The 144,179-nt window shown below is 43.7% G+C and overlaps 2 protein-coding genes and 1 long non-coding RNA gene across 7 annotated transcripts in view; 1 reads left to right on the forward strand and 2 right to left on the reverse strand.

Moving 5' to 3' along the window:
- Window positions 1-3,199: 3,199 nt before the first annotated feature.
- Window positions 3,200-117,134, reverse strand: NWD1 (NACHT and WD repeat domain containing 1). Of its 4 annotated transcripts, XM_068234161.1 has the most exons (23): window positions 116,924-117,134; window positions 116,280-116,367; window positions 112,291-112,394; window positions 99,024-99,109; window positions 88,711-88,827; window positions 83,698-84,052; window positions 70,995-71,350; window positions 68,856-69,182; window positions 68,164-68,762; window positions 64,200-64,403; window positions 60,427-60,586; window positions 50,893-51,010; window positions 47,528-47,692; window positions 44,596-44,793; window positions 36,426-36,548; window positions 35,143-35,339; window positions 25,780-26,058; window positions 22,861-22,951; window positions 17,984-18,138; window positions 16,600-16,876; window positions 12,983-13,527; window positions 9,060-9,165; window positions 3,200-3,773 (listed from the first exon to the last, which is right to left on the reverse strand). In XM_068234161.1, the coding sequence occupies exons 3-23, from the start codon at window positions 112,391-112,393 to the stop codon at window positions 3,481-3,483; spliced, it is 4,854 nt and encodes a 1,617-aa protein (XP_068090262.1). In that variant the 5' UTR covers window position 112,394; window positions 116,280-116,367; window positions 116,924-117,134; the 3' UTR covers window positions 3,200-3,480. The 4 variants fall into 4 exon arrangements, with proteins under 4 accessions (XP_068090262.1, XP_068090265.1, XP_068090263.1 ...); XM_068234164.1 differs by lacking the exon at window positions 44,596-44,793; XM_068234162.1 differs by lacking the exons at window positions 112,291-112,394; window positions 116,280-116,367; window positions 116,924-117,134 and adding an exon at window positions 110,255-110,332.
- A 17,495-nt stretch (window positions 117,135-134,629) lies between these two features.
- The window catches only part of LOC137513889 (uncharacterized), a 9,791-nt gene continuing 241 nt past the window's right edge, over window positions 134,630-144,179 (forward strand). Inside the window, exons 1-2 of the long non-coding RNA XR_011020528.1 lie at window positions 134,630-134,733; window positions 142,951-144,179. The exon at window positions 142,951-144,179 is cut by the window's right edge and continues 241 nt beyond it. This is a non-coding gene — a long non-coding RNA (uncharacterized lncRNA). The remainder of the gene's footprint in view (window positions 134,734-142,950) is intronic.
- Window positions 142,533-144,179, reverse strand: part of ABHD8 (abhydrolase domain containing 8) — a 76,933-nt gene continuing 75,286 nt past the window's right edge. For both annotated transcript variants that reach the window (XM_068234166.1, XM_068234165.1), the window contains exon 5: window positions 142,533-143,469. In XM_068234166.1, coding sequence (XP_068090267.1) covers window positions 143,302-143,469 — 168 coding nt within the window. In that variant the 3' untranslated portion in view covers window positions 142,533-143,301. The remainder of the gene's footprint in view (window positions 143,470-144,179) is intronic.

Below are 144,179 nucleotides of genomic sequence, written 5' to 3' on the forward strand. Positions count from 1 at the left end.
GGCCAGCAGTACATGCTGCAGAAGTGATCATAACACTATCTAACCTATGCTGGGGGAAGCTACCTATCTAACCTAAGCTGGGGGAAGCTACCTATCTAACCTACACTGGGGGACGCTACCTATCTAACCTACGCTGGGGGACGCTACCTATCTAACCTACACTGGGGGAAGCTACCTATCTAACGTACGCTGGTGGAAGCTACCTATCTAACCTACGCTGGGGGCAGCTACCTATCTAACCTATACTGAGGGAAGCTACTTATCTAACCTAAACTGGGGAAAGCTACTTATCTAACCTAAACTGGGGGAAGCTACCTATCTAACCTAAACTGGGGGAAGCTACCTATCTAACCTACGCTGGGGGCATCTACCTATCTAACCTACGCTGGGGGCATCTATGGTACCTATCTAATCTATACTGGGGGCACCTACCTATCTAACCTATACTGGGGAAAGCTACCTATCTAACCTAAACTGGGGAAAGCTACCTATGTAACCTACGCTGGGGGAAGCTACCCATCTAACCTACGCAGGGGGAAGAAACAACAAGAAAGGGAGAAGAGATGGCCACTGTGTCACAATTCAGCTGACAGTGTAAATGCTAGTACCAACAACGTGATTTTCCAGACGATTTTGCCAATGACCGGCGATACTTTGAGCAACTCACAATTGTTTCTGTGCATTCACACATGGGTACAGGTCCTGATCATGCCAACTATGTTTAGCGACGTACAGCGATCACAACCGTCATGGCGTATCCTTAAGATCCCGACCACTCTGCGCAAAGTACCACGCTCGCTTGACCTCCTGCCCGTTGTGTAATGTTGTGTAATGTTGTGTGACATTGCGCATACCCGCAGGCCGAAAGATGGATCGTCGAATGCTCATCGTCAGGAAGACGTCGCTGGATCCATGGTAAGTATTCAGCTTAACCCTTTGGGAACCGCCGTAGGTCAATCCTACGCCGCTCTTGTGGCTGTCTATGCCACCCGCCGTTTCTGCTCCCGAAGCGATCGTGTGCACCTGAGAGGGGAGATTAAACTGTCATATGACAGCTGACATCTCCCCTCAGTGATCAGGAGCCATCGTGTATGGCTCCTGATCACGTGATCACTACGATCGACAGTGGATCATAGTGATCACTGTTAGAGCTGTGGCGGTAGGGGAGGAAGAAGAAGATCCACTTACCTTCCTGACCTTCCCCCGGCGATCGGCGCTCCCCTCCGATCTGGCCATCATCCCTGCTCGCTCTGACATAAGTGCAAGGTCCCGGCTTGATGACGCCTTCAAGCTGCGACTCAGAACTTAGCGGCAGTACGATCGGGGATGCTGGCCAGAGTGGAGGGGTCCACAGCTGCTCATTGCTGGAGCCTGGGAGGTGAGTAAAGGCTGCTGTCTACAGGGGGGCATCCGGCTAAAGAAAGGATACCATGCCCAGCTATCCCTACCAGGGATCTGGCTGCCTGACCACCCCCCCCCCACCCCCAAACGTATTCCCCCCCCCCATGCAAAATCGCCTGGGTTAGGTGGCTCGAAGTAGAGAAATAGTATGACCCAAAGGACACCACCCCGACAGTCAAACATAGAGGTGGAAACATATTACCGTGTAACCTAGAGTCGATAAATTTAGGTCTAACTCAAAAAAGAAAAATGCAGGGTTGATCTATCTGCGAGTCATACTACACTGACCACAAATGATTACTAAGGTGGGGCGGGGTGGATACTGGCCACAATTGGTTACTAAAGAAAGAAGGTGGGGGGGGGGGGTAGAAATATTGGTCGCAAGTGGTCGGGGGGGGGGGGGGAGGAATAGGTGCATTGATTACTAAAGACTGGGAGGATACTAGCCACACTAAAGACGCACGCTGAAATCTCCAATCACTCCACGTAGTTTTGTCAGATAACTGCTCAGACAGGACCTGCTGGTTTTCGCTGACTTAAAACCTACAGACAAGTAACACGCACCTTGCTTCCAATTATGATGATTTTGACATCTGGAAGCTTGCAATATAAATGAGAGACATACAAATATGAGATCTACCTTTAAATCCATGGGATACCAGCCTACAGTGTATTTGTGCCTTAAAGCCGTGAATAATACGCTACTCTTGAAGAAGTGAATTGGGGCCTGTTTCCACTAGATGCAGATTCTGGATGCAGAAAAACTGACTCCAATTAATGCCTATGGGCCTGTTTCCAGTAAACGTGATTTTTCTGATGCAGATTTCACATAGGCATTCATTGGAGTCGTGTAGTGCGTGTAGTGTAAATAGGCCCTTATACAACCGTCTTATTCAGGAAAGGTGTCGAGACATTGAGTATATCTCAGCCATTGTATATCTTTTGCTATTAGTGTATATAGAGACACTCTGATCCCAGTGTGACCCCACTTTAGTTTATATTGTGGGGTCATTACTTGGGAACGAATTCCGTTCAAAAGCTTCCCATACAGGGGAGCAACCGAAAAATTGTATAAAGAATTGTTATTGTATATAACACTTATGTTTATAATAAAATATATGTTTTAATTATTAGATGATCTGACTCAAAACTTGTCTCTATATCTCTGAATATATTGGGAAGCTGGTTGTCCCCAAAAGCCATATCTACCCATATCAAGATTAGCATCTTATGAGGGCTAAAAGGGACATACCTATATGTAACTGTATTGGATAATATTATTTATCAGGACCTATTGGTCCATTTATATATAGGGCATTTGAATCAGACACATTGGTTACTAAGGTGGGGGGAGGGGCCAGATACTGGCCACACTGACTACCAAGGGGAGTGCTGCACTTGGGGACCACTGGCTACAATTGCGGACCAGTAGGGGTTAATGACTGCAATACTTTATGCAGTGCAACTGTTGACCCCTCCTGTTTCCCAAGTTCAGCCAGTAACCCTCATGGTCCCCACTTGCAGCCATAAACTTTCCTGGGCCGACTTATACTTCAGTCTGAAAAAAATTCCAGCTTCAAAAGGTAACATTTTGGGGTCAACCTAGTACTCTGGTGCTGTTTTTCTGCTTAGGGTACTTGACAACATCACTGCATTAAGAGGCAAATGGATTGGACCATGTACTTTAAAATCCTTCCTTCTCTCTTCTCAGAGATAGATGCTGGCACAAGTGGAAATGAGAATGAAACTTAAAATTTTAGCAGGGGATCAAATAATTATTTCCCACACTGTAAGCCAGTTTTGTTTGTTCTTTTTTATTTTATTCATTTTTACAGATGAGCAATATACAGTCAATGAAGTCTGAATTTCAATCCAAAATATATGTTCTAGCAATGACTCGCTATCCATATTGTCACAAGTTCAGTTTAAGGTAGTTTGCACATTTTAGAACAGAAAATAATTTTGTTTTATGTTCAGACCTATAAAACCACTGGAAGCAGAAAAAAATGCTTACCAGATCAGTTCAGGAACAAGTAGAACTAGCAAACGTCCATAAATGAGTAATTCCATTTCTCCTATTTAAACAATATGGCATATTTGGGAGTTAATTTGGTTTCTGCACATCCTCCATCTTTTTTGTGCTTTTGCTTTTGATTGTTTAATTCTGTTGTTGGGGTCTTTGCCTGTTCTTGATGTGACTGTGCATGTGGCTTTGATATTCTGCAAAGGGTTGTACTGAGGGCTAATATTCTCTGGACACTGAAACTTTTCTCTGATCACGTAACCTAGTCTTGTGGTGGCTATAAATCCATCATAGGTGGAGGCAATATGAGTGACCGTTGCATATACATATTGTACTGCAAGCAGGGAACCTGTGGTTTAAAAACAAAAAATATTGTATTTTAATATATCAGAAAATATAATATATCAGACAACCACCTAATATTAAAGCAGACCTGAACTCAGAATGTCCTCTCAGCTCTAAAAGATATGCAACAGCATAATAACCTTTAAATAAAAAAAATTCTTTGCTACAGCTGATACAAGTCCTAAAATAAATCTGCACTGTTTCTACTTCCTGCTTTCATGGAAGCAGACATATTGTTTACAGCCCGTGCTTTCAAATGAGCTTATCTGCCATCTCATGTGACACAGGGGAGGATTAAATTACAACTTGTGATTAGACACAAATGAGGGAGGATTAAACAGGCTAAACTCTCTAAATACTGTACATACAGAGTTCATTTCTCTGTTTCCCTTTTCTCCTGTGCAAGTGTTCAGGTCCACTTTAAATAGAGAAAATCAGTGCAACACACAATTGTTCTTAAAGAGACACTGTAAGAAGAAAAACGTCCCCTGGGGGGTACTCACCTCGGGGGGGGGGGAAGCATCCGGATCCTAATGAGGCTTCCCCCGTCTTATCTGTCCCACGGGGGGCTCGCTGCAGTCCTTGGAACAGCGGCCCGACAGACCCGAAAGCCTGTTCAATATTTACCTTTCCAGGCTCCAGCGGGGGCACTGTTGCGGCTCTTCTGACGGATATAGGCGGAAATAGCCGATCTCCGGGCTGCTCTACTGCGCCTATCTCCGTGGGAAGGAGCGGATACTGCGCCTGTGCTGGAGCCAAAAGGTAAATATTTACATCGCCGCCGCCGCCGCTCCGGGAGGATTTTCGCCACCACCGTGGGACCGAGGAGGTCGGGGGACGCCTCAATAGGATCCGGAGGCTTCCCCCACCCGAGGTGAGTACCCCCAGGGGAGGTTTTTTCGTTACAGATTTTCTTTAACAAAATGCCTAAACAATAGGTTACTTTCAGTGAAAACTGCATGTCATGACAATCAGTAGTTTGATAACCCACTCCAGTGAACTTCTAAGTTTTACTATTGGCCATAAACATAATTTTTGCCAGAACAAAAGTTAATGTTGTTAAAGAGACTCTGAAGCCAGATTAAAAATGGCTTTTTACCTTATATTCATCTGAGGCATGTTTTCCCCAGCTAAAACGCCGCTATCCCGCGGCAGAACGAGGGGTCTTTACCCCCCAAATCCCCTTCGTGGTGCCCGGGGAGCGCTTCCTGTAAAGGCAGAGCTTTCGGCAGCAGCTCTGCCTCTACATGCGTCTATCAGCGCGTATCTCCGCCTCTCCCCCGCCCCTTTCAGTCTTCCTTCACTGAGAGGGGCGGGGAGAGGCGGAGATCCGCCGGCTGATGCAGAGCTACAGCCGAAAGCTCTGCCTCCATGAGCAGCAATATCCAGGACCAAGAAAGTCGTGGATTTTGCAGGGGGGATTTGGGGGGTAAAGACCCCTCATTCTGCCGCGGGATAGCGGCGTTTTAGCAGGGGCAAACATGCCTCAGATGAATATAAGGTAAAAAGCCATTTTTAATCTGGCTTTAGAGTCTTTTTAATACTTTCAGTGACTACATGCAGTTAAGAGATTTCTTGGTAGATGGTGCTGATCAAGTCAATTTTAAGCAAGATAATAACTTGCTCATAAATCTTTTAGCAAAAATCATATTTGTCTGATATGTACCAGTCAAAGGTTGTAAATATTTGCCACTTAATAGCAGACTATTTAAAAAATCATTCCAGGTTTGCTGGATGGTTTTAGTTCTCCAATGTTCTCAATCTCAGGAAATCAGAAAAACCTTAGTAAACTAGCTGGTGGGCACACTATCCTGTGCGGAGCAGGAGTGCACACGAGATCTCTTTTGATGTCTCATGTGTGCCATCCGGTATTTCATGAATGGACCAGTCAGATTGCATGATTGGACCAATCAAGTTTGCAATATCAGGCCACTTAAATTGCTCAGTTGGACCAATCACATTGGACCAATTATTTTGCTTAACTCCAGTCATCCAATGACCGATTTTACCAAGTGTGGGGGAACTGGCCTTAAAACTGTGAGAATAACTGTGTCCTAACCTGTCCCACTGAAGTCAATAGGTGAAATCTGCTTGGCTGCTTTTGACTCCTTCCACTTTTTGAGTCCCTAAAATGAATATGACCACATTTTTCAGGTTGAGCCCATGGCTATGTGACATGTTTGGTAAGTTTAGCTTCAGAGCTGTATTGCGATAGTTTAACATTTTCCAATGAAAGTCTATAGGAACCATAAGTGGAGTCTTTGGTGGGCCATCTCAGGGGCAGTAAGGGTAGGATCGTTTAACAAAGTACATTTCGGATTTTCAAATAATGAACAATTAGTTATAAGAGCTTATAGTTTTACTAAAAACATATATAATTTTTTTTCCTTTATAGAATATTACCTTTTAGGATTGTATGTGTATATGATACATACTATGCATGCATGATCTAATATATGGTAATAAGGAATAGGTATTTTATTCTGTTTTATACAATTTAACCACTTAAAGTGAGTGTTTACCGTTTTAAAAATAAAAAAGTCGGATACTCACCTCAGGAGAGGGAAGGCTCGGTCCTAATGAGCCTTCCCTCTCCTCTCCCGGTGCCCAGTCCCGCGCAGGATCCCCCGTGGCAGTATTCGACCAGTTCGGTCAAATACTGCCACTTCCGCATGCCGAAGGGAGCTTTCGGAAGCCTTCGGGAGCACTCGGGCTCCCGAAGACGGGCCGCTCCATACTACGCATGCGCGAGCGCTCTCTATGACGCACTCGCACGTGCGTAGTATGGAGTGGCCCGTCTTCGGAAGCCTGAGTGCTCCCGAAGACCTCCGAAGTCCCTGCGGCGGCAGACACGAACGGGGGAGCCAGCGCAGCACCGAGGGCACCGGGAGAGGAGAGGGAAGGCTCATTAGGACCGAGCCTTCCCTCTCCTTAGGTGAGTAACTAACTTTTTTATTTTTAAAACGGTAAACACTCACTTTAAGGACCACAGGCTTACACACCCCTAGTGACCAGGCTATTTTTTTTACAATTCAGGGCTCTGCAGCTTTAAAAGCTCGCTGCAGAGCCATACAACTGAGCACACAAATGAATCCCCTCCCTTGTCCGCTATTTTTTTATTTTTTTTCCCCCTTCCATCCCTCCCCCCGCCAGCCAATCACAGTAATCAGCTCTTGCTGTAAGAAAGGCTATGGTGGCTGCTGTGTGGTATAACAAGGTTTATTTGCTTTTGAGGCATAGCAAATAAATCTTGTTATACCACACGGCAGCCGCCATAGTCTTTCTTACATGCACTACTGCATTGACAAGTGTTAATCACTACTCCCAATTGCCTGCAAACTGTTTATACAATCACACAGAGCAACAGGGTGTTTTGGACATCCCCATTACTGCATAACACTTTGCACTAGTGAAACCTGTCATAGCCTGTGGTGCAGCCACATAGTGCAGAACTTGCACACAGTCCAGGCAGAGACCTACAAAGACACAACTACAGATTTCAGCTCTGCCTTCCTACAGAGAAGAATCTGGACACTGCCAAGCCTGGTCCCCCGCAAGAGGGACACATGTGCAGCCGCTGGACAAACCTGTACCGGCTTGCCAGCAACTTTCTAAGGTGAGATTACTCCAGGCATCCCTGCCTTTCCTACCACTGGTTCTCTGAGTGCGCTATATTTCTTGCCTTTATCCTAGATTTCACGGCCACTGAGGTGGTTTCTTAAAGAGCAGCACCAATACACAAGTCTCACTGCTCGCTCCTTCTAGCCATAGAAGTACCTACCTATACCATTGCATACATAAGCATTGCCCTTCTCAGCATTGCAAACTGGGAATAATCCATGTTTACTTCGATATTTTTCCTAATTTTTTTTATTATTAGTATATATATTATGGTGTCCAAGCTTTGACTTAATGGGGAAATAAAGATTGAGTGATGGGGAAATAAAGATTGAGTGATAAAATTCCTTAGACAGATCAGGTCATTTCCATATTTTCCCAGTGTTCGTTCTCAAGCTAAATCGTGCATTATAATTAAGAAATTACAGCAGAGGTATAATGTATGTTATTTTGTGATTGCACGGCCTACTTGTGATTTATTGGTCTTATCCATTAACATCTTGTGGTTCATTTTGCTTTGAAGTTTTGTATTAAACTCATGTCAAGAAGTACAGTATTTTGTGGATTTTGTAAGAAGCAGTAATTTGTTTTGCTTTTGGTCTGATAAATTCATGTGTATATATAAATAAATTAATTATTTTTATCAAATTATTGTCCTGAAGTTTTCATTCCTGGTGCTAATTGATTGAGAAATCTCAAACTCGAATTCAGAGTTGGGTATATGTTATTTAACTACTTTCGGACCGAGCGAGTACGAATCTACGTCGGGCAGGGGCACTGCGGTCATGACCGGATGTAAACTCTACGTCCCATTGACCGCGCGCCCCAGCCCGTCCGCGTCGCTCGGTCCGCTCTGCCCCGCCGCAATATGATGCCCTGCCGCCTCTATGACGGTAGAGCACTGTGAGCCGGGCAGGAGCCGTTTTCATTGGCTCCTGACCCTGTCATTCATGTAAGCCGTTCCCATTGGCATAGCGACAGCAGAGAGAGCAGCCCGCGGCGGGGACAGAGCGGCGTGTCTGGTGGGAGCGACGGTAACTTGCGGCGATTCGCCAGGAAGCGGCGGTTTGCTGGACCAGCACCCTCTGGTCCTTAAGGGGGCAGAGGGTGCTGGTCCAGAAAGGGTTAAGACTCCTGTTTTTTGTTTTTTGTTGTTTTTTTTACACATAAGGAGCTTTAAATTATTTTTATTACCTGTGGTTACAGTTTGTGACTTTATTAAAAATAACGTACAAATAGCCCGACAGCATGCAACCTACAGTGCTATGGGCCAAAGAAATGTGCAAACTTGGATGGCGCGACCAGTCACATCGGGGCAGGGCAGGAAGGAGAAAGGATATACAGACAGCAGCAGGCTTGGAAATTATTATTAGAGGTCAACTGAACTGGCTTACCATGGCATTACACCACACAAAACAAAATATGTCCTCTATGATGGTAACCGCAGAACTGTTCACCAGTAGAAGTTCTACATGGTTAGACCCCTGCCATTTATCAGCAGTGGGGAATCTTCACAGGGTTTCTGCTTTCTGGCTGATAGTAGGAATCTTAGATAAAGCACAGCTAACAATGCATGCTGTTAACAAGACAGTAAAACTGAAGTCCTATATACAGTATGTTATATGTAAAGATGGCTAAAAGTATACAGAAAGGGCTTTGAATACTGTCTCACCATTAGACACATCCCACACTTTAATGGCTCTGTCCTGAGATCCAGTGTAAATATAGCAGTCATCTGGTGAGAAGCAGGCACAGTCCACTCCTTCAAAGAAGAAACCCTGTGTATAAGATGGCAGCAGAGGTTAGTACCTACATTTTTTAATCATCTTTTTGTGTGTCAAGGTGACAGTGAAAGTGGTCATATTGAAATGGAAAGAATAGAACTTCCTTCAGGTTTAAAGTCCTGACTTAGTTTTCCGTAACATTGATGAATAATGTGTAAAATATGAATGTACGTACATTCATATACTGCTGTTTTATTGTTGTCCTTATCACATTTTGAGAAGATCTTTCCTCTGTTTACAATTGACAGATGTGATCAGGACAGAATCAATAATGATCTGCACTTCATGGGATGTGCGTATTAACTATCAGCAACCAACACTTTTAGATGATTAATGTGGTCATTTTGTTATTTCACCCTGGCTAACCATTACCTTGTGCTTTCTCAAAAGAGCCATTCAATTCACTTTTTGTCCTAAGTTTTCTACTAGGTGATATTTGCACACCATATAAATAAAATGCCTTTTAACCACTTCCCCTCCCATGGGACAAATGTCTACTACCATGCTTTACCTAGCAGGGACATAGATACTCTTCCTTTGCAGCCATGCACTCCCGCTTGCTCCCAGGCCGGTTTTTGCGCTTATTCTCTCCGCAGATCAGTAGAGGGGGGATGAATGAATGGGAACGCAGTTCCCATTCATTCATCTAAGTACCCGTGTGAATGAGCGCTGGTGATCAATGAGATCAGAGGTGCTCTACCTGGTTCATGACCTGATTTTGCACCTTCCAAAAATCGTTTGCCTGAAGAAGCGGGACTGTTACCCGTGAAACGTGTTGCACTTTTGGAGTTACTAATGAATGGTACTTTAGACTGTAAGTAACCTGTCCATTGTCCGGCCTTTTTTTCAGAAGGGAGGTGAGTCCACCCACGTCACCCTTTTTAACAATTTTAACTAATTTTATTCTGCTTGGGGCCTCTGTTATCGTATTTCATAGAGATGCTGCATCATTCACAGAAAGCGAAAGCAACCTGGCCACGCATTGCTTCTGTTTAGCGTACTAATAGTACTCAACAGAAAGTAATGGACATCTTGTGGACACATATGACACCTACATACATTTTTTTTTTTTTTTAATAAAAAGTCCCACATTTACATTTAAAATTAAATTTTGCCCTCCCACATTTTCCCATAGTACCCAGTTTTTTTGTATTAAAAATAATTAACATAAAAAATAAATAGTTACCTTAGGGACTGAACGTTTTTAATATGTATGTGAAGAGGGTATATTGCTGTTATTTTTAAATCATGGGCTTGTAAATAGTATTGGATGCAAAATTGAAAAAATGCACTTTATTTCCAAATAAAATATTGGCACCATACATTGTATTAGGGAAATATTTGAAATGTTACAATAACTGAGACAAATGGGCAAATAAAAAATGTGGGTTTTAATTAGGGTAGCATGTATTATTTTAAAATTATAATGGCCGAAAACAGAAATAATTAATTTTTTCCAATTTTTTCCTATTATTCCCATTAAAATGCAGTTAGAATAAAATAATTCTTAGCTAAAAGTACAACCCAAAGGCAGCCTAATAGGTGGCAAAAAAAACAAGATATAGATTGTTTCATTGTAGTAATTAAGTTATTGCTCTGGTGTTTAAGGAGAAAAACCCTTGGAAGTGAAGTGGTTAAGGGACAACTGAAGCAAGAGGGATATGGATGTGCTGCCATATATATTTCCTTTTAAGCAATACCTGATTCCTGGCTATCCTGCTGACCATCTGCTTCTAATACTTATAGCCATAGACCTTGAACAAATTTATTCAGATCAGGTGTTTCTAACATTATTGTCAGATCTGAGAAGATTAACTGCATGCTTGTTTCTGGTGTGATTCAGACACTCTTGCAGACAAATAGACCAGCAGGGCTGCCAGGCAGCTGGTATTCCTTTAAAGGAAATAAATATGGCAGCCTCTATACACCTCTCACTTCAGTTGTCATTTAAGCCACCAGTAAGCATGAACATACTCAGAATAATTTTGACAATACTTTTTCATTAACGTTTTGGCACTTTTGCAGAGTGCTGAATAGTTATTTTAAACAGAAGATAAACAATTATTTCCTTGGAGAAAACTTGGGAGAAAAAAGTGAATTGACTAAGGGCCCCAGTTTTTTTTCCTCTCAGTGTTTCCAGTGACTTCCTAGTCGATCACTTGATCACCAGTGAGGTAAATCCACTTGATTACGATTACACAGCTGTGCAATAGTTTGATTACATTTTAGACCGTGTGTGATGGAGCTAATGTTATACCTGTGGAAATTGTGAATACTATATATCAGCGCTGCGTAATATGTTGGCGCTTTATAAATACAATAAATATTAATAATAATAATAATAATATGTGTACTTCCAAAGTCAGCATGTTTGGAAGCCATTTGCATGTTTTTTCCCGCATTTACTATTGGATGACCTTCTGCTTTTTCCTGCACATCATGTGTGTTTAGAATTCAGATGTTTTTGCCACAATCCTAAACATCATGAACTAATGCATTACTTTTACTGGAGGATCATGCTGGACGCATCTTTGTCTGCTAACTATTGTAGCCCTGTGGTACCAGAGTTGAATCCTTGTAACTTCATTCTAATCCTTCCTTGAGTGCGGCTCACCTGCTTTCTTGTTGCTAATGCAAGAAACTGCACGCAGTAAATGCTATCGCAGAACGCCAAAAACCCAGCAACGCTTGCGGAATCAGAACGACAAGTGTCCGCAATGCCTCAGTGTGGGTTTCTGGAAGTAGTGACAGGAAGTGCTGACAACCATTTTTCTACCTTAAGTCAGTGTAGATAATGTTCCATGATAGAAGAGATCCAAATGGGATGATACTCTAATATCTGTGACACCAGTGGTTGTCCGCTCTACAGCTGTTCTCAGGTGAAAATGTATGCATATTTATTTCAATTTTCCAATTACTACTTTTCTCTTAAAATATTCCAATCTGGTGCATATCCACTCATGATTTCTCACAGACCCTTCTCCACAGACAAACATATTAAAGCCCTGCTAGATTTTTCATGACCCAGAGATCTGTGCACAAAATACAGAGCTTCCAGCAGATTGAGAGTTTCTTATATTGCACAGAGCCATACATGAGGTCATCCACCTCCTTCCTTCTGTAGGCAGGGTCAGCTCTGTGTTCACAGGGAAAAAATTGACTGGAGCTCTCTCTTGGTTCCTCGCTTGATGCATTAATTGCTACTAAGGCTTGGTTCAGACGGGCGACTGCCAGTATTCAGGAATGTCGTTTACTGCCGGGATCATCCCATGCCCGCAATGAGATGAATAAGAGCATTCATCTCAATGTGTTTACCGTTGTTTGCTGGCGACTGCATGAACATTGCAGTCGATCAAAATGGGCAATGCATGTAGCACCCTGCAGTGGTTGCAGTCAGTGGTTCTGTCCCTTTGTTGGTGCTCAAACCGCAACCATGGAATGATGGGAACCAATGCGGAATGCTTTTCTGCTTGATTGCAGAAAAGTGTTTAGCACTGGCTAACCTGCTGCCTGTGGAAGTCTGTGTGAACTGGCCCTAATATACAAGCAAGACATTGTACTGAAGACAGCTGGATAATATCAGGATTCTGCTTTGCATAGCCAAATATAATCTCATTTTTATACCCTTGTTCAGACATTGCTATATTTCATGGAAATGTACAGAAAACTACGTAGCACATTATGGCTAAAATAAAATACAAGTTCAAGTTTTGAGTGTTAGATATAGTGTATAGAGAACAAGTTCTCTTGTCTTGCAGTAATGGAAAATATGACATATCTACTGCATAAGGATTATAAAACTGCAGAATACCTTGTAACACATCTCATGTTCCCAGCAGCCAGTTTCCATGTTCCAAAGACGTTGGACTGAGTCCTCACATCCACTAAGCACATACATTTCCTTCTTACTTGTTTCTAAGCAAGTTACTTTGGTTTTGTGAGACTCCAAAATCTGTTCTTCTTTTTCAGGCCCAAAAAGACAAAGGTCTCCTCCAGCTGTTCCATACATGACCCTTTGATCTTCAAAAACGGCTACTCTGAAGACATCTGGAAATTGTGGGTGAATGGAATGTGTTGGACCTTCGAGCATTGGGAGAGGATTTCCTTTGACTACTTCGTAAACTTGAATGAAGTTGTGGTAAGCTACAGCCAGGTAGTTTTCCTGCTTGCTGATTGACAGACAAAGAACAGCCACGTTGCGATCAGGAGGTGGAATACATGCCACATCCTGCCTCTGCTCTAAAGGGAAAGCTAATACAGTACCAGACGTCAGACCACAAAACAACATCTTTTTGCCGTTTGCAACTACCAGGCAAGTAACTTCAGAAGATGCTTCAAGGATATCTGTTGTTAAACCTGCAACAATATTCAAATAACCATTGGACGTTTAAAACTTTCATAACACATCTGTTTACAGCAGAGACAATATGTAAAGCCTGAGAATGAGGGGGGGGGGGGGGGGGACAGTCATAGACAGAAGACACATGTGTTCTGGCTCACCATGTAACTGAGAGTCATGCGAATTTCAAATGCACTATGGGCACTCCCGCCGGCGTTTTGCGGGAGTGATTTTTAAAATCACTGGACACTGCAGCGTTTTTTAGCGGTTCTATAGCACTGAAATGCAATCGCGGGGAAATCGCCTGAAAATGGTGCAGCCTACACGTTTGGCGATTTGCGTTAATTGCCGGTGATTAACGCAAATCGACCAAGTAAGAACGGGCGCATAGGGCTTATAGCACTAGTGCTTTAAAAGCGCTAGTGTTTGAGTGTTTTGCCGAAATCGCCGGCAAAACGCTCTAGTGTGAATGGGCCCTTAGAGGGATTTCCCTGTCAAGATCTTGTTTATAAATAGACTCAAAAGCCCAGTAGACACCCACATCAAGGCATTCTATATATCTACAACACATATGTACAGAAATGTATTAGTTATTATGTTGTTAGATATTTTGCTGTTGGAATTCTAATTATAATAGCCCAGCTTTATGTAATTTTTGCACAAACATATGGACAAGCACCATCAATAAATGAATAAATAAATAATTTGAATAATATGGGTGGGATGTGCTAATTGGGCAACCAAGATCAACATAAAACTAAAGGAAAGTACCCAATTCAAACAGCACCAAGCCACTCAAGAATATAATCAAAAATACAAATCTTTATTGGTACATAGCAATCAAATTATTAAAAACGATTAAAATTCACCAGAAGGTGAAATCAACGGTGTACATGAATGCCAGTATAGAAATTAAATATATAAATCACAAGTTCTCACAAAAAATCCCAATATTTTATATTATTAAATTGTTATAAACAGATGGATAGATCAATAATGCCCTCAATTCATTCAGATATCAATAGAAACCATGAGATTGGCATAAAGTGTATAATAGTGCAATAATTAATATACCAGTAAATTCATAAACCATAAATAAATAAATAAATAAACAGTGTAAACACGCTCTAAAGTGCATCAGCCTGATTGTAATCAGGTAAAATGTAGGAGATTTGTCAAAGCACACAATAGGGATAACTAGGATGAACAGTGTGAACCCACACTAAAGTGCATCAATCTGAGTACTCACAGGTATAATACCAAGTTGGTTAATGATACACACAAAAAAATTATAGCTAAATACCCAAGTCCGTGCAAAGTGAAGATGAGTGGGAAGGCAGAAGACTTACATGAGGGAAGAGGAGGACGACTAAGTACACCGCCGCACGCCTGAATGCATCACGCGGGCTCTACCCGTTTCAGAGGTTTATTTATGGTTTATGAATCTCATGGTTTCTATTGATATCTGAATGAATTGAGGGCATTATTGATCTATCCATCTGTTTATAACAATTTAATAATATAAAATATTGGGATTTTTTGTGAGGACTTGTGATTTATATATTTAATTTCTACATTGGCATTCATGTACACCGTTGATTTCACCTTCTGGTGAATTTTAATAGTTTTTAATAATTTGATTGCTATGTACCAATAAAGATTTGTATTTTTGATTATATTCTTGAGTGGCTTGGTGCTGTTTGAATTGGGTACTTTCTTTTAGTTTTATGATTATTTATGTAATTTTTGTACATTCCTTGTATAGAACTACAAATATACCATATGTTTCGGCATATATACTTTTTCTCTCCCAAAAATGGCAAGAAAAAGTCACTGCGTCTTATATGCCAAATACAGGAAGTCTGCGACTTCACACCTACCCATATGAACTGCCAACCCACCGCAATGTCAGGGACTGTATTGTCCCCGTGTCTCCTCTGCTTCCATCTTGTTTACTCCTCCGCTCCCCCTGAATAAATGAAAGCAGCGGCAGCACAGGTCACCTAATCAGATCTCTAATCTCCACAATCTCTCTCCTCTTCCTCGTGGCTACCCTATTGCCGGTTTCTGCTGATGATGCGATCAGCAGAATCCAGCACTAGAGGAGCCGTGAGGGACAGGAGAGGTCAATGATCGCCACAGGCTCTGATGGATTAGGTGAGTCATGCTGCCGCTGCTTTCATTTATTTAGGAGGAGTGGAGGAGGACACGGGGGAGCGGGGGGCACATGAGGGACAGAAGAGGACTGATTCCTAATTGAGTTTAATACACTCCACAGTTGCTTAACCTTATTTCTGATAGGAACTGACAATATCAGTGAATACTTATTTTTATATATTCTGTGTTTAATAATGAGAATAAGTACATTATTTTTACATATACAGACTGGAATCGTCTTTATTTTATAGATGAATATCAATTAAATTATTATTAGTTGATGAGGCCAACCTCACGGTACCCATGAAAGGTCTACAATAGAGGGATCAAGGTGAGTGAAACTCTAACCAACTAATGTGGACCTGACACCACTAGCTCAAGAGAGCATGCAGGATGGGGTATAACATATGCTACGGACTTATAACTAATAAGAAAAGTAAAGTCCTATAGTACTACACGATTCAAATATATAAATTAAATAATCAAAAAATATATATTGTTTTAAATATGAAACACAACAACCTAAAAAATATTTAAGAAGAAGTATGATTCACAGCCAATGTATTTTTATATGACATGTATGTTTTTTGTGTTACTAACAGGTCGGTACTACAAATGATGGGGCCCCCCAATGTTCACACCAATTACCTCGTCTACTCATGGTGACCCTCTCAGCCCGGGAGCCCATCTTTCAAGGGTCATTAAAAACAAGTCGTAATCATCACACCCGTAACAAGTACAGCCACTAAACCACTAGATATAAAGGATGGAGCCCATTATCAGAGGGAGTGAAGAAGTAGGTCCCCCTTACAGCTCTGGGTCCCCCTGCAGTTACAGGGGCTGCTCCCCTGTAGTTACACCCTTGGTTACTAGGAGAAAACACAGAACAGAGGAACACAAATTGGCTCAAAGTTGTAGAATTTAGACCTTACCCTGCACAGTGTCCCAGACCACAATCTTGTGCTTGTCACCAGTTTTTGGAAAATAAACCCGGTCTCCTCCATTGGACAGAGCAACACAGCCACTACGGTCCTGAAATGGAGGCAGTGTCTTGTGTTTCTGATCATAATCCAGGTTCCAGAGCTTGAGGTAGTATGCACTGGTGGAAGAAGATACCAAAGTGCTTCCAATCAGGGCCAGGCCAGTAACTGGAACTCCCATTCCGAAGAATGTATCTAAAAGATCCCCCCTTTTAGACAGACTCCAGATCTGAAAATGTATAATTATTATTATTAATAATTTATATCGAGCCATCATCTTCTGTGGTGCAGTGCAGAGTAAAAAACAAACAGGAGTACATAAAAATATTAGATACTGTTAAATATAAAAATACAGGCATTGGTACGTAATACAGAAGTGGTAGACAATATACACTGTAATTCTAATAATGATGCATATATTGTGATTAAAAACTTAACATACACTACTCAATCATCGATTTTCTGTTTATGATCAATGTTATATCATAATTAATGTTATATCATGATTATGATTGATAGTCTGATCAATTATTTTACGACCAACTAAAAAGCAACATTGTGGATCTATCTTTAGATTTATTTTAGTCCTTAGATGGTAGAAAAGTTAATATTTACTTACCTGAAGATTCTTCCAGCCCCTTGCAGTCTGCTGGTTCCTTCTCTGTCCTCTCAATCCACACCATTCTGCCACTGTCAGCCACTGACTGAGCCAGTTTGGGACTAGTGCGCATGACTACTTTGGGACTACTGCCAAACGCTTCTTTGCTCGAGCCCCCATGGGTGGGACCGTTTTACGCATGGCGTGACAGCAATATATTGCGGGGCAGAACGGGAGGACAGGGAGGAATCAGATAGACTGTGGAGGGCTTGAAGAAGCCCCAGGCGAGTAAAAATCAACTTTACAAGACACAAAAGGGAGAGAACCCTGCCCGCATAATCAAACAATCTAAAGGAGTTGGGAAGAAACAAATAAAAATGTATGGGGAATCTCTATTTCTCGAAAGAGATACATTTATCAACAAACAACGAGAGTGAATGTTTTTTTTTAATTTGGAGTTATCAGATGTACAGCCAATCGAAAAGAGAAAAAACATAAAAAATAAGACTTTGAGCACTTGAGAGCTGTAGCTATTTAGGGCGTGCTCACTAGGCCACCATGGAGCATTAGGAGACTGATTACTGGTTAGGTACTTGCACCATACAGGATTCAAACCCTGATCTCCTTTTTTCAAAAGTGGTGGCCTTAAACAGTTCACTGTCCAGCCACTCTTCCACATTGGTCTTTCTACAAATAGACCCCATCCCCATAGCAGAGTTTCAGATACATCTTACTCACCCGAATAGTTTCATCCTGTGATCCAGTTACAATGATATTTTTTTTAGTATGTATTACAGCTGTTTTTACCAGGTCTTCATGTTCTAGAGCGGATCCCAAAAATGTTCTAAGAGTGTTAGCATCTGCCCGGAACACCTGGACTTGTTTTCCAAATCCTGAATTTAAATAAATAGAATAGACAATATTATAAAACGCTGTAAGAATTTGTTTTTTTACTCTAATCCCATTTCAAAAGAAGATCCAAGGTGAATTCTGTTTCACAGGAGGAGGAAATCCATCACAAAAAACTTGGGGATTCTAACTACAGCCTATGGCAACAGGGTTCTAATTTTATTTAAAAATGCAACTTAAAGCTTTAAATACTTTTTTGTATAGGAAATTCTACTCTCCTGCTTATAAGTGATTCTCAAACTGACTGATAATGGACTGCATCAGACTAGTTACTGTGCTATCCCTTATTTAAATTAGTCCCTTCGCTCATGTGACAGCAAGGGAGCATTTCCCTTATGTTTGCAAGCAAACATAAAGGAAATGCGTGCAGCGGTGGCTGAATTATTTTTGTTTTCTTGTGTCTGGGGGTCCCAGTAGTGGAAGAAGTCTTCGAGGGATGAAGAGACTTCCTCTCCCGAGATGCGTACTCCCTAGGGGAGATTTTTATGCTCACAAGTTTGCTTTAACATAACATTTGTATCAGTTAAAAACCATAAGTATGTTATTAACCATTTTTAATTACTACATGATAATATTGTAAAATTGGGGAAATATGTTTTTATTATTAGCTTTCTTATTTTCCTGAATAGTTTAATTAGTTTTCACCTTTTTACTGATCTATACCCTCCCTACTATAACTTTCTGAATGGCTGTTTGTTACTGACAGCTACAGGCTGGAGAAAAGTACCAAACATCTCATCTGTTTTACCACATGCACTTATCTTTGTGATTGACATTTGTGAGGTATTTACCTCACAAGTCTGTAATTTACCTCACTAGCTGGCAGTTTCAGTTTTCCATGTGGTACCATCCTTAGTGAATTGACATTTCACAGAATGTTTAGTAAAATTGGCTGTTTTCTGCTTTACCGCATGTGGTAATGCTTAGTGAATTGAAGCCTATTTGTTAAGGGATGGTTTCCACTATAGAATGCACCATTATCTACTCGATGTGCAGAATGGCTGTCTCGGCCTGGGATTGGTAAGTGTAAACACTTGCCTGTGTTCTACAACATTAAATTCTGGGTATTGAAGGTACAGGGCAGAGGTGGTTCTCAGTATGGTCATGGCTTTTGCAACTGCGCAGTAGACAGCTGTCACAGAGTCATACAAGCCAATAGCAATTGTCTAATAGGGGAGAAACCTGGAACCCACTCATATCCCACCTTCAGGGGTGTGTGGTTAGTTAACACTTGTTAATCTGGAGGTTTTTCCATATATAAGATGTATCCCTAAATGTCGTAGATGGCGCTCATATTAATTTTAGCTTTGCTCCATATCCATCTTGTTATATGCTTATGTCCGTTTTGCTTTGTGTGTTCCCGTTACTTTGATGCTCCTTTCAAAATAAGCTTCTGTAACAAAGTTTGCACAGTGTATCACTGTTTGATACAATAAAAGTCTTAACTGCTCGGTCATTTCAATTCTGTGGAAATCTGCTGACGGCTGTAAAAATTCCCAAGGTGATAAAGACAAGTGCGGTCCGAGACAGCTGATGTTGAAGGTATTTAAACGAAGAGACTCTAAATAAATACATCAAAACACACAATGGCCTCAATTCACTAAGCTTTATAAAACACTTTATCGAACGTTTGATAATTTACCTCATGGGTAAAATCTAATTTTGAATTCACTAAGGTGTTATAGATTTATTGAATGTTTTATCGATAAAACATTCGATAAATACAGTGATGTGAAAAACTATTTGCCCCCTTCCTGATTTCTTATTCTTTTGCATGTTTGTCACACTTAAATGTTTCTGCTCTTTAAAAACCGTTAACTATCAGTCAAAGATGACATAATTGAACACAAAATGCAGTTTTAAATGATGGTTTTTATTATTTAGTGAGAAAAAAAACTCAAAACCTACATGGCCCTGTGTGAAAAAGAAATTGCCCCCTGAACCTAATAACTGGTTGGGCCACCCTTAGCAGCAATAACTGCAATCAAGCGTTTGCGATAACTTGCAACAAGTCTTTTACAGTGCTCTGGAGGAATTTTGGCCCACTCATCTTTGCAGAATTGTTGTAATTCAGCTTTATTTGAGGGTTTTCTAGCATGAACCGCCTTTTTAAGGTCATGCCACAACATCTCAATAGGATTCAGGTCAGGACTTTGACTAGGCCACTCCAAAGTCTTCATTTTGTTTTTCTTCAGCCATTCAGAGGTGGATTTGCTGGTGTGTTTTGGGTCATTGTCCTGCTGCAGCACCCAAGATCGCTTCAGCTTGAGTTGACGAACAGATGGCCGGACATTCTCCTTCAGGATTTTTTGGTAGAGAGTAGAATTCATGGTTCCATCTATCACAGCAAGCCTTCCAGTTTCTGAAGCAGCAAAACAACCCCAGACCATCACACTACCACCATCATATTTTACTGTTGGCATGATGTTCTTTTGCTGAAATGCTGTGTTACTTCTACGCCAGATGTAACGGGACACACACCTTCCAAAAAGTTCAACTTTTGTCTCGTTGGTCCACAAGGTATTTTCCCAAAAGTCTTGGCAATCATTGATATGTTTTTTTAGCAAAATTGAGACGAGCCTTAATGTTCTCTTTGCTTAAAAGTGGTTTGCGCCTTGGATATCTGCAATGCAGGCTGTTTTTGCCCAGTCTCTTTCTTATGGTGAAGTCGTAACCACTCACCTTAATTGAGGCAAGTGAGGCCTGCAGTTCTTTAGATGTTGTTCTGGGGTCTTTTGTGGCCTCTCGAATGAGTTTTCTCTGTGCTTTTGGGGTAATTTTGGTCGGCCGGCCACTCCTGGGAAGGTTCATCACTGTTCCATGTTTTTGCCATTTGTGGATAATGGCTCTCACTGTGGTTCGCTGGAGTCCCAACGCTTTAGAAATGGCTTTATAACCTTTACCAGACTGATAGATCTCAGTTACTTTTGTTCTCATTTGTTCCTGAATTTCTTTGGATCTTGGCAAGATGTCTAGCTTTTGAGGTGCTTTTGGTCTCCTTCTCTGTGTCAGATAGCTCCTATTTAAGTGATTTCTTGATTGAAACAGGTGTGGCAGTAATCAGGCCTGGGGGTGACTACAGAAATTGAACTCAGGTGTGATAAACCACAGTTAAGTTATTTTTTTAACAAGGGACAAGGGGGGCAATCACTTTTTCACACAGGGCCATGTAGATTTGGAGTTTTTTTTCTCACTAAATAATAAAAACCATCATTTAAAACTGCATTTTGTGTTCAATTATGTTATCTTTGACTAATAGTTAATGGTTTTTGATGAGCAGAAACATTTAAGTGTGACAAACATGCAAAAGAATAAGAAATCAGGAAGGGGGCAAATCATTTTTCACATCACTGTATATAACACCTTAGTGAATTCAAAATTAGATTTTACTCATGATGTCAATTCTCAAACGATAATTGTTTGATAAAGCGATAAAGTGTTTGATAAAGCTTAGTGAATTGAGGCAATGTGTAGAGAAAAAGAGGCACAGCACACCGACATCAAAACCTCATCCCAACTGTGAAGTATGGTGGTGGGGCATCATGGTTTGGGGCTGCTTTGCTGTGTCAGGGCCTGGACTGATTGCTATCATTGAAGGAAAATGGCTAGGCGTAGGGGGGTGGTTTAAGGTTAGGCATCATGAAGGGGGATTTTGAGGTGGGGTGATTAAGGTTAGACATCAGGAAGGGGAGTTTTAAGGTTAGACATGGGGGGAGGGGGGGGTTGGTTTGGATTAGGTATCAGTGGGGGAAGTGTGGTTAGAGTTAGGCATTGGAAGGGGGAGGGTTCTGTGGGCCTCCCTGTGGTTGCCTAGTAAGGGTGCGTGTGTGAAGTCAGACACACATGCTCATGTTACTAGACGACCACGTGGCACGCATGTATGGACAGAGGAAGCCCAGAGCAAGCGGAGGCTGAAGACAGGTAATGTATAGCTCGCACTGGGCACCGGGGGGACATTTTAAATTAGGGGGAACAACGCCGGGGGGTTTTGTCGCGTTCATTGCCCGTCCCGATCTCACTCGCCGCTACGGATCGAGCAAGTCAGCCCTACATCTTGCAGCATGTACGATCAATTGATGTGACCAATTTCGGCTCAAAATTGGTCTCATTGTAGGTCGGGCATGCACTTTGCGGCACCGATTTTCATTAGATTCCGATTATAATAATCGAATCGGATGGTTGATTGGCCGCCAAGTCATCTGATGTGTGGTCACCTTTACCGATATTTTACTATTGCAAACGGTAAATAGTAGAGTATCAGTAAATCTTACCAATATTGTACTACTGTATAGGCTGTTCCCTGGCCCACAAATCTCTTCGCTCCTCTTTTTTGCATATGCGTTTTATGCATCGTGCAAGATAGATATTTTTTTCTGGTTGCTTTAGAGTTCTGGTTAACAGAGTTCTGGATAACTGAGATTTCACTGTATTTCTTGTTTCAAATGAAACATAATAATGCTATAACAAATATGCTATAGATTACCTTAACTGAATGTTTAGCTTCAGCAGCACTGACCTGAAACAAGGGGGCAAGTTAAAAAGCATCTGATTTACATGCTCATTCTGCATCATTGGTAGTGAAAATACTATAATCAATGGAAAAGCATGACTAACAGATGTTTCTATTTTTTGGAGTATATTACTGTATTTACAAGAAAGTCAATAATGTATGTTTAAAAAAAATGTGTTAAAACATTTCTACTTACCTGCAGCAAATAATGATTCGTCGTCAGAGACTGCTACAAAGATAACAGCGTATGGCATTTTTTCAGCTGATACAGCGCCTCCAGTGGAAATCTGATGTACAGAAATGTAAATGGGTTAAGAGGAAGCTAATTATTCAGATCTGAACATTGTATCCATTTCCCTCATGTCTGTGCACTGCACTGTATGTTGACACGGTATGTTCCTCTGCACTGCTTGGTACTCTCTGCAGTGGAAACAGTGAAAGGGCCCCTTGTAGTTTATTATCTTTTTAATCTTTTTTTTTTACATTTCTTGTTTTCTATATTTACATTTTTAAATCTGAAAACAACACATTGGAAACATATATAAACCTTAAAATAAGGCTAGAAACACTTGAAATGCCTTATAACAATGGTGAGAACAAGGTACTTTACAATTACTTATTTGTCAAATTTGTGAAGCAGAGGTAAGGGGTATGGTTGAGTTTTTGTACTAACTTCATCATATTGAACTGGACAGATAAGAGCTCTGCAACCTCCGTAGCATAAAAGTTGAAATAACTCAACTAGAGCTATACCCTGTAGTCATAATAAGCAGGGACAAACGAACAGCTCCTATTTCTACAAAAGTATTATTATTATTATTTAGTATTTATATAGTGCCGACATATTACGCAGTGCTGTACAGTATATATATATATATATATATATATATATATATCTTGTCACTAACTGTCCCTCAAAGGAGCTCACAATCTAATCCCTACCATTGCCATATGTCTATATTATGTAGTGTAAGTACTGTAGTCTAGGGCCAATTTTTAGAGGGAACCAATTAACTTATCTGTATGTTTTTGGAATGTGGGAGGAAACCGGAGTGCCCGGAGGAAACCCACGCAGACACGGCGAGAACATACAAACTCTTTGCAGATAGTGCCCTGGCTGGGATTCAAACCAGGGACCCAGCGCTGCAAGGCGAGAGAGCTAACCACTACGCCACCGTGCTGTAGTAGTTTCATCTCTTAAGGCAGCCATACATCTAGCCATGATGGGCAGATTTGACCAAGAGACAAATGTCTCTCTAATGGAATCTGATTAGAGAAACATCTGTTGGCTGCCCCTACACCCCCGGTGATTTACAATCAATTTCGCACTGAAATCAATCTGGAATCAGCTTGTGTCACCGCATCCGCAGCCTCGCCAGCACTGCCCCCCTAAAGTGTAATGTTTCCGCCCCCCCCCCCGTGCCCGATGCACTATACATTACCTGTCAATGTCTGCCGCTGGCTCTGAACTGCGTCCTTCATCCATACACGCACCCCACGTGGTTGGCGGCGTGTGTGTGGATGAAGGACAGCACCCGGAGCCAGCAGAGGACAAGTGGCATCCGCGGACAGGTAATGTATAGTGCACTGGACATTGTACATTAGGGGGGCAGCATCGGGGGTTTCGTCACATTCGTCACTCGTCTTGATATCGCTCGCGTTCCCAAAGCATAACCAATCAAGCAAGTCAGCCCCACATCTTGTTGCATGTTTGATTGATTAATGGGACCAATTTCGGCACAAAATTAGCCGAATCGTCAATCGGGCATGCACTTGGCGGCACCGATTTTCATCTGATTCAATTATAATAATCGAATCGGATGGTCGATCGGTGGCCAAGTCATCTGATGTATGGCCACCTTTAAGGTGCCCATATATGGGCAGATCAACTAAGAGACAGATTTCTGTGTGATGGAATATGATGAGAGAGAGATCTGTTGGTTGCCCATACACCGCCATTATGAAATCCCTCAGCAATCGGCCTTATGATGCCACCTCTGCCGCCTGGCCAATGTCCCCCCAAATGTTAATTCCCCATTTGAACCCCCATATAGCACACGGTGGATGTGTGACATCACACACGCACCACGTGCTATTCCGTCATGTTTGGTAGCCATTGCAATATTGCACACCGTTACCACCTCCTACTTCATAGGCCACATCAGCCCGAGATTTCTCAGCATGCTTGATTGATACATTTGACTGATTGTGGCCCAAAATTGTGTGAATCGTCAATCGGGCATACTTGTTGCGCCACCGATTTTCATCTGATTCAATAACATTATCGAATCAGATGGTCGATCAGGCCGTAAAATTGTTAGATATATTATGGCCACCTTTAGCCTATGGGCTAAATATGGTCTTAAAGAGACAGAAACCAGTTTTCCTGTGCATGGGGCTTTGAACTTTTCATACCCAATCAACTTTTCATACTTTTCATACCAAGAATATATTCCTGAGATATGTTTACAATTGTTGCTAGCTCTCTCACTGTAGAGACCACACTGGGAGAGTTCTTCATGCTTTTCTCCTGTTAAAGCCCAAGTATAGCCTCCTATTTCCATGCAAATATTAGTCAATTTGCATTAATTAGCAACGCACAGTTTTGGTGGTTTGTACTTTTTTGCATTAGATAAAATTAAAGTACTCAACGGTGCCAGGTTCTGTAGTTCCTTTACCTACTTGTACAGCATTCCAATATTATTGGACAGTGCAGCTCTCTTGTCGCTGTCCAAACTTCTCCCCATATTCCTTTAATAAAATACACATGCCTTTTAAAGGTCATGAATGCTACAAAACTGATCGTACAATCTTACCTTATCCATGTAAATTGAGGAACGACTACCCCAAGTTACCATTCAAACATAATCACTTAGTTACCCTTTGCTACATAGATTTGGTAAGATTGTACACTCAAGTCTGTATCATTGATGGAGGACTGGGCAGCTTTTGACTCACTGTGACCTTCCACACTGTATTTGTAGGTGGAAAATATTTATTTTTAAAGAAAAATGAGCTAATCATGCTGCCAGAAATTAAAATAAATTAATAAACCCAAAAAAAATAACAAATAAAAAAATAAAAGATTTTCAAAAATATGAAAATTGTCACCTACTGTTGCCAAGGAACCATTTTTAAATCCAAGGACCATCTTTCCGTATCTGGGGATACTGCAGCTACAAACAGGACTTGCATTCTCTCCATCAACACCAGGTATCTGACGCGATCCCTTCATCTGTGCTGTTGAATGGTCCCACATGTGCACTGCTCCTCCATCTGTAACTGTCAGCACAATTTGCTGTGGAGAAAATACAGCTGCTTGTAGGGGAAAGCCAGGATCTGTAGGTGAGAAGTGTAGTACAGGTTCTCCAGATTCAATATTCCAGCCACAGACCTACAGGGCAGATAAGCAAAGGGGCGTTCCCACTGATAAATGCATTAACTGACTGCACTGAGAGGATTTATTAAGGTTCAAGAGTGGGCTCGCACACCAGCTTCTCAGTAGAGCAAAAAAGTGTCGTTTATTGATCCATCATATGTCAAACACAAAGCATGACAATTGTTTCGGGGCCACTATGGGTCCCCTTCATCAGATAAGTGCAGACAAACTGATGAAGGGGACCCATAGTGGCCCCGAAACAATTGTCATGCTTTGTGTTTGACATATGATGGATCAATAAACGACACTTTTTTGCTCTACTGAGAAGCTGGTGTGCGAGCCCACTCTTGAACCTTACTACAATTATCGGATGTTGGCTTTGCATCCTGGACTCAGCACCCGACCTTGGACGGAAAGGTGTGCCGCTCCTAATCTCACTTTTGAGAGGATTTATTAAGGATAGACAGCAGTGGACAGCTTGCAGTTCCCAGTAAACCTGGACTGTCTGGGATATTTTAAAACTTACCTGTTCTTAGGTAGCAAACATTTGCAACTTTCCTCTGAATCATATCAAACCATAGAGATGATAGCTAAATCTTGAATGAAATATCAGTAATACAGTTTAAGTTACATTCACCAACTTGGAGTGCAAGATATTTATAATATATCCTGGTTGTCTAATGCTGGGGATACACGGTACGTTTCTGTACCATGTATCGAGCAGCTGATCCGGCCAGCTGATAATATTCAGCTGGTCCGATCACGCTGCTTGACCTCCGCCTGCTCGATCCCCGCCAGCGGACAATGGGAATCGAGCAGCTGATAAGGAGCGCTGGCGGGGACAAGCGGTAATCGATCCGCGCGCACGCGCGGGGACACGGCGGGAGTCGATCCGGCGGCCGATTAATCCGTGTATTCCCAGCATTAGATTTAGTGCAAAATGTTGCCACTGCAGTGGAGTGTATGTGACCTCACTATAATCGGATATGACTCAGGCAACAGCTACAAACTTCTGCCACCCAATTACAGTCATTTTTAATAAATACATTCAGTGGCGTAGCTAGAGATCATGGGGCCTTCACATAGAGGCATTCTTAAGCAATGCCACCTTCCCCTACCCTATGGTTTATATGAGTTAATTGGCAATTTACATTCTCATGCAATCAACATTGCACATAGTTCATGGGCACTGAGACAAAGTCAGAGGGGCGAGAAACACAAGAAAATGAATGGTGAATACATTAAGTACCACTTGGGCCCCCCATGCTCCAGGGCCCCATAGCAGGTGCTATGGCTATTGCTACACCCCTGAATACATTCCAGGTTTGCTGGTTCACCCAAGCTCTTTACTTTCTAACTTTAGTAAATCAGAGCCAGAGAAACACAGAATACCACATCATTTAGATGCAGTCACACAACTAGGGCCCATATGCAATTCACTTTTTCACCTGAGTTTTCTCCTAAGTGATAATTTTAAACTTGTCACGTATAATCACAGCGCCAGGGTTTATGTTGCCATATGGATAATCCACCTCCAGAGTCCCCTCCTATATCCTGGGTATTTCGATATATGCTCCATGCAGCCCAGTATAGGGAATAAAAGAAAAGAAAGGGGTGCTCTCAGTAGATACTGTTCAGACAAAATTTATTCAAAATGCTGGATAAAATATGTACATAGTCACTCACATAATGAGGGTCCCAAACCAATTAGGACCCTCTCCGGCTAGATCACTTCCCACCCTTGTGGTACTCAGCAACAAAATGGTAACGATCTCAACTGCATAGCCCGCTCTCGTCCCGACTAGTTTCGGCCTTTCGCCGTCATCAGGTATCCCCTGATGATGCCTGCATAGCTGGGCCCTGTACTACTTCCGGGTCGCTATGACCCGGAGTAGAACGCCTGCACTGGCCCGGCGGTGCGCGTCCTATATCGCGCTCCTGTTGCCGGGCCAGCGCAGGCGTTCTACTCCGGGTCATAGCGACCTGGAAGTAGTACAGGGCCCACAGAGATTCGCCCGGCGAATGGTTCCGGCCATCTCTACTGATGATTAGGTTACCCCACCCTATTCCCCTTTCCCTTTTTATCCTACTAATGTCCCTACTGGCTGACTATAGAGAGACTATAGTGTTGACCATATTTTTTTTGAGGAATGTCTGGATTTTCATTTCAGTGATTGCACTGCAGCATTGTAGGACTGGAGAAACACCATGTAGACAAGAGTTTCCCAACCCAGACCTCAAAGCACACCAACAGTGCATACTTTGGGGAGGTCCACAGAGGTAGTTAATCAGAACTGCTGAGGCACTAATGGCTGCACTTATGAATACTGTATGTGCAGTTTCCTGCTAGACATCATGGGGCCTCATAGCAAAACTTTCATGGGGCCCTTGGATGTATGCATTCTTAAGCAATGCCATCTTCCCCTACCCTATGGATATGAGTTAATTGGACAATTTATATTGTCATGCAATCACTGCACATACGGTAGTTCATGGGCCGTGAGACAAAGTCAGAGGTTGAAAAAACACAAGGAAGTTGATGATGAATACCAATTGGCATATCTATACTCCAGGGCCCCATAGAACCTGCTATGGCTGCTATGGCTATTGCTACGCCCCGGGTTGGGAAACACTGATGTAAACAAAGGTACAAAAGGACAAAGTTGGGCAGAGCAATAACCTTAGTCACATAGTAACGGCAAACAAAAACATTTTTAGCATTATCTTGAGAACAGTGTTTTAGAAGGTAATAAAATGACTATATGACAATAATTCTGCTTAAGGGCTGTATAAAGTAGCAGTTTTTCAACCATCCTCTCTACTATACAGTTTGATCATTGTGAAAGCTGAGGCTACGGTCTTCTTTGAGGTGGAACTCTAATGGCCAGTGGGAGTGGACAGTGTAGTGTCCACTGCGATGGGCCATTGTGGTTCGATTGGTGCTTGGGGCAGATGCATTTTTCACCAGAGGCTATATGGGAAACGCATCTGCTCTCTGGGAAAAATCACAGTCCATACAAGAATGAGTTATGTGCCGCCTAATAACAAAATTTATCGGGTGATGAAATTACCCTCTGTTTAATGAAGATGAGTCCTCCTCATACTCCAATGTGTCAACTAAGTAAGTTTATATGCAGGTAAGAGTATGACATGTATGACATTTAATGCAGTTGTACCCACAGTAAACCTACTTGATTGGCACATTGGAGTGTGCAGACTCATCTTTAGTGCACTCTTTAGAGGGACACTGTGAGAATCCGCTCAGCTGCCTGCGCAGGCAGGCAGCCTTTTGACCATTGTTTAGGTTTGCTTGCTGCAGGACTCTGGAAAGGAGACCTTCTGTCAGTTGTGCAGCTTGTGTTGCTGAGGGATTTGCATACATTAGTAATGCAAATCCGTTACCTGCCTTCTTTTGATGACTGGCACTATAAAAGCATTCTGCTCCCAGAATGCTTTGCTGGACATTTCCCTTCCATGGTCTGTTCCTGATGGACACTGCTGGAGTGTCAGCCATTGCTATCTAGTATAGTTAATTCCTGGGGGTTGCTTTAGGCTCCCCTTCTAGCCCAGTCAGGTTGTATTGTTTGTATTGCCTGTTCTGTCTGTCTGTGGGGTGCTAACCAGAGCAGCGGTTGCTACTGGTAGGCCCTTCTGTTCTGTTATTATCTTCTCTGGATCGCACTAGTCTCTTTGCACTAGTGCTGTGGATCCTTCTGTTCTGTCTTCTGGGATCGCGCTAGCCACTTTTCGCTAGCGCTGGGGATCCTTCTGTTCTGTCTTCTGGGATCGCACTAGCTACTTTTCGCTAGCGCTGGGGATCCTTCTGTTCTGCCTTCTGGGATCGCGCTAGCCACTTTTTGCTAGCGCTGGGGATCCTTCTGTTCTGTTACTCTGTCTCCTGGGATCGCGCTAGCTACTTTTCGCTAGCGTTGGGGATCCTTCTGTTCTGTCTTCTGGGATCGTGCTAGCCACTTTTCGCTAGCGCTGGGGATCCTTCTGTCACTTGTCCCTGTTTTCGTGTGTCTGTCTTGTCTGCTGCGCTTGCTGGAGGCTCGGTGAGGTAACCGTTAAGCAAGCGCTCGCGTCCTCTGTTTCATGTTTGTCTGTTAATGGTTAGTTAGGCGTGCTTGTCTCTATTGTGCTTATCACGTGGAGACCGCGCATAACCGCGTGCACTGTTGCGAATGAGTGCGGTGTTCGCGGTTAGCTTGCGTTTGTTATTTTCCGTATCTCCTTATTGTATTATTTGCTGTGCCTTTGCTACTCTCGTGCTCCGCCTTGCTGTAACCTTGTGTCACGTCTGTCGATCGCACCTCTCGCGATCGCGTTCCTGCTTCTTATCTGCTGTGGTGTGTGCACAGTCGCGGGTTGGCGACTAATTTTATGCACACACACACAATCTGTCTCTGTGCTCACTCTCAATCGCTTCTCTTGCGATTGCGTTTCTTCCCTTCGTACAATTCCTGTCTGGCGTGTGTGGTAGGGCAGAGGAGCTGTTCCTCTGCACTCCACAGCTCCACCTGCCGACAGGAATTTCCCTCTGCAGGTGCATAGCACCTAGCCTGGGTGTCCTCAATTATACTCTTGTGGAGGAAATCCGCCGCGTCAGTGCACGTCTGGTGCGCTGACCACGGAGACAATTCCGCAATCGTTACAGAATGTCCAGCCAAACCAAAATTCCCAGGGCAGAGGGAACCTTCGATTTTGTTCAGATGTCATTGCCTGAGGCAAAGGCATATGTGGATCCTATTATAGGTAGGATCGCACACTACAATAAAGCAGTTAAAAAGTCTGTCCTCGTTCCTGACCCCAACCCATATGGAGATTACCAAGATACTGGGTTGTTTGAACCGCCATTTGCCTCATGGGAGATTGGGGCCTTGTTGGAAGAGTTTGATTTCGATTGGAAAGCCTTTTGCGATTTTTATATCGCAAAGAGCGTGGATGACCTGAATGATTGTCTCGACTCTATGTACCTTTTGATCGATTCTGATGAATGTGATGAGTGTGATGTGGATCTGGTGATTTATGTGTGGCAGACTATTTTGTACGAATTGCACACACACCAACCAATTATTTCCAATAAAGAGACACCATTGTCACATGATTATTCCTGTCTTTCTGGGGTAAAGCAAGTGAGTTTGGACACTGTGCGACCTGAAATGAATGGGTGTGCCTCGACTGTGGACACCTGCGTGAATTCTGATGGAGTTTCTCCCGTTTGTTTAGAGGTTAAATCTGTGCGATCTGATGCCGGTTTCTCAGATGTTCCTGTCGATTGTGATCGGCGTGAGTGTGTCAGGTTTGTCAATGATTTGTGTGATCCCTTGTCATGTAAAAACAGATCTTCTTCTCTCAGTACTACTTTAAGATCCTCCATCTATGATCTTGCTATGGGGAAAATTCCCAAACTATGCAGTTTCAAGAGTAAAATTAATATGATTCCTCATGTTGTTGTCACAACTTCCCCTAACATGGTTCAGTATGAATGCTCAGACCTAGTCAGGTGTGAATGGGAGCCCCCGTTCCAGAAAAAACAGCTCGAAGCGTTGGCGTATGAATTGGAGAACGATTCAGAGTCGTTTTGTGAGTACTACATTGCCAGAAGTGAATCTGTCTTGAGAGCATGTATAAGTTATGCTTCCGCCTTAAGAGAAAAAAAGGGGTGTGAATTTGACTTTGTGAGTCCGCTGATTTGTATGTGGAAAATGATTCTGAATGAATTATGTGTACGTCATTCAGGTGACGTTTGTAAAGGTACATTGTCAGTTGGCGTTTCTGAGATCCAGCAATCCAGCCTGGAGACCTCAGAATCCCTGTCTATGGAGTGTTCGGTTTCGCAACCTAAAGCGATTGTGGATTCGCAAATTTTGCGTTCTGTCTCCTCGGATTCGACATCGTTAGCCGAGTCTAAGAATGAGACAGCACTTTGGTTTTGTGAACCTGATACTGAAGCACCTTTGCTCTGTCCAGAGAAGATGTCTCTGAGCCTGCCCTGTATCATGAATAAAGACATTATGTCCACTCGCATTGACATTTGCGAGTCTGATTCTGAAGTAAGTACTGACTCTCCACCCAGTAATCTGGATGAGCCAATATTACCTTGTTTAAAATCTCCTGCAGTGTCCCTAGAGGCTCGTCTAGGTATTGCAACCATTGTTACCTGTTTCTCTGCTATTTTGGAATTGCAGTCTGGTTTGACTGCTATGGAGGAATTTCCCTGCAGTGAAACAAAACTCAGAAAGTCAGAGTTAGTTTCACTAGATATTTCTGTGTATCCCTGTCCTGATGATGAAATTCAGTCTCAGTTTATGGTGGAACCTTCCCTGGGACATCTGCCCGGTTCACAAAATAAAGTTCAAGCCTTGCCCTGTAACATGGATAGTTCAGAATCCTTCTTAGGAAACTTGAAAAAGGATGTTCCTGAGGTCCTGTCTGACCTCCTGGAGATCTCCGAGTTCCTCCCAAAGGGTGCAGAACTTGTAGGAGACGTCTCCTGCCCCCCAAGTCCTTCTGAGGTGTTGCCCACTTCAGTAGGCATTGCTGCCTGGCTGGCTACCTTTTCAGCTCTGATGGAGCTTCACGCCTGTGTAGTCAATGATGATATTATTGTCACAGAAATTTCTGAATTTGTATCCGAGTCTTCTTTTGAAAGTCCAGTGCCTGTGACCTCCACTCATGATGTTTCTCTGCCCGGTACTGGTTTTGGTCTTGACGTGCCGGACTCTGAGGTTGGCAGTTCCCCGACATGTCCTGAGGTTTCTCCTGTGCTGGTGTACCCCAGTGTGCTCTGTGACCCAGAAAGCCCAAGTGTGCCTCGGTTACCAGTGTACTCAGATGCTTCCTCGGTGGAGACATGCTCTGATATGGCCTGCCTGCTTGCATGCCCAGAAGTGGTCCCTGAAAGTCTTGATCTTGATGGGTGTCCTCGTAATTTTGAATCTGGAATTGTCATTGGTTCCATGGGGGTTCTTGGTAATTCTCCATGTGAGCCTGGTGATTGTTCTACCCTCTTGGGATCTCTGTGGAGCTTCAAAAGGTTCTGGGAGATTCCGGGAGAGATTTTGCTTGGTACCCTGGATAAGATCAACGGTGGCTTTTGTGTTGTACGGGACACTTCGAACAGGTATTGTGGCAGGTTTGGTATTTTCGGACGCTCCTTGGAAGGTGGTGGGTATTGTCTGGAGGGTGTTGATGGCTTCTTCTCTGGCGTTCACAGTCCTGATGGGTGTTATACTGAGACTGGTAGTACTGATGGGCATGTTTCGGTGGCTTCTGTTTCCGATGAGGTCGGTTTCGGGTGGACTGACTCTGGAATTGGACCTTGTCGGACTGCCCCGACCTTCATGAGTCTTCTGTTAGAGTGGTTTGGAGATATCAGTTTTGAGGGTCGTCTGGAATTCGACCCTAGGAGGGGGGCTACTGTGAGAATCCGCTCAGCTGCCTGCGCAGGCAGGCAGGCAGCCTTTTGACCATTGTTTAGGTTGGTTGCTGCAGGACTCTGGAAAGGAGACCTTCTGTCAGTTGTGCAGCTTGTGTTGCTGAGGGATTTGCATACATTAGTCATGCAAATCCGTTACCTGCCTTCTTTTGATGACTGGCACTATAAAAGCATTCTGCTCCCAGAATGCTTTGCTGGACATTTCCCTTCCATGGTCTGTTCCTGATGGACACTGCTGGATTGTCAGCCATTGCTATCTAGTATAGTTAATTCCTGGGGGTTGCTTTAGGCTCCCCTTCTAGCCCAGTCAGGTTGTATTGTTTGTATTGCCTGTTCTGTCTGTCTGTGGGGTGCTAACCAGAGCAGCGGTTGCTACTGGTAGGCCCTTCTGTTCTGTTATTATCTTCTCTGGATCGCACTAGTCTTTTTGCACTAGTGCTGTGGATTCTTCTGTTCTGTCTTCTGGGATCGCGCTAGCCACTTTTCGCTAGCGCTGGGGATCCTTCTGTTCTGTCTTCTGGGATCGCACTAGCTACTTTTCGCTAGCGCTGGGAATCCTTCTGTTCTGCCTTCTGGGATCGCGCTAGCCACTTTTCGCTAGCGCTGGGGATCCTTCTGTTCTGTTACTCTGTCTCCTGGGATCGCGCTAGCTACTTTTCGCTAGCGTTGGGGATCCTTCTGTTCTGTCTTCTGGGATCGCGCTAGCCACTTTTCACTAGCGCTGGGGATCCTTCTGTCACTTGTCCCTGTTTTCGTGTGTCTGTCTTGTCTGCTGCGCTTGCTGGAGGCTCGGTGAGGTAACCGTTAAGCAAGCGCTCGCGTCCTCTGTTTCATGTTTGTCTGTTAATGGTTAGTTAGGCGTGCTTGTCTCTATTGTGCTTATCACGTGGAGACCGCGCATAACCGCGTGCACTGTTGCGAATGAGTGCGGTGTTCGCGGTTAGCTAGCGTTTGTTATTTTCCGTATCTCCTTATTGTATTATTTGCTGTGCCTTTGCTACTCTCGTGCTCCGCCTTGCTGTAACCTTGTGTCACGTCTGGCGATCGCACCTCTCGCGATCGCGTTCCTGCTTCTTATCTGCTGTGGTGTGTGCACAGTCGCGGGTTGGCGACTAATTTTATGCACACACACACAATCTGTCTCTGTGCTCACTCTCAATCGCTTCTCTTGCGATTGCGTTTCTTCCCTTCGTACAATTCCTGTCTGGCGTGTGTGGTAGGGCAGAGGAGCTGTTCCTCTGCACTCCACAGCTCCACCTGCCGACAGGAATTTCCCTCTGCAGGTGCATAGCACCTAGCCTGGGTGTCCTCAATTATACGCTTGTGGAGGAAATCCGCCGCGTCAGCGCACGTCTGGTGCGCTGACCACGGAGACGATTCCGCAATCGTTACAGACACAGATGCCAGTGTCCTAGGTCTACGTACCTCTGCTGCCTGGCGTTCTTCCAGATGCGACTGTGCTAATCTGTTCATCTACACTTCTTGTAGTTACCCTCTCTGGACATCAATATAGCTGCAACTAACATTGCAGTGTAAGGTATGTAAATTACCTTCTTCAGATAATAATGTTTTTTAGTAAAGTGGGTATTTTAGTAAGATAGTAAATAGCATGGAGTACATTCTCATTTTCTCTCTAAAATAACTGACATTTGTCCCACCTGAGATCCAGACGCTGAATAAATGATCCCAATCTTTTCATCCACATGCAGGTAAGCATTTTCATAATTTGTGTGGTCTTCCTGAATAGTCAAGTACTTTTTACCAGTTACCAGATTCCACAGAAGCAATGTGTTGTCCAGGGAGCCCGAGACTGCTCGAGTTCCTTGCTGGAAAACCTTTACACACTGTACTCCAGCTACAAAAAACAAAAACAAAGTGAGAAACATGTGATTTGTTTTTAAGATCAATCTATCCACCGTATATAACGATAACTGTATTTCAATGTTTAACAGCTCCCCCCCTCAGCGGTATTCCTGGGTGTGGCTCAGGGTTAATTTGCCACACTCTGAGAAGCTACCAGGCAGGGCATATGCAGAAAGTGCAGCAGAGCCTTATACAATTCACCTCCCCAGGATCCGGCCACACACAGCCTGTCTTCATAGTCTCCTCCAGGGTGCTCCATCTCTATTGTGACAGATGACGCTCTCACCATAGAGACGGAGCGCCTAGGAGGAGGCAATGAAAACAGAGGTCTCATGTGCCTGCCGGATACTGGGGAGGTGAATTGTATACCCCTCTGCTGCACAGTTTGCATAGGGGATAGGGGCACCCTGTCTGGCTTCCTATACGGGGGGGGGGGGGGGGGGGGAGTTACTCTCTTGGTACCTATACTGGTAGGAGAGCTCTCTGGCTCTGGCTACTTATATTATTAAGGGGGCACTCTTGTGTAGCTGAAGAACACTGAGTTCAGTGAACATAAACAAACTTTAATAGGTCAGGGTTTGCCTATTTGGGATCTGAATGGACATAAAAAAACAGCCATCATTTACCTGTCACACTCCAATCTTGAAATTTCAGTTTTTAAAGCACACCGAACCGACGTATTTATTTCCTTTTAAACAATGCAGTTTGCCTGGCTGTCCTGCTGATCCTTTGCCTCTAATACATTTATAAACCCAGCACAAGCACGCAGATCGGGTTTCTGACTGAAGTCTGACTGGATTATCCACATGCTTGTTTCAGTCAGGCGTATAATTCAGACAGTGCTGTGGCCTAATAGATCAGCAGCATTGCCAGGCAAATTGTATTGTTTTACAGTAAATAAATATGGCAGCCTCCATATCCTTCTCACTTCAAGTGCTCTTTAATGTTTAAAATCAAAGTATGACCATAAGATTCCAGGAAAGTTCAATTCAGGATTTGGACGTAGACACAATTGTTAATCTCATCAGTTTATTTTAACTTTAGGTTTGTTTGAATATTTTCAAAAGTAGTGACCCACCAGAATGGCCAGTTAATATGTGGACAACTTCAATGTCCTTTATGTTCCACACAATCATGGTGCCATCGTCTGAGCCCACAACCACAAGATCCTTGTCAGGACAGACTTCCATTACAGTGATTCCTGGAAGGACAAAGGAAACATTTGTAAATTCAGACTAAAAACCCACTTTATACATACACTAGGCTACCTAAGCCCATTTAAAAACGGGCTCTAGGTAGTGATTTAACCGCTCCCGCCGCGCGTGCCCGCTGTGCGCGCGCACCCGCCTGCCGCGCGCGCACACGGCCGCCCTGCTCCCTGGCCTCACCTCCCGTCCCAACTGCTTTCTGTACTGCGCACATGCGCAGTACAGAAAAAGCTTCGGACGGACGGACAGACAGGGAAAGTGGATGACGTAGGGACAGTTAGGTTTTATTGTATAGGATACTGTGTGTATGTTGAAGATGAGATACAGTTAAACTATATTTGATTATAAGATATCATAGCCTTATTTTATGAAGACTATCAACCATAACATCTATCTTCTTATCTGTCAGCCTCTATAAAACTGAATTGAAATATGGTATTCAGTAACCCTAAAAAGAATTTGACACTCAGCTGAGTGTGCTTGAGCATGCATAGTTCATAGGGTCTTATGAGCATTTGTTTTTAATTACAGTCATTCAATATGCTAAGGAGTTTGACTGCTTTTCTTGGGTCACATTAAAATGAGATCTGCTATATGTGATGTTTTTAGTATTTTCTTGCTCACCTTAAACCTACATAGCAAAATTACACATTGCTAGCCTGCAGGCAAGGGACGGATTTCTGGAAAGGCCACTAAGGCCCGGGCCTTGGGCGACTAAAGCCCAATGGGGCACCTGGTCATGAAAAAGAGGTTGATACATATGAAAGAGGAGGCAGCAAATGGGGAGCAACACAGAGAAAAAGGGAAGCTAATGTCCATGTGAGCTGTTCAAGAAAAAGAGGGACTGCAGTACATGAATACACACGGAAGAGGGGGCTGCACAAGGAAGGGGAGTCACAACACATTTGGCCTAGGGCCAGAAAAAGTATACCGTTTTTTTCGGACCATAAGACGCACTTTTTCTCCCCCAAAAGCAGGGGGGAAAAGTCAGTGTGTCTTATGGTCCGAATGTGCAGTGCCAGGTGTCCACCCCCCTCCACATATACAATCCAGGAGTCCCAAAGAAGGCATCGCTGCAGCCCATGCTCACACATGCGCAAATAGAATAGGAAAGTATCACATCACATCACTCAGCATGCCTGGAGAACAAGAGTGGCAGCTGTGATGTGCTGGGCAAGCTAACAACTTACCACTTACCGATGCAAAGCAACAAGCAGCACGTGGAGCATAGACCCGTGGAGGTGAAGAGGAGATGGCAGCCAGCACCGGCATAGTGAGAACGGCTTTGGCGGATGGCGGCAGGAAGACACGGAGGGTCACAATGTGCGGCGGTGGAGGCAGAGACCCACAGGTACAAAGACCATTTGTGACCATTCCCAGCATGCAAGAGCAACCATGCGGAGTGGCAGCGGTGATGTCAGCGTGAGGCAATCGACACAGCAACAGGCGGCACATGGAGCCATGGAGGTGAAGAGGAGATGGCAGCAAGCACCCGCACAGTAAGATTGGCTTCGGCGGATAGAGGCAGCAAGACCCGGATTGTGCGGCTAGTGGAGGCAGACACAGATCCTGGCAGCTTTCCAGCGTGCAATAGCTGGATTGACAGGAAACTTCCCAGAATGCAAGTGTCAGACTGGACCAAGGGAGACAGTGCACAGCAAGGGTTTCCAAGCGGAACATGGAGCAGAGACCTGTGGAGGTGAGGAGGAGATGGCAGCCAGCACCCGCAGGTAAGAGTGGATTCTGGCAGATGGCTGCAGGGAGACCCGGATTGTCACAACGTGGGGAGAGTGGAGGCTGAGCCTGAGTCCCACAGGACCGGAGATCATGGCAGCTGGAAGCTGTCACAGAGCCGTGTCAGTTCTGAGTCAAGCAACTGAGTAACTGGTAGGCTGTTTCTGTCTGAACTGTGTGGTGTTTTTACATGCATCCATCTGGGGGTGCCAGCATGAGGAGTTCCTTGCTGTTTGTGTGTGTGTGTGTGTGTGTGTGTGTGTGTGTGGAGGGGGGGGCAGGGGACTGGGGTAAGTGGATTGTGTGAGGGAGAGAGGTAGTGGCATATGTGGGGGCCTGGAATCAGAAAGTAGTGTAAGGGGAGAGGAGACTGGAAGATGTAGGGCTGCTGGTAAGGCTGGGCTGGAGATACAGTGAATGTGGGGTTAGTGTAGCTGGTGGGGGAGGAGTTGGGGTTTCTTTAGCTGGAGAAGCTGCAAGTGTTACTTTAGCTGGGCAGTGTAAATTAAGAGCTAGAGACAGCTTGGGGAGGGGAGGTTGATGCTCCACAAGACGCCACTGCACCATGGACGCACCAGGCTTTGATTTTTTTCCCCTGTTTTTTTGTCCTTTAAACCTAGGTGCGTCTTATGGTCCAAAAAATATGGTAAATCCGGCCTTGCTGCAGGCTAGTGACACATCTCTCGCCCCTGCAATATTCCCTGAAGAATTGTGTACCAATCCCTGGTGGATCACATTGATCTTGCATGTGTTCGGGCCTTAACCACTTCAGGACCACAGTCTTTTCGCCCCTTAAGGACCAGAGCCTTTTTCTCCATTCAGACCACTGCAGCTTTCACGGTTTATTGCTTGGTCATACAACCTACCACCTAAATGAATTTTACCTCCTTTTCTTGTCACTAATACAGCTTTCTTTTGCTGCTATTTGATTGCTGCTGCGAGTTTTATTTTTTATTATATTCATCAAAAAAGACATGAATTTTGGCAAAAAAATGACTTTTTTAACTTGCTGTGCTGACATTTTTCAAATAAAGTAAAATTTTCTATACATTTGAGCGCGAAAGTTATTCTGCTACATGTCTTTGATAAAAAAAAACCATTCAGTGTATATTTATTGGATTGGGTAAAAGTTATAGCGTTTACAAACTATGGTGCCAAAAGTCAATTTTCCCATTTTCAAGCATCTCTGACTTTTCTGCGCACCTGTCAGGTTTCATGAGGGGCTAAAATTCCAGGATAGTATAAATACCCCCCAAATGACCCCATTTTGGAAAGAAGACATCCCAAAGTATTCAGTGAGAGGCATGGTGAGTTCATAGAAGATTTTATTTTTTGTCACAAGTTAGCGGAAAATGACACTTTCTGACAAAAAAAAGAAAAAAAAAAGTTTCCATTTCTTCTAACTTGCGACAAAAAAAAATGAAATCTGCCACGGACTCACTATGCTCCTCTCTGAATACCTTGAAGTGTCTACTTTCCAAAATGGGGTCATTTGTGGGGTGTGTTCACTGTCCTGGCATTTTGGAGGGTGCCTAATTGTAAGCACCCCTGTAAAGCCTAAAGATGCTCATTGGACTTTTGGCCCCTTAGCGCAGTTAGGCTGCAAAAAAGTGCCACACATGTGGTATTGCCGTACTCAGGAGAAGTAGTATAATGTGTTTTGGGGTGTATTTTTACACATACCCATGCTGGGTGGGAGAAATATCTCCGTAAATGACAATTGTTTTATTTTTTTTACACACAATTGTCTATTTATAGAGATATTTCTCCCACTCAGCATGGGTATGTGGAAAAATACACCCCAAAACACATTATACTACTTCTCCTGAGTACGGCGATACCACATGTGTGGCACTTTTTTGCACCCTAACTGCGCTAAGGGGCCCAAAGTTCAATGAGTACCTTTAGGATTTCACAGGTCATTTTGAGAAATTTCGTTTCAAGACTACTCCTCACGCTTTAGGGCCCCTAAAATGCCAGGACAGTATAGGAACCCCACAAATTACCCCATTTTAGAAAGAAGACACCCCAAGGTATTCCGTTAGGAGGATGGTGAGTTCATAGAAGATTTTTTTTTTTGTCACAAGTTAGCGGAAATTGATTTTAATTGTTTTTTTTTCACAAAGTGTCATTTTCCGCTAACTTGTGACAAAAAATAAAATCTTCTATGAACTCACCATACTCCTAACGGAATACCTTGGGGTGTCTTATTTCTAAAATGGGGTCATTTGTGGGGTTCTTATACTGCCCTGGCATTTTAGGGGCCCTAAACCGTGAGGAGTAGTCTTGAAACCAAATGTCGCAAAATGACCTGTGAAATCCTAAAGGTACTCATTGGACTTTGGGCCTCTTAGCGCACTTAGGGTGCAAAAAAGTGCCACACATGTGGTACCGCCGTACTCAAGAGAAGTAGTATAATGTGTTTTGGGGTGTATTTTTACACATACCCATGCTGGGTGGGAGAAATATCTCTGTAAATGACAATTGTTTGATTTTTTTTACACACAATTGTCCTTTTACAGAGATATTTCTCCCACCCAGCATGGGTATGTGTAAAAATACACCCCAAAACACAATATACTACTTCTTCTGAGTACGGCGATACCACATGTGTGACACTTTTTTGCAACCTAGGTGCGCTAAGGGGCCTAACGTCCTATTCACAGGTCATTTTGAGGCATTTGGATTCTAGACTACTGCTCACGGTTTAGGGCCCCTAAAATGCCAGGGCAGTATAGGAACCCCACAAGTGACCCCATTTTAGAAAGAAGACACCCCAAGGTATTCTGTTAGGAGTATGGTGAGTTCATAGAAGATTTTTTTTTGTCACAAGTTAGCGGAAAATGACACTTTGTGAAAAAAAAAACAATACATATCAATTTCCGCTAACTTGTGACAAAAAATAAAATCTTCTATGAACTCATCATACACCTAACAGAATACCTTGGGGTGTCTTCTTTCTAAAATGGGGTCACTTGTGGGGTTCCTATACTGCCCTGGCGTTTTAGGTGCCCTAAACCGTGAGGAGTAGTCTTGAACCCAAATGTCTCAAAATGACCTGTGAAATCCTAAAGGTACTCATTGGACTTTGGGCCCCTTAGCACAGTTAGGCTGCAAAAAAGTGTCACACATGTGGTATCGCCGTACTCAGAAGAAGTAGTATAATGTGTTTTGTGGTGTATTTTTACATATAACCATGCTGGGTGGGAGAAATATCTCTGTAAATGACACATTTTTGATTTTTTTTACACACAATTGTCCATTTACAGAGAGATTTCTCCCACCCAGCATGGGTATGTGTAAAAATACACCACAAAACACATTATACTACTTCTCCTGAGTATGGTGATACCACATGTGTGACACTTTTTTGTAGACTAGGTGCGCTAAGGGGCCCAACGTCCTATTCACAGGTCATTTTGAGGCATTTGTTTTCTAGACTACTCCTCACGGTTTAGGACCCCTAAAATGCCAGGGCAGTATAGGAACCCCACAAGTGACCCCATTTTAGAAAGAAGACACCCCAAGGTATTCCGTTAGCGGTATGGTGAGTTCATAGAAGATTTTATTTTTTGTCACAAGTTAGTGAAAAATGACACTTTGTGAAAAAAACAATAAAAATCCAATTTCCACTAACTTTTGACAAAAAATAAAATCTTCTATGAACTCATCATATACCTAACAGAATACCTTGGGGTGTCTTCTTTCTAAAATGGGGTCACTTGTGGGGTTCCTATACTGCCCTGGCATTTTACGGGCCCAAAACTGTGAGTAGTCTGGAAACCAAATTTCTCAAAATGACTGATCAGGGGTATAAGCATCTGCAAATTTTGATGACAGGTGGTCTATGAGGGGGCAAATTTTGTGGAACCGGTCATAAGCAGGGTGGCCTCTTAGATGACAGGATGTTTTGGGCCTGATCTGATGGATAGGAGTGCTAGGGGGGTGACAGGAGGTGATTGATGGGTGTCTCAGGGGGCGGTTAGAGGGGAAAATAGATGCAATCAATGCACTGGGGAGGTGATCGGAAGGGGGTCTGAGGGGGATCTGAGGGTTTGGCCGAGTGATCAGGAGCCCACACGGGGCAAATTAGGGCCTGATCTGATGGGTAGGTGTGCTAGGGGGTGACAGGAGGTGATTGATGGGTGTCTCAAGGTGTGATTAGAGGGGGAAAATAGATGCAAGCAATGCACTAGCGAGGTGATCAGGGCTGGGGTCTGAGGACGTTCTGAGGTGTGGGCGGGTGATTGGGTGCCCGCAAGGGGCAGATTAGGGTCTAATCTGATGGGTAACCGTGACAGGTGGTGATAGGGGGTGATTGATGGGTAATTAGTGGGTGTTTAGAGGAGAGAAGAGATGTAAACACTGCACTTGGGAGGTGATCTGATGTCGGATCTGCGGGCGATCTATTGGTGTGGGTGGGTGATCAGATTGCCCGCAAGGGGCAAGTTAGGGGCTGATTGATGGGTGGCAGTGACAGGGGGTGATTGATGGGTGGCAGTGACAGGGGGTGATTGATAGGTGGTTGACAGATGATCAGTGGGTTATTACAGGGAATAACAGATGTAAATATTGCACTGGCGAATTGATAAGGGGGGGTCTGAGGGCAATCTGAGTGTGTGGGCGGGTGATTGGGTGCCCGCAAGGGGCAGATTAGGGTCTAATCTGATGGATAACAGTGACAGGTGGTGATAGGGGGTGATTGATGGGTAATTAGTGGGTGTTTAGAGGAGAGAAGAGATGTAAACACTGCACTTGGGAGGTGATCTGATGTCGGATCTGCGGGCGATCTATTGGTGTGGGTGGGTGATCAGATTGCCCGCAAGGGGCAGGTTAGGGGCTGATTGATGGGTGGTAGTGACAGGGGGTGATTGATGGGTGGCAGTGACAGGGGGTGATTGACAGGTGATTGACAGGTGATCAGTGGGTTATTACAGGGAATAACAGATGTAAATATTGCACTGGCGAATTGATAAAGGGGGGTCTGAGGGCAATCTGAGCGTGTGGGCGGGTGATTGGGTGCCCGCAAGGGGCAGATTAGGGTCTAATCTGATGGGTAACAGTGACAGGTGGTGATAGGGGGTGATTGATGGGTAATTAGTGGGTGTTTAGAGGAGAGAATAGATGTAAACGATGGATTTGGGAGGTGATCTGATGTCGGATCTGCGGGCGATCTATTGGTGTGGGTGGGTGATCAGATTGCCCGCAAGGGGCAGGTTAGGGGCTGATTGATGGGTAGCAGTGACAGGGGGTGATTGACGGGTGATTGACGGGTGATTGACGGGTGATTGACGGGTGATTGACAGGTGATCAGGGGGGATAGATGCATACAGTACACGGGGGGGGGGGGGGGTCTGGGGGGGGGTCTGGGGAGAATCTGAGGGGTGGGGGGTGATCAGGAGGGGGCAGTGGGCAGGGGGGGGATAAAAAAAAAATAGCGTTGACAGATAGTGACAGGGAGTGATTGATGGGTGATTAGGGGGGTGACTGGGTGCAAACAGTGGTCTGGGGGGTGGGCAGGGGGGGTCTGAGGGGTGCTGTGGGCGATCAGGGGGCAGGGGGGGGAAATCAGTGTGCTTTGGTGCAGACTAGGGTGGCTGCAGCCTGCCCTGGTGGTCCCTCGGACACTGGGACCACCAGGGCAGGAGGCAGCCAGTATAATAGGCTTTGTATACATTACAAAGCCTATTATACTATGTACATGCGGCGATCCGGGTGCTAGTAACCCGCCGGCGCTTCCGAACGGCCGGCGGGTTACTACGAGCGGTGGGCGGAGCCAGTCCCCGGCGGCTGATCGCGTCACGAATGACGCGATCGCCGCATAGCCACTCCCGCAGCCGCCCCCGCCGATGGGCGTATTGCGGTCGTTTGGGCCCAGTCTTTGCCGCCGCCCATCGGCTGGGGGCGGTCCTCAAGTGGTTAAAATGGGGAAAGAGATGAATCACTCAATAATCTCTTACGTGTGGGATCTTTCCAACTCCAGATATACCATAAGTAAATAATCTCATCTCACAAAAATGGCTCATAAATACTTATATTATAATATAATATATTATAAAGGATATTGTGATTGAGATCAATTTCACAATAATTCAACTTAAAAAAAGTAGTAGTAGTTGTTAGGATCAGTCTCAGGACTTTTTAGCTGTTTATGTTATAAATTATGAATTGTATCATGTACCCGTTATGAATAGCTCATGAATACCAGGAGAGGAACATTAATTTGCATTTTTATAGCTCAGTGTAATAACTAACAAATGATCTGGAATTTGATGGCTAATCTTTATATTGACAGTCACCAAATACCTTTCTTGAATCCCGTAAGAGTAGTCTGAAGTGGTCCACCGGGTGGCTGGAAAAATCCACTCATAGGAATAAAAGTTGGGTTTGAGTATTGCTTAAACCAAGTGAAACATTGCTGGCAGAGGTCACCGATGAGGGCTGGACAAGATGTTCTTAAGAAATTTAGCCTTGCCAACATTTCTACGTATATGATGCATGGATCTATATGGGAAAAGACAAGATATGTATGTTTTGATATGTATAAACATATTTATGGAAAACATACTATACATGCACAAGAACCGCTCTGTTTGTTATCACTCTTGTATTGTGATATTTAAGGCTTCAGTATTCCCCCTAAAACAAATCAAACCATTTTATCTAAAAATGCGTACATAGGGATACGTCGTGCAGTGAGTTGGGCGCAGAGTGAGACAAATGACGGTTCAAAGCAATAAATACTATTTCCCCTCTAAGTCATAGCAACTGGAAGGGAGAAGTAATTTGAACCTAATTTACCATTATGCGCACCGTGTACTATAGCATTACTGCTGTAACAGCGCCCAACTTTGGTGCTTGGAGCTGGGCGCCAAAACCACCTGCTTTGCTAAAAAGTCTATATGCTGTAACTAGACATTAGAATGCCCCACTAAGCATATAATATTAATTAATTGTTAGAACAAATTATAATATGTTTGTGGTAAATGTCAAAACTTGTATGAGTACCAGGGAGCTATGTGTAGGACTTTTAAGAAACAGCAAAAACACACATTACTACAACATTGTAGCATTGATAGCTAAACAGCACACCACATGCAAACATGCATAAACCGGTAAAAAAATTTTTTTTGATATGGTAGATAAAATATAATTAGTTGACTAAGAAGGAATTGTACAGTTAGGGCCCTTTTACACTGCGGGCAATTCACTTAAAATTGCAAAACGCTAGAGATTTTTAAATCGCTAGGGTTGTTAACCTAACATAGGAATCGCAAAAAAAAAAGGAAGACGCTTTCTGGATCAATTTTTAAAGTGCATGTGCTTCCATGTTAAATGCGAAATCGCAATGGCAAAAACAAAATTGATGAAAAATTGCTTGCGTTTGTGATTTTCTTTTGCTATTGTTAGTGGAAAAGGTGCCTAAAGGCCATTAAAGTGGCTGTAAAGCTAAAAAATATACATGGCATGTACTGTGTTCTCTTTAAAAGATATAATGACTTGTTGTTTTTTTTTTGTGTAACACAGCCTCCAAGACCCTCCATGCAGCCACTTCCAGTGCTTAGCCCCGTCTTCTTCTAAACAGATTATGTCCCACTCCCATGCTGTCCTCCCATGGTCTGCCGTTCAGCCGCGGTGAGCTCCGTTACTGGGCTCAGTCGATGCCAGTAGACCCAGATGACGTCACTGAGCCTTGTAACGGAGCTCACCACAGCTGAACAGCAGACCGCAGGAGGACAGCGTGGGACTTAGACGTGTTTATGGGGCGGGAGGAAGCCCTGGGTAAGTATCAGAGCTGGGCTATCTGTCGTCTCTGAGTCCCTTTAAGCACTCATCTGTAAGGGGGTGGGGCTAAGCATCAAAAGTGGAGGCATGGAGGGTCTCGGAGGCTGTGTTACACAAAAAACCCCAGCAACTTTTTCCAGATGGCAATCAGATGAAATCTCTGGATCAACATCATTGGGCATTACCTTAGCTTTATAGTCTCCTTAAAGGAATACTGTAGGGGGGTCGGAGGAAAATGAGTTTAACTTACCCGGGGCTTCTAATGGTCCCCCACAAACATCCTGTGCCCGCGCAGCCACTCACCGATGATCCAGCCCCGCCTCCGGTTCACTTCTGGAATTTCAGACTTTAAAGTCTGAAAACCACTGCGTCCCCTGATGTCACCAGGAGCGTACGGTGCAGACACAGACCATACTGGGCCTGCGCAGTACGCTCCTGGTGCCATCAGCGGGAGTGAGGACACGGCAACGCAGGCGCAGTGGTTTTCAGACTTTAAAGTCTGAAATTCCAGAAGTGAACCGGAGGCGGGGCCGGAGCATTGGGGAGTGGCTGCGCTGGCACAGAATGTCTGTGGGGGACCATTAGAAGCCCCGGGTAACTTCAATTCATTTTCCCCTGACCCCCCTACAGTGTCCCTTTAAGCAGTAGTTGAAATGTATGCCATAAGTCTAGACTAACAGTGGGTTTCCACTACATGATACAACCAAGCAGTATAATAGAACCACTTCCCTTTAAAGATGGACACTACTCCATGCATTTCATAGGACAACACCCACTTCCACGGGTGGTGGTGTATGCATTAAACTGCATTGGGCAGAATTATGTGCGCAAAGTTTACTCTATGTTTAACATTGTTTACATTAAGGCACCTGCTTGATCCTGGGCATTCTTAGTGCAGATTGTAAGCGATTGTTTGATATGGCGATTTTGGAATTGGACAGGAAGATTACCAGGGCTACACCATGGCTATCAGTGCACATACCACTTATCATTCAGTGGTACAACATCTGCTGAGTGCATTTGTATAATGTGCTGATGTTGATGTGGTAGTTGGGCTGCTAATGGAATTACCCCTATATTTCCACTAGTATGACTTTTGTGTTTATATACTGTACAGTAGGGGATTTCTGCTGCCTCTTTTATCCTGATATGGGTGTTCCTATCTTATTTTGTGATGCCAGCCTGGTAGATTGGAAAATCCTATGCATGTTCTCTAGCTCTCTGCATAGTTATCTCACTCTTTTATCAAACATAATTCATAGTCATTGAGAAGATGCTTTCTTATTAGTCCATTGCAGATGGAAGATAAAGTTCTATGCTCTCTTCAATCTTATTTAAAATAAAAACAAAATGTTGTAGTGAAGGGTGTAAGACAAACGCTCTGCAATGTTTATTTCATTAATTCACTAATGTATCTTCTGTAAGCATATTGAAATCATAATGGGAAACTCACCAATTTTTGCCTCAATGAAATTGATAGTGGGTTGGAAAAGGCGTAGAGTGTCGCGTACAAGCTTGGCCTGACCATTGTCAATATGTTTCACACACATGTCAAAGTCTTTGATGGTGCTGTTGATTCCACATGCAGTGACTTTGCTTCTTATCCAATCCATATTTCCTGCAGACATTTTTGTGAATTGACATCAATCTTACATAGTTACATAGTTATTTGGGTTGAAAAAAGACATACGTCCATCGAGTTCAACCAGAAAACAAAGTACAACACCAGCCTGCATCCTCACATATCCCTGTTGATCCAGAGGAAGTTGAAAGACCCTTACAAGGCATGGTCCAATTAGCCCCAAAAGGGGAAAAAATCCTTCCCGACTCCAGATGGCAATCAGATAAAATCCCTGGATCAACACCACCGGGCATTACCTAGCAATTATAGCCATGGATGTCGCAAGAAAAGCAAGAAAAGCATCTAAGCCCCCTTAAACGCAGATTTAGAATTTACCATAATTACTTCTTGTGGCAATGCATTCCACATTTTAATCACTCACATCATGTCCCCTAGTCATTTGTAAAACACTCTGTTATTTATTAATCAATCTAAATAGATACATTCTGGAAATAAATAAAGTTACACAACATATATCAAGAATATTCAACATTTGCTAATTTTCTATGTATTTTCAGTGCTGTATGGAAGTTTGTATGAAGTGCCATACATAGAAAACGGCAGGGGAATAGTCTGGAGCTGGCAACGGCTGTTTCGCGCCTCAGAGATGCATTTTTATGTATCAGCAGAAATTTGTTTGGGTGATATACTGAGGTCCTCCCAGTGCAAGGGCTAATTACCATTATAATAGATCAAAGACAGCCCAGTCTTGCTGTCACCAGGCATCTGAACAAATATTATTAAAGCGCAAAAGGTGGTTACACATGACCTGTCTACCACTGGAGGATGTTGGTTTACGTAACAGCTTGCATGCAACCATGCAAGCTGTTACGTAAACCAACATCCTCCAGTGGTAGACAGGTCATGTGTATGCTAGGTGTGTATTTTATCCCACAAGTGGGGCTTGCACTCTTTTGCAGGTAGGCACTTGTCTGTTTTTAAGTAGCGCTGTTCATTTCCTTGCCATGTACAAATATTATTAAAGCAACAGCTACCAGCCAGGAAATGCCCTCGCTTTATTGTAAAATTGAACTGTATTTTTTTTATTTTTTATTTTATGTGACCTGGATTTATAGGCCCTTATTCAATTAACATTTTTCCTGAGATTTCCACCAGAACATTTTTCATTTTCATCTTCAAAGTAACTTTTTAGCACGTAGAAATTGTATACTTAAGTACTAAAAAGTGGGTAAAAGAGTAATATCAAACATATTTTGAGTTTTTCCTTGCTGGATGGGGGCTTAAAGTTTTGTTCACACTCGACCTGAAAATGGACTGTTTTTTTGCAGTGGAGATCAATAGATAAACATGTCCATGGATCCAATGTGATCTATAGGACCTTTTCAAACTTTCCAATTTTTAACGCATCTATTTGTAATGCAGTGGAAGCAAAACGCAAACTCACATCCTTTGAGACTTTTCTGGACACTACAGAAACTACCAGACATGTTAAGGAAAAATGGGGACAGAGAGAAAATTCCTGTCCGTCTCTTCCCACTGTTTGCACATTATTGTGGTAGAGAGGGAAAATATATTGGACACTATTGTATAATGTGAATGGGAGCCTCATTAATAAGTATCAAAAAGCATTTATTAAACCTAAAGCATATCATAATACAAACCCTCCCACCCATTTAAAACCTTAAAGTGGCTGCAGACCCCATTGAGGAAGGAAGGCCTAGCACTGAATGATATTGGAGTGCACTCCTATTGATATCATACAGTATGCATGCAATTTGATAAGGTCAAAAATCTTCAGGGCCCCCTTTAAATACTTTAGGTGATCCGTAGTATAGCCTCTATGGAAGTGCAGATCATGTGCAGTGATCATGTCCTGAAATTCCTTATACTGTGTACTTCTGCCTCTTTATTGCTACTCTCCTCTTTAAATGCAAACGCATACCCAGCCGGATATAATGCAGGCAGACCGGCTCTCACCGGGACTCACGTGTCCATCACCATCATAAGGCATACAACGATGCAGTGGCAGGTACTACCGGCAATATCTTTATCCTTATGCCGGGTTCCCTTGCGTGCCTGTCGTCTGCTGCAGCCGGTGCACTGTAGTCAGGGCGCTTCCGCCGTCTAAGTTGCTCAGCCGTTCAGCGCTGGGGAGAGAGAGCAAGGCCTGTAGCAGGAGACAGGTCACATGACCGCAGCCTCACGTGACGCGTTTCACCCGGCGTCGGGTTTCCTCAGACCTTATCAAATTGCATGCATATGATATCAATAGGAGTGCACTCCAATATCATTCAGTGCTAAACCTTCCTTCCTCAATGGGGTCTGCAGCCACTTTATGGTTTTAAATGGGTGGGGGGGTTTGTATTATGATATGCTTTAGGTTTAATAAATGCTTTTCGATACTTATTAATGAGGCTCCCGTTCACATTATTTAATTTTGTATGTTTATTATGCGGTCGCAGACTCAGTTATTAAAGCGGAATATAACCCTGCATTTCAACTTTGCTCCAAAACATTATTTACAGTATATTATATGCAACCAGCATTTTTTTTTTTACTAGACCAGCATTGGAAGGGTTACACAGGGCTTTAAAGTCCCTGGAGATTTCTGCAGACGCATCCGAAGCTGAAATAGATACATTTTGTTTACATAAATGTATCTAAGTGTTGAATGTGACTCATCTCTCTGACTGAGAAGGAGCTTGGAGGACAGCCAAAGAGTGTGTAACATTTATCAATAGATACATATAACTAGATAGAATGTAACAATCTGAACTTCTGCATATCTCTCCACGGAACTTTAAACCTCTGTGTTTAACCCTTCCAATGCTGGTCTAGTAAAAAAAAATGCTTTTTGCATATAATATGCTGTAAATAATATTTTAGAGCAAAGTTGAAATGCAGGGTTATATTCCGCTTTAAGGTAGATATCGCACTTCATCTTTGAATATTAGACATTATGTAGACGTTGACTGTACACATTATAATTGCCGTGTGGTATTAACTTAGCCTAAAAGGTTTTTATTGATAAGCTGTGAAAACATCTCTTGTGAGAAAAATCAGGAGAAAATACATTTAATAAGGGCCTTAGGCTTTGCGTGGGAACAGAAATATGATTTTTATTTTTTGACTCAAGGATGAGTGCAATAATTAAAACATTCTGTTTTTCATTGCCTCATGCCAGTGCTTGCTTTTAAATAACAATGAGAGAAATCATTAAAGTAAGCTATACATACCTAAAATTTCTTTCTGCAGTTCATCAATATCACCTGCATTAAGAAAATGGTAAGGCAGCTCACTCAGTTTCCTCAGATTGGGCATATCTTCTGAAAACCAAAGTGGCTGTGGAGCTACCTGTATTCAGAACAACATTTTAAAAATAGATATATTATGAATTTTTGCTATAATCGTACATAGGCTCAGCAAGCCCACTAACACTTTGTAAGTATTTTTTCAGCCCCTGAACACAGAGATTTGGACATTGTACTTTTTCATGCAAAATAAATGGCACAGGGTACCTAATAAATAACTTACTTGGATACTATCAGAGCATCACGCTTACAAAATTGATCATATATATTTTTGGATAGAGTTACAAATGTAGAAACCTAATAATTGGTAGTATTATACTCGTATATAGTGAAATAGATTTGTGTCAGAAATTGTTTAAAGTATTAAGGTTAGAGATAGACATTGTTTTAAGTGTACACAAGACAGCACGATGGGGCAGTTGGTACACAGAGGCATGTTCCCTGCTGTATGCCATGCCTCTGTGTTCCCATGGTCCTGCTCACAGCCCCCTCAGCGCTGCCATGTGACACCCCCCCCCCCCCCGAAATTGGCGACAAGTGGCTTTTTAGCAATCTATGAGGGGAAGGGGCGTCCCTTACAGGAGAAGGACTCAAGCAAAATGCCCACTCTGGTGTTAGGAACGCCCCTTCCCCAGCTCTAATTGGCCAGCCCTGCCTCTCCACAGCCGCTTCTACACTTCTGTCACACCTCTCCCTTGCCTCTCTGCTGTGTGTTCTGTGTTGAGACACACAGAGCCAGAGCTGCAACGTCATGACCCCAGGGGTCTTGGCCATTTTTTTTTACCAAAAGTCAGTGATTGCAGGACGTAGGAGTGATTGATGCTCCCTGTTACAGCTAGCCTCCCTAATCAGATAGCATGTTTTTTTAACGAATATGTCCACCTCTGATTCATTTTAAAGACATAAGGTTTGGTTAAAAGGTCCAGGTTAGTGTCAGGTATTTTGAAGAAAATGGGTTATGGTTTCTTGCAATGCGGCACTGTAAACATGTATCCAGATGGATGCACAGTAGAGTTAGATGGCTCCATTCATTTGTAGAGATGGTCCGAACGGTTCGCCGGCGGACAGTTCCTGGCAAACATCAGCTGTTTGAGTCCACGGCGGGTAGTGAACAGATAGGGCGGTTCGATCCGCTCCCTATACCTTGTCATTGGGCTAAATTTTGACCCCCTACATCACAGTCAGCAGAAACATGGCAGCCAATCAGGCTGCACTCACCCACGGACGCCTGCCCCCCCCCCCCCCCCCCCTATAAAAATGCAGCAGCGCTGGCCATGTTCTCAGTCTAGTGCTGCTGCTATAGTGAGTGGAAGGGAGAGTGTAACATTCACGGAAGCAGCGGCTGCGGGCACGCAGGGTGTCTCTGCAGCCGCCTCGCTTCCCTGCTCTGGGACTTCGCCCGTTCCTCTGGCGTCTAGTACGCCGAGGACGGGGCTGTCCGTTGCTCATAGGGTTGCTGTATCGCGCAGGCGCGCGCGGAGACAGGACCCTTTATGCGGGGAGGAGGCGCGTCAGCTGACCAGCCGGTCGGCTGACGTCATAGGAGACTCACTCTGCTTCAAAAGCCTTCAGGCTTCACCTGCAACCTGTCTGCTGTTGCGAATACTAACGTGTTAGCGCTCAGACCTTAGATAGTATCCGGTGTGCTTTGATCTGGGAGGAAACCAGGGATTTCACACAATACTAGGATTATTTGTATTACTGTATATTTGATATTCTGTGTATGACTCTGGCTACCCTCTGACCCTGCTCTTGCTAAACTGATTCTGTACTTCTGCCCATCTGACTTTGTTGCTGAACCCTGCCTGATATCTTACTACTCTCTTGCCTGTCGATTGTGTACTGTACCTGCCCGCCTGTTACTGATCCTAGCCTGTCTGACCTTTCTACTCACCGGTGAGCCCTGTCACTGGTGAGGTGCTCTTTGCTAGTACTCACCAGCTCCTCTGGTGAGATCTAGTCTACTATTCTATTACTGTGTATTAATAGTACCCACCAGCTCCTCTGGTGAGGTCTAGTTAAACTATTCAGTTACTGTTGCACCAAGCACTATACACCTTGCTATTCTGTTAGCTATACTTGCATTATTGGTGATACTGCAGATCACTACATAATCAGGTATAGCGTCTCTATTATTGGTGATTCTGCAGATCACACATAATCAGACGTCTGTGTTGCTACATCAATCGTTACAGAGAGACATTGCTGCAGGGACAGGGACAGATAGCTAGGCGCTTCTGTTTGTTGCTGAAAGCCCCCCAAACCAAAAGCCCTTTTGAGGGCTCATATTGTTCTATTTGTTTTTTTTCTGTGTGTGAGAGACACTGGTCATGCTGCATACAGGCCACAGTCATTGCTGGGCTGTGCAGTTCTACTATACTCTTCTATCTATATTGCAAGCAAGCCAGCACACTGTCATAAGCTGTGCTTAGCTTGCTACTGTATCTGTTATTGATATCTGTCTGTGTGGGTCATTGCCACAGAGAGGACTGACATTTTGATGCCCTGAGAGTGTCAACTAATGACAACCCTTTTCGGCTGTTTTTGCGGCGGTGCGTTAAACAGTGAGTTTGGTCTGTCAGTGTGAAGCAGTACACTACTTACACTACCTGGTCGATGTATATACACACACAAGATGTTTTAAAGAACTTTATGCCTCCAATTTAGCAATGCAATGTGATTTCTGACCTTTAGGGATTGTAACCCTACTCTGCATCAAATACGTAATTTTCCCCGGGACTTTTGGCATGTATCCCACTCCGCCATGCCCCCCTCCAGGTGTTAGACCCCTTGAAACAACTTTTTCCATCACTTTTGTGGCCAGAAAAAGTCCCTGTATGTTTTAAAATTCGCCTGTCCATTGAAGTCTATGGTGGTTCACCCGGATGGCGGGAACGCGACCTTTTGAGGAAGCTCGCTTTCGCAGTTCGCGAACCCAAAATCTTAAGTTCAGGCCATCTCTATTAATTTGTATTGTATGGGGCTTTTAGCAGTATGTGCACCACTGCCGGAGTGAAAAGGCCATAAGGGTCAATTGAAGTTTGGAGTCAGAGTGAGGAGCACTGACAGTATTCAAGTGAATTACCTATGGGATAGCTATTCAAACATACAATTTCATAACACTGCAGTTAATTCAGTATATTAAAAATACATCACCAAACTGAAAAGTGCACAAAGCAAATTGTATTGTAACCTAAGACAAGGTATTGTCATGTACTGAATAAAAAATGAAAAAAAAAATATGCACAAAAACACAGTGCTCAGTTTCTGTCACCAAAAAAACACCAGACCTCAATAGCCTGAAACATTTGCGCTTTTCTCCCATAGGACTCAAACCACATAGATATGTCTCAGATCAATAAATATTTGCAGGCTGGGCTGTTTTACAGAGGAAATAGTCAAATGTTCATAAATGTCCAACTAAACAGATGGCTTTTCAGTTTGGACGTAACCTCCCAGGCAGTATGATTGCAATTCTCCCTTTGTCTTCTTGGTGGCACTGCAACCCTGTGGTGAGATTGCTGTCTGTCATGATGATGACAAACGGCAATCTCACTAGAGGAATCAAAAGCCTGCGAGGGAGGACTGAAAGGAGAATGGCTGTCAGCCTCTGGATCCTAGGGGAGGTGAGTTGAAAGGCCCGCTGCGCTTCAGGCTCTGCATAGACCTTCCGCCGGCTACCCCGAGTCAGGCTCGGGATTACCACTCCTGGCTTCTTTTTTCCACCCCAAGTCTGACTCTGGGTTACCGCCAGGGAGGTTAAATGCTTCCAGGGATGGAGATGTCCTGATAGGGTGTGGCAAGGAGTTCTTAAGTGTAGGGGCAGCATGACAGATGGCTGTGGCTTCAAAGGTTTTGGAGGTGGATTCTGGAGGCAAGTTATTAGATCCTTTTGATCTAAAATTGTGGGACATGTGTTGCAGTTGCAGCAAATCCTTCAGCTATCCAGGGCTCAAATTGTGTGAAGATTTGAATGTTAATAGGTCAGTCATGAAGAGGATTCTCCATTTTATCGGTATCCAGTGGAGTGAGCAAAGGATCAGTGTTATGTGACAATGGTGGGCATGGTTTGTTAACAGCCTTGCAAAAGCATTCTGTGCTAACTGCAGGCAGTGCAGGTCTTTATTTGGAAGGCCTGCATAGTGGGTATTGCAGTAGCTGAGCCGTGATGTGATGAAGGCATGAAGTAGGGTTGGTTGAAACTCTGTATGTGTGAGGAGCTTAATTTTTGTGATGTTCCTTAGATGAAAAAAAGGAATATTTTACAACAGCTAAGATGTTATAAGTTCTTTTTTTTTTTTTAAAGCAACTGGGGAATTCTTTATGGGGAAAACTATTTTTTTTTTTTGTAACAATTTGTTTATTAAGCAAAGAAGTTAGAATGTACAAACAGTGGCATATGGTTGCATACAATAGTCCAAGTGGGATCAGGAACCATACAATTGTCGCAAAAACACATTATAGACGGGCATACATCAGATATTGGTAGAAGGTTACAGGATTGCATCAAGGAGTTTGAATATTTGAAACAAACTTATTCTATCAAAACTGGATATGTCTCACTATTATATCACATACTCTCATAACATCCCTTGCTGACCAACCTTGAATGAGAATATCCTAAAATTTAACCCATCATGAGTTCGATCTTTAACCTGTGGATTGAGGAATTGGTAATCAAGTCATTCTAGCAGTGATAAGGGTAAGGATATTTATAATGGTAATATATCACGTCTCTCCATGGCACTTTAAAGGCATATCTAATTCTATAGTGTTGCACAGATTCTTAGGGATCAGTGTGAGGAAACGAGGAAACGCGGAAAAGCCACCGCGTGTACTAATGGCAGGACGGCTGAGTCCGCGTCCAGCACAGCGGCTGGCATGCGGAGACGTGCGCCTGGCACCTCGAGAGAACGCGGAAAGACCGCCGCAGGTACTGACATCAAGGCGGTTGTTTCCGCGTCCAACGCGGCGGTCTGTATGCGGCGGCGTGCGTCTGGTGTGGCTGGGTCTGTTAGTTCACATAGGCGGATGGAGAGCTACGCGCGCACGGCCCAGATGTCAGGACCTTTATACCAGCAGGGGAAGTGTCAGCTGATCAGGAGGATCAGCTGATTCCTGCTGGACTCATGATTGGCTGAGTGGCTTGGGCGGGGCGGCAGACTCCAGCAACTATATATTCAGGTTGCTTGTCAGTTGCTGGTTGTCTGCCATTGCGAATGCTTTATGTGTTGGCACACAGACCACAGTCAGATCCCACAGTGTGTTAGAACCAGGAGGACCTGGGAATTCACACTGAGCTAGCTTATTCTCGCATTGTTGTGTTATGCTATAGACTAGTTCCAGGGTGTTGTGACTACGGACCTCACACCCAAGCCTAGGAAACTGTGTCAATGCTATGTTATGCTATAGACTAGTTCCAGGGTGTTGTGACTACGGACCTCACACCCAAGCCTAGGAAACTGTGTCAATGCTATGTTATGCTATAGACTAGTTCCAGGGTGTTGTGACTACGGACCTCACACCCAAGACTAGGGAATTGTATTCTCATTTGTGTTATATTCCAGACTAGTTCCAGGGTGCTGAGACCACGGACCTCGCACCCAAGACTAGGGAACTGTATTCTCATTTGTGTTATATTCCAGACTAGTTCCAGGGTACTGAGACCATGGACCTCGCACTCAAGACTAGGGAACTGTATTATCATTTGTATTATACTCCAGACCTGCTTGTGACGCCCATCTTCCAGGGGTCACTAGCTACCGGGTCTTCTTGCTATCTGGCCTGGGACTCCGCCCCTTGGACATCTCAGGCTGCCGCAAGATCTCTGCACTTCCCAAGGGAGGTATTTCTCATACTTCCCAGGACCACCTGCTCCTCGGGTGGTCCTCACTCAAAGTACTACTGTTACACCAAACACTCACTTACCTATAGGTGTCCAGAGGCTAGCAATATATCTGATTATCGGTGATTCTGCAGATCATCAATAATCGGGTATATATCTGCTTTCTTGGTGATACTGCAGATCACCAATAATCAGATTCTCTCTGCGTGCTGACACCGATCGTTACAGAATGGCAGACCAAACCCAAATGGACGCACTATATAGACATGTTGAAGTCCTGACCAACGCGGTAAACCAGCTTTCCGGGATAGCTTTGAACCAGCAGAACTAGATCGGTCAGCTATTTGGGGCTATTCAGGAACTTCAATCTGCTATAAACGTAGTGCAATCCCCTCTTGTTACAGACTTACGTATGCCTGTGCCCGAGAAGTTTTCTGGTCACAGATCTGACTTTCGAAACTTTAAAAATCGAGTGTTGTCTTACTTTGAGTTAAGACCTAATTCTTCAGGTACTGTCGCACAGAGAATTACCTTCATTAAGACACTGTTGATGGGGGATTCTCAGACCTGGGCATATGGCCTCCAACCTGGGGATGGGGCCCTGACTTCAGTTGAGGAATTTTTTAAAGCGATGGTATAATTTATGACGATCCGGACATCGCTTCCACCACTGAGCGAAAGCTCAAATTGCTCAGACAGGGTCGTAAATCGGTAGAGGTTTACGCCGCTGAATTTAGGAAGTGGTCTGCTTCAGCGAGATGGGGAGGTTATGCCTTGTTAGATTGTTTTATAGCAGGATTGTCAAATGAAATTCACGATGTGATGATTGGATATCCTGAGCCTGAATCTGTGGACCAGGCAATTTCTTTGGCCATACTGATAGATCGCCGGTTGCGGTACCAGAGACAGATTCGAGGTAGAGATACTGGAAGGACTATCTTACACGACTCTTCTCGGTCTCCCTCACCCCCAGATGAACCAATGCAAATTGGGTACACAGGGCTGAGTCTAGGGAAGAAGAGTCACAGAAGGCCAAAGAGAAACGCTTTATATGGTTCTACTAGGCCAGACAAATGCCATCGCCTGGGGTTAGTCAATACCATAGGTGAGCAGGTTTCGTCTCTGAACGATGGTCGGTTGTTCCTTCCCTGTTCAGTTACATGGGAGGGTCGGACGGGATCCGCAGAGGCCATGGTGGACTCGGGTTCAGCAGCGAACCTCATGGATTACGATTTTGCTAAAAGTCTGGGAATACCTTTGTCTGCACCCGACCGGCAGATTTCGGTCACTGCAGTGGATGACTCTCCATTGCAGAGTGCTCAGTCTCTTTCCCAAACCCCACTACTGTCATATTGTTTAGGGGCATTGCATGAAGAGAGTTTACACTTCCTGGTCCTGCCAATGAAAAGCTCTCCTGTCGTCCTCGGTATGCCCTGGTTACAACTTCACTCTCCGCTGATCGACTGGGCTTCAGGACAGCTACTGAACTGGTCAGCCCATTGTCATGAGCGCTGTTTGAAGAGAATTGATGTGGGTAATACCAAGGTACAGGTTGGAGGAAAGGCAGGACAGTGTACAGAGTCTTCTAACGGATCTGGTTCCTTACAGTTACCTCGCAGGTATAAATCAGATAGCAAAAGCTCCAAAGCAGACGCTTCAAATAGGGGTTTTGGGCCCAAAATCATTTTACCACTGAAAGAACAGGCTGACAAGAGTTCATTCCCTGTGTCCTTGCCTAAACCGGCGGTGCACGTGGGTTCCGCTCCCTCCCTCCCCACGATGGTTGGTCATTGGAGGATACAAAAACTTATAGATTCTCGCCTTGAGTGTCCGGAGTCCACTCCTCGGGGGGGGGAGTACTGTGAGGAAACGCGGAAAAGCCACCGCGTGTACTACCGACAGGACGGCTGAGTCCGCGTCCAGCACAGTGGCTGGCATGCGGAGATGTGCGCCTGACACCTCGAGAGAACGCGGAAAGACCGCCGCAGGTACTGACATCAAGGCGGCTGTTTCCGCGTCCAATGCGGCAGTCTGTATGCGGCGGCGTGCGTCTGGTGTGGCTGGGTCTGTTAGTCCACATAGGCGGATGGAGAGCTACGCGTGCGCGGCCCAGATGTCAGGACCTTTATACCAGCAGGGGAAGTGTCAGCTGATCAGGAGGATCAGCTGATTCCTGCTGGACTCATGATTGGCTGAGTGGCTTGGGCGGGGTGGCAGACTCCAGCAACTATATATTCAGGTTGCTTGTCAGTTGCTGGTTGTCTGCCATTGCGAATGCTTTATGTGTTGGCACACAGACCACAGTCAGATCCCACAGTGTGTTAGAACCAGGAGGACCTGGGAATTCACACTGAGCTAGCTTACTCTCGCATTGTTGTGTTATGCTATAGACTAGTTCCAGGGTGTTGTGACTACGGACCTCACACCCAAGCCTAGGAAACTGTGTCAATGCTATGTTATGCTGTAGACTAGTTCCAGGGTGTTGTGACTACGGACCTCACACCCAAGCCTAGGAAACTGTGTCAATGCTATGTTATGCTATAGACTAGTTCCAGGGTGTTGTGACTACGGACCTCACACCCAAGCCTAGGAAACTGTGTCAATGCTATGTTATGCTATAGACTAGTTTCAGGGTGTTGTGACTACGGACCTCACACCCAAGACTAGGGAACTGTATTCTCATTTGTGTTATATTCCAGACTAGTTCCAGGGTGCTGAGACCACGGACCTCGCACTCAAGACTAGGGAACTGTATTATCATTTGTATTATACTCCAGACCTGCTTGTGACTCCCATCTTCCAGGGGTCACTAGCTACCGGGTCTTCTTGCTATATGGCCTGGGACTCCGCCCCTTGGACATCTCAGGCTTCCGCAAGATCTCTGCACTTCCCAAGGGAGGTATTTCTCATACTGCCCAGGACCACCTGCTCCTCGGGTGGTCCTCACTCAAAGTACTACTGTTACACCAAACACTCACTTACCTATAGGTGTCCAGAGGTTAGCAATATATCTGATTATCGGTGATTCTGCAGATCATCAATAATCGGGTATATATCTGCATTCTTGGTGATACTGCAGATCACCAATAATCAGATTCTCTCTGCGTGCTGACACCGATCGTTACAATCAGCAATTACTATCTTTTAAAATTTCCGTCCAGTTGAGGGCCCCCTATACTAAAAGTGAGAGTATATAAAGGTAGAGAGGATGTCAAGCTCATAAAGAGGTCAAACGAGAGTTGTATGATTAATTTCTCATGATGTCTTTATAGGTCTCTTTGTCCGTGAAGTCATACCATAACGCCCATGTTCTGGTGAATTTATCAGGTTTGTCATGTTTTAAGGAAATCAATTCCTCTACATTAGCTATCGTCTGAACCCTTTCGAGCCACATCTTGACTGATGGGAAAACTATTTCCCCTGAAATAAAATGTTAAAATCATGAAAAATTTCAGTGACTTAGTTATGGTGTTCATTTTCATATTTATGATGGTGTGATCAACCTCAAAACAAATTTTGCCCACATAGACATATATTGCGTGTAGAGCATGTTTTGCTCAACAATTATACTAATGAATTAATAACATTTGGTATAAAAAAAAATGTTTCAGTACCTTTCTGTCGGCATTGAGGGTCACATTAATAAATGGTAGATATATGGGGCGTTTGGCCCCCATACTCCATGTACCCCAAAAATATTCCGCTAGGGTGTGATGTCTCTTCTTCATCTCTGGACCACTTAGGTACTTATCATGTGCTACTTCAATGAACTGCCTGCAGTCAGAAAATTTCAATCAGTAAAGAAATTAATGAAATTAACCAGACAGCAGTGATTGAAAGCTACACCCTGCTTGGGAGCTGTTATTCCTGCCATGGCATAGATTTTAATCACTCTGTTAGCCTTTCCTTCATCGCTGTATCCATGGTTTGGGGTCAGGAGCCAATTTCATTGTGAGCCAATCATAGCTCGTCTTTTGAAAAAAATTGTCTCTGGTTCTTATAGTGAACCTCCGGACTAATAATCTACTCAGCAGAACTGAAAAGGCATGGTGTTTCTTTAACAGTTTTACAGCATCAGAACTTTGTTTTTCTTACCAAAGCATCAATTTTAGCTGAATTTTTAGCATCAGAGAAACCTGCCCAGGCTTTTTTTCCCTGATACTGTGCAAAGCATGATGGGATTTCCTATGTTGTTATTCACGTTGCCTAGCAACTGGGAGGGGTGATCAGGGCACAGGACAGTTGGAACTTCATGCTCCCTGTCACCTCCTTTCAACCAAAAAGATGGCTGCCCTCATGAAATCAAACATCTGCCTGTTCTTTTAAAACAGGGTGGGTAAGAGATTATATTACCTATCTATTTTAATGAACATAACTAATGTAACTTAATGACAGCATGTTTCTTTAGCCTGAAGTTCCTCTTTAACCCTCTGGGCGATATAATTACATCGCCCAGGAGGGGGCGCAGCACTTTTTTTTTGTAATGTATTATTTTTTAAATCATGTAGCGAGCCCTGGGCTTGCTACATGATAGCCGCTGCGCAGCGGCGAACCCCCACCCACAGAGTAAGCAGGAAATCCCGTTCAGAATGGGATTTCCTGCTGGGCTTCCCCGGTCGCCATGGCGACGGGGCGGGATGACGTCACCGACGTCATGGACGTCGTGACGTCAGAGGGAGTCCCGATCCACCCCTTAGCGCTGCCTGGCACTTATTGGCCAGGCTGCACAAAGGGTCGGGGAGGGGGGGGGGCTGCACGGCACAGCGGCGGATCGGCGGCGAGCGGCGGCGAGAGGAAGTTACACGCAGCTATCAAAGTGCTAGCTGCGTGTAACTAAAAAAAAATTATGCAAATCGGCCCACCGGGGCCTGAGAACTCTTCCTGCGCGACATATCCCGAGCTCAGCTCGGGATTATCGCCCAGGAGGTTATGGGACCGAAGTGGTTAAACTGTAAATTGTTTTTCTCTATCCAGGAAAGTAAATATGCAAGAGGTTATTTGAGAAAAAAACACATGCAGCGTTTATATTCCAAAGCTATAGCATTTATAAATATTTTTACAACACCTCCTGTCATAATGAACAGTGCATGTGGTGCCATTTTACCAAACCCATATATACAGTATGCTGCCAACGGTCCAACATTGCTAAAATCAGTGCTAATTACCCAGACCTGCCATTTTACAAAATGTAATGCTACTAAATAACATTTTTCTTGACCTTTCTGACCAATGCACACACATATGTTACATTTTTCCTCAATTATGATAAAAATGATTGGAAACGCTGAGAAAATTGCTTGGGTGTATGTATTAATAAATTGACAATCTACCACACACCATTCAATTTTCATAAAAATTGATTAGAAAAATTCACCATTTAATAAAATGATCCAATTTTACGGCAATTCTATAAAAAAAGATTATTTGAGCAAGAAATTCAATCGGATTTCCCTTTTTATTCGATAAAAGTTAATCAGGAATGGTGGATTTTTCTGATCAATTTTTATGAAAATTTAAAGGTGTGTGGTAGAATAGATTGTCTGTTTCTCAGAGTTTACAATCATTTTTATCATAAATGAGGATAAATTGATCATATGCGTGTGGTACATTGGTCAGATTTTTGAAATGTTACAATCACTCAGAAAAATGTATTGCAATTCTAAGCAGGTATTTAAAAAATTGTAAGGTGTGTGGCCACCTTTAGACTATGGTAGGGACATTTGAGTTTGACTATGTTGAGGATTATATTGTGTGCTCTTTTAAAGAAGGGCAAGTGATATTAGTGTCACTTGACAAGGGCGTGGACATGCCGAAATGTGTTGTGAGGTCACTGGCACACAGATACAGACAGGAAGCACCCCGTCCACACCATCTGAGACACCCCCCGCTGCTGGCCACAGAGGAGGAGTAGGTTGCCCGCTGGAGGTCGTTTATGGGTATAACCCATGATAAGCAGATTTTATACCGCTTTCTAGTAAGTGGATTTTTATCTTGCGTGTTTTTGCAAATAAAAAAGGTTAATACACTACAGAGCGCTCCTCCGTTTTTCTTTAATCTCTTTAACCACAGTTCATCCCTTCAGCCGGGGAGGAGGAGCGGCTGAAGTGTTGTATTGATTACCGCACCTGTGTTTTGAGTAGCGCATCCCTCCTTTAAGTGATATGAGTATGTACTCTGTAAAGTGCTGTTGAAGATATTATCGGTGTATTATAATATGATAGGGACATTTGACTATGACTATAGTAGAGATTAGGCTGTGAGTACCTCAGAGAAACAGTTAATGGCATAATATTGTATGCTAAATTCTGAATGGTAATATAACGGTTATATAATAATGTAGATAAGTGTCTTTTTTTATATCCTTAAGGCTTTATACTTGACAGGGCTGAAAATGCATGTTTTCTCACACATATTTTTATAGACATTATGTGCGATCATCTGCAGTAAAATGCATGTTTTTCCACAGTGGCGCATTCATTTTAATAAGAAAATGCACGTGGTGTGCGATATTATGCAGCAACATTTTTTTCCTGCATACAAAAAACACATTTAGATGTGAGTGAGCCCATTGACTTACATTGAAGTTCTATTGTCATTTTGCATGTGGGAAAACATGTTAAATGTGAACCCAGCCTCAGTCATTTTGTATCTCAGTAGAAACTTCTTTTAGAAAACCAATGGTATTTAACCACTTCCATACCATGAAATTGTGTGCTGATCTGTGCTGCGTGGGCTCTCCAGCCCACAGCACAGATCAGCTAGCAGCCAGGTCGATCAGACTTCCCCCCCTTTTTTCCCCACTAGGGGGATGTCCTGCTGGGGGGGTCTGATCGCCGCCGGCTGCTTGCGCTTGCGGGGGGGCTCTTCAAAGCCCCCCTCCGCAGCGCTTCCTGGCCTCCTTCCCCTTCCCTCCCTCTCCCTCCCCTGTGAGCGGCGCAGGACGGATTTCCGTCCTGCGCCTGATGGGATAGGCTTTAGCCTATCAGATGCCGGCGATCCCCGGCCAATCAGAGGCCGGGGATCACCGATCTCCTCTACGGCGCTGCTGCGCAGCAGCGCCGTATACATGTAAACACCGGGGAAGGTCTTCCCCGTGTGTTTACATTTACCCTGCGAGCCGCCGATTGGCTCGCAGGGTGTTCACGGAGACACCCTCCGTGAACTGACATGGAACGGCCGCTCATACGAGCGGCCGTTTCCATTGTATACACTTCAGGATTCAGGGGCGTAGCCTGCATAATGTCTGTAAATATGGCAAAGGCTTTGTTGCTCTGTATTTTCCATGCCATATCTATATGTATTTTTCTCTAGCAGTGTTCATTACTGCACCTGCATTGCAGATTTGTAGGCGTACATACGACCTAACATAAAGCAGGCACTCCCATACCTGTGGTATAGACCCAACACTGTGCATTCATCTGCCTGTCTCTCCACCAAATATCCTTCCAAATCATAGCGGAGATTAGTCCATGATAGTGGAGGAATACGTATGACATCACTGGTGGGTGGAGCCCAGTACTGATAAATTTCAGAGAGAACATCATCATCTATGGACAGGATATCTTTTAATTCAGCTTCTGACAAACCACCCCTAAGATTGAGAGAAGAATGGCAAATTATTGATAGGTTAAAGTGGATCTTACAATAAATATTACATAAAGCCATTACTCTTAATATATATAAACCACACCCTCCCTCCTTCTAGGTCTAGTGTATATTCTAGAGATATGGGTTGGAGATAGGAGTATTACAGAACACCTTTTCTAGTTTAGGGGTGGAGATTAGGTAATTGGCCAAAATTGTGGTAGATCCTGATGATATGACTGATTCAGCCAATGATGTGTAATTTGATTAAATGTATGAAAATCGACAGGGATGTCATATTATGAGTGATTTTAATACATATTTTAAACAGCCCAGTTTGCTGGGGAAACTTCAGTGAACTATGCCTGACCTGTACTTCTACCTTAAAATCATTATTTCAAAAGAAGTCCACACCCTCTGAGGTCACAACAGGTACAGCAAATAAAATGGCTAACATGTTTCAGACTGAGCGTCCTTAATCATAGCCCTGAAATACAGACATCTATCAAGGTATTTAAAGCTCTAGGACACACCCCTAAAAGGTGTGCCTCATAGGTGAGCTCATCACTGATTTAAAGGTATACTACTTTCAACCCTATACAGAAAGAGACACTGAGAGCCCAATATAGTGTAGTATGTACCAGGGGCGTTCCTAGGGTCCTTGGAGATCGGTGGCACCTGGGTGCACTAGGTGGGGGCTAGGCGGCAAACAATGGACGTGGTCATGCAGTGAGTGGGCGTGGCCATGGGTGGGGCCAATCGTACATTAGATTAGGACAGTGGTGGCAAACTTTTTGGAGGCCCAAACTGCAACCCACAAGTCACTTATCTATCGCAAAGTGGCAACAGTAATTTAAACTAAATACTATACAAACGTTTTAACACATACATGAACATTATGGAAAATCCAAGTTGAAAAACTGAAAAGATAAACAATTTCATCCATCCTACTCCTGAAAAAATATATTCATTCTTTTAGAACCTCCCAGTTTTATTTTCTGTTTTAAAAAGCTAAAAAGGTAGGTTTAATGTTATTGTCTCATATGATGATGATTCAGCTTTTCCCATAGTCTCGCAGTTAGCAATCATGTGACCCCCAACAAGATAAATTCAGCAATCATGAGGCCCCTATCAAGACAAATTCAGAAATCATGAGGCCCCCAACAAGACAAATTCAGCAATCATGAGGCCCCCAACATGATAAAGTCAGCAAGCGTGAGGCACCCAACAAGACAAATTCAGCAATATTGAGACCCTCAACAAGACAAATTCAGCAATCATGAGGCCCCCAACAAGACAAATTCAGCAGTCATGAGGTTAATAAATAGACAGCATTTCACATAAATAGGCAGAATGCCCCCTTAATATGGTAGACACCTCTCACCTGGCTTCTGAATTCTCCTCTACTGGCTGCTGTACCTGGCAATACTGTTTTTGGCTGGATTGGGGATGATGTGTGAGCTGAAAGGCCTGGCAGCGATGCTGTGGCCTGGCTGGCGGTGATGCTGTGGCCGATGTTGTGGCTGGGTTGGCTGGCAGTGATGCTGGGCTGTGCTTGGCTGGTTGAAGTAAATGCTGGCCTGACTGGTGGTGATGCTGTGGCCTTTTTGATTGTGATTCTGGGCTGGTTGGCTGGTGGTGATGCTGGGCTGGCTGGCCTGGATAGTTTAGGTAGCGACAGGTGCCCCCTAGTTAAGGTAGCGCCAGGAGTACCCCAGTTTAGGTAGTGACAGGAGCCCCCCAGTTCAGTTAGTAACAGGAGCCCCCAGTGTAGGCAGTGACAGGAGCCCCCAGTTTAGGTAGTGACAGGCACCCCCCAGTTAGGTAGTGACAGGCACCCCCCAGTTAGGTAGTGAGTGACAGGGACCCCCAGTTGGGTAGTGAGTGACAGCAGGGACCCCCAGTTGGGTAGTGAGTGACAGCAGGGACCACCAGTTGGTAGTGAGTGACAGCAGGGACCCCAGTTAGATAGTGAGTGACAGCAGGGACCCCCAGTTAGATAGTGAGTGACAGCAGAAACCCCCAGTTAGATAGTGAGTGACAGCAGGGACCGCCAGTTAAATATTGAGTGACAGCAGGGACCCCCGTTTAGATAGTGACAGCAGGGACCCCCAGTTAAATAGTGAGTGACAGCAGGGACCCCCAGTTAAATATTGAGTGACAGCAGGGACCCCCGTTTAGATAGTGAGTGACAGCAGGGACCCCCGTTTAGATAGTGAGTGACAGCAGGGACCCCCGTTTAGATAGTGAGTGACAGCAGGGACCTCCGTTAGGTAGTGAGTGACAGCAGGGACCCCCGTTAGGTAGTGAGTGACAGCAGGGACCCCCAGTTAAATAGTGAGTGACAGCAGGGACACCCGTTAGGTAGTGAGTGACAGCAGGGACCCCCGTTAGGTAGTGAGTGACAGCAGGGACCGCCGTTAGGTAGTGAGTGACAGCAGGGACCCCCGTTAGGTAGTGAGTGAAAGCAGGGACCCCCAGTTAAATAGTGAGTGACAGCAGGGACCCCCGTTAGGTAGTGAGTGACAGCAGGGACCCCCGTTAGGTAGTGAGTGACAGCAGGGACCCCCAGTTAAATAGTGAGTGACAGCAGGGACCCCCGTTAGGTAGTGAGTGACAGCAGGGACCCCCGTCAGGTAGTGAGTGACAGCAGGGACCCCCGTTAGGTAGTGAGTGACAGCAGGGACCCCCGTTAGGTAGTGAGTGAGTGACAGTGACCCCCGTTAGGTAGTGAGTGACAGGCGCGCTCCTCACCCCACCTACCTTGCCGCGTCAGACCTCAGGATCAGCGGGCGACCCGACCAGATAGAGCGGGCGCCGGGCACAAATATGCGGAAGTGATGTCACTTCCGCATATCAGCGGTGTCCGCTAGGTCCTAGCGCCCGTTCTATCTGGTCACCCGGCGCTGATCGAGGTCTGAATGGCAGCGGGGACAGCGGAGCGGAGCAGGGCAGAGCGGGGCAGCGGCGGCCGGGAGATCCATGGCACCCCAGAACAGATTGGGGGCACGGGCCCCCCCAAAATAGGGCTAGCGACGCCCCTGGTATGTAGTATGTAATATGTGTGTGACAAAGTAAGTATATGATATGAATACTCACAAACCAGGGTTACCTTCCAGGCAACCACTGTAAAGGCAGTTGGGGAGATTACACCCGTCCCCACTCAGGATTAAGAAGTCGCTCTCTCCACAAAATGATAAAAGTTGATAAAAAGTTTAAAAATCGGGGGAGGCCGAGGTGGATTCCCCTCCTCCAAGTAGACACAACAAACTGTTGATAGAGTTCAACCAAGAGGCGGGATATGCCTGCGAGGTGCGTTGCACTTTCTGGAGTATGTGAATAAATATTTGGATGAACTCTATCAACAGTTTGTTGCGTCTACTTGGAGGAGGGGAATCCACCTCGGCCTCCCCCATTTTTTAAACTTTTTATCGACTTTTATCCTTTTGGCGCCCTTTGTTTGCCTGTACATCTACTTTCAACCCTGTTCATGGTCACAATTAAAAACACTCTTATTAAGAAACAAATTATGTGAGATTCAAATCCCACTTGGGGTTCAAACCCCCCAGAGTACAGGTGCCTAGTTATAAAATCCCAAAATCTTCCTGCTGAAGTAATCTGCGATATGTGTCTCTGCATCTTACAGGGCAAGTCACTGTTTCTACCCCTCGGAAGACAAAACTGCTCATGTCACTGGCATGCTCCTGCCTAAAATGTCTCACAACATGGTTTATGTCACTGTCAAGCAAGCACATGCATTTACCAACCTTGATGCTGCAATATAACCCAAGGCATGAGACACTAGGGATTTTCCATGTACATTTTCCAGCCTCTCATACAGCTGATGCACGGCTTCTTTTGTACTTGTGGCAATGTGGAGTTCAGATGGTGGTGTGTAAGATGACCATCTCTTGGCTTCATCAAATGCCAGTTTAAGAAGCAGAGGCTGTCCGCACTTACTAAAACTATTTAATATAATATCATGTTGGGCAGGTGTCAACTTCCGTCCAGCTGAAGACATAAGCATTTCAATCACTTCACCACCTTGTTCAGGAGACAATGGTTCAACCTCCAGGTAAGACATTACATCTGTGATGCCGTGCCTCAGAGTGTTAAGAATGCCTCCTTCTTCAGGCAATGTAGACAACACAATGTAAACATTGGTTGGACATTCTTTTGGTAGCCAGTGGAGATGATGGGCACCTTCTGATGTGGACAGCTGATCAAGCGAGTCAAGAAAAAGCACTAACGTTTCTGATTTTCGATTAGACACCTTTGTAAGGATCTGATGGAAGAATCTCACGGTTTCATGGTAAAAGTTAGTGACCTGAGCAGTGGGGGGTGGCAGATCTAGCACTAAACATACCTATGTAGAAAAAATAAATGTAAAAATCTAAAATAATAAGAATTAGTACTGTAATCTGTTCCTGGATGCAATATTCAGCGTAATCATACTTACCTGATAGCAAATACTTTTAAGTACATCATGGATTTCAGAACTTTCAGGTGATGTCCCAAGAAGCCTCAAAAGCAAAACATGGTGCTCATTAACTGTTGTAAGCTGTCTCACCATTTCAAAGGCCTTACACATGAGAGCAGTTTTTCCAGATCCAGAAGCTCCATATATGATAAGAGGGGGACGCACTGAGTCTCCTCTATCTGTGACTTGGCTTACAATCCTTTGAAGTAGCTGCTGACGTCCACAGAATACTTCTGACTTTTCATGAGCCAGTGACAGGTGATGGGTTACCTCCTGCATTAATCCTCCTAGCCAAGGGTGTTGTTTCTGCAAGCAGAAGACGAAGAAATGCGAAATGCGTTCATTAATTTGATTCATGTAGTGTAGATTATGGCTAATAATATGATATAAAAATGTTCATAGAGATAACTAATTGCCTTACAAAGTAACCAAAGATTATCAGTTCTCCTGGGAGAATTTCTCCTGCATGGGGAATTCACATACCATGTTTCCCCGAAAATAAGACACTGTCTTGTATTCATTTCTCATCCAAAATATGTGCTAGGTCTTATTTTCGGGGAGGTCTTGTATATTTTGGGTAGCAAGATCCCCATTCCCCCACCGCCACATTACCTCCTGTTGCCCCCCTCCTCCATAAAGACACATCCCCGTTCTACACTGCCCGACATACCGGTAATTCAAGTTGAAGATCGTCGGTAAACTGCTGATTCCCCCACCGCTGCTTTATCTTCTGCTGGTCCCGTTCTCCATTGCCCGCAGGCATAATTCAAACCGCAGATCAGCGGTAAACTGCGGTGAAGGCACCTAGTTACACTGTAACAGCGCTTCCGTGAACAGGAAATAAACAGAGATATCACTTCCTGAACATGGAGGCGCTGTTACAGTGTAACTAGCTGCTTTTACCACTAATCAGTGGTTTGAATTATGCCAGTGGGCAATGGAGAACAGCAGGAGATAAAGCAGTGGTGTGGGGGAACCATCAGTTTACCGCTGATCTGTGGTATGTCAGGCAGTGGAGAGCGGGGATGCATCTTTCTGTAGGATGGGGTCATCAGGAGTTAAAATGGCAGTGGGGGAAGGGCAGACGGATGGGACTTCCACAGCCACTAGGGCTTATTTTAGGGTTAGGGCTTATATTTTGAGCATGCTCGAAATATGGGATAGGTCTTACTTTAAGGGTATGTCCTACTTTCAGGGAAACACGGTAGAAGCACATGATCAACATATCCAGTATTCTTCTTATTGTTCTTTGATTAGTCATCCCTTGCTGGCTAGCCATATGCTAACCTCACTCCTGCTGTTTTGTGTGCTGAAGAGCTGATAATGATTTCTACAGGTAGGATAAGAAGTGCAGAGGGACACTTCAAGCAACCCAAAGCAGCTAGTTTGCTATCAGTATAGACACAGAGTAACAGATTGTGCCATTCATAAAAGTAGTGAAATGCCAGTAACTTACAATGAGGCTAAGATCAATAATGTAAATCATAAACATGGGAATTTACTGAACCCCAGTGAGTCCCCAAATATGGATAAGATTCCAATGAGAATCCAGCTATGGACTGACTACCACCTTTATTCCACTGCCCACTAACTTGACAGATGCCTGGCTTCACAACTGGTGCTAAGTTCAAAAAATGACATCGCCAGCAGTCATGAAGGGATATGAAGGTGCATGGCAGAAGTAGGAGGACAAGTGGCATAGGACAGGAGAAGAGGTGGGAGGGGCATGACTGAGCTTCCAAACCAGGAAGTCAAGCCAAACACTGGGGCTCACTGGGGTGAAGTAGAGCCTTGCTTGTAGCAGTAGCTTGTACAGCTGTTTAATATACACCCTTGCAACTACTTTGCTGTCATGTGATCCTCTACAGGACTACCTTAAAGACATTAAACCAGACTTAAGTATATGTATACTTACACTTAAAACACCTTACACAAAAGGAACTAAAAGTTTGATTGGCCTTTATGTGGTATATGGTTGCATGGTTGCATGTGATATAAAATGTCCAGTGTGAAAATGCAGTCAATAAATTGTAACCATTATTTATCATCTATATGAAAAGACTGTCAAGATGTGTCCATCAAAGGCTTATATTATCTTTCTCTATTTATTTATGTTACCTGTAATTCTGGTAGCTCGGTCTTACTTGAAGAGAGACATCTAAGTATCTGGTGATTGGAGACTGCAATGATCTGATCACAAAGCATCTGCAGGTAAGTTGTCTTATATGTTTGCTTGCTAAGCTCCACTGAGAGTGTCTTTACTAGGTTTTCATGCTTCTGCACTATCCAAGACTTGAGTTCTAACAAAAGTTCTTGAGCTTCGGTGTCAGGGCTGCCATCTTCCCTGATATCTAACAATTGAGAGGTCCTGTCTTCACACAGTTCCATGTCTTTAATTTCCCTGAAGAAGATGGTGGAGCCAGCTTCATTGATGTCAGCGGCTGAGAGTCCACACTCAATTTCATATTCTGTCACTGAAAGTAAGTCGATGAAAAAATATAACACACTTATTGACATGCCAGGGGTGTACATTTGACAGTTCGCGTTAAATGGGTTCTGATCAGTACATTTTAGTACCCCTTATCCACACTCCCTTTTCTTTCTGCTCTTTTCCTTGTACCTGCACCAGGTGCCATTTTATTCCCCATACCTGACAGCCCCTTCCTCTGTCACCCATGTCCATAGAGAAGACAAGACACAGAACATTTACATTGGGCTTTTCTCCTGGTGAGCTCAAAGTGCCAGAGCTGCAGCCAGTTAAGGTGCACTTCACGGGCGACTAGGATCATTAGGGAGGCTTGCCCAAAGACTCTTTACTGTTTTACATTCTGGCTTGAGCTGGGATTTAGTTAAAGGCTCAAATCCTACATGAAAGGCAACAGCCTTACCAGTACGCTATCCAGCTGACCATAAGTCGGTGCCCTTTCATAGTAATTATATCATTAATTAACATATATCCTATTTCCAAGTAGACTCAGACACACAAATTCAGATTTCTTAATATCCTAGGTACCTTACCCCAACACTTTTGTTCCAGCAATTCACTTTGGGCTTCATTATCGTTCACTGGCCATTCCACTTCTGTTAATATTATTATGATACCAAGTTTTTATTAGTACTTCAATTACATCCAGGGGTATGCTTACCTTATGCATGGCCTTTATTCACAAGTCCTTATTTTACACAAACTACATTCTTAATAGCCAACAATGGATGCCACTTTAGCCTTGCAATTTATGTTAATTTGAGCAGCAAAAACATCAGGTTGCCACTAGATGTCACCCATTCCTATGCTCAAACTTTACACTAAGCAATAAGTTCCCCTTAAATGCCAAGAAAGAAAGATTTGATACTTACCCGGGGCTTCCCCCAGCCCCATAAGCACCGCTGAGTCCCTCACCGTCCTCCCGCGTGCCTCCGTTCAGCCACAATCACCCCTTGTAACTGGCTCCGTCACATCAGTCAGAGTCTTCAGTACAGAAGACTCCGACTGACGCAACTGAGTCAGTTATCAGGGCTGATTAAGGCTGAACGGAGGCACTTGGGAGGACGGCGAGGGATTCAGAGGTGCTTATGGGGCTGGGGGAAACCCCAGGTAAGTATCAAATCTTTCTTTCTTGGCATCTCAGGTACACTTTAAATCTATTCAAAATTAGCTGTTTCCCTTTTAGGGCAAACTGGAGCAATAAAAGACGGTATATGGAAATTACACTCTATGCATTCCACTCTGGAATACCCCTGCCCTTGAATTTTGTGCATTGCATATAAACCATCTTCCTTTTACTAAGTCAGCATTGTCAGCTCTCTTGTATGTCTTTAAAAATAATAAAAATGACTTTCCTCACTAACAAAACTAAGAGAAAAAAAGGATTTTCCTGAAGCTTGGAATTAGGAATATTCAATTATGGTAGGTTTGCTTGATAGGTGGACAGATCAATCTGTGCTATCTATCAAACCATGGAAAGAGTACACTATAACCTTTTTAATAAAACATTGATGAGGATTTTCTCTGGAAAAATAAAAAAAGCTTTTATTTGCAGGATAAAAAAAACATTTTTGCATTTTTTTATTACCTGGATGGCTGAGTTTGCAATACTTATTCCCTAGAGCCAGGGCCGTATCTCTTAAGAGGCACCCGTGGGCCGGTGCCATGGGCGGCCCCTTGGGGGGGGCGGCCATCTAATGCCTATTTATTTAACTTTTTTATTATTTTTTTTTTTTATTTTAAAAAAGTGATTGGGGGGGAGGGGGGGTTGGCGATGGAGACGCACACACATGGAGGGGGACTTGCTCCCCCCCTCCAGGCTAGCGGCCGGCCGGGGAAATTTCCCGACGCTGGAGGAAGACTCTGCATGCCGCTGGCTGGTCTGAGCAGTGACGTCACCAGACCAGGCAGCGGCATGCAGAGATGAATTCCCTCGCGCGCCGGGAAGAAGAGATGGGTATGTTCTCCGGCCGCTGCCCCTGGACTGGAATCGTCTCTGGCTGCACTGACTGGAAGGGGGAGCGGGAGCTGCCTTCAGCTGAGGGAGGGGACGTCCCTGCTTCCCCGCTACTCTGTGCCTGCTCCACCTTCCAGGCTACCTAAACTGGGGGACACTTATTATATCTACTTCCTAAACTGGGGCATTTATATATTTACTTCCTAAACTGGGGGACACCTACATACCTACTTCCTAAACTGGAAGACACCTACAACATACCTACTTCCTAAACTGGGGGACACCTATATACCTACTTCCTAAACTGGGGGACAGACACCTATATATACTACCTAAACTGGGGGACACCTATATACCTACTTCCTAAACTGGGGGACACCTATATACATATATATATACTACCTAAACTGGGGGACACCTACATACCTACTTCCTAAACTGGGGGACACCTATATACCTACTTCCTAAACTGGGGGACACCTACATACCTACTTCCTAAACTGGGGGACACCTATATACCTACTTCCTAAACTGGGGGACATCTACATACCTACTTCCTAAACTGGGGGACACCTACATACCTACTTCCTAAACTGGGGGACACCTACATACCTACTTCCTAAACTGGGGGACACATATATATAAATATATATATATATATATATATACTACCTAAACTGGGGGACACCTATATACCTACTTCCTAAACTGGGGGACACACACATATATATATATATATATATATATATATATACTACCTAAACTGGGGGACACTTATATACCTACTTCCTAAACTGGGGGACACCTGTGTATATATATATATATATATATATATATATATATATATATATACTACCTAAACTGGGAGACACCTGTATACCTACTACCTAAACTGGGGGACACCTGTGTACCTACTACCTAAACTGGGGGACACCTATATACCCACTTCTTAAACAGGGGGACACCTGTATACCTACTACCTAAACTGGGGGACACCTATATACCCACTTCTTAAACTGGGGGACACCTGTATACCTACTACCTAAACTGGGGGACACCTATATACCTACTTCTTAAACTGGGGGACACCTGTATACCTACTACCTAAACTGGGGGACACCTATATACCTACTTCTTAAACTGGGGGACACCTGTATACCTACTACCTAAACTGGGGGACACCTGTATACCTACTACCTAAGCTGGGGGACACCTATATATCTACTACCAAAACTGGGGAACACCTACATACCTACTACCTAAACTGGGGGACACATATACCTACTACCTAAACTGGGGGACACCTACTACCTAAACTGGGGGACACCTACATACCGACTTCCTAAACTGGGGGACACCTATATATATATACTACCTAAACTGGGGGACACCTGTATACCTACTGCCTAAACTGGGGGACACCTGTATACCTACTACCTAAACTGGGGGACACCTATATACCTACTTCTTAAACTGGGGGACACCTGTATACCTACTACCTAAACTGGGGGACACCTATATACCTACTTCTTAAACTGGGGGACACCTGTATACCTACTACCTAAACTGGGGGACACCTACATACCTACTTCCTAAGCTGGGAGACACCTTTATATCTACTACCTAAACTGGGGGACACCTACATACCTACTACCTAAACTGGGGGACACATATACTTACTACCTAAACTGGGGGACACCTACATACCTACTACCTAAACTGGGGGACACCTACATACCGACTTCCTAAACTGGGGGACACCTATATATATATATATACTACCTAAACTGGGGGACACCTGTATACCTACTACCTAAACTGGGGGACACCTGTATACCTACTACCTAAACTGGGGGACACCTATATACCAACTTCCTAAACTGGGGGCACCTATTATTTTGTGGTCTTATGCAGCCCTCTGTGCGATTTTCTGGTGAAATGCTGCCCACGTTGCGATTCTTTTCTGGTGAAATGCTGCCCACTGTACGACTATTTTGTGGTTAAATGCTGCCCACTGTACGATTATTTTCTGGTGAAATGTTACCCAGGGTGCGATTATTTTCTGGGGAAATGCTGTCCACTGTACGATTATTTTCTGGTGAAATGCTGCCCACTGTACGAATATTATCTGGTGAAATGTTGCACTCATTGCGATTATTCTCTGGTGAAATGCTGCACTCATTACGATTATTCTCTGGTGAAATGCTGCCCACTGTATGATTGTTATCTGGTGAAATATAGCACTCATTGCTGAAATGTTGCACTCATTGCGATTATTCTCTGGTGAAACGCTGCACTCATTGCGATTATTCTCTGGTGAAATGCTGCACTCATTGCGATTATTCTCTGGTGAAATGCTGCACTCATTGCGATTATTCTCTGGTGAAATGTTGCACTCATTGCGATTATTCTCTGGTGAAATGCTGCCTACTGTATGATTGTTATCTGGTGAAATATAGCACTCATTGCTGAAATGTTGCACTCATTGCATTTATTTTGTGCTGAAATGTTGCACTCATTGCGTTTATTCTCTGCTGAAATGTTGCACTCATTGCATTTATTTTCTGGTGAAATGTTGCCCACATTGCGATTATTTTATGGTGAAACATTGCTGCATTACGATTATTTTATTGTGAAACGCTGCCCCATTACAATTATTTGGCACCTATGGGGGGCCCCATCCAAATTTTCGCAAGGGGGCCCAGTGATTTCTAGTTACGCCCCTGACTACTACCTAAACTGGGGATACCTATAGACTTGGCTATCTATACTGGGAACACCTATAGTATGTCTATATTGGGGACACTTATAGACCTGGCTACTTTATACTGATACTAATTATTTATATAGCACCAACCTATTACGCAGCGCTGTACAGAGTATGTATTGTCTTGTCACTAACTGTCCCACAGAGGGGCTCACAATCTAATCCCTACCATAGTCATATGTGTATGTATGTATGTATTGTAGTCTAGGGCCAATTTTTAGGGGGAAGCCAATTAACTTATCTGTATCGTATGGTATTGGGATGTGGGAGGAAACCAGAGTGCCTGGAGGAAACCCCTGTAGACACAGGGAGAACATACAAACTCCTTGCAGATGTTGACCTGGCTGGGATTCGAACCGGGAACCCAGTGCTGCAATGCAAGAGCGCTAACCACTACGCCACCATGCTGCCATACTACTGTACCATATTGTACTGCCATCTTCAGCAGTACTTCACAGAGTACGTAGTCATGTCACTGACTATCCTCTGAGGAGCTTACAATCTAATCCTGCCATAGTCTAATGTCCTACCATATTATTATGTATTTATATAGCACTGGCATCTTCTGCAGCACTTTGCAGAGAACATAGTCATGTTATTGACTTTTCTCAGGGGAGCTCACATTCTAATACCTACCACTGTTTTGTGCGAGAGAACACTGGCTAATGTGTGGGGTTTTTTGGGAACATTTCATGCTTTTTTTAGCGTCACTTTACTCATACCCGGGGAGAAAACATGGCTCTCACCGACTTTGGGCTGCACTCTTACTAGGAAATTTTAATTGGTCACACCCACTGTATGTTATGGACACGCCCACTGCATTCTGTGGCCACGCCCATTCGCACGTCGCCCCACCTTCACCCTCCAGGGGGGGGGGGGGGGCGCGCCATAGGTTTGGGGTGCCTAGGGGAGCCCAAATCCTAAATACAGCCCTGAGTAGCGGCCGGCCGGGGAAATTTCCCGACGCTGGAGGAAGACTCTGCATGCCGCTGGCTGGTCTGAGCAGTGACGTCACCAGACCAGGCAGCGGCATGCAGAGATGAATTCCCTCGCGCGCCGGGAAGAAGAGATGGGTATGTTCTCCGGCCGCTGCCCCTGGACTGGAATCGTCTCTGGCTGCACTGACTGGAAGGGGGAGCGGGAGCTGCCTTCAGGTGAGGGAGGGGACGTCCCTGCTTCCCCGCTACTCTGTGCCTGCTCCACCTTCCAGGCTACCTAAACTGGGGGACACTTATTATATCTACTTCCTAAACTGGGGCATTTATATATTTACTTCCTAAACTGGGGGACACCTACATACCTACTTCCTAAACTGGAAGACACCTACAACATACCTACTTCCTAAACTGGGGGACACCTATATACCTACTTCCTAAACTGGGGGACAGACACCTATATATACTACCTAAACTGGGGGACACCTATATACCTACTTCCTAAACTGGGGGACACCTATATACATATATATATACTACCTAAACTGGGGGACACCTACATACCTACTTCCTAAACTGGGGGACACCTATATACCTACTTCCTAAACTGGGGGACACCTACATACCTACTTCCTAAACTGGGGGACACCTACATACCTACTTCCTAAACTGGGGGACATCTACATACCTACTTCCTAAACTGGGGGACACCTACATACCTACTTCCTAAACTGGGGGACACCTACATACCTACTTCCTAAACTGGGGGACATATATATATATATATATATATATATACTACCTAAACTGGGGGACACCTATATACCTACTTCCTAAACTGGGGGACACCTATATATATATATATATATATATATATATATATATATATATATACTACCTAAACTGGGGGACACTTATATACCTACTTCCTAAACTGGGGGACACCTGTATATATATATATATATATATATATATGTATATATATATATATATATATATATATATATATATATATATATATATATGTATATATATTGTATTATTGTAAATACTGTTAGTATGTGTAACCTGTCGCCGTATATGTAAAATGTACAACTGTCATTATCTACTTGCCCAAGCCATGTGTACCACAAGCAATTCTGAGTACGGCAACAACCGTACTTGGCGAATAAAACCATCTTGTATCTTGTATATATACTACCTAAACTGGGAGACACCTGTATACCTACTACCTAAACTGGGGGACAACTGTATACCTACTACCTAAACTGGGGGACACCTATATACCCACTTCTTAAACAGGGGGACACCTGTATACCTACTACCTAAACTGGGGGACACCTATATACCCACTTCTTAAACTGGGGGACACCTGTATACCTACTACCTAAACTGGGGGACACCTATATACCTACTTCTTAAACTGGGGGACACCTGTATACCTACTACCTAAACTGGGGGACACCTATATACCTACTTCTTAAACTGGGGGACACCTGTATACCTACTACCTAAACTGGGGGACACCTATATACCTTCTTCTTAAACTGGGGGACACCTGTATACCTACTACCTAAACTGGGGGACACCTGTATACCTACTACCTAAGCTGGGGGATACCTATATATCTACTACCAAAACTGGGGAACACCTACATACCTACTACCTAAACTGGGGGACACATATACCTACTACCTAAACTGGGGGACACCTACTACCTAAACTGGGGGACACCTACATACCGACTTCCTAAACTGGGGGACACCTATATATATATACTACCTAAACTGGGGGACACCTGTATACCTACTGCCTAAACTGGGGGACACCTGTATACCTACTACCTAAACTGGGGGACACCTATATACCTACTTCTTAAACTGGGGGACACCTGTATACCTACTACCTAAACTGGGGGACACCTATATACCTACTTCTTAAACTGGGGGACACCTGTATACCTACTACCTAAACTGGGGGACACCTACATACCTACTTCCTAAGCTGGGAGACACCTATATATCTACTACCTAAACTGGGGGACACCTACATACCTACTACCTAAACTGGGGGACACATATACTTACTACCTAAACTGGGGGACACCTACATACCTACTACCTAAACTGGGGGACACCTACATACCGACTTCCTAAACTGGGGGACACCTATATATATATATATACTACCTAAACTGGGGGACACCTGTATACCTACTACCTAAACTGGGGGACACCTGTATACCTACTACCTAAACTGGGGGACACCTATATACCAACTTCCTAAACTGGGGGCACCTATTATTTTGTGGTCTTATGCAGCCCTCTGTGCGATTTTCTGGTGAAATGCTGCCCACGTTGCGATTCTTTTCTGGTGAAATGCTGCCCACTGTACGACTATTTTGTGGTTAAATGCTGCCCACTGTACGATTATTTTCTGGTGAAATGTTACCCAGGGTGCGATTATTTTCTGGGGAAATGCTGTCCACTGTACGATTATTTTCTGGTGAAATGCTGCCCACTGTACGAATATTATCTGGTGAAATGTTGCACTCATTGCGATTATTCTCTGGTGAAATGCTGCACTCATTACGATTATTCTCTGGTGAAATGCTGCCCACTGTATGATTGTTATCTGGTGAAATATAGCACTCATTGCTGAAATGTTGCACTCATTGCGATTATTCTCTGGTGAAACGCTGCACTCATTGCGATTATTCTCTGGTGAAATGCTGCCTACTGTATGATTGTTATCTGGTGAAATATAGCACTCATTGCTGAAATGTTGCACTCATTGCATTTATTTTGTGCTGAAATGTTGCACTCATTGCGTTTATTCTCTGCTGAAATGTTGCACTCATTGCATTTATTTTCTGGTGAAATGTTGCCCACATTGCGATTATTTTATGGTGAAACATTGCTGCATTACGATTATTTTATTGTGAAACGCTGCCCCATTACAATTATTTGGCACCTATGGGGGGCCCCATCCAAATTTTCGCAAGGGGGCCCAGTGATTTCTAGTTACGCCCCTGACTACTACCTAAACTGGGGATACCTATAGACTTGGCTATCTATACTGGGGACACCTATAGTATGTCTATATTGGGGACACTTATAGACCTGGCTACTTTATACTGATACTAATTATTTATATAGCACCAACCTATTACGCAGCGCTGTACAGAGTATGTATTGTCTTGTCACTAACTGTCCCACAGAGGGGCTCACAATCTAATCCCTACCATAGTCATATGTGTATGTATGTATGTATTGTAGTCTAGGGCCAATTTTTAGGGGGAAGCCAATTAACTTATCTGTATCGTATGGTATTGGAATGTGGGAGGAAACCAGAGTGCCTGGAGGAAACCCCTGTAGACACGGGGAGAAAATACAAACTCCTTGCAGATGTTGACCTGGCTGGGATTTGAACCGGGAACCCAGTGCTGCAATGCAAGAGCGCTAACCACTACGCCACCATTCTGCCATACTACTGTACCATATTGTACTGCCATCTTCAGCAGTACTTCACAGAGTACGTAGTCATGTCACTGACTATCCTCTGAGGAGCTTACAATCTAATCCTGCCATAGTCTAATGTCCTACCATATTATTATGTATTTATATAGCACTGGCATCTTCTGCAGCACTTTGCAGAGAACATAGTCATGTTATTGACTTTTCTCAGGGGAGCTCACATTCTAATACCTACCACTGTTTTGTGCGAGAGAACACTGGCTAATGTGTGGGGTTTTTTGGGAACATTTCATGCTTTTTTTAGCGTCACTTTACTCATACCCGGGGAGAAAACATGGCTCTCACCGACTTTGGGCTGCACTCTTACTAGGAAATTTTAATTGGTCACACCCACTGTATGTTATGGACACGCCCACTGCATTCTGTGGCAACGCCCATTCGCGCGCCGCCCCACCTTCACCCTCCAGGGGGGGGGGGGGGGGGGGCGCCATAGGTTTGGGGTGCCTAGGGGAGCCCAAATCCTAAATACAGCCCTGCCTAGAGCTAGAGCTTAACTATACTGAACAGCTGTTGCATTCTGCCCAAACTTCTCACCCATACAAGGCAATCAGGGATGAACTGAGAGAGAGCATTGGCCAGTCTTTTCCTGTGAACAAAGAGATGACCCTGCCCTCCTCCCTATGCTGCACTGAAGGGAGCAGATGGAGGAAGTGGGCAAGGTCAGGTGATGGATCTATGCAGAGTAAGAAACCCCCACTCGGCTGGCAGCTCTGTACTTTTTGCACAGATCCTTTGGTCATATGACTGACCTTTCCAAAGGGAATTTCTCTTGTATCGTATGTAAAAAAACAAAAAACAGATACTTACCTAAGGAGAGGGAAGACTCTTGGTCCTTTAGAGCAGAGGTCCCCAACCTGGGGGCCGTGGCCCCCTGGTGGTCCGTGGGCAGATTTCTGGGGGGCCGTGGCAGATCTGGCCTTTCTCCCTCTCCCCCCTGCGGCCGCCGCTCCTGTTACCTTATGAGCGGGCGGCCGCTTCCTTCCTCATATTCCCCATAGCCGCTCTCCTCTTTGAAGCATCTCGTATTACAGCAGCGCTTCCTGTGCGGCTGCTGTGAGGAGGGAAGGAGGCGGGGCAGCGTTCCCATGGTAACGGTGATCGCCACTACAGGAAGCCGCTGTTCCTTCCCTTCCTTACAGCAGCCACGCGGGAAGCGCTGCTGTAATACGAGATGCTGCAAGAGGAGAAGAGCTATGGGGAATATAAGGAAGCGACCGCCCGCTCATAAGGTAACAGAAGCGGTGGCCGCGCGCGCGCGCGCGCGGGGGGGGGGGGGGGGTCACCTCTCCTAGCTGCACTGGGGCAGCTATACTGGGGTAACTACTGGCTACACTGGGCTAACTGTACTGGCAACACTGGGGCAGCTATACTGGGCTAACTATACTTGCTTCACTGGGCTAACTGTACTTGCTATTCTGGGCTAACTGTACTTGCTATACTGGGCTAACTGTACTTGCTATACTGGGCTAACTGTACTTGCTATACTGGGCTAACTGTACTTGCTATACTGGGCTAACTGTACTTGCTATACTGGGGTAACTGTACCTGCTATACTGTGGTAACTGTACTAGCTATACTGAGGTAACTGTACTTGCTATACTGGGGTAACTATACTAACTATACTGGGGTAACTATACTACCTAACTATACTGAGGCAACTATAGTCCTTATACAGGGGCAACTGTGTTAGCTACCTATACTGGGGGCAACTATACCTAGATACCTACTTACCTATATACTACAATCAAAATCTGGGAAAAAAGGGGGTGCTGCCGCCGCCATTAGCTACGCCCCCAACAATACCCCCCCCCCCCCCCCGGAGCTCCGGGGCCGGAGAAAATTTTGGTCGGGATAGTGGGCCCCGGGCTCAAAAAGGTTGGGGACCCCTGCTTTAGAGCCTTCCCGTTCCTCTCTCGGTCCCCTCATTGCAGCAGCAGCTCCTCGGTTTGAATCCCCTGCCGCGGGGGACTTTGGAAGTCTTTGGGTGCCGAGTCTTCCCAAAGACAGGCGGCTCCATACTGTACACGCGTGAGTGTGCGAGAGAGGGAGGGTGCTCCCACATGTGCAGTATGGAGCAGCTCGTCTTCGGAAGCATTTGAGCTCCTGAGGATCTCTGAAGCCTCCTTCACGGCAGAGCGGGAGCAGTATTTGACCAAATTGGTTAAATACTGCTACCGGGAAGCCAGCACTGGAAAGGGGACCAAGAGAGGAGTGGGAAGGCTTTATACAACCCAGAGCCTTCCCTCTCCTTATGTAAGTATCTGACTTATTTTATTTAATGTCGATTTCCATTTATTTTAAAGAAAACTTGTAATGGAAAAAACCTCCTCTGGGGGATACTTACATCGGGACGGGATTCCTCTGTCCCTCCCTTCAAGTGCCAGGGTCTCCCGAAGTGCGGCGAGGTAAATATTTACCTACCGCGATCCTGGCACACTAGCCGCTCTTCATTCAGGTTAAGGCGAAAATAGCCGAACCCGATCAACCTGCTCTAATGAGCAGGCGCGAAGACTTTTGCGCCTGCGCAGTAGAGCGGATACGATCAGGCTCGGCTATTTCCACCTAGCTCGAATGAAGTGCCGCTACTGCACCTGCGCTGGATCCCAGCAAGGTAAATAAATCCTTGCTTGTCAAGCTTGTCATGGGAGGATTCGGGGGAGCCAGCACTGGATTCCTGTTATCTACAAAGGTCAGGGAAGCCTCATTGGGACCCTGAGGCCCCCCTCTCCCGAGGTAAGTATCCCCCAGACTGATTTTTTTACAGTACAGAGTCTTTTTAAAGGTATGTGACTAAAGTTGCCCATTAATGGCACAATTTTCAGCAAAGAATTTCCAGAGTGATCAGATAAATTCGATGAGAAAATAAACCCCGTTGATGTCCCAAAGCAACTGTGAATGATTCTAAAGGTGTGGCCTGGAAGTCTATGGCAGAAAAGATTTTGTTGCCCACATTATGCTTCGGAGGGTGATCTGCTAAAACAAGGGAGCTCCTTAGAATACATGCCCTAGGTTGAGCCCGCATTGCCCTGACAGAAGATTTGATTATAAAAATGTAGCTGTGTTTCTAGTGGGGCATTGCAAATATAGTTCAGCCATATAGACTGTAAGAAGAGAAAACAAATCCTTTATATAATTACAAACCTGATTTGAAATACTTATGTTTTTGCTGTAAGGTAATTAAACCTTCTCTTTGTGCTTCTTCTGCTGCTGATCGCAGTGCTTTAGATAGACGTCCCTCAATTCTTTTCCACTCCTTAGTCTCTTTTATGTGAAGCTCTGCATGGGACGGACTGTTATCAGAAAAATGAGGGAGGTGAACCGTGACTGGTTGAAATACAAAGACAGGTGGAACAGCGTTCATATCTTTCCAAAACCATTGGGTCAAAAGCAGGGCTTCAGCTTCATCCTTAAGTATCTTTTTATGTAGGATATTAAATTCTTCTTCACCAATAACTCGAGGAATGGGTCTATAGCCATAGCGATTACCAACTAAGCCCTTTGTAAACAAGATATAAAAATGTAAACAAAAAAAAAAAGTCAAAATAGACTGAAAAATATAGATACATACCCATACAGAACATATACTAATCATAGATCATTTTCTATATCCATATATCTATATAGATCGCATTGAGGGGCAAAGCACTGGTGAACACTGATCAGCCAAAATTATACTCGGCTCAAATTATACGGACTCAAAGCGCTTGCGAGGCAGCCACTAGAGAGCACTCAGTAGGCAGAAGCAGTGTTAGGGAGTTTTGCCCAAGAGCTCCTTACTGAATAGGTGCTGGCTTACTGAACAGTGCCAGTGCGACTATTTCACTATAGGTGGCCACACACAGTAGAATAAGAAAATGTAATTTACCATTTTTTTTTTACGAAAGCAATCAAAAAATTTAATTCTTTTTTGAGCAAAAAATGTGATTGAATTTCATGATTGGAAGTGGCAGAGAGCACTGGCACTACAACTAATGGCACTGAAAATGGAAGTGATGTCAACTGCAAACTGTAATGACAACAGTCAAATCAAATTCAGAAGTTACCTACCAATCAATCAGCTGGCATATGATCAGTTTACAAAGCAGCTGCTGTGAATTACACTATGTTATCATAACTTTTTCTGAAGTAAAGCTTCATACACACACCAGACAGAATTTGGTCAGGGTGGTTGATTAGGGCCTTCTCAGTTGAGAATCTTTATGTGTACAGGTGTTTCACAAGATCGACAAAAGTTCAAGCACAATGGATTTAAACTACACTGACAAATAAGTATCGTTCGCCTTCTCACTCCATGCACCAGAAGCCACTCCATAGTGTGCTACCCCATCATTCCTTCTCTCCTCTCCCTGAAAACGCTCCTGTAAGTTTCCAGCAAAGTTGCGTGTCCCCCACTGCCGCAGTGCATGATGGGAGATTTAGTCTATGGGTGTGTGTATAGAGATGTAGTCCATGGATGTTTTGTATAGTGATGTACTCACAACCACAGACTATTTATATACTATGAGTGTGAATTGAATTGAAGTATTGATGGTACCTTTGCTCCTCTACTACTAATTCTTCTACTACTACTATTTTTACTGCAAAATCAGTATGGCTGTATTTCCTGTATTTGGATGATAATGGAAGTTATTTACGTTGTACGTTTTCAATACCTGATTATCAAAACAAGTGTACAATGGATAGCAGCCATAAAAATTCAGCTTGGTAAGCTGGGTGTTAGCAGTGAATGGTTACCACAATGGATCAAGCAAAATGTAGTCCTATGTTCAACAGGCAGCAACAGCAGTCCCCCTTAAGTGACCTGCAGGTGCAGCAAAAGTGCGGTGGGGTTAACATGTCAACAGAATTTTCCCAACTACTTTAAATGTTCCTACAAGCTGTAATTTTTACTTTACCTTTACTGATGCCAACCCTTATACCTCCCTCTACTGATGCCTAATCCTTAACACCTCTGATGGTACCTAACCCCCCCCCCATGGTACCTAACTCTTAACTTCCCACCCCGGCACAAACACATGATTAGCGGCATCTCAGGGAAATGACTGTGATATTTGTATTGATACTTCCTACTGCAGTCATATAAATTCAGAGATGTGCCTCAGTATTGAGACTTCCACTATTTGATTTTTGTATTAAGACTTCCTATTGCCATTATGCAAATTTCCCTATGTTTTTCATATTAAGACTTCCTTTATATGATTTTCATATTGAGACTTCTTTTTGCCATTAAAAAATATTGCCCTTATTATACTGCGGGCAAAAGCCGCTAATAATATTGTACTGTATTTGGCACCCTTTTTAACCACTTGCCATATGCACCTTTTTTACCTGCTTTGTTTCTGCAACCTGGAGGTCTTCCTCCAGATGAACCTTCCAGCATTGACAATCCCAGTGGTGTACTATAGTCAGAGCAGAAGCCGCACTGGTACTTATTCAATTCACTTTTTCTCCTAAGTTTTCTACTAGGAGACCATTTTTCATCTTCTGTTTAAAATAACTTTTCAGCACTCTAAAATTAAAAAAAAAGTACCAAAAAGTAGGAAGAGAGTACTGTCAAATTTATTCTGAGTATTTTATTGCTTGCTGGTGGCTTAAAGTGTACCTGAAATGAATTAAACACAAGGCTTTATACCTACCTTGGGCTTTCTCCAGCCCCCTTGTAGTCTGTGGCCTCCTTTTGGTGTCTGTTTTTCTAATCCTTTATCCTGCAGTCAAGTCTGGTAAGGTTCCTGACTGAACCAACAAGCCTTAAAGAGAAACTCCAACCTAGAATTGAACTTTATCCCAATCAGTAGCTGATACCCCCTTTTACATGAGAAATATAATGATTTTCACAAACAGACCATCAGGGGGCGCTGTATGACTGATTTTGTGCTGAAACCCCTCCCACAAGAAGCTCTGAGTACCGCGGTACTCTGGGCAAACTGCCACAATGTAACAATGTTCACAGACAGGAATTAGCTGTTTACAGCTGTCTCTAACAGCCAAAACAGCTAGGAGCAGCTACATAACCTGCCCACAGTAAAAATGTCACCATGTAATACATGTCAGAATGTGAATCTGGGAGAGGAAAGATTTTACAATGAGCAAACACTGACTAAATCATTTATCCATAATTATGGTAAAAAATGAAGCACTTTTTTTACTACATTATTTTCACTGGAGTTCCTCTTTAACAAACTGCTCTGGCGCAACGGAGCACGACCAAGGATGCATGTGGCCAGAGTCGCGCATGTGCAGTAGTCCTCGACTACCAGGGCTGGCTGTGGGAAAACGGACAGGAGCGAGGACACTCCAAGGGAGGGGACAGACTACAGGTGGCTGCAAGAAGCACCAGGTAAGTATGAATCCTTTTAATTAATCTCAAGTTAACTTTGGAAGACATTTTATTGAAAATGTGTGAAACTATCACTTGGCAGAAAACATGAATTGAATAAGGGCCATTGTGTTCACAGCATGTCATACACATTCCTCTTGTTTTCAACTAGTTATAGTAAGTATAACATTTAATTTTTACCAAGTGATAAATCATATCCCCCCCCCCCAAAAAAAAAGAAGTGTTTTCATTTATTAAGGCAGTAAGAAATGCTTGGAAATAGTTTATACATAATTTCGGTGCAGTGCTAATAAATGTATATATGTTAAGGGGCTTGAGGGGATCTTGAGATAATCTTACTTGTATCAGGGGTTATTTGGTATACATAGTTTTTTTTTTTTATAAGAGAGTACATACCAATATTTATATCCTTCAGTTAAATCTATGTTGTGTTTATGGATACTTAATCCTGACATTAACTACATTGGCTTTATGAGTTCCTGCCACTAACATGGCTATCATTAGACTGCTGTGCTGAGTTCTATGCACTCATCAGGAACCAATTTTATTGGCTCCTTACCATGTGATTACTTTGAGCCAACCACAGTAATCACTGGCTGAGAACTGCAAAAAGTACTCTGGTCCTTAAAGTGAACCTCCGGACTAAAAATCTACTCAGCAGGACTGAAAAGGCTTGGTGTTTCTTTAACAGTTTCACAGCATCAGAACTTTGTTTTTCTTACCAAAGCATCATTTTTAGCTGCATTTTTACCTAAGCTCCACCCATCCAAGAAAAAAAGCCCGGGCTTTTTTCCCCTGATGCTGTGCAGAGCATGATGGGATGTCCTATGTTGTTATTTACGTTGCCTAGCAACTGGGAGAGGTGCTCAGGACACAGGACAGTTGGAACTGTGTCTCATGCTCCTTGTCACCTGCTTTTAACCAAAAAGATGGCTGCCATCATGAAATCAAACATTTGCCTGTTCTTTCAAAACAGTGTGGGTAAGAGATTATATTACCTATCTATTTTAATTAACATAACTAATGTAACTTAATGACAGTATGTTTGTTTAGGCTGGAGTTCCTCTTTAAGGGGGCAGAGCAGCGTGGTACTAAAGGAGAAACCATGGTCTAAGAAACACAAATTCATAGTCTGCTTAGAAGTACACAGTATGCTTCACACCTGTGTTGTTTACACAGTGAGACTAGAGGTTCCCTCAGGAATATTAAGCTTTGTATTAGAAGTTAAATATACTCAGGAGATTTGTGTTTTCTATCATTTGTAAAGGCAAGTGACAACCAACATGACAATATTGTTTAGCACTATCTGAATCATTAGCAAGACTTGACTTGTTTTCCTAGTGCAGGTGATCACCTACTGTGAACTGTTTACCTTAGAAGCTGTTTGTCTCTATCTATGAGGCAATTACAATTAGGTACATTTGGATTTTACTTGAAAATAGACTTTTACACCATAAAGTTGGACATTTGTGGGACCATTTTTCCAGGTGATTTAATTAATTTAATTGAATCTGCTGAAAATTTGTGGCTCCATCATCTCCGATTGATCAACTTTTGATTTATTTTGGGAAGTTTAATGAATGAGATTGTGATCAGCCCTGTTATTAAATCTCTATTGAGCAGGTAAGGGGTGGAATTCCAAAGGATTAATTACATAGTACAGTACTGCAATATTCGGACAATTCTCAATGACATTTCTGGTGATTGATTGCTTATGTGCATGAATGGGGAGACATGCTTATGTGCATGAATGGGGAGACATGCACTACTTTAAACATTTTTACATTGTGGGCTATGGCATTGCCCAAATTACTCACAATAAAATACGGTCCAACAGAAGTCTTCTGGCAAGCTTTAATTTCCTTCAGACAAATATCTGTTGTCATGTGGTCAACGGAGGCATAATCTCTTATTCCCCAACGCATGTCTACCACCTGTAATATAGAAGTCAATACGTACCATTATATTACTAATACATCAATTTAAGAAAAAGCAGTGTTACACAGCCGATAATTGCCCCACAAGTGTTAAAGAATTGGTATTAATTGTGCAGCATTAATAAACCATACTAATCATTGTATATCATTCTCTGTATCATTATGTACCCCTTGTTTGTTTTCTTACTTTGTACAGCGCCATGGAATATGTTGGTGCTTTATAAACCAATAATAATAATAAATAACACGTTGACATCATCAGTTGTGTTGTCACCACTGTTATCGTTGTCTGTAACCTTATTTATTGTACATCGCTGCCTGATTTGTTGGTGCTATATAAATCCACTAAATAATAATTAGTTAGAGATAAGCAGACCTTTTGGAAACCTGTAAAATATTTTTAGGGTACTAATATATACTGTATGTGCCCTTGGACCTGTCAGGAGCTCTGGCTATCTCCAATCTGGCCCCTGGGAGAAGGTGACCACTGTCACAAACCCCCTGGTGGCCGGACTGCACAATGCCTTCCAATCGGTTTCAGCACACAAACCATCCAATTTCGTGGACGCAATTGATGAGCTGAAATCGTTGGAATTTTGGAAGCAGACAGGCTAGAAGGGAGCTTGTGAGTTACAGTAACACAAATTACACACTTTTCAGGGTACAAAACTGCCACTATTTCTGCAGAAGGGCAGAAGACCTAACCTCACTGATTCTAAAACCTGCAGATAAAAACGGTTAAAACACACTCTATTCTATCTGGCTATATGAACTGTAGTAGCGTCTCTTCGGAAAGCTAGGATTCATCATGTGTGGCTGAATAGTAGGTGTAGCTGAGCAAATAAATGACTTTAGAGTCTTTTATTATAAATGCAATATGCAATTATTAATATATGCAGAAAATCGTTAAAAATAACTATAATAGAGACAAGAGTAGCTCAGTATAAAAATAAAGGGAAGCGAAGAAATAAACGAATACTTAAGTTCAGGTGAAAATATGTCCGCTTTGGAAAACACAAATCAAAGTCCTTTGTTTCAGTTCCGGAAAATGGCCACCAACCACATGGTCCTCTGGCTGCCCTGATCAGGTGATGTTACACAAGGGAGGACTGCTCCTCCCTGCCTGAAGCTTGGTTTTATTGAAGCTAGTTTTGGGGTGGGACCAAGCCTGCCCCCTTCCTGTTTACAACCAATCACAATTCACCTCCTTGGAAGGAGATTTTGGTTTAAACTTGTATACCCCTGTAATTCAAAACGATAAATGCCATATTTGCACTGATAACAGATTCATATTCTTCAGAATATGACAATTCCTATGACATCAGACTTGGCTACCGTAGAAGGTGCAGTTCCTGAGAGGTTTACTAACTTGGTTGTGGCGTACCCCTTGCCCCTCAACCTGGTACCAAAATGTTCAGCTAGACACCACAAACCAAATGATACAACTCTCATAACAATCCTAGGTACAGTATTCCGTAAATAAGCAAAAATCATATGTAGTATTTGTTTTCAATTTGCTCTCAGTGGAGCCAGCAGGTCTCGGTCATGCTGAGAGGAAAGCTTGTTTCAGCCCTGCACCAAAGGGCTCTTCTTTTCACCAAAGGGCTCTTCTTTTCAGCTCAGCAATTCACACTTAACTGTGATCTGCCTGTGAAGGGAAACCCTTGTTAATTAAACAAACATGGGGACAGTCAGAGACAATAGGGGACTTCATGAAAAGAAAGCTCTGCTGCAGCTGAAGTGCCAGATTCCCAAAGGAAGACCCCCAAGGCTGCAGTCTGCTAGGACCTAAACATACAATTTTGATATGGCCCGTCAATGACAATCGGTACAGAAAACCGATTGCGATCTTCTTTTCTAAAGGCTCTTCAATGACAACCACCATACATAGTTCTAAGGTCCCCACCCAACAGATCAGACATTTCAACAGCCACCATACTTTTTTTTTATGACATTCCAACTCTGTTCAAAACACCTACTATTGTCAGTGTGGCCATAGCCTTCAGCATGTCATCCATGGGGACTCATCACATCATTTCTAGATTTCATTCTAACTAATACTGCATATCATCAACTTACAAACCACAACAAAACACATAGTCCTGAAAAGATCTCCCCCAACACCCCCTCCAATATTTGCCATCCCACACGACACAGTTCTCTGGTATCTCCTCTTCTCCCCAAGGTATATTTCGAGAAGGCCTAAGTATCCCCCGATTTTACCCTTCAGATACCAATCTATGTCTTCAAAATACCTCATCAACGGGACAATCTGGCTTCTTGTGAATTTTTGTTCTATAAAGCTTCTCCAAGTTTTAAAGAAGGATTGCACTGATTTGTTTTTATGTCTCGCATATGCGTTTTTTGAAACATGCGCTTTTAAAAATGCATGTTTTGTTGCATTGTCAACTGGACAATCTGGCTTCTTGTAAAATTTTTTCTATAAAGCTTCTCCAAGTTTTGAAGAAGTTGTAAGGAGAACAGGGGCGCCAACAGAATAAAATATATCTAAAAACTTTAAAATTCCTCGGGAGGCGGTGGTGGACTCATCTCCCCGAAGCAGACAAGATACTGTCGGTTTTAGTACAAACAAATTTATTTATATACTCCAATATACAGTGCAACACGTTTCGTGGGTATATTCCCGCTTCTTCAGGCAATAACGAACAGGAGTACACACAGTGCAAAGGTGCTTATCGTGACCTTAAGACTGCACTGTGTGTACTCCTGTTCGTTCTTGCCTGAAGAAGGTGGAATATACCCACGAAACATGTTGCGCTGTATGTTGGAGTATATAAATTAAATTTGTTTGTACTATAACCGACAGTATCATGTCTGCTTCGGTGAGATGAGTCCACCACCGCCTCCCGAGGAATTTTAAAGTTTTTGGATATATTTTATTCTGTTGGTGCCTCTGTTCTCCTTACAATATCAGCATCCACCCCTAGTGGAGGGGTTGAATTCCCTTTCTTCTCCTAATCTACAGAGAGCGACATCCTAATCCTGAGTGAGGACAGGCTCACCTGCCTACACAGTGGTTGCCTAATTGGTAACCTTGACTTGTGAGTATATCTATCATATACTTTTCCATTTACCCATCACCCAACTTACTACACTATATTGGGTTTTCGGTGTCCCTTCTTTTTCTTAAGTTTTGAAGAAGGATTGCACTGATTTGTTTTTATATCTCCCATATGCGGTTTCTGAAACATGCGTTTTTGAAAACATGTTTTGTTGCATAATGTTTAAAAATGCATATAATGAAAGTCAATGGAAATGCAATGGTATGCATTTTCCATGTGTTTTTCTATGCGTTTTTGCTAAAAAAAATTGTTTAGTAATTTAGTGATGTATTTCCACTTCCTGTTGTCTTTCTAGTGATTTGCATAAAACGCAAAAGAAAAATGCATGAAAAAAGCATACAAACGCATATGCGTTTTGTATATGTGAAGCACAAACGCATTAAAACGAACACAAAACGCTTGGAAAACGCATCTTGAGGTAAAAAAACGCTAACACAAATGGACCAAAAACGCAGTAAAAACGCAGTAAAAAATGCACAAAAACCGCACACAACCTAAAAATTAAACATGACATAAAATTCAGCTTTTCATATTATGTTATGTGTGCACCTAGCCTTAGGCCTGTTTTACATCTAACAACGCGTGCAGGAGCCGTTCTCCTGCACGTGTTTTACTAGCCTGCGGCTGTCGTCGGGAGTCTGGTGCGACGCTGAGTAGCGGCGGTCGTATCAATTAACCCGACGGGGAAACGCCGATTTCTGACTATAAAATGTGCCCAGATGCTTCGTAACGCAACGCATCAAAATGCAGCGTCGGGTGTGAAAGGTAAAATAAAAGTCTATGGACTTTCCTTTTACCTTGGTAAACGCAAAGTATAGACTTTGCATTAAAACGCTGAAAAAGGGCTCTGGTGTGAATGAGCCCTAAATGTTTTAGCAGTCCCACAAGTAAATCTATGTTCTGTTGTGTGGACTCCAGTCAGTTCTTTAAAATCACCTTTTTAGCCGACATTAAAAACAAATGTTCAAATTTAATTAAAGCAGGTATGTCTTCACCTTCCAATAGCTCAGCGCTATGAAGTAAGCACAAGAGAAGATTGACCTGACTGGGGATATGAGTAATTGGAGAGGAAAGGGCTAATGCCTCCTGCCTGCCATAAGACCTGGATGAAATCACAGCACCACAACATACTGTTTCTGTTTGTAATAGTGTCAGGGATGGGTCTCGACACTTTGGGCATGCTATTAAATCTAGTTTATCTACAGGGGCCCTTTATGGGAATATAAGCTCTATAAATAGTTTCACCAAGAGTGATTGTGAAGAGCTTTTCTGATTGCCAGCTTTTTCCAGTAATTTGAACAGTGCTTGGACAATTTAATCCTATGGGCTATTACATACCAAACTGAACCGTTTTTATTAAAATTGCAAAGCAATTTAGCATTTTTTAAGCAATTGGGATTCTGTAACAAGTATAGAAAAGCAAAACTGCTGTGGAAATGTTTCAAAGTTGCTTGCAAAAAATCATTATAAAACCGCCCCAAAATCGTTAATTGCTAGAGCTTTTTGGTGTGAAAAAGCCCTAAAGATATCATCACCCGTGATAAATTTAAAGGAATACTATCGATTCACATATTTTTTTCAATTGACACAGGAATTGTTTGGGAAGTGCTGCTAAGTACTGGTGTACACATTTTAGTAGCAACTTCTTTGTTTACTGTTATCAAAATACATTCAATCTTCAAAACTGACGGCTGACTGAGCCATGAGGAGAGGGGAAATTCCCCTCACACTTGATCAGTTAACTCTATGTGTAGCTCTGTGTGTGACAGAGAGAGACAGGACACAGGAGCTGCAGCTGTTGGGAGCTCTGTTTCTGACTGAAGTGTCTGAAGAGAGCAGAGGAAATGTAACTAATTGTCACAGCTTTTCATATTGTTTTTGCTTTCAGAGTTTGATATGTTTGATATTTGCTTTCTGTAGTCTGATATGCAACTCTGGCTGTGCATTGAAGCAGACACCCCTTCTGCAATTAATTTGTCCCAATATAGCTAAATCCTACCCTCAATAAATTACAGTTTTTGCCTCTGATATTTAACATGAAAAGTAGGAAAATGTTTACACAGCTACTTAGACATTATTTGCACACTGTCATTTTAGAACACTTGGGTATCGATATTATTCCTTTAAGTATGTAAATCAGGGAGAGGAAAGATTTCACAAAAGGCTAACAAATTACTAAATAATCTGTAAGGGACCATTACACTCCTGCGTAAGTCAGGAAGTGAACTCTTTGACCTGGAAAAGAATAAATAAAAAGTGTATTTATTCTTAAAAACACAAACACAATCGCTGCACAAAGCAATTTTGTGAGCGTTTTGCCTATACCTTCCATTGAAGCGGAATCGCCTCAAAAATGGTCCAGGGACCGCTTTGCTGAACGCACAGTGCACGAACCGCACGATATAATATGAACCTTCTCGTAGACCTTCATTGCACAAGTGTTTTGGGGGCGATTTTAAAAATCGCCTGCGCTTGAAAAAAGGCAGAAAATGCCCTTAGTGTGAACGAGCCCTAAATGAAGATTGTAAAATAATCTGTTTTATTCATTAACTTGTATTCAGTAAAGTTCCTCTTTAAATACCTATTCCTAGGTACATAAAAGAGAAGCCTTCCCCAGGGTCCCAGAATTCCGTTATCCCCCTCTGGCATCCTTTAAGAGAGCCCCCACGATTAGGGACAAATTGGTACATACAAAAGCTAGATCACATAAACCTAGAGAGGGGAGGAAAGGTACATACCCCTGTCTTAGTTGCCATCTTTGTAATTCCATAATTAAGGGAGATGTCTTTAGACACCCCTCCAAGGGTACAGCATTTACCATTAGAGAGCATTATGATTGTAATTCTACATTTGTGGTCTATTTACTTAAGTGCCCGTGTGGTCAAGCCTACGTGGGCAAAGCCACAAAGGCTCTTAAAGTGAGACTCTCTTCCCATAAATCTGCCATCAGAAATGGTGATAGCACTCAGGCTGTGGCCAGGCATTTTGTAGAGGTGGGCCACAATGTCTCACAATTGAGAGTCCAAATAATTGATGGGGTTCCAATTGGGTGGAGAGGGGGGAGGGATCGTGATAAAGAGCTATCCAGACGTGAAGCGTTCTGGATCAAAAAATTGGGCGTTTTGAGTAGAGGTTGGAGGTTTAAACTTAGACTATGATCTGTCCTTTTGCATTTGAAATCGCTAGGATTCATGTGGCTTGTCTGTCTCTTTACTGTTTGCAAAATAATTTTTATTATTTTATGTGGTAGACGGTGTGTGGTGTTTGAGTCAAAAAAACTTTTTGTAATGACACAGTGAGAGATTATAGGATTTTTCTAGTCTTTTCCTGATTTTGATTTTTGATTCCTGTGATGCTGGAGGTGGGGAGAGCATTTTGGTCACCGTATATGGTGTTGGAGCAACCAATATGAATTTTATTGGTTATCTTGAGGAGGCGGTTCTTTCTTTATGCCTATTATGCAGGCTACAGGACGCATGAATGGTCATTTGTGCTTACATGCCTATTGGCCAGCGTTCTATTGCGTCACATTGTGCGCATTGTTTACTGTGTCTGCGCTGCTGATGACTGTGGATTGGCCGCCTTCTTTGATATGCCTCGATATGCGCGTTGTCCATTGGCTGGTCCGCATATGTATGCGGATGGGTCTTCGCCTTCCAAGCGTCGTGTTATACGCGTTGCCCATTTGCAGGCCCGCTTGTATATGCGGATTGGCCGCCGTGTGTGACGCATTGTGACGTACGCATGGCCCATTGGCTGATGCGTATGTTGAGGCGGATTGGTCGTTGCCTCTCAAGCGTCGTGTTTTACGCGTTGCCCATTGGCCGGGCCGCATGTATATGCGGATTGGCCGCCGCGTGTGACGCGTTGTGACGTACGCATAGCCTATTGGTTGATGCGTATGTTGAAGCGGATTGGTCGCCGCTTGGAGTCATAGGGGCCTTTCATTGGTTAACATTTGTCACAAGCTGATTGGCTGGAGCTGGCGAAAATGGCGTTTTTTACATTGCAAACCGTGTAGCTGGCTGGAAGCTCTCTCCATGTCCAGATATGAAGTCAGGGAAGCTGGAGATTATTTTGTTTATAATAGGTGAGAATTTTTAAGCACTTTTTTACCAATATTCATACTCAGTGGGAGTGGTTTGATCTAGGGTGTGTGTTTTTTGGTGTATCACACTGTTCCCCATCAGGTCCTCCATGCTGTTTATGCACTGTGATTCGTTGATTCAAACACTGACCACCGATTGGTGCTACTTTTGTATATAAGGAGTGGTGGAAGGTGATTGTGTGTATTGCAGTTTTGACAACTTGATAAAGAGCCCCATGGCTCGAAACAGCGGTCTGTCGTTGTTATATCACTGCTGATTTTAATCAATGTGATCAATAAAGAGACAACTATTTTCATCGCTGGTGCCTGCTCCATGTGGATTTACTAAGTACATAAAAGGGAATTTTAAAGTATTGATCTCAAATGTCTAAGCTAAGAGCAGTACAAGTTTGTACTACTCTTGCAGCCAACAATACAAAGCATAGCTGGGCGGGAAAAGCTCCATGCCTCTCTGCTTGGCTTCCTCACTTTGCTCCTGCATCCTCTCTGCCGAAGTAACACAATGCCGTGAAAACAGCTGATGCATCACCACTGTCCTGACCGAACTTCCCGGGGTATATGTGACTGGATTTCTGACACATCAAATCAACTGCATATATTGTAAAACAGACCCAAAGTGCAGTAAAACCTTTATTAAAGGACCACTATCGTGAAAACTGTAACATTTAAAATACATGTAAACACTTACAAATAAGAAGTATGGTGCTTGCAGAGTAAAATGAGCCATAAATTACGTTTCTCCTATGTTATTGTCACTTACAGCATGCAGTAGAAATCTGACAGAACAAACAGGTTTTGGACTAGTCCATCTCTTCATGGGGGATTCTCCACATGGCCTTTATTATTTCTAAAGAGACAATCTCTGAAAAGGATTTATATAGATGCAGACTGCCCCTCTACCTGTTTGCACACATTTTGGCAGTTGGGCAGAGCAACTGTCATTCACTTAGTGCTTTTGAAAATAAAGAAACCCCTGAGAAACCCCCAAAGGAAGCTGGGCTAGTCCAAAACCTGTCGGTTCTGTCAGATTTCTACTACTTACTGTAAGTGACAGCAGCATAGGAGAAAAGTTATTTATGTCTCATTTTACTCTGGAAGAAAAGTACTTCTTATTTGTATGTGTTTTTGTCATTTTAAATTTTAAAAATTTTCACTATAGTGATAGAAAAAGAACCCAGGCAGCCTAATAAAAAGTCCCCCACACCACTTTAGTAGTATGTGCACTCTTGCTGAAGAATGGTAAAATTACCCATCTCACCTATCTAAACAGCTGAAAGTTTGGCTTTAGCCCAGAAGCTGACCCCAACCCTCCCATTCACACCCAGACAGAGACACAGCTCCCCGCCTACCTTCTCCTTTTCTCTCAGTGAGCCAAGTCATTGGCCTGGGCATGGGTAGGAGGGTCAGGTTCAGCTCCCAGGTAAAAGCCACATTTTCTTCTACATAGACATAATTGTGATCACTATGGAGATTACTGTACTGTAACAAGGCATTGCTCAGAAGTTGGCCACACTATACAATTAAAAGATCCAATTTTTCACCAATTTGACAATTTCGATTGGTTGTCCCGAAAAATCGAGAGTTTATCTTTGTTTTTGATCGATAAATCCAATCGAATTTCCCATTTTTTTTTTTTGGGGGGGATTGGACATGTTGGAAATTTCAGACCAAACTTTATCAATAATTGTATGGTGTGTGATGGATTGATGTACAGTTCCAATCAATTTTTTCTGAGCTTTCAATTATTTTATGCATGATTGTGGAAAAAGTGAACATAGGTGTGTGGTACATTGGTCAGATTTTTGAAATGTTACAATCAGTCAGAGAAATTGATTGCTATTCTTGAATTGAGTAGATATTCAAAAATGGTATGGTGTGTGGCCACCTTAAAGAGACTCCGTAACAAAAATTGCATCCTGTTTTTTATCATCCTACAAGTTCCAAAAGCTATTCTAATGTGTTCTGGCTTACTGCAGCACGTTCTACTATAACCATCTCTGTAATAAATCAACTTATCTCTCTCTTGTCAGACTTGTCAGCCTGTGTCTGGAAGGCTGCCAAGTTCTTCAGTGTTGTGGTTCTGTGATGCATCTCCCTCCTCTATGCACACTTCCTGTGTATTATTTAGATAAGGGTAGCTTCTCTCTTCTCTCTTATCTTTTACAAGCTGGATAAATCCTCCTCTGAGCTGGCTGGGCTTTCACATACTGAGGAATTACATACAAGCACAGCTGTCTGCACTCTGCAGGAAGAAACAACCTGACACTTCAGTGGAAGATAGCTGCAGGGGGAAAGAAACACACAAATGATCTCTTGAGATTCAAAAGGAAGGCTGTATACAGCCTGATTGTGTATGGATGTATTTTCTATGTGTGGACATACTGTACATCAACCTACTTCCTGTTTTGGTGGCCATTTTGTTTGTTTATAAACAAACTTTTAAAAACTGTTTTTAACCACTTTTAATGCGGCGAGGAGCGGCAAAATTGTGACAGAGGGTAATAGGAGATGTCCCCTAACACACTGGTATGTTTACTTTTGTGCGATTTTAACAATACAGATTCTCTTTAAGGCTCTGTGAAAGCTGCCTTGCATGCTTGTCAGCTTTTACTGAGATAGAAGTGATCATTCCCAACTTTGTACGGAACCATATCCAGCATCCTTGTGGATCGGAAGAATCTTCCTTCCCTGGGGAATAGATGTGTCAGTGCAGTAATCCCAGCAAAACATGTGCAGCATGAAAGGATGCAATAGGTTGTACTTGTTGCTTTGTGCAGACCACTGAACCACAGACACAAACAGAAAGGATAATTCTGTATATGTTTTAGACTAAGTTTAGTCCATTGTTTCAGGTAAATGACTTAAAAAAAGTTACAGAAGCTACAGGAAAAAGTCAGATGATGCTGATGTTAGTTACAAAACATCATCTGTACAGTAGTTCTATATGTTACGAAAATTGATGTACTAAAGTGGAGAAGCCCTTCAAAGGAATGAGCGGTTACCTCAAATTTTAGACCATGCTTGTGACAGAAGGCTTGCACCTCAGGATAGGCCAGCTGCATTAGCGTATCACGTTCCTCTGCCATATCTGAAAAGGATATATTATGTTAAATTATCATTATAAACAAATATAATTTATAAACAAAGTAAGGACAATCATCATTAAGCTGGATATCATAGACAGCCATCTCAATGACAAGTTTGTCCTGCATGCTAACTTGTTTTGGGTTCTAAACCTTTCAGCTGCTCAACTTAGCTCCCAGGTTCAGTTTAAAGTTCCTATAGCAAGCGTAACCTTAGTTATATGACATGTGCAAACTATATTTCCTTTCCAAAATCTGTTCTCACACTGTGGTCCAGAAACCACTGAGGCCTTCATCGGGTCGGGTACCAGCGGGTTACCCAAAGTAGGGAGCGGTACCCGCTTTCATTTTGGGTTGGGTACAGGTCGGGTTGCGGGTAGCATGCTGCGGGTCCGGTCGGGTTGCGTGTAGAGCGGTAAAAAGTATAAATCCGGCCCTGACTAACCTGTTATAGTTGGCTGATTTATAGTAAGCGAGAATTAACATTTTGAGACATTTGTTATGTTCAAGTTGCTGTGCTTACAATAGAGGCAGTGTTCATTAGTTGTTGGTTACAGAATCAACAATACTTTGAAGTGAACCAGAGGCAAAGCACCCTCATGTATTTTACCATATATATCAGTGGGAACATTAGAGAATACACCTACCCTGCTGTCTGTTTTATTTTTCACTGTTCAGCCTGCTTCTACTCAGCCCTGATAAAATCCCGGACTGAGCATTCAGTCTGGCTTTGCTCAGGAATCATTATTGCTGAATTATTATAGCAGAGCCAGAAGGGGGCAGGCTTGGGCTTGAAAAGACATCAGAGAAGACTCAGCAATAATGATTCCTGAGTAAAGCCAGACTGAATGCTCAGTTGGGGATTTTATCAGGGCTGATTAGAAGCAGGCTGAGCAGTGAAGAATGAAACAGAGAGCAGGGTAGGTGTTTTCTCTAATGTTCCCACTGATATATGTGGTAAAATACATGAGGGTGCTTCGTCTCTAGTTCACTTTAAGCCACAGTATTCAACTGAAAACATGATTGTCTTGTGACAGTTCATACACATATATAGCTGAAAGTAAGAGCACTATTTTATTATGATTTTTTTATTGGATAATTTTATCAATAAATACATGATCTAATATATATCAAAAACAGAAGTTGGAGGAGCACTCATCCATAGGAAGGAACTGTTGTGTGCCCAAGCCTTGGATTCCTGTATCCTCAGAATCCTCAGTAGTCCAATGTAGAAACGAGGCTGGCACCACCAAAAGTAGAAAAGTATAAATTAGCTCTTTATTAATCAGTCATTAAAATGACAGCATGGTCAAAAAAATAAGGCTTTAGCGGCGACAGCCCACTGTTTCGGCCTTTGGAGCCTACTTTGCTTGTACCTCCTGCCCCCTCTCCTTCTCCTCCTCCTTGGCCATTTGGCCAAAGGCCAGATGACCCTCAGACAGAGAAAGGATCAGAAGGTCCCTCACTAGTAGTGAATATCTCCAGCCATGAACTATCTGCCATTGAGGAACGAGTACTGAATTATGGACTTTCTTTTTGCCCAACTCATAAACCAGACTTTTTTGTGCTTGATCAAGAGCTTTTTAGTTTCTTTCGCAATATCAAACTTAAGCATTTCTTTGGTACTAGGTGTCACAGACCGCGAGCCGGTCTGCGGGTGGGGTAAATCGATCAGCGTCAGAAATCCTCTTACACGGTCATTTGTTCATCACGAAGGGTAACCCGCATTCGCAATTTGAGGAACTGACTCGCGAAGGGAGCGTTCTGATACCAACCGAATCACTCCACACACATATACAATTCAAAGATCTGCCACCAAGCGAGTTACACAGCCCGCTACTGTAATTTTACTAGGACTTCGAGAACACTTTAGTAACCCCTAGCAGTATGCAAGAATCTGGGCCAGATCGTTATGTCTGGGCCGGGTTCTCGCATACGGGTTATAAATGTATACTTCTATTAAACACAGGGTAGCGAGTTCAGGAGAATAGGTACGATTGTGTATGTTCAGCAACAGGTCATAACCGCTAAACGATTTTTAAACGTTTAATAACACAAATGCATTACATACAGTTATATACACCTATTAACATATAAAACACAGAGCTTAAAAATAAAAGGAATAAAACAGAAAGTTCTTACTTAGTTAGCTGAGCAGTCCATTTGAATCATGAAGAAAATAGTCCAGTTTAAACGTAGGCATTCAGCTTAAAAGTCCTTTGTACACAACATGCGCCCGGTTCTTCCGTGAGCACATGTCTGGACTTCCCTAGTCGATGTAAATTGAAGAACTGGGTGGAGTTCCTTGCAAACGCTTTTTACTGACCAGAGTTTTGGGGCGGTCACTACCTGGAAAGTAGGTGTGTTGGAGGCAGGGTTACCTCCTGGCAAGTCAGGTTACCACCCACAGACTTGGAGCAAGGAATGTACCAATTATTAATAATTTGTGTAATTCCGCCCCAGATGGGTGCATCGCAGATCCGAGACCATATTCATAAGCAGCATGCGACTCTGTATTAAATGAGACTATACACGCCTAGGCTAACGAATTTGCTCTACGCATGCCGGATAAAGCGGTTTCTCAATTGATTCCTGATAGCTAGAGAAGGATAATTCATGTGAATTATAGACCTGTTTCCTAGGTATCAGGAAATGTAATTTTGGCCTTGCTGTGACAAACCTATTTTGAATTATTAATAAGTTAACGTTCCCTTTGTGTGAAGCTATACGCTTGGAGGGAAATTTTGAATCTCAACCAGTTTGAGCTGGTTTTCCTTTTGGGGAAAGATGAGCTATGTACCAAATGCTGCTCCCCAGGTGGTCTGGCTACTTGTGAAATTCTTTCCTGACACAGGATGTGGGGGAGGTTACTGTACTCAGTAAGAGAGAGGGAAATTGACATCTATTGTGCATTTACCCAAGACTGACAGGAACTGTGCACGACCATGCGAAAGTCGATGGCGCTTACGCGCACGACTTTCGTAATATTCGTCACATCTCTCCCCTACCAGACGGACGCACAGAGTGGGTCTGCATGACCCGCTCTACGCGGCGCTTAGCTACTGAACGGGTTCTCGACTTCTTATCTGACTGCCCGTTAGACAACTCACCAGAAGCATAAGGCCTCATGGTCCGGTGTGTCCCAGTGTCCGCTTTGCAGACGGTGCGATGCACACCAACAGGCTTACCGCTAAAGGCCTGGCTGGGTTTGCGTAGCGCTTCCTGTAAGGGAGAGAGTCGCTGGCTGACATCCGGGTCACTTCCTGACTCTCGGGTGTCAGCCTGCGAATCTGGAAGCAGCGTGGCATACCCCTGCTCTAACTGACTACACCTTGGCACAACATTTTGGTCAGCACAACCTAGGTGGACATTAGAGTACATTTTAAAAAACGAATTAGCCTTTACCGGGGTGGCGAGGCTTGCCCCTTCTCCAGGAAGGATAGAGGGTGGACCTGTGGGCAGTTTTGCACTGGGTTGCTTCTGCAAGGGGAAGACATGCAAGGGTGAGACAGGGAAGGCGCGGCCTGTCTCCACCAGCTGTTTGTTAACAGCAGACAATGGTGGAGCACTCTGGCTGTCATAGCAGGAGGGGAGGTCTAGGCCCCCAGCTGCCTGCTCTGACACCTGGCCTGCTTCCACTGCCCTGGACGGATATGACCCAGGCAAAACAAGACTGTTACCTCTTAGATTAGAGACTGTCACATTTGAACATACATCATTTTTAGCACTGTGAGATTCAGCATGAAAGCTATTAGCAACATCTGGTACAACATTAACATCACAGTTACGTTCATTTTTCACATGTACACAGGTATCTGGAACAACAGTGACAGGTTTAGAGTCAGACAAACCGTGACTGGACAGCTGTCCATTAGAAACAGGTACCGCTTCCTTCCCTCCTTCCCTAGGAGGGCTAGGTACCATTACCCTGGCTGCCTCCCTCTGTCCCACCCCAAGCTTGTACAGTACCTGAGTGGGTCCAGACTGGCAATCCTGGGTGTTGATCACAGGTTCATAAAAGGATCGTAGGGTGCCAAGATCGGTGCCCAACAGCACAGGCACTGGGATGTCATCTGTCACCCCCACAACTTTTGACTGGCGGCCCCTTCCCCAATCGAGAACAACACGAGCTTTGGCGATGCGTGCGTGTGCGCCACCAACTCCCACAAGTGTGACACGCTCATTAGGCAGGAAATTCTCCCTGGCTACAAGATGAGAGCGAACCAAGGTAAGCTCTGCGCCTGTGTCACGGAAACCAACAGCGATCTGGTCGTTAACTTCCACGACTTGATGATTTCCGGAAAGTCGAGGATTTGCTGCTCCCATGACGAGGTAGGCGTGTGCAGTAGAGGATGCGCTAGCCACTTCTGCGCTAGGCTCTGGAGACGGCGTCCTCACCTCGGGGCAGGCAGACTTGAGGTGTCCTCGCTGTCCACAGTGGTAGCACTTCGGAACATATGTGGCATCAGGCGGATGAGTAGCAGGTGCAGCATCCGGCCTCTGTGGCTGTGGGACCCGATTCCCACGGTTAGCAGGGGGAGGAGAGCTGGGTTGCATAGGTCTCCCCCCTCTCCAGCTCTGGGCTGGAGGTTTGCGGCTGTCCGGCACACGGGTGGCCACAAAAGTGTCTGCAAGTTCTGCTGCAGTTTTGGCGGAGTCCGGCTTCCGCTCCAAGACAAACTGCCGGACGTCTGGAGTGCAGCAGTTCAGCAACTGCTCCTGCACGATGAGGTCCTCCAGACCTTGGTGAGAGTCTTTTTTGAGGCCCCGTGACCACTGCCTGAACACAGTCAGCAGGCGACTCTCCAGGTCGGTGTAAGAGTCGGTGTGGCCTTTCTGCAGGGAGCGAAACTTTTTGCGATAGACCTCTGGGGTCAGCTGGTATTTGGCGATAATCGCAGCTTTTATCGCAGCATAGTCATTGTCCTTGTCAGCGGGTAAGTCCACAAACGCCTCAAGCGCTTTGTCCCGCAAGTTGGGTGTCAGATATCTCGCCCACTGCTCCTGGGGCAGATGATGCTGACGACAAGTCTTTTCAAAGGAGTGTAAATAAGTGTCCGGGTCGGTTCCCTTCTCCATTTCTGGGAATTTAAACTTTGGAGTCCCAAACAGGCCTGCTGTGGGCCGGGGTTCCGGAGCACTTTGCGAGGGATTTTGGCCTTGCGCTCGCAGGTTGGCCATTTCAAGGTCATGTCTGCGTGCGGCTGCTCTCTCCTCTCTTTCCGCTTCTCTCTCAGCAAGCCAGCGGCGCTCTGCCCGTTCCGCTTCTCGCTCTGAGGCTTCCATTTCCGCCTGGCGCTGGCGTTCTGCACGGTCAGCATTTTCTCTGACGATCTGCATGTACAGCTCAGGATTTGTCTCCAACAGCCTTTGTAATCCAGGTTGCATTCCAGCATCAGGAACACAGAACAGGTTGGCATGGGCGGGCTCCTGCCGGCCACCATGCTCCTCAGCAGTTACAGCGACCGGTTCAGACGCGGTCCCGTTTTCCTCTGGGTCTGGAAGTGGGTTGCTTTGCTCCAACCGCTCACTTTCCTCTGCCCCAGTTACAGCACCGTCTGAACCAGGAGTGTGCTCTCCCAGCATCTGCTCTGGCTGGGTATCCAGTCGCAATAAGTCGTCAATCAATTGCGCTTTCTTTTTTCTATACGTCATAATGCCTTTTTCCTCACACAAGTTTGCTAGGTCTGCCACTGACATTTTCTTGTATCTTGCTACAGCCATTTTTGCCAAATAAAAGATAGGATAGGAAAAGAGATTGGGGGGGGAACTCTGTGCTACACGTTTAGTCTATATAAATGGTAATGCACCGGTTATCGACCACAGATTTTTGATCTGTTCTGGCAGGTTAATCAAATAACGTTGCCGTTGATGTTCTGAACATACACAAATCCCAAAAAGCTGCCAAACACTGTCACAGACCGCGAGCCGGTCTGCGGGTGGGGTAAATCGATCAGCGTCAGAAATCCTCTTACACGGTCATTTGTTCATCACGAAGGGTAACCCGCATTCGCAATTTGAGGAACTGACTCGCGAAGGGAGCGTTCTGATACCAACCGAATCACTCCACACACATATACAATTCAAAGATCTGCCACCAAGCGAGTTACACAGCCCGCTACTGTAATTTTACTAGGACTTCGAGAACACTTTAGTAACCCCTAGCAGTATGCAAGAATCTGGGCCAGATCGTTATGTCTGGGCCGGGTTCTCGCATACGGGTTATAAATGTATACTTCTATTAAACACAGGGTAGCGAGTTCAGGAGAATAGGTACGATTGTGTATGTTCAGCAACAGGTCATAACCGCTAAACGATTTTTAAACGTTTAATAACACAAATGCATTACATACAGTTATATACACCTATTAACATATAAAACACAGAGCTTAAAAATAAAAGGAATAAAACAGAAAGTTCTTACTTAGTTAGCTGAGCAGTCCATTTGAATCATGAAGAAAATAGTCCAGTTTAAACGTAGGCATTCAGCTTAAAAGTCCTTTGTACACAACATGCGCCCGGTTCTTCCGTGAGCACATGTCTGGACTTCCCTAGTCGATGTAAATTGAAGAACTGGGTGGAGTTCCTTGCAAACGCTTTTTACTGACCAGAGTTTTGGGGCGGTCACTACCTGGAAAGTAGGTGTGTTGGAGGCAGGGTTACCTCCTGGCAAGTCAGGTTACCACCCACAGACTTGGAGCAAGGAATGTACCAATTATTAATAATTTGTGTAATTCCGCCCCAGATGGGTGCATCGCAGATCCGAGACCATATTCATAAGCAGCATGCGACTCTGTATTAAATGAGACTATACACGCCTAGGCTAACGAATTTGCTCTACGCATGCCGGATAAAGCGGTTTCTCAATTGATTCCTGATAGCTAGAGAAGGATAATTCATGTGAATTATAGACCTGTTTCCTAGGTATCAGGAAATGTAATTTTGGCCTTGCTGTGACAAACCTATTTTGAATTATTAATAAGTTAACGTTCCCTTTGTGTGAAGCTATACGCTTGGAGGGAAATTTTGAATCTCAACCAGTTTGAGCTGGTTTTCCTTTTGGGGAAAGATGAGCTATGTACCAAATGCTGCTCCCCAGGTGGTCTGGCTACTTGTGAAATTCTTTCCTGACACAGGATGTGGGGGAGGTTACTGTACTCAGTAAGAGAGAGGGAAATTGACATCTATTGTGCATTTACCCAAGACTGACAGGAACTGTGCACGACCATGCGAAAGTCGATGGCGCTTACGCGCACGACTTTCGTAATATTCGTCACACTAGGCATGATTTTCCGGTGGAAAATAGGGAAGGTATGGATGTGCTGTCATTGAGGAACACTGGACTTAGGAATAAAAGTCGCTTTACACCCCCTAGCCACCCAATGATTGACATGTTTATGGAGAGAGTTAAGGAAGAGATAAGTGGGATAGAGTCAAGGGCCGGTACCTTTAGTGTTGACTTTAATTTGAGTAGGGAGGAGCATACAGCATTAATTGGTCTAGGACAACGTACGGAGATCACAATACGTCCAGCAGACAAAGAAGGGTGCAGTTGTAGTATTAGATACATTGTATTATGAACAGGAGATCTTGGGACAATTAGCACAACAGGATGTATATGCTAAGGTGGAGGGAGATCTGACAAGAGCAGTGCAGTTGTGTATCAAATCTGTACTTGATGATGCGAAATCTTGTAATATTATTGATGATAACCTTTTTACTTTCCTCCAACAGGATTCACCCAAGATCCCAACTTTTTATACTCTTCCTAAAATCCACAAGGACCCACGCCGGCCACCGGGGAGACCCATAGTGGCCGGCGTGGGTTCTGTGTTTGCACCCTTTGCCCAATATGTAGACCGGTTACTTCAACCTATTGTCACCTCTCTTGCATCCTACATTAGGGATACTGACATGTTCTTTACCAAATTGAGATCACTTGACATCTCTGGAGATGAGGTTCTTCTTGTTACTCTTGATGTCGAAAGCCTCTACACCTCCATCCCTCACGATGGGGGTGTAGAGGCTGTAGAATGGTACTTGATGCAGTACGCGGACATGTCTGAACCTCAGAGACGGTTCATTGTGAAGTTGTTGAATATCATTTTGAGACGTAATTATTTTTCTTTTCAGGATTCCTTTTATGTCCAGCGACGAGGTACGGCGATGGGGTGGAATGTGGCCCCGTCCTATGCAGGATTTTTTATGGGTCAGTATGAAGACAGCCCCACCCACTTTTCCACCGGCACGCTAAGTGCTGGTGGAGATATATTGACGATATTTTTGTTTGTGGGCGGGGCCACATTCGACCCTCATTGACTTTGTCGCCTCTCTACATGCTTGCTGTCCAGCGATTAGACTAACTGTACATGCTGACAGCTGTGAGGCAACTTTTCTGGACACACATATTATCAGGAGTCAGGATAAATTAATTACCAACTTATATGTAAAACCCACTGATAGAAATTAATTGCTACACTACCAAAGTTTCCACCCTCCCCCAATCAAAAATGCCATTCCAACCGGCCAGTTAAAACGTGTTGAAAAGATAGTCTCTTGTGATGCTGAGGCAGTAACTCAGAAAAATATATTGAAACAAAAGTTCTTGGACAGGGGTTATCCTGATAGGACCCTGATTCCAAGAAATCACAAAATTCATCGTGATCTTAAGCAATTTCGCATGCCATTTGTGTCCACATACAACACGTGTAGCGAACTGGTTGGACGGGCAATTCGACATCATTGGCATCTGTTACAGGATGCGTTTCCCACGATACCTGAATTTAGGTAACCCTACATTAATGTCTTTTAGAAGGGCTCCTACAGTTAGAGACAAGATCTTCCATCACCGCCAGTTGAGGACACAAGTCATACAAAATAGACATAGTACTTTCCCGTGCCTCAATTGTCATCTTTGTAGCCATATAGCTAGAGGTGGGTCTTTCACGCATCCTACCACAGGGGAAAGATTCACGGTTAGACACAGATATACCTGTGATTCTAGTTACGTAGTGTATTTAATTAAATGCCCCTGTGGATTGGGATACGATCGGTATGACCACCAATGCTTTGAAGGTCAGAATGTCTGGCCATAAGACGGCTATACGTGGCAAGGACATGACCCAGGCTGTGTCTAGCCATTTTGTTTCAGCTAGACACAATTTGTCCCAATTTAAAGTTCAGGTTATTGACAGTGTTCCAAGTAATTGGCGAGGGAGATTGAGTAGACAGGATGAGTTAGCTAAAAGAGAGGCCTGGTGGATTAAAAAGTTACATGTGATGGGAAAGGGAGGACTTAATAGGGAATACGATCTAAGTTTTTGTATTTAAATTTTCCTGTTGAATCTGTAAATAGTGATGTGGGATATTTACTATGGTAAGAGGCAGTGGTCATGCTGTACTAGGATGTGTGGAATACTGGTTGGGAGCATTATAATATTTTTTAACATTTTGATTTTTGTTGCAGTGATGTGTTTTTCTTCTTTTTCCTTTTTCTGTAGTCCCTGCGAGCTGATGGAGGGAAGAACTTTGTGGCCTGGTGAGAACTGTTTTTTTCAGTTATGCGATTCCCACGTGTATAATTTTGTGCATTAGTTCATGGTGTGACTTGATTCGGGTTCCGCCATGACGTTATGTATTATATGGCATTTTGTGCGCATCCATTCTATGGTTATGCGTACGGAAGGCCTTTTTGCGCCGGTTTTTACGCATTAATACAGCATTGGCATTATGAGTAATATGCGACTATGTTGCGTTTGGTATCACGTGTCATGCGTCTTTTTGTACGCATCCACGTTATGGTTATGCGTCCAGAGGGCGTTTTTGCGTCGGTTTGTACGCATTATTATTGCGTTGGCATTATGAGCGGCATGCGGCCATCTTGCGTCCAGTATTACGCATCATGCATCTTTTTGTACGCATCCTTTTGATAATGCGTTTGGATGGTGAGTTGCGGCGGCTGTTATGCATTGATATCGCGTCTATGGGATGCGTACTATGCGGACATTTGTACGCGTATACCATGCTGTATTTTGATGGGTGGGCTGATGGAGCCTGTTCCTATTGGTGCATGTGATTTTTGTTTATAATGCACTTCCTGTTTTTGCATGTGGAGGTCTCTACACCATGCTGCTATGGGCTGTGACTGTCCTTGGTCAGCTGACTGGGAGGTATGTTCTGATGACATCACACACTGCCTGTTCCCCATCAGGTCCATCCACACGTTCCTGCACGCTGATTGGTGTTTCTGATTTTGAAATGATTGGCTAATTGATGTATAGACCAGTATATAAGTGTGTGGTCATTGTTGCTAGCATTTTATGGGCTGACCGGCTTGAGAAAGAGCTATAACAGCTCGAAACAGCGGGCTGTCGCCGCCAAAGCCTTATTTTTTTGACCATGCTGTCATTTTAATGACTGATCAATAAACAGCTAATTTTTACTTTTCTACTTTTGGTGGTGCCAGCCTCGTTTCTACATATGATCTAATATATATATATATTTTTTTTCATTTTGTTTAAGTATGTTTTTTCCATTTATATATTGATGTTTTAGGTTACATTCATATTCAAAATATAGATTTTTTTACAATCTGTTAGGCTAATTTCACATATGGTGCAGTGCGAATAGCCTCTACGTCATCGGAACGACTAGTGTCGCACCGCGGGTTGTGTGGCCAGTCTCCTAGAGACTGATGGCCACTGTGACAGGGCGATGTGGGCGAGTGGCAACGGAGAGCGACATAATATGCTAGTGTGAAAGGGGCTTCAAACATCACAGCCTGTAAGTTTTCAACAGGCTCCATTATGCCCCAATACAACAATGTATTACCATGAAAAAATAAGTAGAGATTAGTCCAGGTGATAACTACTTATACTTTACATTATTATTTATTTGTGAACTGACTTTTGCATTCATTTGATCCCATATTTATCATATTAAAAACATAAATTAATTAATATTACCAAACATTAAATAAAAATTAGTGTGAAATTATGTTTTTGCATTAATTAAAGGAATACTATCGATTCACATATTTTTTTTCAATTGACACAGGAATTGTTTGGGAAGTGCTGCTAAGTACTGGTGTATAAATTTTAGTAGCAACCTCTGTGTTTACTGTTATCAAAATACTTTCAAACTTTACTTACGCCAAAACTGACGGCTGACTGAGCCATGAGGAGAGGGGAAATTCCCCTCACACTGGATCAGTTAACTCTATCATGTGTAGCTCTGTGTGTGACAGAGAGAAAGCTCCCAACAGCTGCAGATCCTGTGTCCTGTGTTTCTGACTGAAGTGTCTGAAGAGAGCAGAGGAAATGTAACTAAATGTCACAGCTTTTCATACTGTTTTTGCTTTCAGAGTTTGATATGTTTGATATTTGCTTTCTGTAGTCTGATATGCAACTCTGGCTGTGCATTGAAGCAGACACCCCTTCTGCAATTAATTTGTCCCAATATAGCTAAATCCTACCCTCAATAAATTACTGCTTTTGCCTCTGATATTTAACATGAAAAGTAGGAAAATGTTTACACAGCTACTTAGACATTATTTGTACATTGTCATTTTAGAACACCTGGATATTGATAGTATTCCTTTAAGTATTTCACTTGATATGATTTCAGTTCACCTTCTAAAAGGCTTTATGAATTGATTAGATTATTTACTGTACATTATACTGATTAATAAAGGTGGCCGTACAAAATACACATTTTTTATTTTCTTTTCAATTCAAGGTTTACAATCATTTTTTTTCTGATTGATTGTAACATTTAATAAATCTGACCAATACACCACACACGTGTTCAATTTTTACCCAATTATGAAAAAAATGATTTAAAACTCGAGAAAACTGCTTGGGAATATATATATAAAATCACAAACACTGGTCCACATGACAGCCCAGGGGCCCCAGGTCTCTCTCACTCACTGGGGCCCCCAAACCACCATGCGACACCTAGAGGGAAGTGCGGGCAAGCCCTGGACCTCTCACCTCCAGGGAACTCACCCCACCACCTCTAAACTGAATGCCAACTGCAACAAACACAATTGCTAACTTCCAGCCAGAGCAATATCCTGCCTCTATCTGGCCAGCAGACGCCAGTCAGCCAATCAGGTGCACTGTCATACACCCTTTGCCCTCTGTACCATACCTAGCAGGAATTACATAGATTAGCATTCAGGTGGGAGGCTTCGGTTGGACGCAATCGTGAATTGCATCGTTTACAGGGACGCCCCGTGTAGGCACATCTCCCACACGGTCCCCTCCCTAACCACTCACCTGTCAACCGCATCCTAGAAGCTGCAAAAAATAAAATTTAAAATCACAAACACTGGTCCACATGACAGCCCAGGGGCCCCAGGTCTCTCTCACTCACTGGGGCCCCCAAACCACCATGCGACACCTAGAGGGAAGTGCGGGCAAGCCCTGGACCTCTCACCTCCAGGGAACTCACCCCACCACCTCTAAACTGAATGCCAATTACATAGATTAGCATTCACCTGGGGCCCCTGGGCAGGATATTGCTCTGGCTGGAAGTTAGCAATTGTGTTTGTTGCAGTTGGCATTCAGTTTAGAGGTGGTGAGGTGAGTTCCCTGGAGGTGAGAGGTCCAGGGCTTGCCCGCACTTCCCTCTAGGTGTCGCATGGTGGTTTGGGGGCCCCAGTGAGTGAGAGAGACCTGGGGCCCCTGGGCTGTCATGTGGACCAGTGTTTGTGATTTTATATATATATTCCCAAGCAGTTTTCTCGAGTTTTAAATCATTTTTTTCATAATTGGGTAAAAATTGAACACGTGTGTGGTGTTGCTCTGGCTGGAAGTTAGCAATTGTGTTTGTTGCAGAATATATATATAAGGAAACTGACAATTTACCCTACACCATTCAATTTTCATAAGTATTGATCAGAAACATCCAGCACTCCTGATCCACTTTTATCAAATAAAAACGGGAAATCCGATTGGATTTCTTGTTCTAATAAAAATCTGACACTGATGCTGCATTATAGGGCCTGCCTGAAACAGAATGGGGAAAAGAGTCAAATTATCATTATTAATTTACAAACACATCTGGACTATAACAGAGGCAGAAAAAGAAAATGCAAAATATAGCAGGGGCTTCCACAGCACAGAAACATATACAAAATGAAAGCAATAACAATGTCCTTGTCCTGCCATGATGATGCTACCTGAAAAGGTGGAGCTTATGAAGACTCGGACAATATTGGATGACTCTGCAGGGAGAGGCACAGCTTTTCCACTAAGAATGTCTTGTATGTTCCTTGGGTCCATTCTGCTGCACAGAAAATATCAGTAGTAACTAATCTCATATTCCACTTTTGTTAATTTTAAAAAAGCAAAACAAAACAACAACTAAAAACGAATCCCTCCAGTTTAGCTCTATACATCACACGAAGGTTTGCAAACATATTTTCTCAAATGTATTACTTATTTTAAGGCAAAAGGCAGTTTTATTCATACCGTAGCCTTTCTGATAGCAGCTGATAGCACACAAATATTGGATGGGACAGTTTGGTTAATAAAGGTGATTACTTCAGCTAAATTACCAGCTATATTACTGCGTCATGTTCACATACCCACAATAAGAACTAATAATTCTTTTAAAAAAATCTAGGTTGTTGTGGTTTTATTTAATGTAAGTTTGTGTTATTACTACAAACTCTAATTCACCAACTAATCTGCATTCCTTAATATGTTCTGATATGACCCAGACGATGGAGTCACTGCTAAATGTATAAACTAGCAGCAACTTGGAGCTCCATAGACTGGTCCTACTGCAGCTGATCTTCTGTTATAAAGTAGCAAATTGTTGCTGCTACCTTGCAGGTCTATAACACCTTACAGTATGTTGCTTCTGGTTTGGCAGTGTTAGTAGTGACTGCGTTGGATAGCATTTATCTGCAGCTGTGTTAAAGATCTGCTAGACATGGCTTACTTAACCAGTATTCATTGAGAACTCTGCAGGGGTTCCCTGGTATTTTCTCCTCCAGTGAGAGATGACTCTAGACTGGTTGGGCTCAGTTGGTGGAGTGAGTTCCTCTGTGTCACTGGCACAGTGGTTGTGTGATTGTTTAGTCACATGATACACGACCATTGCATTGCAATCATAGAAGAATAGGAAAGGAGGTAACAACATACAGCATAATGTAGTCCATATTCAGGATACCCCATCCTATGTTAATTATCTTGATTTCAGCATCATATATATATACACGGTATGTATAATGTGTATATATATATATATAGAGAGAGAGAGAGAGAGAGACAGTCAGGAGGAGACAGCAGCTCCACAGGTGAACACAGCTACACCTCGGCTCTGGCTCCTCCCGCTGCCCCTCCTGTTCGCGCGTGGCCCCCAGAGTCGTTCGTCAAGGAAGCAGGGTGAGAAGGCTGCAGACATTTCTTCTGCCAACACCTTCTCTGCAGGAAAGAACGGCAGTATTTCCTGCCACTACATTCAACTCTGGCTGCCAGAGCTGAATAGGAGGTGGGCAGGGGGAGGAGCCAGAGCCTAGGAGCTGGCTTCATTTGTCACATTGCCGCTGAGAATCCGGAAATCTTACATTCATTTCTCACATTGGCCGCAGTGAGACGGCCACTTCTAGTTTTGCCCGGCCAGAACCCGAAGTGGCCAGGCTTCGGGTTCTGGCCGTAACATATATAAGTATATTGGTTAGTAGGCCCACCCTTCCAGTGATGCTTTACCTAAGCTATAATGTCTCTTCTGCCCCAGAGGACTATGGGAGACCAGGACCCATATGCAATTCATCTTTTCTCCTACGTTTTATCCTTGGTCATATTTTTACATCTTGTAAATAAAATGCTTTTTAAACCACCAGCAAGAGAGAAAATACTCCAAATAATTTTGATAGTACTCTTTTGTCTACTTTTTTGTACTTTTTCAATAGCAAAGTGCAGAAAACTGATTTGAAAAAAAAAGTTGAAAAATTATCTCCTAGGAGAAAACTCAGGAGAAAAAAGTTAATTGCATATAGGCCCAGGTGTTTCATGGGGATTTAGGGATCCCAGGCAGTGGCAGAGCACAGGGTCCCTGCCATGTGCACCAGTGTTTGTGTTTTTAAATTTCTTTTTTGCAGCTTCCAGTATGCAGTATTGGGTAAGTGGTTAGGGAGAGGTACGAAGTGAGAGGCTACATGCACGCAGTGCACCCTACTAGTGACATAATCTTCCATTATGTCCGACCGAACCCTCTCACCTGAATGTTGCTGAACTTGAGATTTGGTACTGCAGACACGGGTGTATACCATTGCTCTTGATTGGCTGATGGGCTGTCTGCTGACCATATTAAAATGGAGCTGACTCCATTGTCCTTGATATGGGGGGGAGAGATTTCTGCCTACTCCCACCTTGGAGAATCTATCCATGTCATAGACTGGTATTGTTCAGGTTGTGGAGCTCCATGCTAGCTAGCTCCACTGCTCTTGCAATACCCACTTGCGTGGGGATAAGGGGTTAAAATAGTTTGGAGGGCTAGTTTATGTTTATTATAATTACTGTAAGTAAATGTAAAAATTGAAAACAAAAAATTATTGTTGGAAAAAAATAATTATTCTAAAAGGAGTGATATGTCTTATCACCTGGCTAATGCAGGTAATAAATGTATCTCTCATCTGCCAACATTTCTTACATTAAAGGTGAGTACACATGTCCAACTTTACACCTGATTGTTGTTTGGATCAGACCTTTAAACGACTTGTCAGGCAAACAACAGTTTGTTTAAATGTCACGTATACACGTCCAAACAAAGCGGCTGACAAACTAACTTACATGTCGTCTGACTCTTTGTCCAACTCTTGTCCAACTCACTTTGACTCACTAGTTGGTCAAATGACCTCTGGTCATGTTTACACACGTATGGACCCGACACTTGTTTGAACGACAGTTGGTCCAACTGATCTGCCAAGCGGATCCGGCAAAACTGCTGTTATCAGTCACTCGACTGCGCATACACTCGTCCAACTTGTAGTTCAAACTACAAGTAGGATGACAAGTTGGTCGGAAAATCAGGACGTGTGTATGTACCTTAAAGAGGAACTCCAGTGCTTCATTTTTACAATAATTATGTATAAATGATTTAGTCAGTGTTTGCCCATTGTAAATTCTTTCCTCTCCCTGATTTACATTCTGACATTAAACACATGGTGACATTTTTACTGCTGGCAGGTGATGTCAGTGGAAGGAGATGCTGCTTGCTTTTTTGGCAGTTGGCAACAGCTGTAAACAGCTATTTCCCATAATGCAATGAGGTTCACAGACAGGAAACTGTCAGCACCATGGTCCTGACATAACACTATGGAAGGGGGTTTCACCACAATATTAGCCATACAGACCCCCCTCCCCTCGATGATTCGTTTGAGAAAAGGAAATAAATTCTCATTGGAAAGGGGGTATCAGCTACTGATTGGGATGAAGTTCAATTCTTGGTTACGGTTTCTCTTTAACACTTCCCACATATACAATCACTAAACTGATTCTGATGAAAATAACATCTGGACCATAACAAAGACGTTCACATGAAATCTTACTCTTATTACTGTGCATGCTAATATTTGTTGGGTACTTTTGTGCATTTGAATCATGTAAATTGCTATTCACCTAGGTTTAATATTCACCAGCTCATAATGCTTATGATTGTTGTAAATGGCTCCTTTGGTTGCATGTTTGATCTGGGAGAGTGATCTGAGCATTAGTAAAAACAAAAGATCCTTATGTGACAAAAAAAAAGTAATATCAGTAACAGCATCCATGTTCGCTCACTTTGAAGGACAACTGAAGTGAGAAAAATATGGAGGCTATCATATTTATACAATACCAGTTGCCTGGCAGCCCTGCTGATCTGTTTGACTGCAGAAGTATCTGAATAACCCCAGGATCAAGCATGCAGCTAATTTTGTCATATCTGACAATAATATCAGAAACACCAGATCTGCTGCATGTTTGTTCAGGGTCTGTGGTTAACAGTATTAGAGGAAGAGGATTGGCAGGATAGCCAGGCAAATTATTGCTTAAAAGGAAATAAATATGGCAGCCTCCATAACCCTCTTGATTCAGCTGCCCTTTAGGCTTCTATTAAGTGCAGACTTGCATTCTATCATGTATCACCAAGACAAACCAATAGTGTGTAATAGTCATTTACCTGAATCTGCAGGGATAGGAGGTAAAGTAATTGTTTGAATTCTTCACTTTAATTCCATACTCAAGTGTCCCAGCTGTGTAGGATGTTGCTGCACATTTCAGACCGAAAAAAGTATCATTACAAAGTGAAAAAAAAAATACACACGCACACTCAAGTGATGTAGGTAAGAAGTCTGTTAAAAGTAGTTCTTCTCAGAGAGCGCTGTAACAATGAGCAGCTTTTGTCTGCGGGGGAATATAATAAGACACGCAATGTGTATGACATTACCATCTCTATAACAACAAGTGTTTCTCTGAGGGACTGCTTGAAAGAGTCTTCTGGGAGATGAGGTAGCTGCTGCTGCTGCTCACAGTTAGCGTGCCTTCTGTACACATATTTCTCTAACAGTAAACTTTGTGTTGTGAGGGGGCAGGTTGAACCAGTCCTGTCCTAGTCCATTTATATATTTAATGCCGTTGCCTGATTACCTTACTGACATTTCACTGTAACATTTGCTTTCTGCCTACACCTTCACTGTGTACTGGTAGTACTTCTTATTGTATATGATTATACATTACCATCTCAGCATTCGAAAAACACAAATGCAGATAGTGAAATGCCCCTATATCATCAGTTTAAACATTACAATTTTTTTTGGTACTTACGTATTATCCCCCCTGGAATGTTTGGCAGCTTTTTGTTAAAGTTCTGTTTGCTCCCCCAGGAAGATCTGACCGTTTTTGGAAAGCTGAAAGTCCCGGCTTTCTGTTGGACCGGTTCCTGTCTCGGTATGATGCTCAGTTCCCAAGTTATGGGGTTTTGAAGGAGGGGTGTCCCCTGAACTTGGCTGCAGAAAGTGCAATTACAGAAGTACAGGACGAACCCGACATGATGATAAGCAGCACACCCGATAGGTCTTATTCCTTCGCAGCATAAATCTGTGTCTTCAAAACTTATGTTAAGTACCCTGGGTCTCTCATTACAGATGAAGGTGCAGTGCAGCTATGTACCCTCATCTCCTCTCTGTCTTACTGGCGTGGGCAGGAGACTCAATTTCACTGTGCTCTCTGCAGCAAAGTGCAGGGGACACCCCACAACCCCCCCCCCCCCTAACTTGGGAATGGGGCATTGCATTGACTTGGGACCCAGTGCAAAGGAAAGCTGGGACTTTCAGGTTTCCAAAAATGGTTAGGTCTGGCTAGGGGATCAAACAGAACTTAAAGAGACTCTGTAACATTCAAAAGATCCCCTGGGGGGTACTCACCTCGGGTGGGGGAAGCCTCCGGATCCTAATGAGGCTTCCCACGCCGTCCTCTGTCCCACGGGGGTCTCTCCGCAGCCCTCCGAACAGCCGGCGACTGTGCCGACTGTCATTTCAATATTTACCTTTGCTGGCTCCAGCGGGGGCGCTGTGGCAGCTTTCCATTCCGAACTACACGGAAATACCCGATCTCATTCGGGTCCGCTCTACTGCGCAGGCGCAGGAAACTTGCGCCTGCGCAGTAGAGCGGACCCGACGGCGATCGGGTATTTCCGTGTAGTTCGGAGCCGACAGCCGTCAGAGCGCCTGCGCAGGAGCCAGGAAGGTAAATATTGACGTCACCGCTGCCCGGACTCCACGGAGGGCTGCAGCGAGACCCCTGACGGATGGAGGACGGCGTGGGAAGCCTCATTAGGATCCGGAGGCTTCCCCCACCCGAGGTGAGTACCCCCCAGGGGATCTTTTTATGTTACAGTTCCTCTTTAAGCTATCAAACTTTCCAGACGGGGTAATACATAAGTACCTTTTTTTAATTTCACCCCCCAAAAATTTATGATTTAAAAAAGTAAAAATAAAATAAGATTCTTGACACTTTGCTGCTGTTTACTGAATAAAAAGATTCAGTTGCATGAGGGGTATGAAAAAAATCCCTCTCAGCCACACCCTGCTAGTAGATTTTCCCGGATTTAGTATTAGTGCTATGTATTGAATGCTTGAGGGGTGGGCAATGTAAAACTTGCACTGGGGCCGATAGCTCCTTAGCTATGCCACTGCTTGTCCACACACTAACAGATATCTGCCTCCACATGCCATTTATCCGAGGGCTCAACCACCACACCAGTTCTGCAATTTTTCTACAGCACTAAAACATATTCAATTATATAAATACTCAGAACATGGAGATAGCCTAGGTGATTTTATATCATTTATTAAACAAAATGAAAGTGGCAAAATGGAGCCATTTAATGATCTCTTTGCGGCCGTTTCTACTGTGTTCCAGCATGTGGCTTGCGAGACAAGTTGACAGCACAGCTGTGATGTGAAAAGCATCTGAATCCCTCTAGCCATGCCATGCACCACTAGAGTTATTCAGATGTGCAATGCAGGAAAATGCAGCATATAGTCCCATTTTTTCCCCGCCTGGGAATCGGACGGCAGCCTGCTGATTTCAATAGGCTGTGTTTCCCCACCCAAATTTTCATGCAGAGAAATGCAGCAAATATGCATAAATGGAAACAGACCTTTCATATTTTGTAGGTTGTTATTTCAAAAGTTGCATGTTATAGTAAAAATTAAAACCAGCATGTAAGGGAAGTAGTCAGGCTTGGGAGCAAACCGTGGAGGGCAGAGCTTATTTCTAAAGTTCAGCACTTGTTTAAAGTGGATCAGAGATGAAAAACTAACTGTAACAAGTAACTTGTCTATATATCTTATCTAAAGTTTACATAGTAAATATAGCTGCAAACAGCTTCAACAGTTTATGATTTATTCCTGTGATATAATGAGAGCGGCCATGTTCTGGTTGTCACATTACACACAGGCAAGCTGATCTGCATCTCCAGCCCTCAGCCTGTGAAAACTTCACTCCTCCTCCCTCCTCCCCTCAGCCTCTGAAATCTCTGGCTAGTAACCTCCTCCTCCTCCTGTCCAGACTGAGCTCCCATAAGCCCTTGCTACTAAGGCTCAGAGTGCCATGGCACTCTGGAGAAGTTGTGTGCAAGGCTTGTTTAGTTTGTAGGGAATCAGAATATTGAAACAACAAACAAAAAAAGTATTTGGCTTGAAGATTGCCCTCTAAACTATATGAAAGGAACACAATTAAGCAATGAGTAAAAGTTTATCTCGGATTCACTTTAAGAACTTGTTTATTATAGCTGAGTTGAGAGATCAGTGCATTGAGATAACGGTCAGAATTAATAAACAGTCATAATGTTTGTTTTGGTGAGAGAAAATGCAGTGTTGCTCTTTTCCTATACCTGCAAAGTATGATGTCATTCCATGTGATCTGGCTTTAGGCAGCAGGGGATCTTCAGCTAAAGTGTTTTGGGTGAAATAATTATCTAACAACGGTATAGCCTTTGGGGCTGTGCTAGTGATTTTTAGTGATTTTTTTTACTTTTTTTTAGCAGTGCAAGTTGGTAGTTTAAAGATTGTATGTGAAGGCTCTGTGATGTGCCTTGTCTCTAGTAGTGGATTCTTTGGTTGTAACACTGCCATCTACAGGATTCTATGTTTTTTTAAGAAGGCTGATAGTTGAGCAGATAAATAATTTAATTGGGTTTAAAGACCCACATGTAAAAATGCTAGTCAAGGTGTAAAGTTACTGTATACCGTTGTTTTATTACTAAACTAGGTACTGCCGATTGATTACTGTCACCCGCAGGGATCGGGACATGATGCCTCAAGCAACCGTTTGGGGCCGGGTGCTGTACAGGCTAAATGCTAGTAACACATCTGTTGCTATGGCAGGGGGATGCTGGAGAATGGGTGGCGCATGACACAGTCGCTTTTGGTAGGGTTGGTAAGGAGAAGAACAATGTCCTCCAGGATCAGTGGTTGGTAGAAGCCCCAGGTAAGTGAAACGCTTTGTATTTACGACAGTTTAGGTTCCCTTTAAGGGGATAATCAAATGGCATGGAAACCACAATTTATATGTAATTTTCTCACTAAGGTGATTGGTCATAGGGGTTCTTTTTTGCAGCGTTGCCTGTGCCAGGTCTTGCACATATCATGGTACTCCAGGATCTCTAGCAACTGCAAGCATCTAGCCACTTGGTTTGCAAAAATGGAATTTCAGAACAAGAACCCTGTGTACTGAGTTTCATGGTCTGATTTTAATGGCTTTGCAAGTGCTCTCTCGATTCTGTCAATCCTGAATAAAGTGGGGTCCACTGGCAGGAGTATAGTGGAGAACAGGTTCTGTGTTGTCTCTTTCAGTGCAGTAAAAGTTTCATCAGGTAATGCAAAAGTTTGAGGAGCAGGCCCTGTTTTCATTCTAATCATTCTAATCTAGTCTCTACAAGATCCAGTCTGTTCATGTTTATCCATGTTACATCTGGTATCTTCTAGATGTGAAAGTGTCCAAGCCTCATCTACACAGTACAATTTCCCGTCAGATCGGATCTATTGGACAGATCTATTAGATAATATCCAACTGCTCTAAATGGATTACGTTAGATTTTGCAATCGATTTTTGGTACTTATCAAAGCAAAATCTATCGCAAAATTGATCTGAAACAATTTGGAAGTCTACACAAGAGGCAATTTCTTAAGCTGGCCATACACTAGGCCGACTACCCGCCGATCGACAGCAGATTCGATCACTGGGATCGAATCTGCTGTCAAATCGTTCACGCAACACACTAATTTTCGATCTATTTCGGCCCGAAATAGATCGGTCTTATCGATCGTGCCGTGCGAAAAATTACGGTCGATCACCGCGGGTAAGGAGCGCATCGCTAGCGGCGTACGACCGGCGCAGGTATACATTACCTGAAGCTGGCTCCCGGCATCTTCTCTGCATCACCTCCCGACTCCCGGCTGGCATCTTCTCCGCATCAGCTTCACCATCCCGGCTTCCAGCATAACTTCCTGTGTCACTGCAGTGACAGCGGAAGTACTAATAGAGGGCGCTCTATTTGAACTTCCGCTGTCACTGGAGTGACAGAAAGTTATGCCGGATGCCGGGATGCGGAAGCTCATGCGGAGAAGATGCCCGCCAGGAGCCGATGCAGAGAAGATGCCCGGGGCAAGGCTTCAGGTAATGTGTGTGGGGGCCCGGGGGGGGGCGACAGCGGCAGCTCAGCAGATTGTGATCGGTTTCAGGCTGAAATCGATTCACAATCTGTTTGCAGTAAAGGCAGCCATACGATCCCTCTCTGATCAGATTCGATCAGAGAGGGGTCTATCTGTTGGTCGAATCTGATTGCAAATCGACCAGTGTATGGCTACCTTTACTGTATTAGATCCATCTAATAGATCCGCCTATCTGATGGAAAATTGTACCATGTAGATAAGGCTTTACACTTGTTTACATCTGTCATCTTCTAGAGCAGATGTGATAGGGTCGCACTTGCTGTTTACATCTGTCATCTTCTACTGCAGATGCATACAATACAATAACATTTCTAAAGCGCTTTTCTCCCATAGGACTCAAAGTGCATGATGTGATAGTGTCATACTTGTTTATATCTGACAACTTCTAGAGCCGATGTGATGATGTCACACTTGTTTAAATCTGACATCTTCTAGAGCAGATGTATACAACACAATAACATTTCTAAAGCACTTTTCTTCCATAGGACTCAAAGTACATGATGCGATAGTGTCACGCTGTTTACATCTGTCATCTTCTACAGCAAGATTGATATTGTCACATAGAGCATATCCATTTATATTGGTTTAAAGCATGCGCCTCCTTGGATTGGAAATTGAGGTACATCACTACCCCTTGCCCATACCTTCTTGCAAAAGTGTTCAATAAAAAAAAAATCTGCTCTGCCACACTACTGCCCTGCCATAAGCATTTTAATCTCTTACTGGTTACATTGGTCTCTCCTAGGGATGATTCTCATCGGTCACATCAATGGAACTTGGTGGAAAATTCAGATATTTTATCCTGGGGCTCCCTCCTCTCTGCACTTTCTTGCCATAATGAACTTTCAGATAACCCCAGGAAAAGCAACTTTGAATTTCCTGTTGAGGCTTGCTATGGTTCTAGTGAACTGACCAATTAGAATCATCAGCATTGTATTCTTAAATGGACCATTCAATTTGCAACCACTAGACAATCACCACACCTGAAGTGAGAGGAATATGGAGGCTGAAATATTTATTTCCTTTTAAACTGTGCAAATTGCCTGGCTGCCATGCTGAACCTCTGTCTGTAATACATTTAGATCCCATTTCCACTGAATGCAATTCGCATGGTCAAAATTTGCATTAGTTCAGAAAGCAATGCGATTTTGTAACGATTGGGGTCAGCAACACAGATTTTTCTGATCATTGGTGATCTGCAGTATCACCAATAATACAGATGCTATACCTGATCATGTGGTGATCTGCAGAATCACCAATAATACTAGTATAGCTAGACACAGGACACCTAATGTGGTATTGTGTTTGGTGCAACAGTAATTGGAGAAGTTATCTCCCGAGGAGCGGGAGATACAGACAATACTGCAGCCAAGTATCCCCTGAGGGGCAGGGGATTCAGACTGCACTGCAGCCAGTGGACACCTGAGAAGCAGGGACCACTGACGGAGTTTGAGAGTATGATCACCTGAAGAGCAGGTGATCAAGACTAAGCTATAGCCTAGGATCCCCTGAGGAGCAGGGAATACAGACTGTACTGCAGCCAAGAATTCCCTGAGGAGCAGAGAATTCAGATTGTACTGCAGCCAGTGGACACCTGAGGAGCATGGACCCCTGACTGTTCTGCACGGGTGGTCACAGGTGGAATGAGTGATTATGACTGTACTACAGCCAAGGATTCCCTCAGGAGCAGGGAATCGGACTGTACTGCAGCCAGTGGACCCCGGAGGAGCAGGGACCACTGACTGTGCTGCAAGATGATCTCCTGAGGAGCAGGTGATCAACAGACTCTGCTTGCAGCTAACAGGCACCTGAGGAGCAAGTGTCACAGACAGTACAGCAAGGCTGATCACCTAAGGGTTAGGTGACAGCCCTAAAGAATTCCCTCACTAGTGGCAAGATCCACTAGTGAGGGCAGAAAGGTCAGACAAGCAAGGTCAGCAACGAACGGACAGATATAGTACAGAGGCGCCGGCGGAAGACTGATTCGGTATCAAGGTACAGGCAGTGTCAGCAACAGTTATCAGATAGGCAGAAGTACAGAATCAGTAAGCAAGAGAGTAGTCAGGAAGGCGAGAGATCATAACAGATAAACAGTAGTAATATAGCAATATCCTAGTCTAGGTGTGAAGTCCTTGGTTTCAACACCTGGGAACTAGACTAACAGATGAACAGTAGCAATATAGCAATATCCTAGTCTAGGTGTGAAGTCCTTGGTTTCAACACCTGGGAACTAGACTAAAGAATGGTACACAAGTCTTACAATACAATAGTACCTAAAGCTATCAACGGAATCTGACTAAGTGTGAATTCCCAGCTCCGGCTGGTTCTAACACACTGTAAGATCTGACTAGGGTCTGAGCGCTCACACGTAAGCATTCGCAACAGCAGACCACTCGCAACTGACAGGCAAGTCCTATAAAAACCCAGAGCGCTCCACAGCGCCGCCTCAGTCACTCAGCCAATCCGGAGCATAGCCGGAGTCAGCTGACCGGCTTGATCAGCTGACTCCCCTTTTACTTGCATAAAGGTCCTGTCGCCTGGCGTACGCACGCGTAGCTCTTAATCTGTGTGCACTAGAAGGACCAGGCGAACCAGTAGCGTGTAGCTGCGCGGCAGAAGCCACCGGCTGGAATGCGAAGATGGCCGCCATGCCGCTTGCCCATGCGGCGGCATCTCCGCTATTCTTTACAGATTTCAAGGGAATAGTTTGCAGTGAATTCGCCATGCATTAATTTCCCATATAATGAGTGTCAAATGTCAGTTATGCTAGAGACATGTAAAAATTTGCATAAAAGAATCACATAAAATAATGTGTTTATATGGAGGCCATATAACCTCTCCATCTCCCTTGCTGACAGCATTAATGGGAGTGGTGCTGTCTTTGAAATGTGGTTATTGCAGGGTTAGGGTGCCTGCAGCCTGTAAGTGGGTTTGAACAATACCCCCCTTTGTAGTGAGAAAGACGCTGGCTCCATACTGGTTATCCATAACAGGCAATGACAGGTACAGGAAATGTTACATACTAAATATTACATACTAAACCTTTTTTGTTATAAGAAAGCGAACATTACAGATTTGTCAAAGCAATTAAGGAAGTAAGAAAAAGGGTCCCCCTATACATTCCTAGTGGTTTGGGTCATCCCGCGCTGCTTGGTTACTCTGTTGTACTGGTCCAAGCCCTATCCCATACAGCCATATCAATCCCTGCTATGTACTGATGAGGACCAAAAGTCAGAAACAGGCTATCTGCATGTTGGGTTGATGTGGCTGTGTAAAATTTAAAGCTTAAACAAACCGAATGGGAGTACAGGTAATATTTGTTCACAAACTATGTCCCAACAAAGGACCTAACCTATATGTACAAAATAAGTGACGTGAGGAGTCACTGGTCAATCAGCTGGATTGTAGTCTTGTAAACCAGTGATCAACAGGTCTCCAAAAAACATATATACAAGTATGGGGAGAGACTTGACACAAGTGTTATAACTGTCAGTCTCATTAAAGTACTGATACACATATATATGCACGAAAGAAATAAAAATACGTTGCTGTGAGGTGCGAGGTCTTTGCTGACCCCCCCCCCCCCCCCAGTGCTGGCAATCAGTCAGAGGATACTGGGGTGTAGTACTAAGGTGAAAAAACACTAAAGGCTGAAGTGGTTAAATATTTTTTATTCGATTATGAAAAAAGATAGATAGATAAATATTTCTATGTTTTCTGCACGCTACATTTGAAAAAGTACCAAAAAAAGCAGGTTAAAAAGTACTATTAAAATTATCCTGAGAATGTTCTTGCTTTCTGGTGCCTTAAAGGGTATTTTGTTGATAAGGTGTGAAAGTATTACCTAGGAAAAAACTTAGGAGAAAAAGTAACCTGAATAAGGGCTTATGTGCCTGGTGCACAGCAATTTTACTGTTACTTAAAGAGGAACTGTCGTGAAACTCTTAAAATTTAAAACACATACAAATAAGAAGTACGTTTCTTTCTGAGTAAAATGAGCCATAAATTACTTCTCTCCTATGTTGCTGTCCCTCACAGTAGGAAGTAGAAATCTGACAGAACCGACAGGTTTTGGGCTAGTCTATCCCTCCATAGGGGATTCTCAGCATGGCCTGTATTCTTTATGAAGACACTCCCTGAAAAAGATTTATACAAAGATGCTGACCAGCCTCCCTGCTCACCGTACACTTTTTTGGCAGTTGGACGAAGCAACTGCCATTTACTAAGTGTATTTTGAAAATAAAGAAATCCCTGTGAACTGCTCATGAGGAGATGGGCTAGTCCAAAACCTGTCGGTTCTGTCAGATTTCTACTACCCACTGTAGGTGACAGCAACATAGGAGAGAAGTAATTTATGGCTCGTTTTACTCTGGAAGAAACGTACTTCTTAACTGTATAAGTTTGCATCAGTGGCGTACCTAGGGCATCTGACACCCGGTGCTGGGTATTATAAGACACCCCGCGCAAAACAAACCTGGGTGTGGCCATAACCTGTGGCGCGCTTCGCATGCCGTGGCAAAGAAATGGGCATGGCCATGACCGGATGAGGGCGGAGCTAACTGTAATTTAAAGTGAACCCGAGGTGAAAGTGATATGGAGGCTGCCATATTTATTTCCTTTTAAACAATACTAGTTGCCTGGCAGCCCGGCTGATCTATTTGGCTGCAGTAGTGAACTGAATTACACCAGAAACAAGCATGCAGCTAATCTTGTCAGAAACTCTGCTGTACGCTTGTTCAGGGTCTATGGTTGAAAGAATTAGAGGCAGAGGACCAGGACGGCAGCCAGGCAACTGGCATTGCTTAAAAGGAGATAAATATGGCAGCCTCAATATTATTCTCACCTCGGGTTCCCTTTAAAAGTCTAACGCAAAGACAGTGGGTCCAAGTTTTGGTGACCCTTTCCCCAGAAAATTCACATAATTGTGCAGGTTTTCTCAAGAAAATACACATAATGTGAGCAGATTTGCCCAGAAAATACGTTCAATCATGTCGGCAGATTTGACCAAAAAACACGTTCAATCATGCAGCAGATTTGACCAGAAAATAGTTCAATCATGTCGGCAGATTTGACTAGAAAATATGTGCAATCATGTGGCAAATTTGACCAGAAAATACGTTCAATCATGCGTCAGATTTGACCAGAAAATAGTTCAATCATGTTGGCAGATTTGACCAGAAAATACGTGCAATCATGTGGCAGATTTGACCAGAAAATATGTGCAATCAGGTGGCAGATTTGACCAGAAAATACATGCAATCATGTGGAAGATTTGCCCAGAAAATACGTGCAATTATGTCGGCAGATTTAGCCAGAAAATACGTGCAATCAGGTCGGCAGATTTGACCAGAAAATAGTTCAATCATGTTGGCAGATTTGACCAGAAAATACGTGCAATCATGTGGCAGATTTGACCAGAAAATATGTGCAATCAGGTGGCAGATTTGACCAGAAAATACATGCAATCATGTGGAAGATTTGCCCAGAAAATACGTGCAATTATGTCGGCAGATTTAGCCAGAAAATACGTGCAATCAGGTCGGCAGATTTGACCAGAAAATACATGCAATCATGTGGCAGACCTGACCAGCAAATACACCTGCTAATATAAATAAAAAAAAACCTGCAGCAGACCTCTTATCCCGGCCTTTATCCGGCACGCAGCTCCCACGATCCTCTGCAGCCAGCAACTGAAACTCCTGCACTGAGAGCAGGGTTACAGGAAAATGGCGCCCGAAGCCCTGCACTGCAGACTCAAAGTCTCCAGAGCAGGGCTTCGGACGCCATTTTACCGTAGCCCTGCTCTGCCACTGCCGGAGCTGCGGGCTGCTGCTGCCGGTGAACTGACTCGGCGTCTATTATCAGTTCACGCTGGGGGTTGCTTTAGGAGTGCTTGAAGAATTTTAGGGGGTGCTTCAGCACCCCAAAGCACCCCCTGGCGCCGGCACTGGCGCTACGGCAGGTAATGCCAGGTATAGGTGCCCACTGTATAGGTAATATAGATGCCCCAGTATACATAATAAAGTTGCCCCCAGTGTAGTGTAGGTGGTATAGCTGCTGCCCCCAGTGTAGGTAGTATAGTGGCCCACAGTATAGCTAGTATAGTGGCCCCCAGTATAGCTAGTATAGTGGCCCCCAGTATAGCTAGTATAGTGGCCCCCAGTGTAGGTAGTATAGTGACCCCCAGTGTAGATAGTATAGTGGCCCCCAGTGTAGGTAGTATAGTGGCCCCCAGTGTAGGTAGTATAGCTGCCCCCAGCATAGCTGCCCCCAGTGTAGCTAGTATAGTGGCCCCCAGGATAGCTGCCCCCAGTGTAGGTAATATAGTGGCCCCCAGTAAAGCTAGTATAGTGGCCCCCAGTATAGTGCCCCCCAGACCCCAGCATAACTGCCCCCAGTGTAAGTAGTATATTGGCCCCCAGTATAGCTGTCCCCAGTATTGTAGCCCCCAGCATAGCTGCCCCCAGTGTAGCTAGTATGGTGGCCCCCAGGATAGCTGCCCCCAGTGTAGGTAATATAGTGGCCCCCAGTATAGCTAGTATAGTGGCCCCCAGTATAGTGCCCCCCAGTATAGTGGCCCCCAGTATAGTGGCCCCCAGACCCCAGCATAACTGCCCCCAGTGTAAGTAGTATATTGGCCCCCAGTATAGCTGCCCCCAGTATTGTGGCCCCCAGTATAGCTGCCCACAGTGTCGGTAATATAGTGGCCCCCAGTATAGTTGCCCAGGAGGGGTGGGCAGCGCTATAAGGGGGGGCAGCGGGGACAGCGGCGGGGAGGGGGGAAATATCCCGCCGCTGCCTTATACAGTATATTTGAGCAAGGACGTTTATGTCATATTGATGTTATTGCTGCAAAATGAGGAATTAGACTCCTTTATTACGTTTCCAATATTTTCAACTAACTCGTGCTTTAAACCGGCAGAAATCTTTCATGGACTTGAGTATGTCTCCGTCTCCTACATTCAATATGATTAGTCAAACTACGTCTAGAATTGGCTTTATTTTTTATAGTTATGCCTTCTTGTTAACCTTTTTTCTTAAAAAAATATCCATTGAAATGTTTTGAAGGATGGCATCGGGATCTGGGTGACATGACTGAGGAGGAATGGGGGGGGGGTTGCTTCAGACTGTACCCCTGGTTTCTACTAATGCATCACAAAAACTATCCCAACTTAACATAATTTATAGGAACTGTTTAACTCCTAAAAAACTACATAGCATGGGTTTAAGAGAGGATCCCATATGTTCAAGATGCTTGAGAGATCATGGGGATCTTCTCCACATGTTGATGAAAATGTCTGAAATTTCAAAGGTATTGGATGGAGGTCTTTGACATATTAGATACTGTTACTTGTTCTTTCATTTCAAGAACAGCTAAGACTTTTATTTTGGGCTTCTTGTCTGGGTTGAATATGGCAGAGCATGTGCAATTAATGGTACAAAGAGCGTTGTTTCAGGTCAAGAAATTAATACTCTTTATGCAGAAGCAGCCACTACCTCCTAAGGTCGGTGACTGGTTGTTAAATATGAACAATTATTTAAAAATAGAGAAGTTAATATATGTTCATAGAGGTGCTCCCCATAAATTTAAAACAATGTGGGGTCCATGGTTGGATACTCCTGGACTTGCTGACTTGGAATTAGTAAGAGATAGAGTATTCGTAAGTTTAAATCAAGACTGAGACTTGTAAGATCTATATGACGTTTATTAAAGATATTCTGTGTATTACCTTACCCTCAAAAGTAATAATTTACATAGAATTTGTTTGTCTTTGCTGGATTTGTCAACTTTGTCTGACTGACTATTTTAAGTCATCAAGGTGTTTTGGAGGTGCACTGCCGCACTGTATGCCTTGCTATATGCTCTTACTACTTTTTTGTTAAATAAACGCTGATTTAGAAAAATAATATCTTACAAATTGTTTATGTAAATAAATATTTTCTTTTTTTTCATTTAATGTTTAAAAAAATATAAGTGACATTACGGTTGGCTATAAGGTTCATTGCCACTATTCCTTCTACAATAATCAAGTATCAGCATAAAACTGATTTGACCATGTGATCAGTTTGTAAGTCTCTCACTGGCTGCTTGAAATCATGTGATAATATGCCATATCTGGAAAAAGGAGGAAAATATACCGCTGCACCCAAATAGGAGACAGAGCTGGACCCAGGCAGCCCAGGCCAGTAATGAGAATATGCCACATCTAAAGTTTGTTTTACCCCATCTAAAACTGCAACAGCAATCATGACTTATCTATTTTTGTGGTTTTCTAATTTGGTGCTGCAAAGACAAGTGTCAAGTTTTACAAATGAGCTGGATATGACTCATCTTCTCTGGATGTGTATCTTGTTTTATCCCACGCAAGAGGAAAATGCGGAGTGTGATCACATGACTATGACCAACCAATCAAAATCTCATTATGAAACTAATCACATTTCACCATAATTTTGTGAAGCAGAAAAATGTCAGATGAATTAAACATCTCTAACGGTAGCTTTATCAGTGACATGTGTCATTACTTTTATCCCAGAATAGATATATTAAACACAGATTCCTGTGGCTGCTCCTCATACTTGTCAGAAGATTTATAGCAAGGCTCCACTCGCACTGGCAAGATAAATCCCAATAAACATTTACTGAATAGCTACTGAATAAACAGAGCTTTTGGAAAGTTCTGCTGTGGTGCAAACCTTCTGTGTTTTCTTTAAAAATTATGAAATAGCTGCATTATCCATTTCAGTGTGCTTTATAGAAAAAAAAAACATAGCCTGAAATGGGAGACCAAGGAAAACCCAATCCGTAGAACAGATTCTACCAGCTGTAACGCCAGAGGAGCAGTGCCCGTTACACTATAGACATGTTACTGGGGTAAAACCGTGCGCTGCCATAGCAACGCACACATTACCCCGGTCAGGGGTGCAGCTAAGGTTTTTGTGGCCCCTAGCGGACTGTAGGAAGTGGCCCTATCCTGCGCAGCAGCGAAAAATGGGTGTGGCTATCCCGCATAAGTGGGCGTGGCCATGACATGTGGGTGGAGCTGGAGGACAGATTGGGGAGGGGCTGTTTGCGGGGAAAATGGATGTGGGGGTGATTGAGGCGCGCGCCGCGCTGAAAGATGGATTTGGCCATGACATTGTATGGGCGGAGCTTAACCGTAGCACAGCAAATATAGCCAACTATGACCATTAAATAATAAATGCAGCAACAGTTACCCCAGACACCAGAAAATAAAAACGCAATTTGTGCAACATTTCAGCAGAAATCAAACGCAATTTGGGCCACATTTCAGCAGAAATCAAACGCAATTTGGGCCACATTTCAGCAGAAATGAAACGCAATTTGGGCCACATTTCAGCAGAAATCAAACGCAATTTGGGCACATTTTCAGCAGAAATCAAACGCAATTATGGCACATTTTCAGCAGAAATCAAACGCAATTAGGGCCACATTTCAGCAGAAATCAAACGCAATTTGGGCACATTTTCAGCAGAAATCAAACGAAATTAGGGCACATTTTCAGCAGAAATCAAACGCAATTTGGGCACATTTTCAGCAGAAATCAAATGCAATTTGGGCCACATTTCAGCAGAAATCAAACGCAATTTGGGCACATTTTCAGCAGAAATCAAATGCAATTATGGCCACATTTCAGCAGAAATCAAACGCAATTTGGGCACATTTTCAGAAGAAATCAAACGCAATTAGGGCACATTTTCAGCAGAAATCAAATGCAATTAGGGCACAGTTCAGCAGAAATCAAACGCAATTAGGGCACAGTTCAGCAGAAATCAAACGCAATTAGGGCACATTTTCAGCAGATATCAAACGCAATTAGGGCACATTTTCAGCAGAAATCAAACACAATTAGGGAACAGTTCAGCAGAAATCAAACGCAATTAGGGCACAGTTCAGCAGAAATCAAACACAATTAGGGCACAGTTCAGCAGAAATAAAACACAATTAGGGCACAGTTCAGCAGAAATCAAACACAATTAGGGAACAGTTCAGCAGATATCAAACGCAATTAGGGCACATTTTCAGAGCTGCAAAAAGAAAAGAATTTACTCACCTGGCACTGGCAGAAGTCTTCTCCCCCCGTTTCCTCTCCTGGCCGGCTCCTCAGGCGCGCAGTTCCCACGGAGCTCCCTCCCTCCTCCAATCTCCCGCGCTGATTGAATCAGGGCTACGGGAAGATGGCCACCCGAAGCCCTGTACTGGAGGCATAGTCTCCAGAGCAGGGCTTCGGCGGCGGCCATCTTCCTGTAGCCCTGCCCTACTCTGCTCTGCCAGCTCCGCGGGGCTGCGGGAAAACAGTGACGTCACGCCGACGTCACTGAGCCGCCGAGGCCCCTGCGATCTTGAGGCCCCAAACGACCGCTTGGTTCGCTTTATGCCTCGCGGCGCCCCTGACCCCGGTGCTAATAGTGTAATGGATGCTGCTATCAGTGAAATTGCCATGCACTGCCTGCTGGCCTTTCATGCATCAGGCTCTTGGCCTGTAATATAGGAGTGGTTCTCTTTATGCCATCTCTAGTGTTGATGTAATCTGCATATAGTAAGAGTAGAACTTAAAGGGACCCTGAGCTCAACCTAAAATCTCAATTTGGACTTACCTAGGGCTTCCTCCAGTCCCCCGCAGCCCGCTAGGTCCCCGGGTGTCCTCCTAGCTCCTCTCCTGGTCCTGCTGGCGGCTCCATTAATTGGCAACTTCAGCCTGAAGTCAGCCGTGTGTGCTACGTATCACCACGCCGGCGTGAGAGTCCTGCACATGCGTGGTTCTCTAAGATTGAACCACGCATGCGCAGGTGATACATAGCACAGGCAGAAGTCAGCAATTAACAGGAGAGGAGCCAGGAGGACACCGGGGGACCTTGCTGGCTATGGGGGTGGGGGGCTGAAGGTAGCCCCAGGTATGTCCAAATTGCGATTTTAGGCAGATCTTCGGGTCCCATTAATTTTGAGCTTACTCCAAGTTACACAGTGTGTATTAGGCAGGAATGCTAACACTGTGCATATTGTATAACGCATGCATTACAAGGTGTGTGAACTGCAATGGACACTGTGCACATTATACCATACACCTTAATTCAAATCCTGCATGCAGTGAGGCAGAATAACGCAGTTACAATGCAAAGATGTGACATACACAAAAAAAAAAAAGCCTATCTGGGCCAAAAATAATACCTCAAGGACAATTTGGATCTCAATGAGCAAAATATGTAAATGCTGCTGGACTGCGCTCTCCACCTCCTAGAAAATGACACAAAACAGCTTCACATAGCGTAACTCTGCATTGTCCAACTTATACACACTGCACCCGTGTCTCAGTGAAATAAGTGTTCCACACGTGCTCACACGCTCTTTACAAGATTGCGCTCACCAACTCGTAGCCACCTCAGACACCAGGCGGATCTAGCGCTCAAAGTAATATCCGTAGGCACTTGATACTGTTCTTCACCTTTTTCTTTAATATTAAAATTTCCTCCACATAAAAACACAATAGTGTGATATTGCTAAACACTTGTAAGCCTCCCGCGCACTGAATGCGCACTCACGTGATATCCACTTGTATATTTAGCACATCATAGGTGATGTAACAGCGAGGTCTGCCCAGCGTATGGTGGATGAGTGGCGTCCCGTCTCCCCGACCCTTTCCGCGGCGTTCCTCCTGCTTTAGCGTACGTTTCCTATGCTGCTCAGCTGTTCCGGTAGCTACCTCAGGTGACTCTCAGTAGACGCGCTGGACGTAGCTCCGCCCTACGCGTTTTGACCAATCGGTCTCATCAGGGGCCCCTGATGATTTTGAGGTTAGACAATTCATAAATTGCCAAACGAGTGGTGTCATCTATTTTATTGAGTGACCATGCGGCAAACAATATGTTGGTCAAACGAAGAATAAGTTAAAAATGAGACTTCTAAAACATGTCTCTACTATAAAGTTGGCAGGTAGAGACAGACAGGAAAATAGGAACTTGACAACAGTGGCAGAACACGCACTCGATTATCATGATGGTTCCCTGAGAGGTTGGACATTTATGGGCTTAGAGAAGATCCAATTAAATCTAAGAGGGGGTGACATTACGGTCAGGCTCTTGAAGAGTAAACTTAGATGGATCCATAGGTTGAGGAGTAAACAGCCACAGGGCCTGAATGAGGAGGCCAGTTTTGGCTGCTTTCTTGGATGAATAATAGTCATTTGCTGTAATGTTTAGTGATGTACTAATATATGTGTACCCCTCTTTTCTTCTTTTGTCCATTTAAATAGGTGGCTATTTTTTGGTACTTTTTTGGGACTTTATGGTAAGTATGAATGTTGTACTCATGTGTACACACATGGCTTGGTGGTGGTCCACGGTTGTGGATACACGGTTAACGTGGAAGGATTGCTTTTGAGGGCACCCATGAATATGTGATTATGGGGATGCATGTACAGGGGTGTGCATTGTGTAATCTGAGATGGCCCCTGTTCTTTGCTTCGGACTGGACCTTTTTTCCTCTGCACGTTTATTATGTTGTGCCACTTGGAGGTGAGCAGGGGGCTACCTTGTCTCTTGTGTCCTTTCTCTTTCTGCATTTTTTAAGTTTCAACCTAAAATGATGGTTATGTTTGTTTCGTGGTTCGGGTTGAGCGGACCGGGGAACTTTAGTTGGTGTACTTTGTATTTTGTCATATACATTTTATTGTGTTTTGACAGTACACTTATATATGTTCCCATAGTTATTTTCCAACTGATGTGACCTACTTCAGAAGAAGAAAAATATATAGAATTCCATATAATACAAGAACGAAGAAATTGTTTTGCAGGATCACTCTGGAGTGGCACCGGCGTTTTTCTGACAGTAGATGGCAGTGTTGTCTTATTTTGAAGCTCTCTTTATTATTGAGTAGTGTTTCGATGTATATATATATATATATATATATATATATATATATATATATATATATATATATATATATATATATATATATATATATATATATAAAACAAGAATGTATTTACATTTACGTATGAGGGATAATGTGGATCGCAATATGAGTATATATACAATGTTATTTGATAAATGGTGAAGTAATAGGGAGGAGGACAAATATGTAGACATGGCTTCAGTGTTATCTGGCAAGCGGTGATACAATGGAACGCAAGTGAGGGAGCCGCGCATGCACAGTGATTCCCGGAAGCATAATACAACCTTTAACCCGGATGCGAAGGAAGTGCGCCAATCAGTGTGCACGCCCGTCGACATCGAGAGCGAGGCCGCGCTCACCTCCCATCCTTCTTGCGCCACCATATTTAAACAGCAGACGGCAAATCGTCAGTAGCCTCTTCTGAAGCAGCCACAAGCTGCGACAGCGTTAGGTGTTCTCTAGGGTCTCCCTCTGGATTTCTTCTTGGGTAAGCGGTGCCTCTTGGATTTACATTGTGATTTTCTTTTTGGCTCTATTTTGCACATCTGCACGTAGCACTTTGTCTTATTGGAGGGTATGTATTCAGTGCATATTTTGCCACAAGAGTTGCTTTGTTTAGTATTTATAGCACAGGTTTACAAAAGATATATTAGGAGATAGGCATGATACACAAATATATGTATTGGTTTTTACATAATGATTCATGTTGTTTTTGTTTTCTTTTTGCACATGCAGTGTGTATGCGTGCGCCCACGCTGTTGGGCGTGGACGCAGGCATGCACACATCATTTATGTTGATGTATTTATAATATTTTTCACGGAAGCACTTTACATAGAGAGGCGTGTGGTGTGTTTAGCACTTTAGTGTACATTACGTGGCACCCTTTGCCCTATTGGATTGTATACTATTTTAGTATAATTTATACAATCTTGTGCCAGAGGTTGATAGTGCCAATTATAATTGGCACGCACCAGGAGACTGTATTTTAACTGTTTTTATATTTTTGCTTGTTTGTTAATAAAGATTACATATTTTCTAATTGAGATACAAATTGTCCTTGAGGTATTATTTATGGCCCACATAGGCTTTTCTTTTTGTGTATGTGGTGTTTTTGATTGAAGACCTAGGGGCATGATGCTTAACAGGGTAATATATCTCATGAGGTCTATATTTGTGTTACTGACACAATGCAAAGATGTGAAAAGTCACATAGAATTGTATGGGCAGTGAGATGACCTGCAGAATTATTCTGCAATACAACTGATCCAGCGTGAATGCACCCTCAGGAGATGCTTTTATAGAGCAAATACTCAAATTCTCCTTTAAACATGCGGAGCCATGGATCTTCCATACTACTGTTTTTGGATTTCTGGTCCTCAAGCTCAGTACAATAGAACTTTATGGCTTTACAGAGTTGGGCTTGTGAGAACATGAATTCAAAATATTGAGGAAGACGTTGAAGGAGTATTAGGAGGAGTATTAGGTGTAGAGGGGAGAATTGAGGAGGCTATGGACCAAAAAGTCCCATAATATTGGATATTTTTCTTTCTGCTAGGCATATTAGAATATGGTAGGAAATTCAGATATACAAGCTCTGGGGTTCCCCGTCAGTATTGACGGGTTCAATGGTCATTTTTTCATATGTTGCTAATTTCGGTACATGCTAATGAACCAGACAATAGAAATATTTTTTAAAAAACCTTAGCCATACCCTTACCCATAGACTTATTTTATCATCTGTATAAATCTTCAGTTTTGGAACCTACCTTTTTTCTATATATTTGATCCAATGATGCCTTCTTATGCTTCTTTCTTCTTCCAGCATTTTCACTGAAATACTTTTTTTGCAATATCTATCAACAGAGACGAGCATCCCTTTGCCAGGTGGGGCAACACTGCCTCCCCTACTTGTAAATCCCCAATCCTTGTGGGCAGAGGAGGTCCAGAGGAGTTTTTACAGGGGTGCACGTCTTAGGCACTCCCCACTTTAAAGAACTTGTGGTGCTGCACCACTACAACTACGTAACTAGAGTATATACCAGTAAAATGTATGTGTGCTCCATGTACAGGTCAATTTTACCACAGTTTGCTGAATAAACCCCATTGTAACCTTGTTTTCACACTATTCACTTTCAATACGACAGTCTCTGTTCTGTAATTATAGGGTGGCTGTGTGTAAATAGGTTTCACAAAACTGGGTAAGCAAGTTGAAATAGTATTTACCATACATTTTCTCTATGCTGGAGCTGAACTGAAGACATTAGATCTATGTACACAGTGGATAGAGCGCTCCTCCCTGGGCAGACCCACCCAAATATGACAAAAACCTTGAATAGACCTGGATCGCTTCAGATATGGGGGGTATAAGCACCCTAATTAGATATGAGGTATAAGATTCTAAAAGCGCTCTCTAACACAGTCTATATAGTCCAAGCGTTGCAAATAGTTCTTATCTTCACTTCAATACATATAATCCTCTCACCAGATGTTGTTGCTGATTGTATTATAGATCAGCAATGACAGCATTAATTGATGTCTCAATCTCCACCAGAATCTTCGTTCTTTAAGATGTGAATTACCTCAAAGAAATGTATATGGAACAAACATAGCGTAATACAGTCACATATAATGTGGTAATCACCGTGCAATTGCACACTGTGTATACTTCCACCCCACGCATATGAGCAAAGTACACACTCACCAGATATTTGTGCTGACCGCATAGACCAGCTAATGCGCTTGTAATTGGTTCGTTTTTCCTATGGAAGTATAAACGCTGTCCTCACTCCAGTGCGATGTATCCAAGTTACTGTGAACTCAAATCAGCAGAACAAACATAGCGTGATCCAGTTAACACGATATATAAATCCACTCCTTCACCTCAGTGCAAACAGCAGACCACCAGTGCTCCCAAACATGCATATAGTAACAAGTTGCGCTCACCGCATAGAATGGCTGACCTCAAGATGACCAGCAATAGCGTTAATGTATAATCCTCTATGGACGCTGCCACATACAAAAACTGGTTTCCTCCTTAAACTCAAACAAACGTTTGCATAGCGTAATACTGTTTTATTTGCATAAAAAAGTTTAAAAAAATTGCACTCACAAGGATAAAAAGATATGCGCATATCTCAATCAAAGGCCCAGGCTCACTGCCGCTGCAGCTGGTAGATGCGTCTAACCCGTCTGCTGGAAGCCACGCCCTACCGGTTTTGTCATGTATCACTCATCAGGGGCTGATGTCATTGCTGATAGAGTTGGGCCGAACGGTTCCCCTGCGAACGGTTCCATGCGAACTTCCGTGGTTCGCGTTCGCGTCCCGCAGGCGAACCTTTGCGGAAGTTCGGTTCGCCCCATAATGCACATGGAGGGTCAACTTTGACCCTCTACATCACAGTCAGCAGGCCCAGTGTAGCCAATGAGGCTACACTAGCCCCTGGAGCCCCACCCCCCCTTATATAAGGCAGGCAGCGGCGGCCATTACGGTCACTCGTGTGCTGCCTGCGTTAGTGAGAGTAGGGCGAGCTGCTGCAGACTGTCTCTCAGGGAAAGATTAGTTAGGCTTAACTTGTTCCTGTCTGGCTGCATACCTGTGCTGTGAACCCACCACTGCATACCTGTGCTGTGAACCCACCACTGCATACCTGTGCTGTGAACCCACCACTGCATACCTGTGCTGTGAACCCACCACTGCATACCTGTGCTGTGAACCCACCACTGCATACCTGTGCTGTGAACCCACCACTGCATACCTGTGCTGTGAACCCACCACTGCATACCTGTGCTGTGAACCCACCACTGCATACCTGTGCTGTGAACCCACCACTGCATACCTGTGCTGTGAACACCACTGCATACCTGTTCTGTTCAGTGGACCCGCCACTGTATACCTGTTCATTGAACCCACCACTGCATACCTGTTCTGTGAACCCACCACTGCATACCTGTTCTGTGAACCCACCACTGCATACCTGTTCAGTGAACCCGCCACTGCATACCTGTTCTGTTCAGTGGACCCGCCACTGTATACCTGTTCTGTTCAGTGGACCCGCCACTGTATACCTGTTCTGTGAACCCGCCACTGCATACCTGTTCTGTTCAGTGGACCCGCCACTGTATACCTGTTCTGTTCAGTGGACCCGCCACTGTATACCTGTTCAGTGAACCCGCCACTGCATACCTGTTGTGTTCAGTGAACCTGCCACTGCATACCTGTTCTGTGAACCCGCCACTGTATACCTGTTCTGTTTAGTGAACCCGCCACTGTATACCTGTTCTGTTTAGTGAACCCGCCACTGCATACCTGTTCTGTTCAGTGGACCCGCCACTGTATACCTGTTCAGTGAACCCGCCACTGCATACCTGTTGTGTTCAGTGAACCTGCCACTGCATACCTGTTCTGTGAACCCGCCACTGTATACCTGTTCTGTTTAGTGAACCCGCCACTGTATACCTGTTCTGTTTAGTGATAGTGGATGTAGACACTGCTGTGAACAGCGATGAGGAACCCTTGAACTACTGGGTGCGCAGGCTTGACCTGTGGCCAGAGCTGTCCCAATTTGCCATCCAACTTCTCTCCTGCCCTGCCGCAAGCGTCCTGTCAGAAAGGACCTTCAGCGCAGCTGGAGGCATTGTCACAGAGAAGAGAAGTCGCCTAAGTCACAAAAGTGTTAAGTACCTCACCTTTATCAAAATGAATGAGGCATGGATCCTGGAGGGCTGCTGCCCGCCCCAAGACTAAGTCAGTCCCCGCACACACAGCATCTCTGCCTGCACGCCGTGTGACTGGCTGCCTGGCCTGCCCCAAGAAGACTAAGTCGCTCCCAGTCCCTCCACACAGCATGTCTGCCTGCAGGCCGCTTGACTACCTTCTCCGCCACCACCAACAGGGTCCGGGACTCCAGGCGGATTGCTGAATTTTTTTAGGCCGCTGCTAGCAGCGGCCGCTGTAATAATTTTTCGGGTGCGTGTACATGACTGCCTAATTTTTCTGGCTGCACTGCGGGCAGCTGCAACAACAAAAGAAAAGGCATGTACATGCGCCCATTCCCCTTCGTGATCATTACCTTGCCGTGGTGAAGGGGCTTGCGTATCACAATGAAGCAATGACCGGCGCCTAGATGAGTGTCTCGGGGGGCACACCCACGATAATAAGGTCGTTGCCTCATTGTGGTCAGACCAAATTTGATCAGCTGGACAGTCACTGTTCTGTCATTCAGCTACATCAGCCAGGCGACCATATGGGCTGTAAAGCCACCAAAACCTGCACTCTCGCCATGGTGCGCACCAGTCCAGCACGGCCGTCACTACACAAACAGCTGTTTGCGGTGCGTTACACGGTGAGTTTGGTGTGTCAGTGTGAAGCAGTACCTTAATTACACTACCTGATTGATGTATACACATGCAAGATGTTTGAAAGCACTTTAGGCCTGTCATTTAGCATTCAATGTGATTTCTGCCCTTAAAACGCTGCTTTGCGTCAAATCCAGATTTTTCCCGGGGACTTTTGGCATGTATCCCACTCCGCCATGCCCCCCTCCAGGTGTTAGACCCCTTGAAACATCTTTTCCATCACTTTTGTGGCCAGCATAATTATTTTTTTTTTCAAAGTTCGCATCCCCATTGAAGTCTATTGCGGTTCGCAAACTTTAACGCGAACCGAACCTTCCGCGGAAGTTCGCGAACCAGGTTCGCGAACCTAAAATCGGAGGTTCGGCCCAACTCTAATTGCTGATCTATAATACAATCAGCAACAACATCTGGCGAGAGAATTATATGTATTGAAGTGAAGATAAGAACTATTTGCAATGCTTGGACTATATAGACTGTGTTAGAGAGCGCTTTCAGAAACTTATACCTCAGAACTGAAGACATTGCTTATTTCTCTACAAAAATGAAGTTTCACTTTACATTTTAGATGCATAACACATAGATATTTTACAGATGTAAAGAATGTTGTAAATGCTGAAGATGTCAACGATGTAAAAGTAGCTTCTGAAACCTTTGCCTTAAAGGATACCCAAAGTGGCATGTGACATAATGAGATAGACATGTGTACAGTGGGTTGCAAAAGTATTCGGCCCCCTTGCCGTTTTCCACATTTTGTCATATTACTGCCACAAACATGAATCAATTTTATTGGAATTCCACATGAGAGACCAACACAAAGTGGTGTACACATGAGAAGTGGAACGAAAATCATACATGATTCCAAACATTTTTTACAAATAAATAACTGCAAAGTGGAGTGTGCATAATTTTTCGGCCCTCTTTGATCTGAGTGCAGTCAGTTGCCTATAGACATTGCCTGATGAGTGTTAATGACTAAATAGAGTGCATCTGTGTGTAATCTAATGTCTGTACAAATACAGCTGCTTTGTGACGGCCTGAGAGGTTGTCTAAGAGAATATTGGGAGCAACAACATCGTGAAGTCCAAAGAACACACAAGACAGGTCAGGGATCAAGTTATTGCGAAATTTAAAGCAGGCTTAGGCTACAAAAAGATTTCCAAAGCCTTGAACATCCCACGGAGCACTGTTCAAGCGATCATTCAGAAATGGAAGGAGTATGGCACAACTGTAAACCTGCCAAGACAAGGCCATCCACCTAAACTCACAGGCCGAACAAGGAGAGCGCTGATCAGAAATGCAGTCAAGAGGCCCATGGTGACTCTGGACGAGCTGCAGAGATCTACAGCTCAGGTGGGAGACTCTGTCCATAGGACAACTATTAGTCATGCACTGTACAGAGTTGGCCTTTATGGAAGAGTGGCAAGAAGAAGGCATTGTTAACAGAAAGCATAAGAAGTCCCGTTTGCAGTTTGCCACAAGCCATGTGGGGGACACAGCAACCATGAGGAAGCAGGTGCTCTGGTCAGATGAGACCAAAATGGAACTTTTTGGCTAAAATGCAAAACGCTACGTGTGGCGGAAAACTAACACTGCACATCACTCTGAACACACCATCCCCACTGTCAAATATGGTGGTGGCAGCATCATGCTCGAGGGGTGCATTTCTTCAGCAGGGACAGGGAAGCTGGTCAGAGTTGATGGGAAGATGGATGGAGCCAAATACAGGGCAAACTTGGAAGAAAACCTCTTGGAGTCTGCAAAAGACTTGAGACTGGGGCGGAGGTTCACCTTCCAGCAGGACAATGACCCTAAACATAAAGCCAGGGCGACAATGGAATGGTTTAAAACAAAACTAATCTATGTGTTAGAATGGCCCAGTCTAAATCCAATCGAGAATCTGTGGCAAGATCTGAAAACTGCTGTTCACAAACTCTGTCCATCTAATCTGACTGAGCTGGCGCTGTTTTGCAAGGAAGAATGGGCAAGGATTTCAGTCTCTAGATGTGCAAAGCTGGTAGAGACATACCCTAAAAGACTGGCAGCTGTAATTGCAGCAAAAGGTGGTTCTACAAAGTATTGACTCTGGGGGGCCAAATAATTACGCACACCCCACTTTGCAGTTAATTATTTGTAAAAAATGTTTGGAATCATGTATGATTTTCGTTTCACTTCTCATGTGTTCACCACTTTGTGTTGGTCTTTCATGTGGAATTCCAATAAAATCGATTCATGTTTGTGGCAGTAATATGACAAAATGTGGAAAACTTCAAGGGGGCCGAATACTTTTGCAATTTATCTGGTGGGTGTTCTCCAGTTGACTCTTCTGTCTGTCCCCTTATCTGAATGTGTGGTATGTGAGATGAGGTGCAGTGAGAGATGGGGACAGAGATGAACTCTGAAGTAACACAGAAGACTGGGCAAAGGATCAGGTACATCTGCCAGATACTCACACTTCCCTACGCTGACCTCTGCATTAGGTGAAGCAGAGGGAAATACAGGCGGTCAGGAGAATGAAAGCATATAGCTCCCCTATTGTTTGCTTCTCGTGCAAACCCATCAGTGGCCTACCTACCTGCTTATGCCCACAATGACACAAACATTAGTGCCTGAGTTTAGGTTGACAAGAGGTTAACAAAAAAGTGTATCAAGCCAAACCATAAGTGTGCACCTTGTCTTCGTATGTTATGTGCACCTTATCTTCTTATATTGTGCAGGACCTCCCACTCCTCCCTCTCCGCCCCCCCCCCCCCAAAAAAAAAAACATCCCCAGTTGTAAAACACTGACGAGAGCCAACCTGCCATTAACCAGGTAAAGCTTAAAAAATATTTCGGTGCATTTGACTACGAACACTTTTCATTTCAGTCACTATAGTTTGGTTGACATGAGTCCCTTGAATGAAAAGACTGACAAAACTGACAAGCCAGACAAATTAATAAATGACATGTTTACTTGGACTTAATACTGCCTTCAAATAGTCTCCATTTTTACAGGAGAAGAAAATGGACAGTATTCTTAAATGTAAGACACAGAAAATACATTATTAACAATATTTGTAATTTTTATATATATTCTCTATGTGATTTCTGCACATTCTACATTAGCCAATTATTAGCCAACAGGCCTGGCTTAAGTATGAATTATACATCAATATGTGTCACCCTTTTGCTGCCAATGGTTTTGTTTTGGCAATAAAGGGTTAATTAGCAATCTGTCTAGATCCACGGTCTGACACTTAGCAGCTGGATTGTCAATGTCATAATTGTAATTCAATAATCTTTGATTTTGTTGAGTCTTATAATAGTCCTCTGCAGTTGAAAAACACCATCTTTTGTTATTTGGACTTACAGCCAGCAAGGTTCATTACAATGTAACATACCACGGTTCTACAGTATTTGTCAACCTGATGTGCAACCCATAAGGAACCTTGGAATACGTATCTCTGTTTTCTGCAACTTTTTATGGCTGGAGGTTTAATGGTGGAGGACCTCTTCTGAAACCTGCATTATATTAAGTTCCTGAACTGTTGAACAAAATTCTCCCTGAACGCCATCTTCTGGAAGCCAAAGACGAAACCCTTGGCCAGCATTTTGCAGACCACCAGGCGTCTTCTCCAAACTTAGACTTCTGTCATTGTTTGGCCTAAAAGCAGAAAAGTCCCTCTTCTGTCTCTATCCATGGTCAAGTCCTTCTTTCACTTCTCACTCAGTCACAGTTTCCTGTGGCAAAACGTCCTCTGTACCTGAGTTCTGCAATTCTGGTTCCCATAAGAAGAACTCATGAAGTAGAGTATTAACAGTTTCTGGACACTCCAGCATGACCATGTGACTCCCTTCTTCTATCACTTTTAGGAAGGTGACTAGCAGGATCTGCATGTTGGGAGAAACAAAAAGAAAGAAAGGTTCCTCTTGTCAGTATAATCAAAATCCTCAGACACTTAGTACTTGCTTCAGCAGACCAATGTTTGGTACATGGAAAACACAATAGAGATTATTTCCAAAGCCAGACCAGACTGGAATCTGCAGATTTTTCTGGCCCTGTATTCACGTTGTACATTTCTACTGAATTGCATGTTTCATATCATTCACTTGTATGTCTTTTTTAACTAATATGTTAAATAATGTTTTCAGCTGTACTAGTTTTAGTAAATGAAGGTAGCTCCATATTTTCAGCAAGCACAGGTTTTATAACTCTGCCCATTTGTAGTTTTTCTAAGATATAATGGATCTAGGCCCCTAAATCATTAAACTTTTCTACAGTTTTCTAATCTCACCTAGAAAATACGTTCTTTAGCACTTAGAGAATGTAAAAGCACTAAAGAAGTAAAACCATACTCAGTTTGGAACTATTATTAATATATATTATTAGATTATTACTTTTTGGCTTGCAGGAAGATGAAAGGGTGTTTTAGTTATGAATTACAAAATCACCTCCTGTGAGAAAAGTGTATTGACTCAGCAGCACCTAGGTAACAGAAGACAATTGTTCATCATCAGAGGTGTTTTATAAGGTCTCATTTGTGCCTGTTACGTGAGCTCACTACAGAGGTTACTCTTGCACCTTTATATTACTATTTATG

The sequence above is a fragment of the Hyperolius riggenbachi genome, chromosome 1, assembly GCF_040937935.1.
Source record: "Hyperolius riggenbachi isolate aHypRig1 chromosome 1, aHypRig1.pri, whole genome shotgun sequence".
Taxonomy (NCBI): Eukaryota; Metazoa; Chordata; class Amphibia; order Anura; family Hyperoliidae; genus Hyperolius; species Hyperolius riggenbachi.

Bases quoted from the DNA above. Each gene is read 5' to 3' on its own strand.
- NWD1 (XM_068234161.1), bottom strand. From the start codon at position 112,393: ATGGACCCAAGGAACATACAAGACATTCTTAGTGGAAAAGCTGTGCCT. The intron at 22,952-25,779 runs GTAGGTGACAAT...TCTGTACATCAG, and splicing joins AAAATGGTTCCTTGGCAACA to ATTTCCACTGGAGGCGCTGT. The intron at 9,166-12,982 runs GTATTCTGCAGT...TCTTATACACAG, and splicing joins AACATGAGATGTGTTACAAG to GGTTTCTTCTTTGAAGGAGT.